The sequence below is a fragment of the Tachysurus vachellii genome, chromosome 21 (genome assembly GCF_030014155.1).
Source record: "Tachysurus vachellii isolate PV-2020 chromosome 21, HZAU_Pvac_v1, whole genome shotgun sequence".
NCBI classification, from domain to species: domain Eukaryota; kingdom Metazoa; phylum Chordata; class Actinopteri; order Siluriformes; family Bagridae; genus Tachysurus; species Tachysurus vachellii.
Window position 1 is genome coordinate 9,690,429 of NC_083480.1, and position 139,675 is coordinate 9,830,103.

General features: G+C 37.0%; 5 protein-coding genes across 12 annotated transcripts in view; all 5 read left to right on the plus strand.

Annotated features, from left to right (window-relative positions):
- The first annotated feature begins 6,583 nt into the window (after nucleotides 1–6,583).
- Nucleotides 6,584–14,148, plus strand: trappc3 (trafficking protein particle complex subunit 3). Its single transcript, XM_060857173.1, has 5 exons — nucleotides 6,584–6,780; nucleotides 9,906–10,003; nucleotides 11,569–11,668; nucleotides 12,364–12,546; nucleotides 13,311–14,148. Exons 1-5 carry the CDS (start codon nucleotides 6,739–6,741, stop codon nucleotides 13,428–13,430), a joined length of 543 nt encoding a protein of 180 aa, XP_060713156.1. The 5' UTR covers nucleotides 6,584–6,738; the 3' UTR covers nucleotides 13,431–14,148.
- A 44,587-nt stretch (nucleotides 14,149–58,735) lies between these two features.
- col8a2 (collagen, type VIII, alpha 2) lies at nucleotides 58,736–97,575 on the plus strand. 2 transcript variants are annotated; one of them, XM_060857214.1, is made up of 3 exons: nucleotides 58,736–59,250; nucleotides 89,996–90,163; nucleotides 92,775–97,575. In XM_060857214.1, the coding sequence occupies exons 2-3, from the start codon at nucleotides 90,022–90,024 to the stop codon at nucleotides 94,676–94,678; spliced, it is 2,046 nt and encodes a 681-aa protein (XP_060713197.1). In that variant the 5' UTR covers nucleotides 58,736–59,250; nucleotides 89,996–90,021; the 3' UTR covers nucleotides 94,679–97,575. The 2 variants fall into 2 exon arrangements, with proteins under 2 accessions (XP_060713197.1, XP_060713196.1); XM_060857213.1 differs by having other exon boundaries at nucleotides 58,738–59,250; nucleotides 89,996–90,175.
- A 1,057-nt stretch (nucleotides 97,576–98,632) lies between these two features.
- ptp4a2b (protein tyrosine phosphatase 4A2b) lies at nucleotides 98,633–119,040 on the plus strand. The gene is made up of 7 exons (XM_060897019.1): nucleotides 98,633–98,793; nucleotides 113,143–113,420; nucleotides 113,714–113,822; nucleotides 113,926–114,018; nucleotides 116,560–116,690; nucleotides 117,778–117,852; nucleotides 117,950–119,040. Exons 2-7 carry the CDS (start codon nucleotides 113,416–113,418, stop codon nucleotides 118,059–118,061), a joined length of 525 nt encoding a protein of 174 aa, XP_060753002.1. The 5' UTR covers nucleotides 98,633–98,793; nucleotides 113,143–113,415; the 3' UTR covers nucleotides 118,062–119,040.
- A 1,889-nt stretch (nucleotides 119,041–120,929) lies between these two features.
- anln (anillin, actin binding protein) lies at nucleotides 120,930–132,055 on the plus strand. 6 transcript variants are annotated; one of them, XM_060897447.1, is made up of 25 exons: nucleotides 120,930–121,066; nucleotides 123,382–123,532; nucleotides 123,924–124,325; nucleotides 124,589–124,923; nucleotides 125,018–125,372; nucleotides 125,522–125,721; nucleotides 125,803–125,907; nucleotides 126,014–126,110; nucleotides 126,286–126,378; nucleotides 126,479–126,699; nucleotides 126,969–127,120; nucleotides 127,210–127,351; nucleotides 127,443–127,578; nucleotides 127,654–127,842; nucleotides 128,069–128,195; nucleotides 128,281–128,329; nucleotides 128,424–128,477; nucleotides 128,574–128,606; nucleotides 129,147–129,168; nucleotides 129,257–129,369; nucleotides 129,579–129,632; nucleotides 129,896–129,982; nucleotides 130,090–130,197; nucleotides 130,286–130,458; nucleotides 130,624–132,055. In XM_060897447.1, exons 1-25 carry the CDS (start codon nucleotides 121,049–121,051, stop codon nucleotides 130,736–130,738), a joined length of 3,531 nt encoding a protein of 1,176 aa, XP_060753430.1. In that variant the 5' UTR covers nucleotides 120,930–121,048; the 3' UTR covers nucleotides 130,739–132,055. The 6 variants fall into 6 exon arrangements, with proteins under 6 accessions (XP_060753430.1, XP_060753432.1, XP_060753431.1 ...); XM_060897449.1 differs by having other exon boundaries at nucleotides 121,034–121,066; nucleotides 129,260–129,369; XM_060897448.1 differs by having other exon boundaries at nucleotides 121,034–121,066; nucleotides 126,972–127,120.
- Nucleotides 132,056–134,896: 2,841 nt separating this feature from the next.
- Nucleotides 134,897–139,675, plus strand: part of ak2 (adenylate kinase 2) — a 5,333-nt gene continuing 554 nt past the window's right edge. Inside the window, exons 1-6 of one of the 2 annotated variants that reach the window (XM_060897615.1) lie at nucleotides 134,897–135,075; nucleotides 136,286–136,411; nucleotides 136,533–136,643; nucleotides 136,732–136,826; nucleotides 137,856–137,928; nucleotides 139,035–139,675. The exon at nucleotides 139,035–139,675 is cut by the window's right edge and continues 384 nt beyond it. In XM_060897615.1, coding sequence (XP_060753598.1) covers nucleotides 134,977–135,075; nucleotides 136,286–136,411; nucleotides 136,533–136,643; nucleotides 136,732–136,826; nucleotides 137,856–137,928; nucleotides 139,035–139,256 — 726 coding nt within the window. In that variant the 5' untranslated portion in view covers nucleotides 134,897–134,976 and the 3' untranslated portion in view covers nucleotides 139,257–139,675. The remainder of the gene's footprint in view (nucleotides 135,076–136,285; nucleotides 136,412–136,532; nucleotides 136,644–136,731; nucleotides 136,827–137,855; nucleotides 137,929–139,034) is intronic. The other variant, XM_060897616.1, reaches the window with a different exon arrangement.

The following is a 139,675-nucleotide window of genomic DNA, read 5'->3' on the forward strand; positions in this document are numbered from 1 at the left end:
TGTGTGTCATGTATCAGGCTTAATGAGCTTTAACATTTTGCCAGTGTTTTGTGTTTGGGGCACATGCAGCCATATTGGTGTAATTAATATACAGCATTTTATAGATGAAAAACTTATTGGAGCCAGCTGCATTTCTTCCTTTGCTGTTTAGGAAAGTTGAAATTGTCAGGAAATGAGCAGCCCCAGTCTATGTATTAGCCAGACATGCCACCCTGCAGTGCCATATGCTACCAACACAAAAGCATATGTTGTAGGTCAAAAGATCTCTTTTTTGACAGATGACAGAATCTGAAAATTGATTCAACTATTTGTTCACAACATTATGCATGTACTATTGATTTGAAACCACATAGACAATAATGTATAAGAGGGATTACTAAATATTCTTGCTATGCATTTAAAAGTTAAAGTGTGCGAGTTCTAGTGAAAAGTCCTGAATATTTTAGCTCAGAATGTGTACTGTCTCATGGCATTCATACTTAGTACAGGAAAGCAAATAAGCTTTCTTATGTACTGGCACATAAGTGTGTTTTATGAACTGTGTATACTGTTCTGTAAGGAATATGCAATTTTCTCCCCAATTTGGGCCCATTTCAGTTCCCACCCATCAGCCAGATTTACCATAATTACTCTAGAGCTACCAACTGGAAAGACTGAAGGTTAACATGTGCTTCCTCCTAGACATGTTAAGCCAGCCAATTGCATTTGGCTGCACACTCAGAGGAAAGCACATTTTGCCCTCTTCTGCGTCCATACTGATTTAGCTAAATGTAAAACACATAGTGGACATCGAAAGCTGATACATTAGTGGCAGCGCTTTGTTAAAAATAAAGAAAAATGGAAAAAAAAAACGAATTGTTTCTTAACAATTTTAAACTCTGTTCTACTCTATTTCAGCTATGGAATTGTACCTGATAAATCTCTAAATTCAGAGATATTACTGCTTAAAGCTCAGCGTCTATACCACCACAGCACAGAAATATGAGCTATATGTTAGACAGGATTTTGATATTTTGCTGTTTTGCACAATACCTCATATAATTGCTGCTATAATACTAATGTGTTCATTTCAGTACTTCTGCACATGCAATAAAGAACATACAGTATTTATACTGGCCAGGGCTGTTTTTGTGTATTGTCCTTTGTGAATTGTCTTATGTGTATTGTCTTGTATTGATTGTTTGCACTTTTATTGTCTTTTGTCCTGCACTGTTTGCACCAGGTTGCACAGATGCACTTTATGTGGCTAGGACTACTTACTAAGTCCTTAGCTCTGTCTTTGTTCTATGTATCACCATGGCCCTGGAGAAACGTGGCCTCATTTCAATGTGTACTACAACAGCTATATATGATTGAAATGACAACATAAGCTTCCTGACTTCTTGATATATGAGTAATATGAGATAATATTTTGCTGCATCTTTCTAAACTCTGTATTAGGGTTTATGTAGATATTCATTCATTCATTCATTCATTCATTTTCTACCGCTTATCCGAACTACCTCAGGTCACGGGGAGCCTGTGCCTATCTCAGGCGTCATCGGGCATCAAGGCAGGATACACCCTGGACGGAGTGCCAACCCATCGCAGGGCACACACACACACACACACTCTCATTCACTCACACAATCACACACTACGGACAATTTAGTGTGAGGCACGGGGAGAACATGCAAACTCCACACACACAAGGCGGAGGCGGGAATCGAACCCCCAACCCTGGAGGTGTGAGGCGAACGTGCTAAACACTAACCCACCGTGCCCCCTGTTTATGTAGATATCATTCCTGTAAATCATTGAATCATTGACCACAGAAAAAAACATTAAAAACTATATAAGCAAATCTTTTTATATTTTTTTATGTTACAGTTTTATATATATATATATATATATATATATATATATATATATATATATATATATATATATATATATATATATATATATATATATATACAATGAATAGCAAATGACTTATTATATAGAATGACTGTTTATAGGTTTATAGCTGATAAAAGTGATGTGTGATAAAGTTACTAAATGGTCTCATTGGTGTTGCACAACATACAAATATATGTAATCTGATTCATCAATAAATCAAACATTTATAAGCATTGGCAAATTGCTTTGGTATAGGAAGAATAAAACACTTCAGGACATGCTGTTATTGGAAAACTTTGGGGCAGGCTGTTACTGTGTTGCACCCTACAGTGTGGTTTATTTTTTTCTCTGTGTGGTGCACTAAAGCATGTTTTTAAAATCATACAGCTGGAGTTGGACTGTAAATGTATTATTATTATTGGATACTGGGGTGTCCTTGTTCTGTGCAAACCACCGCTCCCCAAAATGTCTCTGCGTATGCTTACTTTAAATAATTACTATAAATTGAAGCTGTGGTGGCTTAAAGGCATTGAATGTCCATCTGATTGCTTCTGCCCTTTTTCACGAGGGAATTTTATGCCTTATTAGGGATGGAGCATGTGTGTGTTTGTGTGTGTGTGTGTGTGTGTGTGTGTGTGTGTGTGTGTGTGTGTGTGTGTGTGTGTGTGTGTGTGTGTGTGTGTGTTTGTGTACGTGTGTGTAATTTCTCTTGTGGCCTTCTGCTGAATGTCATCACTGAACATAAAACAACATTTTCACTATGTGATTATATCAATATGTTCAGTTAAAAGTTAAACCATTGCGCTTGAATATCCAAGCAAGGCTGTCATGAATGTTAAGATGCCTGGCGTATCATTGGTTTTGACATGTTATCATGCTTGGGACAACAGCAGACATGAATCAGGTACACCAAGGAGAAGAGAAGAATATGAGTTCAGACAGATGATCAGAAGCAATTCCGATAATCACTCTGGATATATTCCTCTGTCAAATGGCATAAATGCATGCTTATATGTTGTATATGTGAATTATAGAAAACAGAATTTTTTTTTTTTCTGTCCTCTGTAATTGCAGTCAATCTGCTTAAACACTACATCTAAAACCTTGCTAGTTAATTATGCCTGTCTCACAAGTTGTATAAGATGGCCCCAAGACTAAAGAGCTCTTGAGATGTCACGTGGCTGGATGAATCTCTATCTGAATGTGCTGATAAGCCACCTCAGCTCAGCACTGAGAGAATGAAATTGATTATCTATCACAGCTTTCAGACTCACTTTCTTCCTCATCTCAGTCACTGCCTATTACTAGATTTTTCTGTAAACTGTATGCTCTATTGTAGTTGAGGTCCAAGTTGAGTTAGTTTGTGCCATTTATTATTCAATACACTGGTTTAAACTTTCTGCCAATATTAATCTATAAGCAAATAATTATACATTCTTTTTTTTACTTTGGAGATGGGATTTGAAGCATCACATGTCATAAGACAAAAACATAAGACAAAAAAGCATATAACATACTCGAAACAGCATACAGAAGATACAGTGTAATAGAAGCATGTATTCATTTTTCAAAGCATTGGGGGATATTATTCTGTACATATATAAACATCACACAAAATTTGAGCAAATGAAGAAATTGAGAACCTGTTGAAATTTCTGCTGAAGTCTGCAAAGTGCAGGAGGGGTTTATTAATCTGTCAGATGAATGTTTAATGATAACAGATGGATACATTAGTCCTGTATCTGAACTGTGTGTTATTTGAGGATAATTCCTTGAAACACTTTCCAAGAAAATACTGTATCTGAATATGTGAAAATACTTTATGTCCTTGAACACCAGCAAGGTGTCACATGTGCAAATTCAGAACAATTCAGCATTCATTCCATTTCTTTTGACTATAGCGATACAAACTCGAACAAAATCCGATCACATCACACTGTGATAAGGCTGAACAAAATCTAACCTATGTTCTGAACCTAAACCTTGTTTCCACTTGCCTTGAATTTTTATAAAATGTAATTATGGCATTTTAGGAAATATAGTATTATTCAAATTATACAGCAACAGTTTGATTTAATCTCTATGAAATTCAGCAAGAATTTATAGGTCATCTTTCAGATCCTAGCTCTTGACACTTTGTAAGCTGGGCGTGAAAATATTTGGCCATCACTCAAACATGCTCCTCTACGGATTTTATGAACAATCCTCAGCCACGTATTTCATTACATCTAGCCTAATATTCTTCATTCTTTCTAGCTACCCAGCCCTGTGAAACATGTGCTGTTTCCTTTTTTCTTTTTTTTTTGCTTGTTAGTTTGTTTTAATTACTTGCTGACTTTCTTCAACAAACTCATGTATGACTGATCACCACTTATTATTCTAAAAAATATAATTCACAAGGATCTTTAAAATGTAATTCTGTCAGCAGATGGCTATATTCTGTTAATCATGTTAAATCATACATGTGCAATCTAAGAAGCTGTTCTCTGCAGCAATTTTATATTGCTGAGATGGAGGTAATTTTTATTAAGTAATAACTATTGCTCCTGTTGAAGTCTGGATTAATTCCAGCAATACCTGAAATTTATGACGATTCTTCTCCAACATACATATAAGTTTTAGATTTTCATCATTAAAAGTTGAGTATACTGTAAGTACAAGTTGTAATCTGATCACTTTCATAGTTTTTCCTATCTATTTTTTGTGGGCCTGGCTACTTAAACCATAGACCATTAGGATTCATAGGCTGTGTGAATAATACACCACTGAAGAAAGCAACAATATGAATAATATGACTTGAAAAATATAAATAGAAAAAAATAGATATTTATCTCATTCATATCATATTACAGTTGCTGAGCAAAAGAGGATTGAGGGCCTTGTTTAGGGGCCTGAGAGTGGCAGCTTAGTGGCCATGGGATCCAAAGTTACGACCTTCCGATCAGCAGTCCAACAACACTGAGCTGCCACGTCCCTCCTATTTGTATGAAATGAATGTAAAGAATTATAAGAATTATAAATTGTTTTTAATAAAGGAATGCATACTTTTTTACTTCTTTAATAAGTACAACACCAAATTTCTTGGCTTCATAACAAACTAGTAAGGGGTCTCTCTTGACAAATGTTTGTAAATAGAGAAAATGTCTATAAAGTGTATGTTTTCGTACAGATCTTTTCTGAATTAAATCCTAAACTCATCCTTGTTTACCAATTATTTGTCTAGAGTTTGCCCTGTTATTTGGGCATTAGGTTCCTGTTCATTTATTACTAGGCATTATTACACAGTGCTGTTGAATTCTCAAATATGATTTGTTAGATTAATTTCTTTTATAACAGCAACTCAGTTAATAGAGATAAACCTGTTTTTTCACTACAGTAAAAAGTCTTCATGCTGTGCTGCAAACCATGTCTAATAATATGGTTATTCCTGATTGTATCTGTCTGACAGCGAAGCAGCTTGCATCCTGAGATAAGCTGGTGATTATTAGAATGGAAAATGTTATTTTATATTAACTTGTTTCTTTCAAAAATATTGTCTGTAAGTAAGATATGGTTATAGATAGAAGAAGTTCAGGTGTTCTAATGTTTATCTATGCCCAGCCTGGACACCATGTAAAATACAGCACTGGGGAGAAACAACGATGATAATGAGCAGCTAGATTAGGATAGGAAATGCTGATTTGGCACAGCATAAGCACTGAAACTGAAATCTGTTTCAGTGGTATTGCAAAATGCTTTATTGTAAAACATATATACCAGACCCAGGTGTATCAGACTGGGGAATAAAACTTTATATTTAATCTGATCCAAGTGCTACAGAAATGTTAGCTGAAACACAATACTCTATAAATGTTAGCTAATACCCTATAGAGTTTAAATAGAGTTAAATCCAGGGGACTGAAATGTCCACTTGTGTTAATTAGATAGTCTAGTTTAAATTTCTACTAACAGCTTCCTTACATACTTGTTGGAATTCATAACATTAAATTTCACTGGACTCACTAACCTCAAAACAGCCACAAAGCGTCAATAAATCATTTCTATATTTTAGTGGGATTGATTGCAGTCCATTGGCTGCAGTCCCAGGTTTTTTTTATTTATTATTTATTTAAGGCTTTGACGTTGTGCATAGCCAGTTTTCATTTTAAGCTCAACGGACTTTAATATGATTCTAAATGAAGTTGTGTTTGAGTTTCGTGTCAAATAACTGTATTCTATTATTGTAGTTTGGGATGGGAACTCTGTCTCTTGTTAGTGAGTCAAGTCATTTGAACCATCTCACGACAAATAAACGACACATTCATTTTGAACAGAATAACGCGATTGTTGTGGACAAGATTTATTATTATTATTATTATTATTATTATTATTATTATTATTATTATTAATATTATTAAATTACACTACAAAGTTATGTCTTTGAAAACATCTACTAAAAATAACTACGTGTATGTGAGTCGACCCATGTATGTGAGTCGACTCATGTATGTGAGTCGACTCTAAACCCATAGCTTGTCAGTGCTTTGGCGAACACAGCCATCTTGTGGGGGTTTTGAAAATATATCGCTATTTAGTCAAAAACTCTCAAGATGTGTGTTGTTGGCTACATTTAAATGTTCGGTAAAATGTTGTAAAAACAGGCCAAAAAAGCGCTTTTAGCATATAAACATATCCTCTGTGCGGAAGAAAGAACACTACAAATCCCAAGAAGCAAAGCGAAACACGACCTCTGACATGCGGAAGTGAATCGGGAAGTAGGATTGAAAGCGATACAGGAATACGATCACTGTATTTCAGAAACAAATTAATAAAATATAACTTGTAACCTACCTGCACAAAGCTGTAATACGATACACCATGTCCAGGCAATCCAACAGAACTACAGACAACAAGAAGATGGTAAGTTTGTGCATTGAGTGTCTGCAGACAGGATTAGCTTCGTTAGCTAATGAAAGCTAAACATCTCCGAATGTGGTGATAATGTCTAATATTTACTCTGCTTTATTTTACTGATAGATCAACGTTTGAAACTGAACCGATCTGTCGCTATTAGTATATACAGGAAATGGTTAAACAAAATGTCTGCTAATTTGTTGTTATTCTTGTATTAAGGTAAAACTGTGGCTTATTTAATATTAGATAGATAGACAGATAGATAGATAGATAGATAGATAGATAGATAGGCAGAGGGACAGATAGATAGATAGATAGATAGATAGATAGACAGACAGAGGGACAGACAGATAGAAAGATAGCTAGATAGACAGACAGATAGATAGATAGATAGATAGATAGATAGATAGTCAGGCAGAGGGACAGATAGATAGATAGATAGATAGATAGATAGATAGATAGATAGATAGTCAGACAGGTAGATACACACAGACGGACAGACATAGATAGACAGACAGAGGGATAGATAGATAGACAAACAGACAGATAGATAGATAGATAGATAGATAGATAGATAGACAGACAGACAGATAGATAAATAGATAGATAGATAGATAGATAGATAGATAGACAGACAGACAGGCAGACAGACAGATGGGTAGACAGTCAGACAGACAGACAGACAGCTGCACTCAGATGACAAGATACTCGAGTTTATCATCTTTCTCCCTCCATGTCAGTGAAACTAGATTTTGGGATACATTTAACATGGATGTTGCAGAGACATGGAAGTGTGGGTGCTGCTGCTACACGTGTATCAGGTGCAGAAGTCGAGCTTCATTGAGCTACAGGTCACCAACCCAAACATATCCAGCCAATTACAGCATTGTAGTATCACTTCTGTGCTGAGAATGATCCACAAACCAGATAGCGTGTGGTCATTGGTGGTCGTCAGGTGATCCCTTTCCTCTGCTTTGTGATTGGTTACAAACAGTACTTTGGATCATTTATGTACTAGAGACTGTACCTAATAATCTGGCCATTGAGCGAGTACAGTCGTCCTTCAGTATAACTTGTTATAGACCACAAGATGGCGCCCAAAACTAAGAAGCAGGGAACATTGTGGTGATGGTGGCTCATGAATTAGAAGTTATTGTTTATATAATGTGACTAGCTGATAAACTAAACGAGTCGGGGGTGTATTGGGCTTTTATTTTTGTTGTTGGTTATATGACTTTTCATCCAAATTTTCAACATAAACAGAACAAAGATATGACTTATAATTTAATAATAATAATAAGAAGAAGAAGAAGAAGATGAATTTACAAATACATAATAGAAGTATGAAGTATATTTTAAAAAGACTTTTATTCGTTTATTCATTCGTCTTTGATAACCCCTTAATCCTGGGGTTAGGATTGCGGGTAATCTGGAGTCTGCTAGGAAAAAGGTGGGTGTATGCGCTGAAAGACAAACCAATCCATCACTCTCACACACACTCACTGACTCACTGCACACACACACACACACACACACACACACACACACAAGCTGTTTTTAAAGAAATCTTGATAACTGTGACTTGCCAAAACTGCTACTACGGCTCTGTATCAATACTTTTCCTCTGAAACAGACGCATATTATTTTGTGAAAGCCTGGTGTCAAATCACATTCAAAAGGATTCTAGAGGGAAAAAACTGATAATTGTGATTCTTTCTGTGTTATCACCACTGATAATCTGATTATCTGATTATCAAGTACTTATTTTGAGATTAATTTCCCTGTGTGAGCAGCATTAACATTCCTTAGCTGTAGTTCATTATACCACAGCAATTGGCAGACATTTGAAGTTTCTTTATTTATTAAAGCTCAACCCATTGTACTTTTTTCATCTATAGTTAGGTTTAACATTGTGGAACGTCCACGAGAGGATGTGGTTCCTGGTATCCTTTATGTTACAGCAGGAAGAGAGTCATTACTTTGCCAGTGTCTCTTTTTTTTATTTGTGTCTTGAAATTAATAAGAAAAAAACAATCAAAAAACACAAAGGCTTTCTCAATATGGAAACTGAATGACCGGTATAAAGCACTGACACCAAGAATCCTTCCATAAATATTAGAGAAAGCTGACATAACGTGTGCAATAAATAAAAACCTTTCTGTCAGGTCTCCATTTGTAGCTACTGTTACTGAAAAATTAATAAACCCTTTTCTACCGATTCACATTCAGGATTTTAACGGTGCATGGTATATATTGATTTAAAGCAAGGAATGGAGGTACTGTAGCTTAAGGTGAGGTTCATTATTAGTGATGGGAAGCTTGTGAGAATAAATATTAGGGCTGTTATTAAAAGCTAGTGTTGAACCCTTGAGGTAAGGTAAGAGGTAAGAAACAGTGCTATTTTGTTGGCTCTTGAAAGCAAGAAAATTTCACGGGGTTCACAACTGGCAGAATCCAGTCCAAATGGCAATTTCAACAGATCAAACAGATCGACCTTAACAACAGGGAATGTGTGTAAAAATGGCAGTATATTACTGACTCTGGGTTTTTTTAAACACACGCCATTGCGATTTCTCTAGCAGATCCCGTGTTGTAGCTCATTACAGGTATTCACATTCATTTATGTAAATTGTTTACAGGTAAAGCAGCTCATCAAGGAAACAGATGAGTCTTAAGAGACCGTTTACAGATTTAGCTTCTCTTCTCTGATTAGCTTAGTGACGCAGGGCCTATTTGAAAAAAAATGTTGATGACAAAAGCAGAATGTTTTAAAGAGGATCGGACATGGAGGTATGCGTTTATTCTCAAAACAGATGTCTGTTAGGAGTCTGTGGCGCTTGTCAAAAGTGTTAAGTTGAAGCGCTACTGTGAAACAACACATAACCGATTCAGATTGATGAGTCTTATTTATAGCAAGGAGCTAAACCATAGTTAATCATTCAGCGCTGACTGCCGTCACCATTCACTCATGTTAGCTGCTTATTCAGAGATTTTGTAAGCAAAACATTTAATGTAACTGGAAAATCTTTACCGAATACCACTGTTACATTACTGAATACTGAATAACTACATACTGAATAAATGTAGTACTCTTTGATTGCCTTTCTGTTTTTTTTCCCCCTGTTAAACAGAATTCCGAATTGTTTACTCTCACATACGGAGCCCTGGTCACACAGCTCTGTAAGGATTATGAGAATGATGAGGAAGTGAACAAGCAGCTTGATAAAATGTAAGTTTTGTATCTAGTGTCCTTTTCCTCTCTGTTTGTACTTTCACATCTGGTTTCACCTCCAGTAAAATTTACATCCAGTTAGACATTTCACTTCTCGTCATTGTTTGAGTTTGTTATTGTAAGTTTGTGAGAATGTAGTGATGTGAATGTTGATGTCATTTTTCCATAAGCAAATCAAACTAGAGTCAGTGGGTTTGTTTTAAGATATAATATTGTCTATGTTGTTAGAACATAGACAATATTCTCTCTCTCTCTCTCTCTCTCTCTCTCTCTCTCTCTCTGTGGTTCGGTGGGGTGATGTGGTGTGGTGTGTCAGTCTACTTTAGTAGGCGGTTAACAGGAAAAGTGTGAACTGTACATCTATAGTCCTTGGGAAACCACCACCTACCCCACTGCATGATGTAAAATGAATAGACCAACTGTGTGGCTAAGGTCCTGTCCATTCAAATATACGCCTTAATCCTGCAGTACACTGACAAATTCCACTACCTCTTTGAAAAGAATGTCTAGTAAGACGTTAAAAATGATTTATCGCTGTTGGTTGTTTCTGTAATTTTCTTTTTTGAGATCATGGATTCTGTGAGAAGGGTTTTGTTGTAAGGGGAAAAACATAAGTAATGAAATTGCTCATCTTGCCAGTCATCAGAGGTGGAGCTCGTGATGAATGTGTTAAGGAATCGTATTATTCACTGTTGAAAAAGTACTTACCTAATATTTTAAGTAACAGAAGCTACAAAATAATAAGAATATTTTCAAATAGAGTTTAAAATCCTAAAGTGTTTTTACAAACAAAATAAGTATATTTTGTATAATGTATATGATGAAACATTAAAGTGATGTAATACTCTGCCTTTAGCTTCACTACCTGACATCACTATACATTTGAGTCACAGAACAGTATGACTGGTAGCCTAGTGGTTAAGGTGTCGGATTACAGATCGGAAGGTAGTGAGTTTGAATCCCAGGTCCAACAAGTTGCCGCTGTTGGGCCACTGAGCAAGACCCTTAACCCCCCAATTGCTTAGTTGTATAAATTGAAATAAAAAATGTAACTGACTCTGGATAAGGGAGTCTGCTAAATGCTGTAAATGTAAAATAATCTGTTTCCTATGCTAATTAAACAGCAGTGTAATTTACATTTACTATTAAGCGTTTCTGAAACTCTGAATCCTGACCCATGTATCTGTTGTTGCCACATTGTCATGTTCATCACTTTATTTGTTTAGATTTATATTTTGTTTTTTTTTTTATCTAGTCCTCCAGCATCCATGATCCTAAGGGTAATGTTTTTATCTATATGATCAATGGCTGAAGCACCTTTGAGCTTGCAACAGTTAATTGACTTATATACACTTACAGTATATACAACTTCAGTTCCAGTCTTTCATACAGCTATCATAAATAAAGTATTAAAAATAAAATATTATGAGCTTTTCCTGTATTAAACTTGCTAAAAAAAAGTTGAAAATATTTTTTCCCCCTAACTGCATATAAAAGGTGTATGAGAAATGAGGTTTTAACAACAATAATAACAATAACCCCTTGTTTCTTTTTCCTTTAAGGGGATATAATATTGGAGTACGTCTCATCGAGGACTTCCTGGCTCGCTCCAGCGTCGGCAGGTGTCACGATTTCCGAGAAACAGCCGACGTCATCGCGAAGGTATCAGAATGTCATCGATTTAGAGCTCGACTGCATTGCTTTTCCAAAATACGTTGTTAGAGTGGAAAGAAATTTGGTACCCACTAACCATGGAAATGTGTATGAATGCAAGTGAGCGCAGTCTCCAGTGGTTTGCCATCTAAATGTTTATCCCTTCGGTTTATTGATTCGCATTTCCTGAATCATACATGAGGAGACAAATCCTTGCTAGTTCTACCATAAATTCCACCGCCAGTCGCAATATTGGACACGCTCACCATACCTCAGTTGTCTTATTTGTCTTTACATCTGATGATGACCAGATGTACCAAATGAAATATTTCACTACAAAAACGTGTTGGTTCTCACTGAAACAATGGCTGTGTATTTGCTCACTCCTCCCCATCCTGTTCTGCTTTTGCTTTCCACTGTGAGCCACGTTGTCGGATGTTAATCTGCTGTTTGCTCAGAACAATTCTGGGCTCCTGATCAGAATACTGAACCTTTGAATCCTTTTCACATTATATTGCTCCCTTGAGGAAGGTTCAAAAAGCCATTCAGAGTTCAAGATTCCAAACTCACAATTAAAACTTTGGTGACAGTGGGTTAGTTCTAAGTCGTTTAATCTTATTCAAATGAAAAGACCTGTGAAATAAATTCACTGTCATACCTGGGTTACATCATTGGTTAAGGATATTTCTGCTTCTTATGGACAGGTAGCCTTTAAAATGTATCTTGGCATCACGCCCAGTGTGACGAACTGGAGCCCTGCTGGAGACGAATTCTCCCTCATCCTGGAGAGCAATCCGCTGGTGGACTTTGTGGAGCTTCCGGACAACCATAACACACTAATTTACTCCAACCTTCTGTGCGGTGTGCTAAGAGGAGCTCTAGAGATGGTAAAGTGTTTCAATTTGTACCATTTCACAGGGCATTTATAATGAATTTCATTCGATTCTTAAAAATATAATAACATTAATAATCGCTGAAACACTGAGGAAAATGTGGATCCTATTTGAAAACACTGATTTTATTTTCTTTTTTTCTTATAAGCCATGGGCTAATAAAATCTGCATAATCTTTTTGTAAAGTTCTTCTATGATCCAATAACTGCTCTGTCAACTGCTTAAACTCTTCTGCACAGAAAAATTCTCTCAGTAATGAACACAGCCGATTTAACTCGCGCTTTCATGACATTAATTAATGAAGCAGCATGTTCCAGCTCAGCTTTGGTTCAATAACAGGTTACAGAACATTGATTACAAAGAAGGCATGTGTCGTTTATCCACTTATTAAAAATGCTAGCTAATATATCACTCTGTATTAAAATTACCTCACAGATTATTATGGATAAACTGCAGTATAAACTCTTCTCCTGTACTTTGGGAGTAATGTAAATAAACAGTAAAACATTTCAGGACATAGTGTTGAGGCAAAATTCATCAAAACAGTAGGAGGGTGAACAATACTAAGCTGAGTCTTTATCGTTCCGAAAATTTTATATTTTCAGAAACAGTTATGAAATATTTATACCTCTGCATCCCAAAAAAATGTTATTGGGTCATTTCACCATTTTAGTGAATAAGGGTGTTAGTTGGAGACTGAGGGGAAAAATGTTGCCCTTCAAGTCATTCTCCAGATTTTTTTGGGTCTGTTTTCACAGGTACAAATGGCAGTGGATGTTCGTTTTGTTCAAGACACTTTAAGAGGAGACAACGTGACGGAAATCCGCATGAAGTTCATCAAGAGGATTGAGGAAAATCTGCCTGCTGGTGATGAATGAAACTGCTGTGATATTCTGGCTGGAGAAGCAGAAAAGCACTGGCTTATTGGAGCTGAAAAACTTTGTTCATTCAGTTTGGTCAAAGCCAAACACCTACAGTTTAGCCAAAAAAGAGCTGATCCTTTGTCTGCCATTTAAAGTAGTAATCATTCACTTTTCCTCTTTTCTGTTCAAATTTTTTTTCGCGCTTAATGGACCATCACATTTCCAAGGAATATTTGGTCTGTGATATAACTAAAAAAAAAAAGAATCACTTTAACACTATTTTTTGATATGTTAGTTTTTACTTCAGTACTGCTTTTCAGTTTCGCCCCACATAATGGTTATCTCCTTTATTTCAGAAATAAACGTCCTTTGTTCCTTTATTGATATGCTGATTGGAAGAAGCACAAGGCACAAGGAAGGACGTACACTCTTGTTTTAAGTAGGCACAGATGTACAGTGCATTCCCTTTAACAAGTGATATCTTTATCTCCTCTATTGGCCCCATATTGGAAAAGGTTTCAGATTTTTGGAATTTGCATCTGATAGTTTGCTATTGAAATATATTTAAAGCAACAGAAATGAAACCAAATAAAGGGTCATATGTTTCTGCTACTTTCTTTTTTTCTTTTTCTTTTTAAATCTGCATTTTGTTATGTAAATTATGTGTTGTGTTTGAAGTAATTTATGTATAAATAACAAACAGGAGAATAAATAAATTACTAAGTCAATGTGAGTCTTGTCCTGGCCCTGTCCTTCTTCTTAGCGCATTACTTGTGCCTTTTATTAAGCCTGTGTAATGCTTGTGTATGAACTTATGTAGAATTGAATCATTTTGATGTATTACATAGCCAGGAACTCTTATACGTCTTATCAACTAGCCAAGAACAAGTTTTATCATTCATCTAAAAGCAACATGTAGAGAATGAGGCCCATGTGTGCTGAGAACAGAGCAGCAGTGTAGCACTTTCCACTTGCGTGTTTTGTGGAAAGTGCAGCGTTGTCTGTGTGTTGTGGGAGTGGTTCAATAGCCATGTGGAGAATGGAAGCTGTGTGTAGAGGAACTGTTGAGTCTGTTTCCTGTCTCTCTACTCACATGTAATGAAGTGTTGCGCACCTGTGCCTCCTCTTGAGCTTATCAAGCAAAGGTCTTTACACATTGGGGTCTGTTAGACCTGCACTGCAGCTGAAGTTCAACAACAATGAGCTAATTTGTGTTCATGTGTTTACTCAAGCAACATGGAAGCAATCAACAGCTGCAAGTTGAACAGTGTGAGGGCAGTTTAGGTGTGTTTTAATTGGGTAAGTTGGGAGGTGTTGAGACTGTTGTATGGTGTAGGGGAGAGCGGGTAGGTCATTCTGTGAAAGGAAGCTTATTTCTCTAGAAAGATTTTGCAGGTCTTGCTAATGGGTTTGTCACTCAGGAGTTAAGCAGCAGAGTCTCATTTTCCTGACTTTCTCACCTCACATTGTCAGTCAGGGAAGAAGCATCAAACCATCAATTGTGCTGTATTTCTTTTCCTCAAATGGCTATTTGGCCTTATTTTGCCTTTTTTTAATCTCAACACTAGGACAAAATTGTGAAAGTGCAATAAGCGGTATCTGCTAAAGTAAAGGTTCTAAAGTTTTCCCTGATATTTCCTGGAACCAGTTCTTCAGCTCATTATCCGTTCATCATGTATGAATTAGAGCGAAACTGATACTTTTGGTTTGATTCAATTTCACAACAAAGCAAAAACCACTTTATAAGGGCTAACCACTTTATTACACTGTACATAGAATGTTTGGTTCATTTCTTGCAGTTGGATGGATTTAGGGTCGAGTCACGCTCAAGTTTGGAACCAGACCCGGATTTTGTTATATAGAACCTCATGTGAGTCTTCTGCTCTCACCTGTGTAAGTAAAAGTCAATCAGGAAACAGCATGGATTAAAGAGACTGAATGCTGTATATGTAAAAGCACCCTTAGAACTTTCAATTCCTATGAGCCTACAAATGTGGAGTTAAAAACTCTGCATATTCGGATGCAGAAGCCACCTTAAATGGAACAGCACCCTTGCTGACTCATGCAATAATCCCATCAGCCAATCATGTGCTCAGTAGCTTCAGTTAATGCTCACATCAAAGCATTTAACTTTGACCATGGCATGGTTTTTGGTGCCAAATGGCCTAGTTCAAGTATTTCTGAAACTGCTGATATCCTGGAATATTTATGCACAAGAGTCTCTGGTGTTTATATAGTATGAATCGAAAAGCAGGAAAACATCTGGTGAGTGGCAATTTTGCATGTAGCAATGCCTTGCTGATGACCGATTTCAGATAAAGACCTGCTTTGCACTGATGAAAGATATTGTATGTTAAATAACCACATTTTACAGCAGTTGTTAACAGAAAAGCATTTCAAAGCTCTCAGCATATTACACATTAAGTGGATGGGATACAACAGCAGAAGAGCAAATCAGGTTTCATTCTGACCAGCAAAGAACTGGAATCTACAAATGTGGGCTTACTGTTTTTCTGTCTAAAAACTCTTTGTTTTCATTTCTGTGACTTTTTGTTCTGCTCTAACCAAAAAAACAACACTATGAACTAATGCTTCTTAATTAACCTGTAATTCATTCATTCATCTTCAGTAACCTCTAGTCAGGGTCATGGAGGTTCTGGAGGTCTCAGAAACACTGGGCATAAGGTGGAAATACAGTCAATAAGACACCATTACACACATTGACACACTCATTCGCACCTGGGCATGTTAAACACCTACTGGCATGTTTTTAGTAGGGGGAGGAAACTGAAGAACCTAAAGGAAACTCCCTCAGACACAGCGAGATCATATGAAACACCACACAGTCAGTAACTGGAGCTCAGGGCTGAACCAGTGCCCCTGGAACTGTTAGCTGGCAATGCTACAGGCTGTCCAACACAAATATATGGAGTTTGTGTGATAGTTGCTTGTCTATTGGTCTATCTTGGTTCAGTTTGCGTTGTAGACTCTTTATTGACATACATGTAGGAAAAATGTAGGAATCCCTGAGTTTCAATGGCTTTTTGGTCATTTTTGGTTCTTTCTCTTTGCCTCTTTTACAGATTAACACAGCACACATATTCAGCATGACGGTTTCATTCATGACACTAAATCTGACTTCTTTCTTTAAACTCTGAAATCTTAAATGTCATTCTTCTCTGTATTTTTATTGAGACGGTTCTTGCAAAACAAGTAGCAAATGTAGCAGACCTGAAACAATGCGCACCAAACCAGCTTAAGCTTCCAAAACACTACCATGTGAATTTGATAGAAAACAAATGGAGAATGGCATGCTGAAACAATAAAGTTGTGTGGATGGGCTGATGCTAGCCCACAGTTACTGAATCCCCCTCATCCTTTCTCTCTTTCTCACTCAGTTTCTCCTTCTGGAACCACACTTTCAAGCTGTGCCAGCATGAAAGTATTGGCAGTGTGAGAGATGAAGGGTGGAGGTGAAGAGGAAAAGAGCAAAGAAAGGCAGTGAATTTTTCAAAAAATACCTTATGGATATATGGAAGTGCTGATTTTGAAAGCCTTGTCCCAGAAAAAGGAGTGTTCCTGCAATTGACATTGTGTATTTGTTTTCAGGTTATTTCATCGTTTGGGTCAGTAGACTATTTTTCTATATGGCATTCATTTTATAATTATTTATATTTACTTTTATGGCATTTGTCAAATTCCTTTAATCAAATGTACAAAATGTACAGCAGCTATTAGAAACAGAAACATATCTAGACACTTGCCCCTTCTTAGCATAATTGTGAATAGACTTTTTGTAATTACTTTTCAAAAAGGAAATTTTAGCATGTCCCAATAAGACACTTTCTATATTAGTGTGCAAATCTCTTCTCATTTTTTCCCAAGTATGTTCTTGCCAATTCCCACAATATAGCACGACAGCTACCACCAGAAAGGATGAAGGCTGACATGCTTCCTCTGAGACACATGAAGTCAACCTATGTATTTTTTTTTTCAAACTGCTGCTTATGCTGTGTCACAAAGCAGCATTGTAGACTTGAACGATTGCGTCAGTAGCATTGAGTTGATATGTTTTGACTTTTCTTCATGCTTTATTGTTTTCCTTATTATTATCACAAAAACTGGATGGACATCTCTGAGTGAAAAACAAAATACTGAGTGTGCAGAATGTTCTGTTATCCCGTCTGCGTAAGCTTGGAGTTGCCGTTCAAGATAGGAAACACTAACCTATGGCAAAGAATAGACAGCTGGCAATGAACACATTATGTAAAAGCTGTTTACAGTATAAATTTTTTACTTTGTGGAATTATACATTATAGCAGCTTCAAACTAGCACTAGAAGTCATAGGTACGGCTGAGAAGCATTTATTTCCAAATGAAATTGAGGGAAGAGAGCAAGCCCAGGAGAGTGCAATAAGGGTCAGTAAATGTAGACATAAATGCCTGGGGGCTGGTGGCATTTGAAAGTTACTAAAGAGGACTTTTTAATGTCAGCCATTGTGTTCCAAAGTGATCAGGCCATTAATTTTTTCACAAGTGTAGAAGATTTCCATTTAATGGTGGAGTCTGACCACAAACAGCAATAATCATGTGATCAGTTTGTGCATATATTTTTGTGAGTCTTCCTTCTACCTTTTTTTTTTCAGCAGATTGCAATACTAAGCTGTGACTGACAATAAAATAAATCAAGAAAAAAACAAACACTAACAGCTTTACAGGAGGAGGGTATCAGCCTATCAGGTATTTGTGGGGACAATGCCACCTTTGCCCTTTAAACACACAACCCCAACCCCTACCACGCAAAAACACCCTGGTCACTAAACCATCCACAGTGACTTGATTTGTGTTAACAAATGGCTTTGGTGATTGTTGATTATTTATGTTAAAATTCTTGACTTATTAGAAGTAGTAAAAGTGCACAAAATGGTATGAACGAGTCGGATAATTTGTGCAGCCTAACAGTGATAATCATCAAGTGATGACACACTGTGAAATATTTCCTACAGATCACCTTAAGTCATTAAAAGGCGCACATGAATTACAATAATGAGTGTAACAAACAAGAACAAGATGGATTACACTCAAACATTGATTTTTCAAAATGCCTAGAGGTAAATAAGCTAAGCAAACATTGTCCAGGAAAAGTACAAGTGACATGAAAGGACAAACAGCAGAACAGTAAGTTTTTTTGTATCTCGAACAAAAGAGCTGGCTAATGGCAAGTGCAGCTTTTCTGTGTATCATCCTTTCTATTCGGAAGAGACAGCATGATTACACACTTGAAACACAAATGATGCCTCCTATCAGTATTTGGACGAGCATGTTTCTATGTGTATGTGCAGATATTCTATGTCTACCATGAGACCCTGTAACCAAAAACGCAACTGTGATGGCTTCATAATAATAATGTTGATTTACTGATGGATAGTAAAATTGTTTTTTTCCATACAATCAGTGACATTACCAGATTTCACTACATGATTATACTGCTGTACTGTATACAGTGAATATAAAAATGGCAATACAAATGATGTTTTTAAAATGAGGCATGTGACTGAGTTCAGTATCACATTCAGTCAAATTCAAATTTATGTTCAAAACCTGTTCACATACCTGTCATTGATTAAGTGTTAAACACACTGAAGGACATCATCAAAACGTGGAGAAAATGGGACAACACATTGATAAAGAGGTGATTTTCCAAAATTGACAAAAAGACCAGATGAAAACTTATCAGGGAGGCTGCCAAGGGACCTACATCAGCAATAATGGAGTTGCAGGATTATCTGGAAAGTACTACACTTTCAGTACAGCTGTAAGTTTTGAGTTTTCATACGATAATGACACAAAGCACACCTCTAATCAGTAAAGGAATGACTTAAGAAGTGTAATAACCTATTGACACCTCAGACCTATCAAAAACCTATGAAATGATTTGAGTGGAAATAAATGTCAAATCAAATCAAGATATGCTAAGTTGGTGGACTTTTATTATCAAAAAGACAATGTCCTGTCCTGTTTTAACGCAAAAGGTGATTTAACAAAATGTAAATTAAATAAATTAAAAGGTGTACACACTTGAATCCTGGTTATTGTATGTTTTTTTTTTTCTAAAAAATTTTTTTTCAAAACCTTTTTTTTTTTTTAGTTTTTTGCGTTTTCAGTTTTGTTGGTTACGATATTGCATTAAAGGTGAAACAATCCTTTTTTCATCACAAAAACCTTTCATTTAAACAGGGGTTTGCAGACTTTTTTTATCTGTAGCTGTATTCCCACACACCATGTCTGTCTCAGACTTCTCTTTAATCTCTTAGTAAACAAAAAATAATTTTTAATGCATGTTGCCTGATTTGGTTTCTTTGTAATCAGTTTTAAAAAGTTGATGCTTTCAGGGTCACATTTGACAATTCAGTAAATCCACAAGATGTTACAGAATATAAGAGCATCCTTTAATAATAAAGATTTTTCAGGATACTATTTGTTTAAGTAGGCTTGGCTCCAGTTTTAATTTTCTCCCACTCCATTCCGTTCTTTCTTTAATATTGTATATTTACAGTATATCATTTTTACCGATTCTTTTCCAGTTTGCTTTTGTGACCCTTCCCACTGATGTGTATTAAATCCATGTAACTCCTAGAACTTTCCAACATGTCAGTTTAAAATATGATGGGGTTTAAATGTCATCTTTAATTTTATATGGTTTATCCTAAATGTCACACTGTACATAAGACTCTGTTATCCTTAGACCGTGCTTATGAACCCAGATGGATGTAAGTATTTATAAGAATACCATGGGGAATATAGAAATATATAATTCCTACTGAAAAGTAGGAATGCAGGATGGCTGAGTTGCCCTAGACTAAAATCAAACCAGGCTCTTACTGTCAAGTTTGCACGCATAACTTAGGAGGGCTGTGTTCCATTTGCACGGGATCATGGGATCAGGAGGTTTGAAGTGCTCTTGCCATCAAAACCAATGCCAATGCTTCCTTTTACTTCATTGCGGTTTATGTACATATATTGAGTAGTACTATGGGGCATTTATCTCAATGTTTTTTCTTCAAAGAAGTATTGTCTCAGTGACGCATTTTCACATGAGCGGCCTTCGGAAAGTCAAACATACATTGCAAACACAAACGTCACCTAAACGCGGTTTGTCGATGGCGTCATTATAAGTGTGCTTATTTTTGACTACTACCCCACATAAAAGCTCACCATTATGTACTAAAATGAGAAGCCAACTGTATTTTTCATGACTATTAACCCAGGCTGTGCTACACCACTAAGCACTTCAAGCTTAACTAATGTTGTATATGACAAAGTCTCCATTCTTTCCTGGAAACATAAACAGGTTCCATGGCTATGGTGGTTCTTATAGCAGATATGCACTTTCTACTGCTTATTTGAAAAATCATAATCAAATTATGCTAAATATCATTTGTTGCCAAAAGAAAGAAATACCTTCTCCCTGTAGTTTATTTGTGATGCTCTGCGTGCTGGTCTGCTATGGGAGAGAATGTTCTGGAAAAGCGGATGGAGCTGTAGAGACATAGTGGTTTCTGTCATGAAGAGCTGGAATGCTGAAACAAGCCCAGATGAATAAGTTATCATGGAAACAGAGTAAGTTGTGTACACATTGTATCCTACCCAATGAAAAGAAGCACAGTTCTCAAAGAAGAGCTCTGGATGTAGGCACGCTTCCCCAAGTGCTTTTGGGAGTCTGAAATGCTGCTGTTTACACAGATGTTGGCATGTAAAGATTTTTTGGCATTTTTGTAATAGCCAAATAGACTTCCTAAGTTTGATTACTTTTTCTGTCTTTTCTAAGAGCTTATCCTTTAGAGAAAATGTATACTTAGGCCATTCACCGGTGTACATTGGTGCACAGAAAGATTTCATTCCAGTCAAGTATACTAGATTTTTATCCTTTATCGAGTTTATCTTAATGTCCACTTGAAAAGGAACACCTCATTCATGAACCTATTCATCTGATCATGTGGAATATTGCAGTGCATTAAATAATTCAGATACATGTTAAGAGCTTCAGTTGATCTTTAAGATTTGCTGCCTCTTTCCTGTACATAAACTCCTCATTGCTAAAGCTGATGTCAACATGGTTGTAAAAACTTTAAAAGCTTGACAGAATGGTCACTGGATGCAGTCATTTGGGTAAATTGTAAACAATAGTGGCAAGAAAACACAACCTAGCACAACAGCACCTGTGCTGATGGTTAGAGGGTCGAACAGGTGATGATACAGGTGATGATAGACATGCAAACAGCCTTCTCTGTGTTATCCACCAAGAAATGCTTGGCATGATGTCCAACTGTAAAAGCATATTATGGACTACTTTGGGGAGAGTCACAAACAAAATCCTGACGTTTCTTTTTGTGGAGTCAAGGTGTTTTGGAATAATGAAGATATACGAGTGAACTGCAGAGAGTCTAGGAGAGGGTCTGAAGTGATTTAAAACCAGATGCTCAAAGGATGTTATCCCAATGAGGTCAGTGCCACTGGCCTATAGTCATCAAGTAATAACGTCCTTCTTGGGGATAGAAAGTATTGATGGTGAAAATATTGCAGTAATCAGGAATGCTACAGGATTGCAGTGAAGATATCTAGGAAGACCAGAGCTGGTCTTTGGCAGTTTTTCAAGAGCCTGTAGAGACAACATAAAGCCCTGCTGCTATTGAGCCTGTGCAGTTGTGAAAAGACATATTTGTATAGGTGATGACAGGATAAAGAAGAGATATTCTGACCTTCAGAACAGAGTTGCCAAGTGGCAGTATAAAAATCCAGTATGCTGGCCTCATTAGCACCATGTGTTCAACAGATCTCCTGCTGGATCTCCACACTAGTTGTTATGTCTGGGTCATTACCGGAGCCGAAAACTTATTTCTAATTGAAAAAAGGCACATGCAGCATTAATACTCAAAGAGCTTCTTTCAGCACCTTTATGAGATGAAGTGGAGAAAACGTATGTATCACACAGGACTTCTCACACACATACACACATAATTAAATATTTGGCACAGAGTGGACATTAAACTAATTCAGATGCCAGACCTTTGCACACATTCACATAATATTAGTGATATAAGGTATAGACTATGAACCTAAGTGGAACTACTGAATGGAAGCACAAATTTGTATGTAAATATAAACAAACATATTTACTCAGTATATGCTATTTTTCAGTTGGTGGGAACCAAAGTTTTTTGAACCCAGCAGTCTAAATCTTGATGTAATCTGGTAAGTGTCTGCACAATGTATATGTACCACCTTAGTCCCTGACCTGAAAATTCTATATCTAGATATATTCTCTGCAGTATTTTGTTTCCATAGTTCCAAGTCTCAGTGGAACCCGCAACAACGTTTTCTCAAGGCTCGTCAGACTGAAGATCTTCTGGTTTGTCCTTGGTTTTGACAATGAAGACCATATTTTGATTATACGTGCTAAGTCAAAACAGAGGACATCACACAGTCCTAGTATTCATTTGGTGGAAGCTAAAATCTGAAGGTATCTTAGATTTACGGTGTGATGTAAGAACTCTGGACTAACAAGCCCACTGTCATCAGTTGATGGAAACGAATGTTTTGAAGTGTCTTTTTCCGTGGTATAATGTTTAACCCCATGCACAATCCAGTTATACCTACTGTATACTGGTTATCTTGGTAAAACCTGCAAAGCCTTTACTCAAAGTTATTTAATGTTGAAGCGAGTAAAAAAAAGAAATCCCACAACCTATTTTCTTCTAAATCATCTGTTTATTTTTTCTTCTTTTTTCTTTGCATTTTCCAAAATAGCCTTTTATTGATCCTGGGTTCTGGCAGTGAAGGCCACATTTTATCCCTGACTGAAAATGTGCTGAGACAGTACATAATATGCTAATGTCAAGTGGGTAGAAACTAAATTGTTCTGGTTCCAGGGTTAGCACTCTGGACTTTTTGAATCCAGCAAACTGAGTTCAAATCTCAGTGGAATCTGTAGCTGTATTTGAGTAGTTCTATAGCAATCCTTGTAAGCAATATTTTAAGGTGGTAAAAAAAAAAAAAAAATTTAGCTAAATTTTACAATAACAATATTATTATCAGTATTGTGTTGACTATAATTTAATTTACCCAGGTAGACATTACAAGTTGAAGTTGAAGGCATTGTACAAGTCTACATTTGAAGACTGCTTGCACATGAATTTGCCTTGATCGTACACACCTGCTGCTCACACAAACCACATGCTTGTTAAGTGTACATGTAGTTTTTTCCTTTCACACATTTTCATTCCATCATGCTCTTAGTGACCCTTCCTTGTTTTGGACTGTTTGGTGAAATAACATTGAAAGTGATGTTTAAGTATACATACTATATGTTCAAAGGTTTGTGGACACCTGACTATCATACCAATATACACTTTTGAATATTCTATCCTAGATTTTGCCCCATTTGTTATTATAACTACTACTATTCTGGAAAAGCTTTCCACTAGATTTTGGTTTGTGTGTGGCTGTCAGGATTTCCTCATTCAACCACAAGTGTAGTAATGAGTTCAGACACTGAGGTCAAGCAAGGAGGCCTGGGGATCACTCAGACTTCCAGTTAATCCCGCAGTTGTTCAGGGAAAGTGTACTGCTACAGCATACTAAGACTTCCTATTTAATTCTGTACTTCCAGGTTTGTGGCAACAGTTTTGGGAAGGAGCACATATGGGTGTGTTGGTCAAAGGTCCATAAACTTTTGGACATATCTTGTAATTTGTAACAAGAACAAACAGGGTGATTTTGAATGCTAAAACTAGTCAGAGTACACAGACAGGATTTATATAAAGGAAATCTGTGCTATTACAAAATAAATCTGAATAAATTTGCTATTAAATTATTGTGATTTTATTATATGTTATAACTATGAGAATTATTATTCAATTTATTATTTATAATTATGGATACTTTTCAATATATGATAAAAACCATAATGTTCTTCATTAAAAAAAGAGCAGTAAAATGGCGGCTCAGTGACTAAGGACCGCTAACTGTCAACTGTTGTATAAGGGATATTGTATAATTACAGGCCATGTGCTCTGACTATAGCTTGCTAACAAGAGAAGAAAAGTCATATATATATATATATATATATATATATATATATATATATATATATATATATATATAATGATGGAGGGAGACAGGCTGAAAACTGTACAGCAGCAATGAATGACTTTTGTGTGTTATTAGAATTTTGCGTGTATAAATGCCAGCATTTTTATCCGATACTTTGTGTAATGCTTAAATTAGTATGGAAGTTATTTTAAAGTGAAGAAATGTTTTCCAGACTATTTTTCTGTGCTCACACTATGATGTAGAAATACCATGAAATAAGAACATCTCAATTCTTCATGGTTTTTTAATGGTTCTTTTAGATCTTTATAGCTATGACCAGGTGGAGCATATTGTCTTTATTGTGCCTCTTTTTCCAGACACAGATTAAGGTTTGATTTGGTCTGAATAGCTGGCCTTTGGTCATTGTGTTCACTTCCAAAATTTAACACAGCAGGCTTTTGTGATATTTTGCATTTGTTTGATTTGTTTATGGCACTGGTGCCAGCCACAAATAGAGCCGTCTCACCAATCAAGGCCTACATTAAGTTACATAGAAAGAAACAGTTGGTGCTTTATTCAGTGCTATAGCAGTGTGATTATAAACAGCAATGTTGCTATTTCTAAATTAATTTAACTAATTCTGTGCCAACAATACATTCCATAGTCAAGAGTATCTCTCTTATATATCCTTTATGCATTGCTTATATGAATATCTGTGTTTATGTATGTATTCCTTTAATATTAATGCTGCTGTAAATTACAGTGGTGCAGATGATCTGTAGTTTTACCTAAAGATAAATCCAGTACATAAATCAGTACATAAAAATTGGTTTTAAAATTTTTAATCCCTGTCCCGAGGAATAGTGGTGTGGAATTCTACTTTTTACCTATACACATGTGGGTTTCCTTCAGTATTTATCGACATATCATAAACCTGGCAGTTGGTGAATTGTATATGCTAAAATGTAGATGTTAATGAGTATGTGCATGATACTCTACAATGTACTGGTGTCCCATTCAGGGTGAATTTTCTGGCCTTGTGTCAAGTGATAGGTTTTAGATTCACCATGACCCTGGCCAGGTTAATGTGCTTACTAAAGGAGAACAAGTGAGTGAATGAATGAATGAATGAATGAATGAATGAATGGGTAAGCAAATGAATGAATAACAAGGATAAATCAGGGCTTTGAATCTAATGATAATTTGCAACTGATATGTACAACCATTACACAGAAAATAAAACCTGCCTGAATTTTTTTTGTATTGCTGTCAATTACTAATTTGTCATGAACAGAGAAATACATTCAACAGATGCTGATCTTAAAACACTTTTACATTATTACACATTGCATGGCATTTCACATTTCATTAAGTTAATTTCACCCACTTTCAACAAGTTTCTGGTTTTCTTAATATCTATCACTCTCTTTAAGTATTAGTGTATTTAAGACACAAAATACACAAGTGTGTTGCTATACCATCAATTAAAATTTCTCTTGCTTATTTCTGGTCAATTGACTGAATGACTGATCCCGAAAGACCAAATACACACATTTAGTGACTAGGACATCTGGTTAATGGCGGTATACACTTTAAACATGGTCCCATAAACTGAATAACTTTCTTGCTGCCAGTTTTTCTTCACAAAATCCAACAGCTTTCTTTTCCCACCAGGTATTTTCCATTCTGTGCTATATTTATACCTGCCTACTGTGCTACTAACTAGCTGGCATTTTAGCAAATAGCAGATTCCCATCTACACTCTTCCATTTTTCATTCTTTATGTTATTTAAGTCATTTCAGTATGGTACAAATAAGCCACTAATTAAAATGATGTTGGCATTTGTACAGAACATGCATTTAAGCATAAGTATTTTGATACATTTTTTGATGACAGTTAATTGTGTGTTCATTCAGTTGATAACATACTGTATTTTTGAATGAAAACCTTGGCTCTTGTTGAATGTTTTTGAATATGACAGTCTCTATCTTCACAATCAAGAGGCTTTTTGTTTGAGTTCAAGGGGAGTGCATATCTCAGATGTCTCAACTTGAAATACCACAACTAAAGCTTTTAAGCACATCAGTAGGATCTTGACATGAAAATCAGCTTTGATGCCATGTGTTCAGAAATTCACAAAAAAAAAAAACACCCATGACCAAGTATTTCTGGGTCATATTCAGAGTTGAGCTGTGCGCGCATAGTGAGGAGTGATGAGTTTACGTACAATAGTATTTGTAATACAGATTTTAGGCTACATGGATGGTTGCAGATGGCTGTGTGGTGTACTTGTGCAGCATTGATTTTTCACTGCATGCAATCAATCAGTTAACAAGCATAAGAAAATAGCATAAAAAGACAGGGAAAAAGAATTTTCACCTTTCCAGATTTTGGGAAAGGCTGTAATATTGTGTAGAAACACTAAAATAATTCTATAGCCCAGCTTATTGTGGAATTTGAGGTGTGTCTCAGTTGTGCACAATCCTGAACTTCTTCTGGAGTCAGATGCAGTTATTTTTAATTAATTCCAGCAGCAATGTCTGATATTTTTCTGTTATGACAGTTTGTCACCATGAGATTTATGCTCTTGGTTTTAAATAAACTCAAAATATGTAACACCGTCCAAGGACGATATTAAATCCATATATTTAGAAGCTTCTAAAAACTATTGAAGAAATTTTTCAGACACTTCACTCAAAAAAATTGGCAACCTCAGAGGTGTGAAATACATGCAGGTGATTTTAATAATTTTAATCTGAAGAGGTTGGCCAGAATGTCAACTGCATGAGCCAAATCTGAATATCAAGAACGTTCACCACAAAAATATTGATCTATCTATATCTTCTGAAATAAAGACACCTTCTCTGAATGCAGTCCAATGTTTACAGAGAAACTTTGCTTTTTGGAAAAAGTCTTTAATCAGTTGTGAAAACAAAATTTCAAATATTTATGTATTGTCAGAAGAATGTTCTCATTAGTGGAAAAAAAAAGAAACCAGAGAATTACAATTCTATCAAATCAATACTTGTAGATGAGCAGAACACACAGGCAAGCCCTGGCATGACATGAGTACTCTTGGCAGTAAATGCCATAGTAACAGCTTTTTTTTTCTTTCTTCCCAAATTTTACTTGGTTGTATGCTTAATCTAAGGAAAAGACAGAGGCCACGAGGAGAGATAAGAAAAAAGTTGTTCCTCTTACAGTACATGTATTAGGAATAAATTAGCTGGAACTCATACACAAACCTTGACCTCCAGTCAATTGGGCACAAATCCCATAGTAGTCTGTAAACATACACAACACAAATACACTGGTTTTTTGTCGATAATTACAAATTTTCTGGCATTTGGAAAAGCAACAAATAATATATGTCTATTGTAGTAACAAAGACTAGTCGATATTATCTTTTAAGTATTCTTTGGCGTAAACTCAAACCTTTAATAAGTTTTGTTCTAATTTAGCATAAAAAGTGCAAGAATAATAAATTAATTAATCCTAACATACTAATATGTACATATACACCAAATGCATGTATAGTACAATAAATGCTTGTAGGATGAAATGTACAAAGGGCTTGCAGTTATTAATATAATATATTTTGCTGTAGTGCTGTAGCCAGCTACATGATCTACAAATAGGAGAGACTACTGTTTGGCAGATACTTAGGACTTGGTCTTGGTCCGTTTATATTTTGCATGTATGTACTGTTTTGCTGTTATGTGCATATTTCCTTGTGTTCTTAACTATTTTCATCTCTGTATGTTGAGCATCTATAAGTTGTCCAAAATGTAAGGAACCAATGAGAGTAAAACAACATAGACTTTGTATTTAGTATTTACAATATATTCTCTGCAACATGTTCACCTTCATACTCTATACATTTTCTCAGACACAGCATCATGTTTTTGCTCAACACTTGGATCGACAGTCTTTTGCTCAACATATTTCTTTTGGATCCTGACTTTTCAGACACTGTGTTTTGCAAAAAAAGGCCTTTTTTAGACACCCTGGAAATATTAGTAATTGGTTAATGTACTTGAAAACTTTATACAAAGGGACTATTGCAAGCAATTTTGTTATGTAGCATGCTCAGTGTTTTTCTTCTGCCTGAAGAGCGTTTCTTTCTCTTTAGTGTTTATTTTCATCCCAATAAACTATTTATATTCCCAGTTTGGAAATATGGAACAGACAGGAGAAGAACAAAGACGTTGTCAGTATGTTGGAGACTGCTCTTTTCTTTACCAGAGCACAGTTAAAGAGAACTACAACCTGAGGCAGGTGGAGTTTAAGCCAGCAATTACTCTGCTCAAGCAGGACATTACTTGCCTGCAGACTAAGCAGTGCAATTCTGCATTTCCTCCACACTTTAATTACTAACATATAAACAGTTCCCCGCCAAATGCTAATTAGCAGTTGGCAATGATGAGAAACTTTAAAGTAGTCAAATTTTAATTTTGTTCTAAATAATATATATATAGATTATGTTAGGACTATATTCATAGTTTGAATTAGGACACACCCCATGAAAGCCTGTGTCTTTTTTTAAATAGTTAAGCATATGGGCATTTTATCTTCATTATAACAATCATGGAACATAAAACCAAAACCAGGTTATTTTTAAATGATCTGTAAAATTTAATTTAAAAAATTTTTTTTTTATTTCTTTTGAGGAAAAAGTAAGCGCACCCCCACATTTATTCATACTTAAAATGGATAAAATTAGATACAGGTGTATCACATCAGGTGGAAATTATTAGAACATTGTTTCAGAGCATTCTGAAGAAGGTTTGCCTTATTTAAACCTCAGACATTTAGGTTGGTTTGCTTTTAATTGTTGAAGTTTGAGGTATCACCTTGGTGAGATCCAAAGAGCTCTCTGAGGCATTCAGAAAGATTGCTGATGCTTATGCATCTGGTAAGGGATATAAAAAGATCTCAGAAGAATTTGTAACCAGCCATTCCACTGAAAATCTTTTACAAGTGGAGGACTTTTTATAACAACTGCCAGCATGGCCAGGTCAGGACATCGAAGCAAATTCACCCTTTCTTGCTACAGTTGATGTCAAAGTGTGTCAATCTACTATCAGACAGAGACTGTACAACTTTAATTATCATGGGAGATGTGCAAAAATGAAACCTTTGCTCTCTAAGAAAAATGAATGCAAGACTGAATATTGCGAAAGAACACATAGACAAAGAACAAGACCTCTGGAATATAGTGCTTTAAACAGATGAATCTAAAAATTAATTATTTAGATACCATAAAAGAGGGCATTTTTGGTGCATTCAACCATCATAGTCACATTTACATTTATTCATTTATAAAAATGTTAGTGTGTATGTTTTTTTATTGTCCTAGACAGCAATGTTTATTCAGTAGTAGGAGCAAGGAAGCAGTAAAAGGAAATGTATATTGTGACACTCCTAGCTTCTCTGTGACTTCTTTCAACACTGAACCTCTCCCCCGGATATGCCACATCCTGTCATACCTTCTTATAAGCCACTAGATTTGTCAAGAGAAAGGAAATGATCAGGAAACATTTTGTGTAACCTTTTATTAGCTTGCCCAGAAAAAAAGGGATAGTAATTCCTACTTCTGGGCCTTGGTGTATTCACAAGCAGGATGCCATAACAGTGAGAACAGTGCCGTGAAGAGTTTAAATGTGTGGTTCAATGTTTTTCATAACTTAGTGTCCTTTTTAGCGAGACAGTGCATTCAGCCAACAAAGATACATTCACTGCAGATGTACACCCTGCAATTTGTGGCTATTTAAACATTAAATTGGCAATGAATTAAAAATTGATGGTTTGGGATAGCTTCTTTGAGGTTAAACAATCTCTATTATTCTGGAATTTGATTCTTTGATTTAATATGAATCATGTGATAAACATAAAGTGTGCATTGTGTTAATAACAGTTAATAATGTGGATTATGTTAACAATTTCAAATTCCTCAGAAATCGCAATTGTGAATTAAAGCTAGTTAAATATAATGGCTCATACTAGTTCATAATAACACGGCTGCAATAACAGCAAATTATTTTGAACATTGTTACCTCCTAATCTTTTAAAGGAACATGTTTCAAAATCAATCATGAGAGACAAGGTATTTGATTCTGATTAGCAAAACATCACTTATCTTTTTGAAGATGAGTAGTTAGAACAAACGTCAGTTCCTCCTTCTCAACAAATGACTCCTCATAATCCAGGCCTTTTTAACTACACAAGAATTCACATTTTATTTCCTAAGCCTTAGTCAGAGCCATGTGATGAGTATTGGCCCAGACATTTTTTATCAGGTTATGTGTTTAGTAATATAATATGAGCTAAAAAACATGGAATGAAGGACATGCATCCCTTGGTTAAATAAATTGAGACAAGTTCAAAATTCTTGGAATGTTTTATATATATATTTTTATATTTTTTATGTGTATATATGGTCTGGCACAGTCTCATGATATAACTTTCCTAGCCAGACTCTTATTAGCTTCAGACATTCCAAAAGGGGTTTTACAGTCAACAGGTACTGTATGTAATATTTGAAATACTTATTTATCGGAGGAAGATATTGGAACTGGGTGATAAACAGAATATAAAAGCTCAAATGAAAGTGTTTATTACCTCATTAGAACATTAAATGATTTTGAAGAGATCAACATAACTAAGCATCTATTTTTGGTTACTTCTAAATGGAATATATTTGGTATGGTACGTATAGGTTAGGGAGCCACAAGCTATGGAGTAAATGGCAAAACCACATTTTCTCTACTCTACTATAAAGGGCAGACTAGGGTATGCTTCAGAATAAGTGCTGTGTAAAGGTGGCAAGGGCATGTGGGGGCATTTCTCAAGCCATATGGCAATGCATGATGGTGATAAAAGGTTTTTTTTACAGATTCAGATAAAAATTTAGGTGATTGGGAGGCTCAGCTTAGTGAATGTAGAATTAAATGTATGAAGAAAATGCAAGCAGATGCAGATGATGTTGAGCCCATCTATAGTGTATTTATACATTAGACATAGACAGGGTCCAGTCCAAGTGCCTTACTATGGCACAGTCATAGGGTCTGTGTGCAGGTAGATTTGCCTTGTATTTATTAAAAATCTCTTTGTACTCAGAATTGGGAGAAATGACCTCTGATTGACCTTAATTTCTTTTTATTTATGTGGATGCTTTGGTTAAATAGAGTCCAGACATTCAATGGTCATAATAGTAAGAAGGCCAGGCTATGATTTTTTTCTTGGACCAGGATTGAATGGGGTTATATTCCAAGCTTATTACTCATACTACTGGTCTATGAGTCTGGAGCCAAAGCAACCCTAACACAGTGAGGATGTTAAGGGGATTCTGTGACAAGGGGAGATTTGGTGGAGAACACGCGGAGAACTGGTGTAGTGAAGTGGTTGATAGGAAATGACTCTCACCCACTGGTATTCCAGCCAGAGTTTAAACACAAATCAGGATTTTTAAATGACTATATAGGATCCATGGGTAATGGGCAGTTTTGAGGTCTATGAGGTTTCCGGCTGCCATGGGGTCAAATAGTGCTGTAAGGTGATGCATATAAATGGTGGGCTACAACTGGTACATGGAGTGGTTGTTGAAATTGCACCCAATGGGACTCATTTATCAGTCTTTTTGTAAAGTTGTGTGTAAATGTTTGCACAAGTCAAACTGGAGTAAGAATGTCCACGTCTTTTACAATAGTATTGGAACCGCTGATATTCTTTTTCTTTGCATACATATGTTGATGAATTCCAATCACCCATAAATTATCAGATAAATGCCATAAAAGCCCAAGTTCACAATGCTAAAAAGGCAAAAAAAACTGCAAAAGGGACTACCTCAGAGGTAGAACTGGAGGATCAAGTCTTTGTAAAAGCAAAAATCTGAATTACAGATATGGTGAAAACAGGCAAAAATTTATACTGCTCCCAGATGATAGTGGACACTAAACACATTACTCAAACACATTACTCAATTAAACTGCCATTTATTTTACTTTTAATTATGTGTATTTGTAAACTATGTTAATAGCATAATTCATTCATTCATTCATCTTCTACCGCTTATCCGAACTACCTCGGGTCACGGGGAGCCTGTGCCTATCTCAGGCGTCATCGGGCATCAAGGCAGGATACACCCTGGACGGAGTGCCAACCCATCGCAGGGCACACACACACACACTCTCATTCACTCACTCAATCACACACTAGGGACAATTTTCCAGAGATGCCAATCAACCTACCATGCATGTCTTTGGACCGGGGGAGGAAACCGGAGTACCCGGAGGAAAACCCCGAGGCACGGGGAGAACATGCAAACTCCACACACACAAGGTGGAGGCGGGAATCGAACCCCGACCCTGGAGGTGTGAGGCGAACATGCTAACCACTAAGCCACCGTGCCCCCCTAGCATAATTCATAATATATAAAATTAATTAGATAAAAGTGCAGTAACTCATAACAGTTTTATGAGTTGATATGTGAATACTCGCACTCTAAGGACCAAGAGTAATGTATGAATGTATTTCTGAAATTATGGGATTTTCATGCATGACAATTTTTTTGTGTTTGCTTGTATGAATGATCAGTTATAAAATATATCAGTTACATTTACAGCAGTTGGCAGACACCCATATCCAGAGCGACATTTATCTTATTTTATACAACTCAATTCAGCAATTCAGAGTTAAGGGCCTTGCTCAAGGGCCCACCAGTGGCAGCTTGCTGGTCCTGCCAATTGATCTCACAACCTTCTGTTATGGTAATATTCATCTTGACAATTAAATTATAATTACAAATTAAACATGTTTTAGATACAGTATATTTTGTACTGAATACTATGCAGATAATATGCAGAAATATACAGTACTCTGCAATAATATGCAGAATGGCTGAATAAGCTGCATAAATGAAAATCATTCAAACATTTGCAGAATAGTGATTGTTCAGTTAGATTAAATTTAGCAATAGTCTAAATACAGTATTGTCTTATGGTTTTAAACTTAAACACAACATTCTAATTGAAATCATGTGTCAAGTTTAGCTTAATGCAATTCCTTAAATAACATTCCTACTATTAAATGCTATGAAAAGTAGGAGTCGATTTGACTACAGATAGTTTTGAGGCACATTCTTTCTCCCTCTCACCTTCCCTTTCTCTTCTACATTCCTCACTGTAACTTGATGTGTGGCACTATTCTATTTGATTATCTTGGCTCAGTAAAGAGGGGTTTCTTCCTTGCACTCCCACGACACAAAATGGGTGTGGATGGAGAAAACGGGGAACCAAACTCCTGCCTTGTATCTGGCCACCTCAGCGTCTTGGGTTACTTCTTTTCATTCTGCCCTGGATTTTTTCTCCTCTCTTTTTTCTGCATAGAAACTCCAGCTTTCCCCCCCAAACACTCCATGTCTGAGTTTGTCCTTGAGCAAACCACATATTTAAGTAACTTACACTATTTCTTTTTATGTACTATGGTTTCCCTTATACAAACATGCTTTGTAAAATGTGATGGATGATCTTGTTGATAACAAGGGTGACAAGTCAAATACCTGATCCCAACAATGTAGACTTCACTCAGAAAACTTTTCAAGAAGTGTCAGATTCTTTGGGAAGTACTTTCAAAAACAGAAATCAACTCAAACTACTAATATTTCTTAAATGATTGTACTCTAACTACTGTAAAATAGACACAAATCCATTATGTACTGTACATGTGGGTGTTTCACATTTGGGACTAGAGAAATTTACTACCAGTTTAGGTCTTTTGGTTTTAATTGTACTGATTACATTTTTTTCTCCAGGACCAAACACTGATATTCCCATGTAAACAACTATATGTTCATAAAGTGTGAGTGATGATAGCACAAAATAAGGTGGAAGTCTTCCAAATACCATTAATCACTCAGGAACAACCACCACCTTGTTTCAGTAAGAACGGCTTATTTTCAAAATGGGTGAAAGGATAGATAGATAGATAGATAGATAGATAGATAGATAGATAGATAGATAGATAGATAGATAGATAGATAGATTCTCAGACATTTTAGTAATAAAATATAATCATTTATTTCTCAGGAATTTTCAATAATAAAATAAACACCATAAGGAATATAATTCAGTATCACGCTGTCAGCACACTATGTGAAGACTAACTACAGTGATTTTTCTGCTGATAGACTAGTGCTAGAACAACACCCACTATCCTGCCAATACCATGTCATGATAGCCAGTCCTGTGGGGTTCTTTTTCCATTGGTGGGTAGAGGGACGCTGACAGGAATTTCCTATCAGCTCCATCAGATCACGTGACCCTGTCGCATGCCATGTTAAGCTCTCTCACTTGTTTTGTGTTCCCTTCATTAGCACTAATATATAAGCTCTGATTTTAGTTGCCTGGCTTCTGTTGTTGTTTCTAGGCTGATAGTGTGTGTGTATTTTGTTGTGTGTTTCCAGCCACATTGTTCTGGTGAATTTGTTTATCTACTTTGCCTTTTGCTTTTTACAAAACTATCATCCTCACACTAACAGTAGCCATTAAACATTGTATACTTGTACATCATTTAAAATACAGTACATCTTAATGCATATGAGCACGTTAATATGTTGTAGAGTTATTGATCATAAACAGACTTTTTGCTTTCTTAAATCATTATGTTGGTTTTAACAGTTTAGAATTTCCACAGTTATTGTTAATCATATGCAGTAACATTGATACATGCAAAATATGTAGATAGACATGAAATTATTTTGAATGTTTGCTATAATTTCAGTATAAAAAAAATATCTTGTGTACAGAATTGAGGTTTTGTGGGAGTAAAATGATTAAAATTTTAGGCCCCATGTTTAAAGATTTGAAGTTACAGTGGTTTAAACACTGACAGACAAATACACACAAATCTCTATGATCTGTGATCCAGAACTGGGTTTAAGAATATGGTTCCATGTATGCATGAATATGACAGAATATAGCTGTGATAATCATTACTGGTCAGATGGGTCATTGGTGTATTTTCTACTCATTCCGCAATCATTAGAAATATTGGCAAAACAAAATTGGCCATAGATCATATAACTAAAAGTTGGCAGCGCTATAAAAACAGCTCCCCACACTGTAATTAAAATCAAGCTATGTAGTCATCGCCCTTCTTGTGACTTTTTTACCATACACTTGGGTTAGATTGATATTAAACATGTCTTATTTTTATTCCTTTAACTCATTCTAATTTGTTTAAGCTATGGGAGGAAAATGGCAATGGAAAATATTACATAGAAGTCCTCCAGTCTACTTCAATCTCAATTGACATAAATATAGAAAATGTTAATCCTTGTCCAATGTATAAAGACCTACTCTCACTAAGCACTTTATTAGGAACACCTGTAGACATACACTTTCACGCAATTATCTAATCAACCAATCATGTGGCAGCAGTGCAGTGCATACAATCATGCAGATATGGGTCAGCAGCTCCATAAACTGGTCACATCAACCATCTTTTGACCGTGGCATGATTATTGGTGCCAGGTGGGCTGCTCTGAATGCGTGCGTGTGTGTGTGTGTGTGTGTGTGTGTGTGTGTGTGGTGCCCTGTAATAGGCTGGTGTTTCAGCTAGGAAGTACTCCCTCCTCATCCAGAGCTCTGTATCCTCAGGATCCACCACAACCCTGAGCAGTTACCGAAAGTGACTATAGTTTCTGTAACACCTGGCTCTTGGAATAACTGTAGCATTTTGTTTCATTAAATTAGTGTCTGGGGGGGCATGGTGGCTTAGTGGTTAGCACGTTCGCCTCACACCTCCAGGGTCGGGGTTCGATTCCCGCCTCCACCTTGTGTGTGTGGAGTTTGCATGTTCTCCCCGTGCCTCGGGGGTTTCCTCCGGGTACTCCGGTTTCCTCCCCCGGGCCAAAGACATGCATGGTAGGTTGATTGGCATCTCTGGAAAATTTTCCCTAGTGTGTGATTGCGTGAGTGAATGAGAGTGTGTGTGCGTGCCCTGCGATGGGTTGGCACTCCGTCCAGGGTGTATCCTGCCTTGATGCCCGATGACGCCTGAGATAGGCACAGGCTCCCCGTGACCCGAGGTAGTTCGGATAAGTGGCAGAAGATGAATGAATGAATGAATGAAATTAGTGTCTGCTTCCCTCTCAAGTCTAATCCATTAATACTAAGCTTGGCATATCTGAATTTAGCAGCAATGATTTTCTGCAGCTGCACAAGTCTGATGGTTTTTATGGCAAAAAAAAACAAACAAAATCTAACTTTTCCCAATCAGGTTAAAGTCATGTATATTTTTTTCAAATGCAAATGGCTATGTGGCCCAGTTTAAACTCATGTCAGCTTTTAGTCACTAAGATCACACACTTCTCTGGGTCATGATTTTTGTAAAAAGAACAATATAGACCAAAACTGGCACAAGGGCTGGCTAAATAAGGACCAGTTTTCCCCCCTGTATGTGCATGAATGTGTGAGTGTATGTGTGCTAAATATAACTAAAAAATAATTAGCATTATAGTGTAAGTAAATAAAAAAGGTCATAACAGCTAGTAACAAATAACAGTGTAAAAAAACTATTTTCAAAGGAAGATATAAAAAAAAATCAAATCACTTAGATTGCAAAATCTTCCAGTACTAGAAATTTGGCTACATGACATATCAAGCCTGGCCACATGATTGTAGTTAATGAAATTAATTCCATAGTACATGCATACATAGTGTTTTAATCTTAATAATATATAATATCCATGCTGGGAAATCCTTATCATAATAGAACATAAATTGAAATGGATGGTGCTACTGCCTCATTGTTATTTTACATGGACATTAAAAATAAATATACTTAAACAGGCTGCTAAAATACAGTTGTTAAAGAGGTTAAAATAATACATTTCGCATAAATTTCTGAGCAAACATTGTCTCGACAATCGTTTAGCGATAGAAGCAGATGTTTTACAAGCATGCTGAAATCATCTACTCTTAATCTGTCAACATGAACTTCAGACCTTTGCTTTGAGTTCATTTACTACCCAAGTGCTTTATGCCATGTGCATCTGAAACTGTTTATTTATGGCCAACGAGGCAGTCATAAAGATAAGTAACATGGTAGAACAACACTATGCTGGATCTCAAGTTTATATCCTTAAATCATACAGCCAAGAGAATGGCTTTAAAAACAGTGGAAAGCTTTTTCTGACCATAACATTCCTACAAAATCTGTTAGAAAAGAAGGAAAGAAGGGAAAATGCTGCCTTCAAACATGAAAATCAGACTGTTCCAGAAAGCATTGTTCGTCAGTTCGCCTAATGACATTAGTTGAGTTTTGGTAAGATGTGTCAAGAATGCAAAAAATCAAGGATCTACAAAATTGCTGGTTTAGAGGTATTGAGCCTGAGCATGCCTGAAGTAACCAAAAGCAGAGAACCAGCATCAGATATTTTGTGTCCTTTTTTGATCATTTTACTGTGCTGATTGTTTACTATTCAAAATAGCTCCTAAATAACCTCTTATAAACATGTCAAAATGGATGGCTTACCATAAAAAAGCACACATTCAAGAACCTAATATTTTTTATTATCAGTTTGTGTGGTGCTGTGAACCGCACAGGTACCAATATCTACAGGTACTAGTACCGATATCTGGGAAGGTGTGCATTATTACATATGTTTCATTTGCCACTGTTTGAGATGTGTATATCAAGTGAAATGCTTTTAGTGTTTTAGCATAATCATGTAAACCTAATTTACTACATTAGTGAGAGAGAGAGAGAGAGAGAGAGAGAGAGAGAGAGAAAGAAAGAAAGAGCGAGAGAACGAAGTCTGTACTCAATTAACCACAAGCAAATTAGCATTCATTTAGGAATAATTTGATAGTGAGACTTTCTTTCCCCTGGAGCCTCCTGTTTAGGCCGTTTTCCTTATGCTATTCCAATTCAGAATGATTTCCCTAAATTGTCTCCAAGCTCTCTTGTGACAGGAAACAGGAAACAGAGGTCAGAAGTGCAGCATTACAGTCTGGCTTGGAGTGTTATGCTTAGCGACACTTGGCAGGACTTTCAGTGTGGCTGTTAATGCGTCTCTTCCTCTCGGTGTTTGTCTTCTCACAGAAAGGCGGAGTATTTTTAATGGAGAAACATCAGCCTGAGATGAGGAGTGATAAGTTGGCAGGATTGCACACATAAAGCACTCTCGGGTCAAAACATTTGCTCACCCTCCCTATACCATGAAATGTACACTAGTCACATGTGTTTGTGTGAGCAAAGATTCCACACTTTTTTTTTCAATAGAAAAAGTGGCATGGTTTTGTATTAAGGTTGATCACCTGATGCAGTATTAGTTAGAGTTGTTGCATTTGACCTAATGCATCAGAGATATACCGCTAAGCTAGGGTTACCAAAGGGTAGTTAAAATGATCTCTAGGAGATAAACTGATGTAAGAAGTGGTGACATAAATTTCAGAGATAAAAATCTCACTGCACAAGACACATGCCACTTTATTAGAAGCCTATCAAAAATATTAGGTAAAAGGAAGCTCGTCTTCTGTTTGCAAGCTAGCTAACATTCGCCTACGTACTTGAAGGGTATATATTTATTTCCAAATGCTTGACTAGAATGCAGGAAAAATTGTAGTCATGAAACACAAATATCACAATTTGTGTGTTTAAAGTAATTTGTGTGTTTACATAAGAAATTCTTTGGTTTATGCTCCTAACTAGTATAGTGTTTATTATCTTTCCATGCTTGGTTATTATTTAATAAATTCCTCAGTTTATTTTTTTCCTTCTCACATGATTTCTGGTTTGAGTTAAAAAGGCCAGCCTGCACTTTTATTTCTGACAGGTTAATGTTTTTGTTCCTAAAATGTTGGGAATGATTCTCGCAGTTTTCATCTTTCTAAACACCTTGCAGATATGTAAAGAGGGAAGAGTTTTAAAGAAGGGGAAAGAGAACTTTCAAAACTGCTAAAACCATACAGTTGATATCTAGTTAATACATAATTGCTTTGGGTATTTAGATTTCAATTCTGAGCCTCAATCTCATATACATACCTCATTCTAAAACTGGATGACTGGCTGAGAGCTTTTACAAACTGGCCATGAGCTGAATTCTGGATGCTGCATTTATTTATTTTATAAATAAGAATAAGAATTTATTTTATCAAACAATTATTTTATCAAATTAATTTAGGTGATACATTACATATAAACCAGACCACATAGCTGATAGCTGATAATAGTATCCATCCATGAAGCAAGCTTCCTTTTAACACTTACATTATAGCAGCTTTAAATTTTGCTGACACTGGAGAATCCTACCACAATAAATAAATAAATAAATAAATAAATGTCCATATTGTCCAATGTCCAAATTCTCCATATCAATAGCGAAAAATGCCTTTTTTTAATCTGTTCATACCAAGTAAGTTTCTGTATAAATTATTACTATAGAAATAAGAATGTGTTAGAATGGGCTCTTTAATATAAGCTTTACCTCTCCTCTGAATGCAGAGGTTTGTAAACGAATATTAACGTGTGTCTACCCGAAACTTATGTCCTGTCAAACACTGGCACTGTGGCACTCGCGAGTATACAACAAAATGTTCAGTGCTGAATTCGCACCTACTTAAAACCATCTGGACATTGGTGTTCATCTAACAAGTTAATCCATCACTATGGAATTTTTTGTACCTATGTTGAAGTCTACAACTTGGCAAATGTTTTGTGAGAAGAAGTTGCTGGAAAGCGTGGAAAGCAGAAGAAACTGTAACCTGGAACATAAGATATAATGCAGAAAATGGGCATGATATAGTGAAGAGTATAGATTTAAAGCGGAAATAAATTGTGCATTTTTGTTCTAATCAGGGAAATAACAACGTAATCTAGGGACATTTCATTTTTAATCATAAAGTTATAAAGCTACAATTACATAGGTGTGGGAAAATTCCATAACACAAGTAAATTTCCCAAGGTTTCCTAAAGAATATGAATCACAAATTATTCAGCAATGATATTCATTCATTCATTCATTTTCTACCGCTTATCCGAACTACCTCGGGTCACGGGGAGCCTGTGCCTATCTCAGGCGTCATCGGGCATCAAGGCAGTGGACACCCTGGACGGAGTGCCAACCCTTCGCAGGGCACACACACACATCAGCAATGATATTATTATAATATAATAGCTAATATAATAATAATAATAATAATAATAATAATAATAATAATAATAATAATAATAATAATAATAATAATAGATGTTTTCTTTCTTTAATATCACAATGCTGTAAACATGTGTTCTATAAGACTGAAGCTAATATAATAATAATAATAATAATAATAATAATAATAATAATAATAATAATAGATGTTTTCGTTCTATTGTAAATCATTATATGTTTGAATTCTCCTTTTTAAAATGTAATGTGTCTTACAAAATATGTAACATTCCGCTGTCATGTACTGTATGTTCCTGTCTTTTTATTATGTCTTCTCCCTTTATGAAGAGGTCGGGGTAGTGGGTGCAGGGGCCATGTCTAGACTCTTGTATAGGCGCAAAAGTCAAATAGTGTAAATCACTGTAAGTTACACTATGTTAAACAAATTGTAGTTCAAGTAAAAAAGTTGTCGTTCTTGGAGGCTAGGAACTGTGAACTGTCCAGTTGTTGTTTTTTTTTAAATTGATGTCCTTGAGAACCAGACTAAAACATTTCCTTCAGCAAACATTCTTTCCATAGCTCTCTCCTTCTGCTGTTGGCGATACGCATAATGCCCTCAACCACAGCATTACCTGGAGTGTTTGGGTGCATTGGTGTCATATTTTATCCAATCCACCAAACACTAGAAGTTCCACAGAGCTCTGATCTTACATCAGGTCTAGCTGATAGACTACTCGTCTATATGTTCAGTACAGCCACAGTCATGATGGACAAAGCTATATTCTTTTTTTATTCATCCATCAGTAAGTGCTTTGTCCTGCTCAGTGTTACTGTGGATCCTGAGACTATTCCAGGAAAACCGGTCACCTACCAGTATATACCAGCATTGAGATGGGAGTGACCTGAAAACCCCAGATGAAACTCACATGTTCATGGCCATGCAAAATCTCTTTTTCTCTGACAGATTTATCTTTCTCTACATAACTGGTTCAGGCTGTCTGAGTTTTTGTAAACACATTTACTGAATGCTTTGTTACAAACTTATAATTAAGATTTGATTGTAATGTGTATTTAATTACACTAAATACACACTACAGCATTCACTGGATAATTTGTCATACTCACAAACTCAAGTGCAATTTCACAAATTTTGTATGAGCTGAGATCAAAAAGGACTTCAGATTGCCACAAGAACATAATCAATCATAATTATCAATCAGAAGAGCACATTTTCCAATTACTTGTCTGCAAACTGCAGTTATTCATTCAAATTTTATGATTTTTTAAGAACCCTGAATGTGTTTGATGGTCATTTGGCAGCAGTAACATGGATGTCAGGGTTTTATCGCATCCTCTGACATTCATCCATTCATTCATTCATCTTCTACCGCTTATCCGAACTACCTCGGGTCACGGGGAGCCTGTGCCTATCTCAGGCATCATCGGGCATCAAGGCAGGATACACCCTGGACGGAGTGCCAACCCATCGCAGGGCACACACACACACTCATTCACTCACGCAATCACACACTAGGGACAATTTTTCCAGAGATGCCAATCAACCTACCATGCATGTCTTTGGACCGGGGGAGGAAACCGGAGCACCCGGAGGAAACCCCCGAGGCACGGGGAGAACATGCAAACTCCACACACAAGGTGGAGGCAGGAATCGAACCCCGACCCTGGAGGTGTGAGGCGAACGTGCTAACCACTAAGCCACCGTGCCCCCTCTGACATTCATGTAAAGGTATTATTCTTCCTCGTATGTTTCATCTTTAACAGATCATATATTTCATATCTTCATTTCAGCATTAAATAAACAGCAAGGAATTTTCACACCACAAAAATATTTGTGTCAAATTCCTATCATGTGTTTTGTTCAATATTTTTTGGATGTGCTTTCCAACTGATTTGCTTTATGGGTGCAAAAATATTGAGAAAATGTGTCTGTTATCACTTCTGAAGTAGTGTTCCTGTCATCTGGAAGCTCTTCCTGACCACCCAAAACCTTTCATTCACATTCATTCACCACATTCTTTCACCACATTCTTTCTTTGTCTTCCATCAATTGGTCTTCTTTTCTATCTTTACTCGCCTCTTCTTCCTCACCACCAGAGACAGCTTACACATCACCATCCCATGCTGTCTGACTACCAGTACCATAACCACTGATGGCATTCAACATCACCCCTTTAATTTCTAACTTCAACCGATTACCCTGTCGGATCACTCCTACATTATTCCTCTTCCTATCCACATTATGATAAAACAGTTTGTATCCTCCTCCAATACTCCATGCTTTGCTCCCCTTCCACCTGGTCTCCTGCACACACAGTATATCTAACTTCCTTCTCTCCATCATGTCTGGCAGCTGTCTACCTTTCCTTGTCATTGTACCAACGTTAAGGATCCCTATTCTCAGACGTACTGTATACATCTGCCTTTTCTCTTCTCTCTCGGTCTATGAACGCGTCTCCCTCCTCTCTTTCCTCGACCAACAGTAGTCCGATTTCTGCCGGCACCCTGCAGGTCGACAGTGTCGGTGTTGGTCGTTAACTGGGCCTCAATCCGGTATGGAATTCCCACTGACAATTCACATGTTTACATTTGGAACCTTCCTGATGCAACTCTTTATTTATCTGGGCTTGGGTCCAGCACAGACGTCACTGGCTTGCAACCAGTGTGGCTAGATTTTAAACTAGATACTAAAACCTTTAGCAGATGTCATTTTTAATTTACTAATTAATTCACTTTATTGACTAATTTAACTAGGCCATTCTGTAAGTTCTCTGTAAGCTTGCATGTCATTCATTCATTCATTTTCTACCGCTTATCCGAACTATCTCGGGTCATGGGGAGCCTGTGCCTATCTCAGGCGACATTGGGCATCAAGGCAGGATACACCCTGGACGAAGTGCCAACCCATCGCAGGGCACACACACACTCTCATTCACTCACACACTACGGACAATTTTCCAAAGATGCCAATCAACCTACCATGCATATCTTTGATATATCAGGAATCGAACCCCCAAACCTGGAGGTGTGAGGCGAACGTGCTAACCGCTAAGCCACCGTGCCCCCCTTGTATGTCATATGCATGAATAATGATATGTAGTTTCATAATGCATAAAATCAACCACATGACATGCCTTCTAGAGAGCCAGTGAAGACCAGTCATTTTAAACAAGCTTTTGTTTACTCCAGCATATTGAAAAAAAATGCTGTTTTATCCATGTTCACAAAAACACAGATAGCTCTGTGATATCATGTGTAGATCCCCACAAATAATACACTGCTAAACTAAAAGTGATTCATTTGTTTCCTTCTTAAGCAAGCCTCATGCCCCAAGTACAAATATTGTCTCCTGTGGCATTGTATGTTCACAATAAGGCATAGTTAACCATTTTATCTGAATAATTGATACACTAAGAAGTATAGAAACTATGCACAATTATTGCCTGGTCATCTTTTCCCTAATGTATCATTAATTCAATGAAAAGACATCCATTCTAAATTATTTTTTTATATTAGTTATGGTCCCCTATTTTGTCATCAAAAACATTTTCCTAAAACATGCAGCTCTAAAAGTATTCCCAGTAATTATAGCGTAATTATAACGTGTGTGTGTGTGTGTGTGTGTGTGTGTGTGTGTGTGTGTGTGTGTGTGTGTGTGTGTGTGTGTGTGTGTGTGATCTACTAAAAATTTATCATATGGTCTCAGTTAAATTCAGTCATTTTCAATTGTTTAACAGTCCAGGAGAATATTTCTGAATTCCCCCTACCACACTCCCCCTACTAAAAATAAATGCACTGGAAAGATCATTTAGTGCTTTCATTGGAAGTGCAATGTGAGCTACTGTTTCCTCATTTTTAGAAATCTCAGTTGTGTGACAGCTACAATCTTCACAGAATTCAAGAAGAGATCAGAGAGAAAGATTTATTAGGATGTATTTTATACTTCATCAGTGGAAGGAAGAAGAGATCCACTCTGATGAAGTGTTCAGGAAAAAGGAGCTTAGTAAAAGCCATGTTTCAGTGTATGAACTCTTAGAGAGTGAAGATCTGCTGAACAGGATGCTGTGTTGTATAAACTCTAAGAAACTGTAAACTTTGCCATTAAAGGTTCAGCATAATCCATGCTGTAAAGCATACAAAGCTTACGCTTATATTATTTTGAATTACAGGTCATTCATTATTGTTGAGGGTCTCAGCATACTAAAAGCATAGAGTTACAGAGTTAATTTAAGAAATAAATTAAAATAGAAAAATAGTTCAAAGAGGTGAATTTTGTGAATCTTTCCACTGAGATGAATGATTTCAGACTGTCCAGTTAAATGATTTGTTTAGATGCATTGAGCATTTTACCTAAATTTGCTGGCGGATTTAAAGCAAATAAGGAGCTTGTGCATTGTGGGGGAAAATAAAAAATAAAAAAATTGGCACTTTGTTTAACAAAAAAATCCATGTCTCAGATACTCCAATGTAGACTACTCATGCATGTGAGGAAACACTAGAAATCTTCAGCTATGAATAATGATTTCAAATGATATGCTAAATAAAGGGAGCATTTTTGCAGATCTGGTGAAAAATCTGCTGATTCAAACAGCAAGAGATTTGTGAAACTTGGTCAAGGTTCACGGACGTAAAGACCAGAGATCAGGTTTGGAATACATGCAATTAAAAATGTGATTCACACAACTCACTGACAAATAATATATATAAAAATGAGTCGATTTACTAATTCACTCTATGAGTCTTACCACACATCCTTTTCTCTTTGTTCCCTGCTGTCAATGTCATTACAAGACATTTTCCCATCTTGTTAATCATGAATTTAGTGATGCCTCAAATCAAATGCATTTAAATGATTCTCAGCAATCTTTAGGGTCTAAGTAAGAGAGACATGTTCTGCAAAGTACTCTTTGAGGGACTTTGATGCCTTAGGTATGTTATTCTTGGCTTGTGAATTTGGGGAACACACACAGAGTGAAACAGGAGGTGATACTCTATTTATGATAGCAAGCACTGGGGAGAGGAAATACTGATACAAAAGGGTAGGCAGTTCAAAGAGAAGAGGTCCATCTGTGTAAATATTACCTCGTTAGGAAGACAAATTAATTACCCATTCAGCAAGAATTTGGCATGTGCTACCTGAACAACTCAAACTTCCTGAAGAGTGAAAGCTGCATAGCCTCTCACTTCACTGTTCATAAACCTCTAAATTGTTGCCTCCTTACCACGATGACTAGTCACGTCCCTACAAAACAAAAAAAAAATTTGCTTGCAATTTCTTGTTTCTTCAACATATGTTCAAGCAAGAACTTTCACCTTTTTATCCCCTGCCTCTAAAGTTTGAGAAAGAAAGGTCCATTTTTATTCCGTTCAGGAATGTATGCAATGCTTCTCAAGAATCCTATCTCATTAACTTGGTTGTAGGATGAAAGGTCCATTCTCCATGTAGATCTTAAACGTGATTAGATGGCCTTAACATGATCACATGGACAGGGGCTAAAATAGATTGTGTGCCTGGATGCTTATGTTATTTGGACTTCATGTGCAGTTTCCAAAAAGAGCAGTGCCCTTGTCTATATTAAACACACTCAAATATAAAAAGCACAGATCTTTCTTTTTCTATTTGTAAGAAAGGGTTGTTTTTTTATATATATAATTGTAAATAATTCATTTGAATTCAGAGTCAGAAGCGCTTTGCTTACATAGTCGAGGAAGGACTTTTGTCAGAAATGGCATATTTTCTTAGAAACTTTGTGTACTTTGCTTCATTTTTACTACATCCAGTTATTAATATTATCCCAAATATTCTTCACAGTGTGCTGATTGTCCAATTCCCACCCACTAGCTAAATCTCACTTATCACACAACAACTGGCAGTTACTGTATAGAGTGAGTGAAAACAACCACATGCTTCCTCCAAGACAGGTGATGCCAACCTCTGCACCAAGCTGCTGCTCATGATCTATATCAAAGGTTAGTGTAAAACACTCAGAGGAAAGTTCTACCCTCTTCCACATACATGACCTCACAGACCCCAGTGATAGATTTGTGTTCATTGTGATTGACACTGAAGAGAATAACAGCATCCCTTCCTCTAAGATAGTGAAACTTTAAATCACTTGTTTTGGATGTTTCTAGTATCAAAGTTCTTAGGATATGGATTTTCCCTAACATTTATATGTACTTTGTTATAAACAAAAAGGTTTTTCATTAAATGCACTATACTGAATGTAACCATAATCAAATAAAATTAAACAAAGCTATTATACAAATGAGGCTCTAGATCTGGATAATGTTCTAATAAATCACATGCAAAATAATATGTGATGATTTTTCAGTATGTTACAGTTAATAAATTGTCTTTCTGCATTCTGTAGAGGAAAAGAGTGGAAATGGGTTTGGAACTACTACTATTATAGAAAACCAAAAAACCCAAAGACCTGGCAGACTAACTAATATAAAGGAGGAGAGTAAATGTTGCCTATGAAAGAAGAGTCTTCTCTCAAGCAACCACACCTGTTATTACTTACGTAAAATAAGATCATGGGAAACTGGTGGTTGGTTTGCTTGTTTCATGGATTAGTAATTGTTAGGGTCATTATTGTGCCCACCCTAATCAAGACCTACTATGAACTTAATTAGGTCTCTCGCAGAGAAAGCTGACTGATCATTTTTTGTGGTTAGATAGGACATGGTCAGTGCCACTGGATAGATTTCAAATTGAACCTGGCATGCTGGATTGGGGAGGATTCATAAAAATACTAAAAGATGGGCCAAACCGAGCTGGAAGCAAACTGTGAATTGACAAATCAATATAGTCATTGTTGCAGAAGGTGAAGTACCACTATGTAGTATGTAGATATTAAAAAATCTACATGAAAGTTAGCTTTCCAATAAAGATTTTTTTAATCTAAGTTTTTCCCCTTTTTTAAGGTGTTCTCCTAACAAAGAGTTGGCATTAGGGAGTCTTAGAAAACTCCCTTTGCTCTTACTATTATTAGTATTATTTACCCTTCATTGTACAGTAAAATTTATTATATGTCATAGGCTAATACTATCCAGCCTTCCATCAATCAGACTGTTCCTTTACGTCCAATGTCCAGTTATATTCTTTGACTTACAGTGTAACAGCATTACTGAAGAAAAAATCTCTCTCCTCTGTGCAAAGCTAGAAAAAATAAGACTCCAAAATGATTCCTTAATTAGGTTCACTTAAATAAATTTTGCCCCATGAAATCACCTAGGTCTACAGGTCAAATGACATGTGATAACTCAGGAAACGATATCTGAGATCAACCATCAAACTGATTTGTTTAGTCAGAAAAAAAAAACAGTCCAGAACTCCACAAGTTTGTTTTCTAATAAGACTATTTTTTCAGCATTTTGCCTCTTTTAACACATTTATTTAACATATGAGCAGATGTGGACTGTTGATGTGTGCACATCTAGAGAATGTAAAGGCCCATAATTGCCTGCCAAACAAAAAATACTTTTCTATCAGCTTGCACTTTAGGGCCATACACACAGAAAAGGTAAATCCCATTGTCTTTGTGAACACAAATCCAAAATTACTTGTTTTTTTTAATTTAAAAAAAACGGATGCCTTAAAAGACTCCCTTGCTCAGAAGTCAAAATCACAAGAAGAAAGGAAGATGTAAAATGGGTGAAAATGAGAGAGGATGTGATGAGACCTCCTATTTAAGATTTTGTATTAAATTTGTGCCAGATATTTTCTTCATAGAAGGAATTTTGTTCTAACTAGTTCCATGTGAACGGTTTGGAGGAGAATACCGGCCAGTGATTGGGCTATGGTTCAGACTGACTGAAAATGGAATATGTTGTGGACTGAGGAAAAGAAAAACACTAAGGCTTTCTTGTATTTTCAATGTTAAGATGCTTATGAGTTTAAATGTTAGAGAGACAGTAACACACTGTGAGGACCTCTAAAATTTCATGGGATACTTCAGTCCTACTTCTGTATGGAAAGATAATATCCAATTTCACAAGTATACACATAATTCAACTTGGAAAAGATTCAAGTTAATATACAGCACAGGGCCTTTCATTTGAGCATTATGGTTTGGAGTTACATATGGAATGTATTTTTATATATAGAAATACAATACAAAAGAGATTTGTAAAAATACAACCATATATAATTTTCATTGCTGTGTATTTGACCAAGAAGAACATTTTATATTTTCCCTAAACACCACTTCATAGATGAAACTTCAAGAACAACTACTAAAAAATTTAAAGATCTAAATCAAAATACATACATAATATATAAAAAATTATTACCACTACCACAACTGTAATTTACAAGACGTTTGGCTTTTAAAACGGGATGTGCCTTACGCATTGCTTACCAATGTTAGTGGTGAAGGGATTGTAACTGTGTTTACTTTTTGTTTCATTTCCCAAAATCTATACAACCTAGACCAACCTAATTTTTAATACGTAAACCACATATTTTTCTTCTACCAACTGATTAAATGCATGCCACTTTAGAGTTAGCCAAGTACGTACACTTTATTAGGATCACCTGTATGACTGCTCATTTTTATGCAGTGATCTAAACAGCCAATCATGTAGCATGAGAAATGCAAATAAAAAATAGATACAGGTTCAGTTTATGTTTACTTAAAACATTAGAATGGGAAAAAGTGTGATCTCCGTGACTTAAACCACTCTTTCTAAACTCTAGGGACTACCGTTATATTCATGCTGTGGTTAAAGTCACAGAGATTGCAAGAGATCACGTTTTCACATTTAACCATAAATGATGCTTCTATGAGTAAAAACTTAGAGGAAAATTGCCAAATTGGTTTGATCTGCCAGGAAAGATAATTTAACTCTTTAAATTTATCTTTAACACTTAAATTAACATTTACTTTTTCAACATTTAAAAGCTACAACCAGCATGAAGAGAAAATCATCTCAGCACGCCAAAACACTTCATTAATATTATTTTCTTGTAACTGCTTAATGATTATTACATGATCTTGTTCTCTAGATATATTATCCATGTGTCTTCATTAGCAATGATTAAATACTGCACTTAAATCTCTGAAACCGAAGCAGGTAATGATTCTCAGAACTTAAGATATGATATGTTTAAGGAAACCATGTCATACAATATTACCCCAGGTTTCCGAGCAATTTAATCTTGTCACTTAACCTAGAGACTAAAAAACTGAGAGCCAAGAATTCTCTCTTGGGTTCATTTGCACATTTGCCACCATCATGTGTGGTCCAATGATTTTTTCAGACATGTGTTTGTGCAGTGTTAGATAGCTTTATTTTTCTGGCATGTCTCTCTCTACTCTTAATGGCTCTCTGGCGGCAAGGTTTTCTTTGTGTGTGGTTTACAGCTTCAGACTTTCTTATAGTAGACAACTTGCTGTTTTCAATAATGTCTGCTTCTACATCAGTGGCAATCCAGGTCTCTTCAAATAATATGCAGGACATTGACATTTCTTTCACACATTCTCGTAAATTTATGTTATGATTACAAAGTTTAGACAGTCTGTTTTACGCAATGTATGCAAACGTATTTCTATCTCCAGGTCACTTTGTATTTCTGTCAGAAGAAGTAAGCCATTTTAAGACATTTGTTATATCAGAGAGTATTTCCCAAAGAGAATGTTTTAAGTCAGATTATGCCAATATCTGTTTTATGGTGCATTTTTTAATAACTGAATAATTCTTTGTAATAGAAGTTTAGTATGAACTGAACGGAGTCTGGGCAACTTTCTTAAAATGTAATTGTGGTTAGATGTTTCACTGGTAATGCAGAAATAATGGCATACTGAAATCGAACTGAATCATTTAAAAGTGAACAAACAGACGAACCATATTCCAGCTGTCGTAAATGGCATCAGCATCAAGGCATACAAAGGTGAATGGTATACTTTGCACAAGCACATATAATCATATCATGTAATTTAGCATGTTTTGTTGTTGATTTTGACTATTTTAAACTTGTATCATATTTAAATGATGGGGTATGAGTCGTATTGTATTGATAACCAAATTCGTTCATGCTGACCGTAGTGTTCATCATCATCATCAACATCATCACCATAACTGAGTTTTTTTGTAAGTAACAAAAAGGATGTGGTAGCCTAGTGGCTGGGGATTTTGGGGGTGTTGGACTACAGAGTGGAATGTTGTGAGTTAAAGTCTCAGGTTCATCATGCTGCCCCTGCTAGGTTCCTTTGCAAGGCTCTTAATATTCAGTTGAATAAAATGAGATACATCACTCTGGTAAGGGTGTCTGCCAGATGTTGTAAATGTAAGGGATAGTGCAGTATAGGTATGCAAAATAACCAGTTATGACTAAGTATATGGTTTACAAAACAGGGTTTCATTTTAAGCCTTGAGTTTCATGATGCCCAGAATACAGAATTCAGTGCATTATCTTTGTCAGAAACATAGTAACGTCAATCTTAAGAACACTAGAAGCAAGGCAGGGTTACAGCCAGAATGGAATTCCACTCCATCAAACAGCACTGTGCACAGACTTATTGACACTCTCATTAACATCGTGCCAATTTTACAGAGCCAGTCCACCTACCAGCATGTTTTAAAAGATGGGAGGGAACTTGTCCTCAAACCAGAGACCCTAGAGCTGTGAAACACCAACAGAATCAGAATCAGAATCAGATTTATTGGCCAAGTGTGTTGACACACACAAGGAATTTGGTTCCAGCAGTTTGTGACTCTCAAAAGTACAGACATACACAATACTATACAAACTATACAAGACAATGCAGACAATGGGATACAATATAGACAGAATTAATATAAAATATGAATATAGAATGAATAAAATATATAAAATATGAATATAGAATATGGCTGATCAGTTATGTACATAAAGCTACAACACTACCTACTGTGCCACCATGCTGCCATACAGTATGCTGATAAAATGCAACGAGTTATATATTGGGCTGTCACATCTCTTTTTACTTTGTACTGAAATTTCCTCTTTGCTCACTTACAAGCTTAGGTTTGCTTGTACCAACATTAGCATTACCCAGCAGCTACTGTAACACCTCATTTACATTTAGACGTTCTACTAACTCGTACCAGGTGTTAGCCACTGAGAGAGATCAGGGGCAAATGCCTTGTGCTGAATAACACTTCAATAGTGTTGCTGACTGAATGCTGAAGGCTTTATCATGCTATATCATGTATAAAATAAATGTATATCCTTCAAATATTAACACAAGCACCACTAGCTCACAGCTCTAGGATCCACAGTTACATTCAGAGCTCAGGTTACTATGCATGGAGCTTCTGTACATGTACATTTTCTTCCTTTGTCCTTGTGAGTTTTCTCAGGGCTCCCTGGTTTCCTCCTAACTCTTAAAAACATGGTTTCTCTGGACTACCTATATGTGTGAAAGAGTGTGTGAATGTGTGTGTGCGTAATGCCCTGCAGTGGACTCTTGGCCAGTTTTCCTGGGATAGGTTTCAAATCCACCCTGACAAGAACAAAGCTATTTAAACAAATAAAAGAACATTTTAATACAGTAACACTTTATTTGGACAGTCTAATTCATATCATTTGCATTCACAAAAACATAGAATGTCATCAACCCACCAGGCTACTATTATCAACCAATTTAGTAACACATTTTAAACAGCATAGAAACAGTTTTTGGGTGTTGGGGTTGGTGTTGATGTTTATGAGATGTACTCACTGTAGATGTCACACAATCAAACACTTTACACAACAGTTCTTGAGATTCACTGTGGCCTGTAAACATGGCCTCACTGGACTCATTTTTCCCAGACTGCACCCATAATTACTAATCCGCAATCACCAGCTTACTAATTACCCTCAACTGTTACCACCTTCTTTAAAAGTAACTCACACATTAATAAACATTGCATAGTACATGCTCAGTGTGCTCACTTTCATTACTGAACTTTTGTTCATTAATTGTTTCTATGGTTTATGAAAGCGTGACCTGTGACTGTTGTTTTGACAGATTAACAGAGTCCTAATTAACAGAGTATTGTCTGTTAATTAGGAAACTCTACCTCCATGTTGCAAAAATGGCTTTACCTGTAATTTCCTCCATCTTAAACCCTCTCTCATAAGAGTAGATTATGAACTTCATTAAAAACATCAAGCCAACTGCCAACTAAAGCACTAACAGTGATGTGAGCTTTATGCTTTGAATATGTATAACAGAAACAAGGAGAGGGGGCATTTGTGTTAAAAAGCAATCAAACAAATTCTCTTAGAGCTTTTAGCTGCTCCATTTCAGGGCAAGTAGCTGAGGTACAGGTGTTAGTCCTTAAAAAAGACAGTGGCTTGGCTGCAGAATATGTTCTTACATATTCCATTATGGCAGCCAAGAGAGGAATGGAGATCCTTTGAAGATGGCTTATAAAAAACTGCTGTGTAATAGTGTTCATTTAAGTATATGTATCTGCTTCAGTATAGTCAAGTTTTAGATTTGGGCAGAACAACTGGATTTAGGAGATGCATGAAAGACAATTTTAATCACATTAAATAATATCAGATACTACATTCAATAATATTGGGGGATGTTATACAGGCTGGTCAACACCCCTTATGGGTTTCAGCAGTATTTAAATTAAGTCCTTAGGGATAAGCCTAACTAATGGCATAAGGTATGAAGACCATTGTTTCATTCCTTGGCTATAAGAAATTCCTTCATCCCAGTGTTAACAGATGGATTAGGACAGAATAAATGCAGTCGTTAAACTGAACAAAGCCTAATACCCTAAAGGAACACCAGAGGGTTTGGGGCATCACAATCAGTCTATACAACGATTCAACATTATGGCAGTGTCTTCCAAATCTTTCCAAAAGGGTAAACAAAAGAAATGAGATAAGGACGCATTAAAAACTTTTCAAAACCTCATACAGTGCCCTCTTCTCAAACATCTCAATTGTTGATGTCTTTCATCATGTAATTAAATGAATCAGAGAATAGCATACAAATCATACTATCACAGCATCATGGAAATCTAGAATAACCCTTCGTACTTGTACACATTAGTCTCACAAACAAAGAACTATTATGTACTGAACCTGAAATGTTGCCCAGTAAACTAGCCAACAATGGAAAATGGAGACAGTGGCTAGAGGGCGCAGTGAATCTCTTTCTTATCCTTATGGACCAAAGCAATTTGGAATATGTCAGGAATTCCAAGTGACTAAACACAAGGCAAGTGCAATGGGCCTTCGTCTTTGCATGCTGTGATATAATGCTGACTTTTTACCCCAGATCCAGAAATGGAAAAACAGATGTACTGTCCCAGATGTTTGGTGGTCCTGAGGAGAAAATACAGAAGGTAAGAAAAATGTCCCTTGTAGCACCAGTGAGATGGCAGATGGGGGTTGGAACAGGCATTCTTCCTGGAACTGTGTCCTCACAATAAAAACACACACCCCTTAGTTCGGGTCACTGATTTGAACATCATAGCAGATTTCTCAGAACCAGTTGACTGTAATCATCCTGTCACACCATTTTCCTGTAATCAAACATCTGGCCAACATGTGCAGTCTCCCAAATATTAACAGTTACCATAATGACCTTGAAGTTACCATTTTATATAAAGAAAATGACATTATTTTGTCTATTTATAGATATCTTGTACTAGCTTCAGGTTTGAAATTTCTTATTTCAATAAATAAACAAATTGTATGCCAACATGTAAAATTTGGTTTGATATGATACATTTTTTCAGTGTTCTAATCAAGTTTACATGCAGTTCATTTAGTATTAGCATTTTAAACACTTAAACACACACTCTGTAAAGTCTCACCAATTGGATCTGTAAATCTCAAAAAAGAAAACTATGTTTCCTAGCATATGAGGATTCATTCACTGATTGTGACCTTGGACTGCTTTTTTAGCCTTTACTTGGAACTTTTGCTGGAATATTTCTCTGATGAACCTTTTCTCATGGATCTGCATCATCATATTGAGTCTTTTAGGTTGCATCAATGTAGTGAACTATATAGAATTATGTAATAGTATCATTACTGTGTAAACCTGTACTGTCATATCATTTCTAAGATCCTTGCAGAGGAATTCCATTAAATATTATTTGGCCATTGGATGAGGTCATGCAGGCCAGAAGCTGTAGATGTTCACAGAGCCTTCTCCCCATTTTCCATGCCAGGCTAGGCTGGATGCTCTACTGAATATGTACAGAGAATGTATAATAAATTTCAGCATCTGCCATGAGTACGAAATGCTAACAGCGTTATTCATTTTCAGTAATTGTTTTATACTAGTCAGAGTTACAGTTCACTCAGAGCATATCCCAGGAACACCGGTGGTAATATGGAAGAATTCACCACACAAGGGACACCAGTCCATGTACACACAATTGCATGCTCATTCACACCTACGAACAAATGATCATAGTCAGTCCACCTACCTGCATTGTTTTGTACAATGAAAAAAACCAACATGTGAACCTCCATACAGGCAGCATAAAAACCAGGGAACCTGGAGCTATGAGTAACCATTGTGCCTCAGTGTGTGCCCAAGACATTCCAGTGGAAGGTTAAAGAAGACAATGTTTGTCCTTAATCAGCTAGATAAATTATCATTATTAAATAGTAGAAGAGAAACCAGACCTATAGTGGAACGATGAGAGCATTTGATCACTTTGCCTATACTATTCACTACAATTCATTGCCTGTACTTCAGTGCTTCACTAAACTGAGGTCTAGTAAAAATAAAACATGTACTAAACAACTTCTGAAAAGCCTCTATTCTTTTGAAATGTAATGTTTTTTTTTACAGCTCATATCAATGATGTATTTAGTGGTTGTTGGTTGCCTCTAGTGGCACAGCAGTGGCAGCTCTTGTTTCTTTAGTTCTAGGCATGATCCTCATCAAGCCCTTATTGGCTGTATTCAGGTCCACCCGGAACACATTAAGAAGCACATAATGAGGCCTTTTTTCATTCACACACAAGCACAGACGCAAGTTCTGAGTCAACTAAGTGGACTTTGGGTGGGGTGCCACTTAATGCAGGTGTTAGGGCTTATTTTTGGCTCCTGACAGGCAGCTAAAGGAAAAACAGGCTCTGTGATGCAATGGCATAGCATTCAGATTTGTGATTGCTGTTTATTTTTGTACATGGAATGTTAATAAGGGGGAAGGTTAGATGTTATTACCAGATGGTTTTTCTAAGGGAGTGTTTCACCTTGTAAAGATGGGGTGGAGGGGGTAAGGTAGGCAGCAGTCTCAAGAGGTCTCTGAATAGGGTCTGGTGGCAGGCTGCCCCCGCTTCTGAACCCCATGCCACTTCCATGAAAGAAAAGAAACACCCTGGCTCATGGGTGTGAGTAACAAACCAGAAATTGGCACTCAAATAGCTGCACACAGGACTTCTATTGATGACATCATCAGATGATGCCTACTCAGCCTATCGTTTTTTTCATGAAATCTGTCTGTAAGGGTTTTATTCTAAGGTGTGTTTGAATTACTTTTTTTCTCTGTAAGGTTTTTCTTTAAATAGACCAATAAATAAAAAGGTGGAGTTTAATAAACCAAGCTTGAGTACGATTAACTCTTAGGCTCAGAATCCTGAACTCTATTCCTGCTTTGTTTAAAGGAAGTAAAACTTCCAAAAGAGATTATATATAAATCAGTAAAGCACATAAAAGCCAGTGTATAAAAACTGAAAATGATAATGGTCATAAAATAACTCAGTCTGCTTGATTATTAAAGAATCAATCATTAAAAAAACAGAAAATCACCAAAGATTTAAGGCTTTAAATTAGCCAGTAGTGGAGCACAAGGCATGGTCCACTTTATTTACTTTATTCCACTTTAACAAGACAATAGAACATTATATTATAAATAATGTAAAGTAATGGATGTTTTTAAAAAATATTTTGGAAAAATTACAAAAAAATTTTTTTTTTGGAAGATATGATCATAGTGTCTCTATTGAAGCTTAAGCTCCAATCACAAAAAAATGTACTAGGCCTGACATATTTTGTGAAATGTGATGTGATTAAAAAATGTTTTAGTCATATGCCTTACATGTGTCCCACAGAACACATGCTTCTCTTTTACCCAACTTGAATTATCTCTTCTGTTTTCTCTTATGCATAAGGTGTTATAAACTGAATAAACTGTACTGCTATCCCTTTAGATTGTCACTAAATACCTTCAAACGATGCACACACACACACACACATATATATATGTGTGTGTGTGTGTGTGTGTGTGTGGGACATTAATGTTTACTTCTTTTAGCACCTGAATGTGGTTTTTCTAACTGAGTGACAGAAAGTAATTGTTTATCAATTCACCAAATTACAGTATTTGGGCATCTTCAAGGTTTGTTCCCTATTTCTTTTTCTTGTTAATACCCCAATCTGCTGCATAAAAGCCACACAATGCTACACAATACTGCCACTATTTCATATAAGTTTCACCAAAGCTATCATTCACCTATATATATATATATGTCACAAATTCAAATTGTTACAGGATTAAGCCTACAGTATTCTGTATGTTAAATTATTTTCAACTCTCTCTTATGTTAAGCCTATATCAAGTCTGAATTCTTACTTCAAATTCATGGCTTTACTTTTTTATCCTCTACAGGCCTAACAGTGGAGAGTAAAAAAAACATTAATGGAGACATGTGCTTCTTCAATATCTTTTTTATTCTCACAATTTTATTGGTGGATTCAGGTTAAGTATTGTGTATTTTAATGTTGGATTTGCAGTTTTACAGAAATCTTTCTTTATCTTCAATTTCGTCGTTTTCTCTGGCAATTTCTCTGCTACTATCAGATTCAAAAATCTGCCAGATTTCAGCCCACAAAGACCAAGTACAAATTGGTCATTTATTTAACCTGAAATCCATCAATTTGTTCTTTCAAGGTCCACTACTATAATACAGTGCATGTAAGTAGGATGGATGGATTATCCACATGCCTGTTTATTGCCTGATCCGGTGTTTACGAGAAATACACACTCTGATAAGCATCTGATAACCCATCTGATTTCCAGCTATGGCTGCATGAATGGAAGGCATCCAGTGCAGGTCCCAACAGTGGCTCCTATTGAGCACAATAAACTACTTGTTGCTGAAGTCTGCTCTGGCATGATCCAAAGCCCTACCAGTCCTTTGCTATGGCTTCAAATAGCTCAGTCTTTTAATGTGAGCTCTGATTAGGGATTATGGCAGGATTTGATGATAAGGTTGTTATTGATAATTGTTTTTTAATACCTTCAGGTATGAAGTCGCTAAAGAATTGGCTTTGAATGAGTTCATTTATTTCGTTATCTAAGAAAAACGTGTAATTTGGCATGTGGTCAACTAGAACATGATAATCTTCTATAATTTATTAACTGTTATTAAAACACACTACTGTATATGCATTGATACACCTTGTTCAATTTCAAATACCATGTTTTTCCCAAATTATAAGGATAATAGCTAATAACAATAATCATTTGTATATGTTAAATGTAGGCCATGTATCATTATTTATTTTTTTCAGATGCTGATGGTTAAATCCTTTATTTGAGGGAATTTTTCATATATTAGAAAATCAGTGACGGAGAGAGAGAAAGAACAGAGAGAGAGAAAGCTCAACAGAGTTTCTATAGAAGTTTCAATAGACGTTGCTTTACAGACTGTTGTACATGTCCAATCACTCAAATAAGACTGCTTGAATCTGTTTATTGAAGGATCCTCGAGATGAAAATCACCATCCCATATTCTTTACTAAATATTTATTGGTGCAAAAATTAAATGGTTTGCATGTGTCTCTGTTGGAGGTGGGAAAACAGGATAGACAGTAACAGTGAGTGGGGAGAACAAGGTTGTCTGATGGTGGCCAAATTTCAAATCCATCCCTCTCCATTGAATACCCCATCCCATTCTCCAGTCTCCCCTCCTACCTCCCTTTTGCCTGGCCACAGACACATGCCTTTTGTATGAAAGGAACCAGAGAAACACCCTGTCTCTTTCAGTGGAAAAAAATACTAAGAGAGTTAGTGAGAGAGGGATCGAGACAAGAGCCAAGGAGAGTGGAGCTTCCAGGTGCTTTGCCCCTAGTTAAAAGCCCAGTACGAGTGCATAGTGAGAGTGGTCAGAGCCTAGCCAAGCCAAGCACCCTTCCTCATGCTTCCTCTCTCCTCCACTTTCCTCCTCTCGCTCTCTCTTTCACTCCTCCTTTGCACCAGTGAGTGAGAGAGCACAGTCATTCAGAAGGTGTGTCTGAAATCTACTTCTAGTCAACTGGGAGACAGCTTTGCAAGGACATTTTTCTTCCTCGCATGGACTTTAATTTTCTCCAGAGACAGAAATAGGAACAAAAAGAAGTCCAGATTTTTTTTCCTCTTCATTTTTGATAAATTAAATCAATATCTTACTTAATCTAAGTTCTGAGATAATCCACAAGCATTTTCATTTATTTCTTTCATCGTGTCTGCTGTATTTCTGAAGATCATGAGCAGAACATAACATACCTGCAGAATCTACCTGCCTGAGACCCTGAGATATCCCTGAGCTTCTTCCTCAAGCAGAAGAGCAAGGTAATTGCACACTGAATCTTTACTTTGCCTGCTTCCACAGACAGCTGCATGTCATCTTTGAAATTGTTTCTCATATCACATTGCTTTAAGCTAGTGAAGCTGAAGCCAAGGGCAGTAAAGAAAGAAAGGAGAAAACAGTGAGCTTTATTTTTTCAGTCATAAGACCAGTATAATTCTCATTGCATTGGTAACACTAGGCACAGAGTAATGTTCAGCTGATTAACAAAAACTCATTTTTTATGAATATTCTCTAAAATCTAAATGCAGTTATATTTTTTAATATTAATGTTATTTTAAATCTACTGACCAAATTTCTACAATGGTTTTTGGTAGACAAAGCTCCAAATTTGTGGCAAACTATTTATTTAAAGGTTAATATTGACCTAATTGTGGTATTTTGACAAGCTTAGAGCTTTGTGTGTGTGTGTGTGTGTGTGTGTGTGTGTGTGTGTGTGTGTGTGTGTGTGTGTGTGTGTGTGTGTGTGTGTGTGTGTGTGTGTGTGTGTGATTTCTTGTTTCCTAGTCTCTGTGTTGTAGGTTTCAGGTAGTAAGGTAAAGGAGTCACACAGCTGTTTTAGAAAGCAAGTTATGTAACTGCTCTACACTCACACTGACTGACACCTGGGGTTGTTTGGTCTATGTGGTGCTATGTATCCTGTCTACTGTATTATATCTAGCCTCTCTTATGAATACCTGTTGCCCTTCAGACCCTGAAAAAGTATGCTTGAACAGCCATCAGGTGCACAGTAGCTGGCATGGCATGTAAGCTTTATATTAGCACTTTAAATATCGTATTTCATACAAAAGTTGTTATTTTTACTTGAGAGTAATGAGGAAGTGGAGTTTTTAAAGAAACACATGGACACAATGTGTTTTCATAAAACATTCTGAGTATTCAATAATAGATATTGTTCAATTTTTTTGGAAAGAAAATCATACAAACAAAAAACACTGGCATTTCTGCAAGGGTTAAGTAATGGACACCGCACAGTCATGACAAAAAGAACCTCATATACATACTTGTACGCCTGACCTATTACACTTATATATCTGACCTAAGATGACATCTGAACTCTTAATAAGAAAAGAAGTTTGCAGCACCTGATACCAATGTTTTCTTGTTTCCTGTTTTTTTACTGTATTGATTCAGTGTTGATTCATATAGTTGGATCAACTACTGTACATACACAAAGCTTTAGTGGACTGTCTCATCATAAGGTCTTTATGTTATAGTGTAATGGCTGTACTTTTTACTTCTCATTATGTAGTGGCTTTAATAGAGTTTTTTTGCATTTTTTGCAACTTTACAAATAGATTCTTGGTTCTGTTAAGAAATCTGTCCAGATTATTCAAAACTTACAATAGATACAGTCAATAGTTTGAAATCCGCTTGATTAACCCTTTAACTGCTAAAGTACTGTGCATTCCCTTAAAAATAACTTCATTTGCTTCAGTACTGCTTTTGCCATTCATCTATATTCATTTACTTTTGGTAGACACCCTTATCCAGAGTGCCTTAGATATACAACTGAGGGTTGAGGGCCTTACATATTAGATAAACTTACTTTATTCAAGATATACCACTTGCTAAAAAGCCATTTTTTGCAGTGTTGAGAACATTTCTTCAGATGCAACTCCAGATTGGCTCCAGGGTGGACCACCAATGCCACAAATGTCTCAAAAATTTTAAATGAAAACGATTCTTCAGCCCTTTATGAATTGAGGAAAATGGGGGCTCTAGTATTTTTTTTCCTTCCAGTCCCTACAGTAAGAATGTAAACATCCTTAATTGCATTCACAAGAATCCCTGGGTACCAATGGCACATGGCACACATGGGATTTTAACTGTAGTAGATACCTTAATGTCAGCACCATATCTAATTGTCACCCACTGCAAACAATCAGAGTGTTTTTACAGCGATGTGGCTCAGTTCCCCTTCCTAACCCTCCTCACAATGTAGTTAGGAAATCAGAGAATAACAGAGAGAGATACTTTGGCTCTCTCTGACAGTCATAACAAGAATGTGCGGTAACTATGGATGCCCATCTCTGGGGTGGCCTGTTACTTTACTGTCTGCTTTTATGATACTAGTTAGCTCTGTCACGGAGGGGCTTTGGAAAAGTATGTCATTCTGTATTGCACTCCCAGCCATCTGACTCAGACTTTGATATATGGACCAGTCATAACCAGTGTTCACTGACTGATGGAGAAGTTTCTGCTCCTACACAAACCAACTCCCTGGTTAAATTTGGGCAATATAATCTCAATGAAGCTACTTTATAAGCTTTTAAGTCCAGAAACCATATCCATCTTGGGAAGGTGTTTAAAGAGATTATGTTTTTCTCTAGCTGTGCTTCTCTAGCGCTCTTTTTTCTACTAGGAGTGGATGCGAAAATTCTTTGGCATGGTCACCTGCTCTTTAGAGGCTGAATACATGAAAAGAAAAGAATAAGACTTGTATCCAGTCCGTTATGGATTTTTTTTATTCAGTATGGAGAACTGCAGTTTTACTTCCCTGTTGAGATTTTTCCATGCTGAATGAGTCAATCATGAGACCCATGGAGACCCAGTACCACTGGATGGATCTCTAGCAGGTTGAACTCTTGCAACCCCTACATTTTTTTTTTTTTTTGCCAAAAGATAAAAGTGGATAAAAGAGGATAGAGAGTTTTACTGGAAGAAGAAACTGCCTATCTCCTATCTCTTGACTATTGACAATGTGCAAATATATTCAATCCAGGTCCACCAGAAATCATGCTTAATGCACATTAGGATTTTTATTCATGTGGATTTTTAAAATCCAACATTTTATTCTTCTTTGTAATGATGTAGGATTATTTAGTGAAAGTATGCTTCTAAAGTAAAATGACCTCCACTCTCCTTGTACAGGCAATGTGCTGTCATATGGCTCAAGTTGACTTGTTCTAGAAGAGTTTTGTGTATATAATTTGACCAGCATGTATAATAACACAGAAAAGCTACTGTAGTATAACAAGAATAGTATAACCAGAAATATAAACACTTGATGTAATAAGGTTGGATTAAACATTATGCGCTTGAACCTTTTTATGCTTGTTTTGAAGCAAGCATAAAGTGTCTGAAATAGGGGGCATAATCTATTTAATTATTTATATGTATTTTGTTATTATTTTATTCATGAACTATTTTTTGGTTTCTCTGAGAAAAAATACTTTTCTGTATGGAGGTCACAAAAGATATTTTTAAGTAATACCACTAGAGGGCAGCCTTTATGATGTGCTATATCAGTAGGGAAAAGTGTTTTATAGGAATGTTACCAATTCTGTCCCACTCCACACATATAGAATCACAGTCTATGCCAAAGCTTTGCACATTTTAATGCATATACCTGCATTTGTACTACATAATAATTATGCCTATATATATATATATATATATATATATATATATATATATATATATATATATATATATATATATATATATACAGTTGTTATGAAACTATATATATACTATAAGATACTATATATTTTGTGAGATGTAACATATTGCTTCGTTTGCTTATTCATCTTGACACAGTTGCTGGTGTCTGGAAATATTCATATACATATTTAATACATGCATAACAGTTAATTCCATGACTGCATTAATCCTATAACATAAATGTGTGTTTTTCATGTTGTTAAGAACCACACCAGTTGAGAATCCTGTGTATTTTGGTTCTCATCATTCCCAAAGAAAGCAAAGAAAAATTTAAAGAGTTTCTGCATGTTGGCAGAAAGGGTAGGTTTCATACCTGCTAACAGGAAATGAAGGAGAATACCACTCATTCTCCAGGAAAAGCAAAGCAAACGCCTGCCCGTTTTTCAGGAACCCACACCCCCATCTTTCACCATTACCATTTGTTCCTCACTGCTTTTTTGCTCCCTGAAAGGGAAGACAAAATAGTTCAGGCACTCAGTGCTACAAAGCAAGACGTGCATTCCTTTCTCAGGCACTCTGCCTTTACTCACTTTCTGTATTCTGTGCTCTTGCTCCACAAGACTGTAATTCCACCCAGTCCCCACTTAAGGAACTGCAGACTGAAGCAAAACAGCAGATGAGAAATCACCCTCAAATCTATCGGAAACAGTACTTTGGCACAAGTTTGGTCTGCAATCAGCACAATACTTAGGCCACGCTAGCGATTAGATCGTGTGTACTTGTGTGTGTGTGCACATTTCATAAGTCACGGTGAGATGTCAACTAAGATTATTTCCAACAGGTTTCACATCTTCACATCGTCAGTGAATTCCCATGTTTTGTAGATAAACTGACATGGTCATGAAAAGAGACAACAAGGGAAAGTGGGGGAGTAATTGACAGTTAAGCTGATCTCTATTTATTTATTCTTATATTTTTCATAGGAATAAAATTTTCAGTAAATGTTCAGAGTGTTATTTTTATTTGTTTCATGACTATGTTAATAAATTTAACTATATGCTTTGTTAGGAACGTTGTCTGAGCTGCTCCAAGGCTGCTAAAATCTAACACTATTCTGAATAAATAAACATTACACTCTGAAAGATACTCACTTTAGATTGGCTGGCATAGGTTAGCTATATTGGCTTTCTTTTAATATAAAGTTCTCACTTCTCAAAATATGCTCACTAATCAAGCGGGTAAAGTTGTAAAAACACTGTGGCTATGGAGAAAATATGAACACTGAGTGTACAGTATGCTAGCTCTTGACCCTGGCTTACACCGTCTTAAATGTCAACATTTTCCTCAGATGTGTTGGTAAATGAATAGAAGCCACAGTATGATTGGATTTACACTAATGACTGCAAACGTAACTTCCAAAATGGATAGAGCATGCTGTTCATGTGGAATCATCTCATAAACATGGTGCACACACATCTAGAAAGTAGTAGAAGTATGTACTTAATGTCAGCACCATATCTAATTGTCACCCACTGCAAACAATCAGAGTGTTTTTACAGCGATGTGGCTCAGTTCCCCTTCCTAACCCTCCTCACATATGTGTACACAATGCACTTGCTTTCAATAGCAAGCAGTGAAATAAAAATAAGAAAAATATTTTATTGTTTTACATAGAAAGGTACAGGGCATGGAGGTATTTAACAACAGCCTGGAAAAAGACCTAGAACACACTATGTATACAAATGCATCCTTTATAAGTAATTGATGTACAGCTGCAGCTGAAAGAGTTAAAGGCTGATGAATGAAACCCTGCTGTTCAATGCTGAATCTGCAAAGTGATATGGCTCCATTGGGGCTTCATCTTAGTATCATCAATAGCTTCCGACTTTTGAGCGTGCGTTGGCTTTGCACTGCAATCTGAGTGTTGAGCACTTGAGCATGAAAAACTGCGCAATGGTGGTAGTAACAACACTGAGTTTCTGTACCTCATTTGCTGTCTGTGAGTTCTTGTCCATCATTTTGGTTGTGTTTTTTCTCAAATTTTGTGTTAACTCTCTTATGTCCTGCCAGGTCTTGTTCTCACATTCTCATCTCTCCTCCAAATTTCTAGCTTTCTCTTTTCTACCTTTTGAAAATGTACTAGACTGCAACATTTTTTTCCATTCCAGTGGCAGTAGAAAGAAATAGAGATGCTTATAAGGTGGCAGTTATTATTTTTCCTTTTGCTCACCATCAGCTCTATCAGCAGCTTCTTAGCTCACTGCTGGGCGTTTGTTAATAGCTCTAGCGATAGAATCAAAGTTTGTTTATCAGCACTTTTTCACGAATGTTTTTAGTACAATAAATAAGTAAAATAAATTACATTTTATTGAGCTTTTAAATTATCTTAAAATAATACCTAAACATTTTATATATAGATATTTTGTGGGGAGGGGGAATATATATATCGAATGTTCAATATATTTTATTTAATAATTTATTATTTTAAAATTAATTTGTATATATAGTATATGGCTTTGTATAATGTAAAAATATTTCTTATTAGATTTGTATATTTTATATACAAAAATATGTGGACATAAAATGTGAAAAGATTACATTGCTTTTTCCTTAACTATGAAGCACAAACATCTTTTGAACTCTACACAACCTTATTATTTTTGCAGTAAGCTAACATAATTATAGAGATAATTCTTTAGTATGATTCTTTCTATACATTATTTTTCCTGTTTTATATTTCTACCATTAAGGCAAGATGCGGAGGTGGTGGGTGTAAAAACATCCACACAAACTTTATCCACACAACAAACCACTGTACTAACTGTGTCCATAAGAGGACAGTAGACCAAATGTATGCCGTGTTAGATGTTAATAAGTTTGTTAGATGTTTGATGATAGATGTTTTGAAGTAGTGGATCTATTGACCCAGATTAAATTACTTAACTTGAAGAAAATATTAACCTAGTATTCAGTAAAATGTTCCAGGTAACCAATGGGTAGAATTTAAGCACTGGACTGATCAATTCAGTGACTTAGCTATAAGTGACGTTTAGTATTGCCCTGTACAATGACTTTCTTATGTCTTAATCAACTGCCTTGTGCATCTTTGCCTTGTGGTTTTTCCAGGATAAGGTCTTTATTTGTATGCGGGTTTTTCTTAAATGTTGTGCTATTATTCTTACAAAAACCAAGGAAAACCTTCAGGTCAGTGATTGAGCCTCCTTAATTACAGTTGAAGTCCAGCTGGAGGCACTTAGTCTATGTTTTGTTTAGCTCTATACCTGAACATCAGACCCCAACTGAAACAAAGGACTTGCTTTATGCTAGATTAAATAGTAGGCTGATGTGGTGTGTTTGGGGGATTGTTTTAATTATTTGCTTAAACGTTTGATTCAGTGCTCTTGCTCCCCTTTTCCAATGAACCGTATCTGGCAGCAAATCATGACATGGGATTCCCAGACTAGAGCAAAAAACAGAAGAGAGCCAGCTCTACACTTCAGGTCCTTCAAATAAAACTTAAATTATAACTTTTCTTTGTGCTCTGCAGCCAAAGTTTTTCCCTCCATACCAGCTATAGGAGCAGAACTAGTAATAGATATTTTATTAGAACTGGGATAAATAATAGGGCTTTGGTGGCTATTTAAACTCCATTTTAAAAACTGATTTCTGTTTTACATGTTTTCACCAAGTTCATTTAGGCTGCTTTATGGAATAGATGAATGTTAACAGTTGTTCTGTAGTTCATTCTCATCGTCATTGAAGTGGTATTTTAAATGTCATGTCTTTATTATTACTATTATTATCTTTATTCAGTTAATTCTTTGTATTAAAGTTTCTAATCTTTAAATGTATTAAGAATACCTCTTTTCTTAGTAACCTAATCTGGTTATTGGCTTTACTATTACCTGTGCTTAAACCATAAAAATACTCATCTATCGTACTTTCTTGTAGCTGTGTTACTGCTGGCATTATAATAAGCAGATTACAGTTGTTTACCTCCGAAGGAGTCAGGCAGTTCTGAGATTCCTTTTTCATATTTTATCTTCAAGTTTTCCACCAAAAATACAGACCATCTAATTATTTTGCGTCACAGAACAGACAAGTTTGTCAAGATGAGCAATGACGAGAACACCCATATGTTAGCTAGGTCATCCAACTCCCTAACACAACTGGCCACTAATGTTCTGAAAGAATGGAGCCCATGGTAGCAACAGACTGGACTCTTGCCCTGTTTGGAGAGATAAAAGAGAAAGACATAAAACAGATTGCTGGGAATAAAGAAAAATCCATCATTTTTCTGCATGTTTTAAACAAACCTCAGGAAAAACATTTGAAAGACAGATACATATAGATTGATATACCTAACCTTATTTCAACTTTTTGAATAAACTTCCAAGATACAGCAGTTACTAAGTAATCATCCCAAAGGATATTCTCTTGCCAATAAACACAGTATTTTAATTACTTTGTGCTTTTAAACCATTACCAAAGTGTTTCATGTGGTTTACAGCTGGTTACATGCACTGTCTCTGTCCGTTTTTCCTTCCTCAACGCAGCCAATCAAAGCTCTATTTTGTTGCTGCTGCTATAATGCAAACCAGAGATTTGCTGATTGGTGATTTGCCAATAACTCTTAAGCACAAAAAACTCTTTCCTACCATTTAGACACACGGAGTGGATAGGAATAAAGAAAAATTCTCATGTCTTACAAGCAGCAATATTCATCACCATGTGAGTGCTTGTGCAGTAATTTTCTAAGCAGCATGTGGAAGCTTTGATCTGTGAGAGGTTTGGCAGTGCTTTCAAATTGTTCACTTGCCATATTTGCTAGGAGGTAAATATTTTTACTTGATTATACAACTGAAGAATTTGCTTTCTGTAATTTGTAAGTCACGTCACAGAATGTCAAGAACACTTAAGGTGTCTTATTTTAAATTTGATGAAAAGTTCATGTCTCTTCATCCATAATTTTTTTGCTAAAATTGTTCGTTTTTGTTTTTTGTTTTTTTTTGCTTTCCACATTTCACTGTAGAGAATTCCTTGTATATAATTTCTCCTCCTATTAAGTGCCATAGCAAAATGTTCCACAGACCTGTTAAATTTTATTGGTCAGAATGTGTTTCCATAACAGCACAGATTTTAGTGCTGGCTGCAAAGTTTATATTAATGCACTCATTTGTTACAAATTCTGTAGTAGCAGTTTGCCTAGAGACTTAAAATTAAAAACCGCTGATGTAGTGAATTTTTGTGATTCATTTGGGGAAGGAGAGATAACAGTGATATATAAAGCTGTAATTTGTTTCCTGACAAAGAAAAGTCTTCAGGACAGATGACTTTGTAGTTTGTCTGCATTTTTTGATTTATTAACTTCAATAGTGATAAAGAGGCTGCTGAGGAACAACCTTTGGAGCGATATAATGGAAGTAAACTTGTGAAGTGAAGTGTTTTATAGATATTCTGAAACATTCTAAACAGCAATATAGCTACTATACCATATTATGAACAGGACATACACTATACGTACAAAATTATGTGGACATCCGATTATCACACCTATATCTTCCCCAAACTGATGCTGGAATGTTGTAAGTGCATCCTGGATCTCTTTTTATGTTCTAGCATTAAGATTTCACTTCATTAAAACTAAGGGTCCAAATATGTTCCAGCATAATAATGCAGGATAAATAAAGCCAGGCTGGAGTGAAAGAACTCAAGTAGCCTGCACAGATCCTTGACCTAAACCCCACTGAACACCTTTAGGATGAATTTGAACACCAGGCATCCTCACCCAACATCCGTTCCTGACCTCACTGATGACCTTTTGGCTAAATGGATAAATCCCCATAGCCATGTTCCAAATTCTAGTGGAAATTCCTTCAAGTAGAGTGGAAAAATCAATGTAACAGCAAAGGAAGATTAAATATGGAATGGAAAGTTCAAAAAGTACACATGGGTGTTATGGTCAGACATCTACAAATGTTTGACAATATAGTATTATTTTGTACTTATTGTATATAATACTGGAATACTATACTATATGGACTAATTGAATGTATTCTCACTAATGCTCTTGTGGCTAAATGGCCACAAATCTCCACTGCCATGATCCAAAATCTAATTCTTTCCAAAGGCGTGGAGGTCTTTCTAATTCTTTCCAAAGGAAAACAAAAGAGGGACTAACTCCATATTAATTCAATGGTTTAGAATGGTATGCTAAACAAGTACATATGGGCATGATGATCTGGTGTTCACATACTTTGGGACCATATAGTGTATTTTAACACATATTGTTAATACCTGTTTCTGTCTTAACCTTGATTGCAAAATCAAAACATTCACAGTAATATTTCTGCATGTAATTTTTCAGCTTTTTTATGAGTGTTACATGTAGAAAATAGAATGCTGATTAATTGGATGAGTTCATCTTAACAGCTATTTATTCAAAATTCTATATCTCTGTTTACGATATCTGGGAAAGTAAATAATCCTCAGTCTACTGTCAGGATTGGGCTCCTCTTTACTTGATTCAAGTGACCAAGCCTGATCTCCACATGTCATCATGGTAATATTGTTCAATTGATAAGATGTCAGCTATGGGGTATCGAGAGTTCAAAGTCACCTGTAATATGAACCCTTGAGAAGACAAAGACTGAATTGTACCTTTGAGCCTCAGATGAAATGAGGCTTATCCAAGCCACAGGTTCACCAGTCCCATCTCCTGGGTGGAGACCGGTATGTTAGAAGATATCCCCTCTGATCAAAGAATGTATGATTTCCTTCAATTCAAACATTATTATTCCTGTCAGATTTATTTTCCTGGCATGGGTGTTCCTCAATCAAATACTTTGTAAGAAGAGCACACTGAGAACATACAGTATCTGAATACAAAGTCTTAGTAGTCCCTTAAACGCTGCATCTCTGTGAGGATGGTCCGGTTAAAGGGGAAGCCCACCATGTAATCCACAATAACAAATACAATTCTCTGAATCTATTAGGCCTCCCTACATTTAAACATATTAAATTAACTTATACTGTGTGCACTGCTTGAGAATCAGCTTAGCTGGAATCCACAACCTGCAAACCTACACATTTTGTTGCTGAAGGCTAGTAGTGTAATGACTAATGGCAGCAAAATGTCATTTCTCACCAATGCCTAAGGTTGTTTCAGTGTTGCCTTAAAAGGGCAAGTGCAGAGTAAAGCACAGTTGTGCAGCATTTGTGTTGTGTCAATGCGATGTTATATTTTAGGTATTGTATTTTAACCTATACTGATGCTACTGATTAATAACACCCATGGATAATTTGTAATTAAATCATTGTTCAATAACACAATGTTAATAGCAGACACGAATGTATTGATGTTATTTACTACATTATTTAAAAAATCATGCATTTCAAAGATAACATTTGGCTTGATGTGATGATAACATCTGGATACTGATCTTGGTCTTCTGCATCACTGCTCGTCAGAAAGACTATTCTGTATTAATAAAAACAAAAAAGGAGAAAAGACAGAAGTGAAAGAAAGTGAAAAACAATTTAGAGACAGCTGTTTTGGTCTCCACAAGTAAAATCTTAGACAGCTTTGATGATGCTTTTACTGGAAATACAGTCTATTGCTTAATCAAATTACAGTACTATGTATATATTCAGGACAATATGATACTATATGGCTAAAGGTTTTTTGGATCCCTGACCATCACACCCATATGTGCTTTTTTAATTACAATTCCATATTTAGTATTTACCATTACACAATTTTCCACTCTTCTGGGAGGAATTTTCAGTAGATTTTGGAGCATCGCTACTGGGATTTGTCTATTCAGCCATAAAAGCATTAATGAGGTTAGAAACTGGTGTTGGGTGAGGAGGTCTGGTGTTGCAACTCATCTCAAAGGGGATCCAGTGGTGCTGAGTTGTTGAACTCTGGTTTGTTCCACAAGTTCAATGGCATGCATTGTGGGCTGATTGGCATCTCTAAATTGTCTGTAGTCTGTGAAAGGTTGTGTGAGTGTGTGTGCAACTGTGTCCTGGGATAGACTGGCATCCTGTCCATGGTGTACCCTGCCTTGTGCTCCCAGTCTCCTGGGATAGGCTCCAGGTTCTGCAGGACCCAGGATACATAGTGAGGAGAATGGATGTATATATGAAACAATTTTTTTTTTTGGTAAAATATTTTCTTTTTCCTTACAGTTTTATAGCATGGTTATAAATAGGTAATACAAAAGAATGTGCCTGATAGAGAAATAAGTCATATAGCACTCTGCTCCTCCCTCCTTGAACACTTCCTTCTTGTAGTTTCATAAACAAGATTCTTCAAAAGAAAAATCATTGAAGATCATTTTGCCCAACCTTACAAAGCAACAAAAAAACTTTTTTTTACCTTTCAGACATGCCATTATATTATGATTGATTCGAAATGATGAAATGTTACATTAAAGACCATTTAATGGGTAAATTAAATAAAAATACACAATACTTTCAGTGCTTCAGCTCTCTAAACATCAAATGCTTTTTCAAAATCTTGGGTCTAGAATGCCGTTCACCTAAAACACACTCATCCATGCATTTAAAGACGCAATGATTTGCAGGGAAACATAAGAATTTGAAAATGGGCTATTTGATTTGGTTCAAATAGATCCAGACACTGAACAGATCTCTGGAGAGATTTTTGCCACAGGATTTTCCTGCTTCAGCAGGGGGAATCTCAATCACAGAGGGCATTTGTGTGAAATAAAGTCACATCTCATTATCTGGGGAGTTGGATTGTGCCGTGTTCACCATCTGCACTGCCAGTCACCTCAGATACACTCCAGCCTTCATCCATTCCACCCATTTCCCTCTCTGCCCCCTTTCCCACTCTTTTGCACATGGCTGGAATGTTTCTGTAATTGTTTTCAGTTGGTTTGCCTGTGAGAGGAGAAAGGAAAGCAGTACTGCTCATTTGGAAACTGCATTTTCATATATGTGACTGAACACAGGAGTGAACACTAAGGGAGGAGAATATGTTTGACTGTCTGCTCATACTGGACAGTTCAAAAGCTTATACACTTATACAAGTATTGAACAATTACCTCAATTATTCAGTATCATGAGTAATTTAACATAATTATTACTGCATTATAGACATCATTATATGAATTATGAGGCTGCATGGAAATGTACAGACATGGTACCTATAGGCAAGCATACACACACATTTCCCCTTCTATTTCACTTATAGTGATGCGCACGAACATACACAACACTATCCCACATGACTGTTTATATTCCCATAGGATTTCAAACACTATTTAAGTTATTCCAGTCACATAAAGATCACAAGTAGCATATGTCTTAGCATAAAAGATAACGTATGAAACATTAAGAAAATTTATTTAAAAAAAAATTAATCAGACATTGTTTATTTTGTGTTAATTTTTGGCTCGTTTTTGCCAGGGTTTGAGGAGGTATCGTTGTAGGATTTACTGTGTAGGAAGCAAGGTGTGAAAGGTTCTCATTCTTGCCATTCCGCATGGGTGTGATTGTTTTTCTTCCTTTTTTTCTTATGAGAATATTAACATGAGTGTGCACCTCATGGGAAGTATATTTTTTCGGTGTATTCCTTTAGCAGAATTCTCATCTAGATCAAGCCCGTATTTCCAAATGAGGGCTCATCAATTTGATTTATGGCCTGAAATTCTTATCCAGGCCATATAACAGCACTGTGCAGCTGAACATTCCATGACTATTATTTTTGCATTACGTTCCCATTGTTTCGAAGACCACAACAGTATTATCCTCTCTCAGCACCTCATATCATACAAAGTAGACTGAAATGTGTTTTATATTCACTTTCTTATATTGTACCATATAAATTATAATTCTAATTTAAATCATTTAGAAAAAAATCATTTGTCAGGGGTAATCATAATAGTTAAGAGCTACTTGGAATCCTCTCTGAATCTTGCATATAGAAGATTAAAATTTTCCGCATTGACAAACCAAAGAAGTAGAATGTAGCTTCACGGTAAAGATTTCTATGGATACTCCAAAAATAAAACCATTGTAGCCATCAAATCAAAGAATACAGTAAATATTTATTGCACATCATTCTGTACAATAAATACTGGCTAACTGAGGAAGATAAATTTACATCTCCAACATTCTCAAATTTGCCATTTGAGAACAGTTGTGGGTTATTGACCTGTTTCACGAGTACTATGGATTTCTGGCCAATCCTTTTGTTATAAACAGGCAATAGATCAAGTTCCAGGGTGTTTGTGGATACAACCACCCTGGAAGAGCTCCAAAGATCATGTATCATGTACCAAAATGGCACTTGAGCTAATCTGCAACAAAAAAGGATTTAATATATCAATCAGTGCCACAAATATTCCTGACAGTCTACAAAGTTACCAAACATAAAGACATTGACAGTTTGTTGTCTTGTTTGTTGTCTTTGAATACATGTTCAGTATGCTGAGGCCCACAAAGCTTAGCCAAAGTGCCAAAAAATCTTGTCTAGTAAAAATGACAGTAGTCCAACATGGATACATTTGGATTAAGTTAATATATCCCTTCAAAAATAGAAATAAATAAATAAGTTCTTAAGTTCTGACCAAACTAATGCCTTTTCACAAAACACTTAACATGGTCACTAAAGATTATTTGTAACTATCATAATATCTGTAATAGCCATTTAGTCATACATTTGAAAATGGAAAAAAGTCCTGTGGTCCAGTGTAGTCTGCAGTCTAATAGTCTAATTTTCTTTATATGAAGCTCCTTTTATGACATAAAATATGTCTAAGAAAATGTTCTAAGTTGGCAGTTTGGTATTAGACTCATAAATTTGTCCGAAGTTAGAGTTATACTTTTGTTTAATACCATTTTGTTGCAGCTGTTAACCTAATGGCCAGCCCTGACAAGGTAACCTTGTGAGATAATGTCTCCAGTGAAAGAAAAAAACACAAACAAAAGCTAGAGAGTACAGGAATGTATTATCGTGTCAAGGATGGCCAGGACAGCCACATAGTTTGGCATGGAGCAAGTATTTCCATTAAATAGCAGGTTTAGGGAACAAGATAATTGCTATAGCAGAAATGAGCCCCCTATCATTCAACCTCCATAAGCTGCACAGAGAGCCATTCACTAGTGGATTGATCCAGCCATGCATTAGAAAAACTCACATTAGTCTCTAAAAAACATTTGCCAGACTTTGTATTGAGGGGGATTTATACTGATTCTGTACATGAAGGTGATTCTTGTTTGGGTCAGTAACGTGTTTGTCTAGCCTTTCCATGTGTTTTGGCCTGACTGTGCTGGACTATAATTCTCCTCCCCTCTAGCCATCTGGATCTGCAGTCTGCCTCATGCATTGTGTGTGTGTGTGGGTATGTGTGTGTATGTGTGTGTGTGTGTGTGTGTGTGATCATGTTATAATAATAGAGAAACACAGATTCCACGTGGTTCCAATCTCACAGGCCTCTGACTCATGATTTGACTGGGTCTTCAAATATGGAGGTCAAACTGGGTCTCGCCATCCTGATAATAAAAGCAGGGCACGGAAATCATTAAGATAGCATTAGAGCTGCTCGCTTATGTTTGTGCTGATACAAGTCCTCTAAGTCTCTTTTGAAGAAAATAATAGTGATCATAATCGCATTAATAGAGATTGAGCCACTCTTTTCTAGCCAGCTTGTTTTTTCACAGACCTGAAAAACAGCCATCTTTTATCCCTCCCATGAGACATGCACTTTGGCATGAGCACTTGTTTGGGTGGAAGCGTGTCTTTGACTATTTACTTATCAGCTGTTGCTCTGCGAAAGTATGTATTTAAATATTTGTTTGAATTTAGACTTTAGATTAACTGATTCTAATAATTTGCTTAAGAGAATTGGATTTAATATTTTATGTACTGGATATAAAAGTGTCTGAGACTGCAGCTACAAAGTTCATAATGTCTCTATTAACACATCTAATGTATCTATTAATACAAATCTATGAAAAACCCTAGTAGGGAGGAAATATATGTCAGATACTTAGGCATAAATCTAACATATTTCAGATGTTTTTCATTGTGCATTCATTGTGTATACAGTATATCGTGTTATACATAATGTGTAGATTTCTCTGGTAGTCCTCCTCACATTTAATGGAAGGGATTGCCTTTAATTATAAGCAGCAATTATAGTGGTGGGCTAATGATACAATTATTAGATGGTCCACTGCACAAAGGAAAGCTGCAAAGTGGAATCCCATTGGCCAGGCTAAAAAATTGGTTAGCTAACATAATGTAAAACGTAAAGTGATTTAATTTGCCATTTACGTGTTGTAATAACAGGATAATTATATTATGGCTTCACAATGTACTTTTATTTTGTGTGGTTTCCACATTATTTCCTCAAAGTGTTCCTGGTTCTGTGTGTTCCTGATTTTTAGAATATCAGCTAATCAGTAAAAAACAAACCCTTCCTGATCAAAGAGCCTTCATATTAAGTTACTGGATAAAGGTGACCTACTACTTTTTGAAAATTTCTTGTATTCGTATTTCCTAGGTGCAGTAGGTGCAGGGTTATAGTCTCATCTTGATAGATTTACTGACACTAACAAAGTGATAAATCTGTACTGTATGTGCCAATGCCCATGTCACATTCTCTTAATTGTCAAATGATTTTCAAACCTCATGAGTCCTGCAAAACACACCCACTCAGAGTAGAACACACACCAAATTTCACCACATATTAACAAATTATGCTGCTGTTATTGGTTGGTATTCCCAATGCCCAGATTGGCAAAGGAATAATAACATCTCTTCAAATTTAAGACTCAAATAAAGTCTCCCGAGACCTATAAATCTGTACACATTCAGCTGAACTGAGGCACACTGACTATAGCACATGCACTTGGTTTGCCATCCTGCAGAGTTATTGTGTAAGCCCAGCAGGAATGCACCAAGAGGAACTTCTATATCAAAGAGTGAACTTTAAAGAAATGGAAGGGGTTGAACAGACCAAGTTTTTCCATTAAATTGTGAGAGGCATTCAAATCTGAGATCAAACAAAAAGTCTCTGTCCACAATCCAGTTGACAGGCTTTGGTTTCCTGCACAGCGCCTGCACAGTGTCAGCTTCAGTGCACATTTTTCAGCATATAGTTTTCTTTTACTTCCTTTCAAACCAGCACACTGATGGTAAGCAACACACAGTGAATACTGCAAAGCTGTAACGGTATCTGGGTTCTACTCTACTGTTTTTCTGGGTTTCATTCTGTCTCATCTGATTATCGCTTTTATTCTTTTATCTGCCATCTAACCTACACACTTCTGAGTGAGTCCATTTTCACAGTAGCCAAGCAGAGGCCTTCACTCAAAAAAAAAACCAACCACCTGAAATGTACATGTTTACTGGGTATGCTCTGCTCCTCCTGCACTCTCCCCTGAATACTATCTAGTGTGCAGTCCACTGGATCCCTCAGTAGGGTGCCCTCTTTTCCCTTATGTACAGTACAGAGGTTGTATCAGGCCATCAGCACAATTAGAACACAGCACAATGTAGTGCTTTAAGCAGTTACACAAAGGGTCTTTTTATTCAGCACCATTTCTTTGCAGGTTGTTGACATTGATGAGTCACTTTATGGGAAAAAAGTGAGTGTCAGGAACACACACAGTCACACATTTTTTTCTCCCCATGACATAATACCACAGGATTGCCTAGTTAGACCATGGATCACTAACTCTACCTTCTCACCTCACTCTTCCCACTGCCAGTTTGCTTAACAACTCTTTTTAAAACAAATCTGGGAAACAGCAGCCCAAACAGTCCCAACATAAAGAACAGTGCCCTCTCTCTCTCTCTCTCTCTCTCTCTCTCTCTCTCTCTCTCTCTGTCTCTCTCTCCCTCCAGCCTACGAGCTCTCCTTCACTACTGCTTGTTTTTAATCATAACAGTATAAAGTTGCCCACCCTACAGAGGCTCACAATCTTTGAGCCAGATATTTTCACTCACAATAGTGTTTTTTTTTGGGGTCAGGTCTGGACTAATCGTTCATGTGCCGAGACTACATGACCTTAACACTATCATCTTATCTTCCTTGACTCAGATTCATCTTAATTTTCTGTTGATTACATCTTTGTAGCTTAAAATTATAGTCTGTGTGGTTTTGAGACTGGAAATCATTGAGTAATATGCGTATTTGCCTTTCTACCAGCCCACAGCTGAATGCCAAGAAATGCATGGCTCAAGGAAACCACTGTACTTTTCCATGTTGTTACTTGTAAAGGTCCTGGTTAAAACATTAATAATGAGTTTTGATCATTTAGTGATCCCTAGCTCTACTTGCTAGCCTTTCTGATAGTGAAACACTTTTTTCTAAGATCCTATACAGCTTCCCAGAAAGGAACAAACCAAATGCAGCTTTAAAGTTCAAGTTTTAACTTTTTAATATCCTTTTAACTACCTTTTAAATATTCACATTTATTTAATAGTATAACATACAAATGCACCTTCTATAGAGAACTGGTTACAAATACTGTACTTGGTACACAAAAGTTTAATTGTGCATTTCAGCTAATGATAATCAGGGCAGGTATTATTGTGTATAACCTAGCCATGACTAAATTCACTCAGGGTTTTACTGGGGTTTGGCATGCATACAGGAATGCGAGAGAACAGGCGGAAATGGGGTTCTGGTGGATGTAATTATCTGTGCATAGTCAATGTCGTTAAAGTCGATTTTTTTTATTTTGTATGTTTTTCAGCCCAGACAGTTTCAGTGAGTCCCAGACGTTTTAACAGTCCATTACCCATAATGTGCTTTAATTCTCATGTGTTTACGACTGGAACAGTTGTGAAAATGATTCTTAGTCTGACTCTTCGAAAGGTTTTTGAGACAATTAGGGCAAGATGTTTCCTCAAGCCTTGCATGGTATTTATGTTTATAACAACTGCCCTTATTGAATTATGACAGTTCCTGCATTACCACACAAGATTTGTATCAGTTTGTTTCAATATCTACAATGCCAAAGTTTAGTTCAGTGGTTAAAGCAATGGGCCATTAGTGATAATATAAGGTTATAAGGACAAATCCCTGCACTGCAAAGATGCTAGTGTTTGGGTCCTTGAACCATAACCTTATACATCTTGGTTCTATCCTGTCTCAATTCAAGTCAATTTGTATAAAAGCATCAGCCAAATGAAAAGGCCCGTGACTCCAATAAACGAGAGCAACATAACTCTGACTATGCTATAACTCTGAGGAAGGAACTATTGAGTTAATCCCTATTCAAAATTCGAGCATCCAGGCCTGGACTAGATTTGTACCCCCTCCACCAATACCTCAACTTTGTGGCTGAAGCACATCTGGAGATAAAAGAAAAATACAGTGAAATCTGTCTCCTTAACCTCAATTTCAGAAGCACTGAAATTTGCCTAAAAATCTGTTCTTGATATGTTTTTTGATTGTTAGTAATTTGGCTATGGCAGTTATTATTGTCCACGTGAGCTTTAGCATTGTTGAACAGAGATATCATCTCATTCTTTTTACTATTTTCCAGTGTGTGTCAGAGAGGCATGTACTGCATTATGCTTCTAATAGTGTGCAAGTTTGCCACATGTGCTGGGGAAATGATGTTATATGATTATTGAGTAATTTAATAGTGACTGCACATTTATAGCTTCACTTGATTTTCATTAGAGGCTGTCATTCTTTTGGTGGCATAAACCATTGGCACAGACCCTATGCACAGACCATTGGCTCTGAATGCACATATTTCACTATATTCCTGTAGGACTAGTTAAATTGGGAGCAGAAAAAAGCTGAAGGGTTTGAAGGCATTGTATAAACAAACAGGATAAAAATGCTTGGAGAGCCAAGAGTAGATTGGAGGCTTTAAATGAGACTCCAGTGAATCCAGGACCTTTCCCATACCCAGCAGAGTCTAGACAGAGCGGATTCAAATTAAGAAAATGATTTCAGTTGATCACCACACTGAATACTGTCATAAACATCTCTCAACACCTTCATTAGATCTCAGTAAATCTACTAAAGGTTTCATTCTTTTAGATTTTTTTATAGCGCAAACAACACAGCAATTTCAGTTGAATTTATTTTAATGTGATGTGAAATATGTTATAAATTCTTTTTTCAAAAACAAGAAAAAAGAAACACATTTTATCGAAATGGAAACTCCATGAGCTCCAACCCATCAAATTCCTAAACATCCAAATTTTATATTCCCTCCCTGTAATTCTCTCCTGCCTGTCATAATCACAATGTTCAGTAAATCACTTTAAATAGCCAAGATCTGTGCAGACACCATAACACTTTGTACTCTCACAGGAGGACTTTTGTCTGTCTGGTTCTCTCTAACACACACATTGCCTATCCAGCACATTATAGTACTGGAGCTTGAATTGCTATTCCCTTAAATCAAAAGTGCAAGTGCTGCCCCCTACCTTTCCCTTGAAGATATTCGTTCCTGTATCCTCCTGTTCCAAAGTAGGTGAAATTCCTCTCAGTATTGTTTTTCCAGGAAGGCTCACAATTTGATGACTGGCAAAACACTCTCCATAGAGTACATTTCTCTACCAAGTCAAAGCTATACTCAATTCCATGAGTGAGAAGTTGGAACAGAAAGGCCTAGTGTGGGACACTTGCCCCAAGGGACCATAGCTCTTCCAGTTATAACGTCCAGCTGGAGGCTTTTGTTCTGGTGACAAACCTGATTTAGTGAACATGAAATGGAAAAAACACATCTCCAGTCCAGCAGAGGAGAGACACCAAGGTGGTGGAATAACCTTCACCTAGATGTCCAAACAACTGAGTCACCAAGTCACGTCTTCAAATGATGGCTGAAAACCTACCTCTTCCTTAAACACTTGAACTAGCCCTTTTTCCCTTCTTTGTTAAATGTGTATGTTTAAAAAAAAATTAAAACCCGGTTGCTCTGGATAAAGGCATCTGCCAAATGCCATAAATGTAAATGTAAATGCTTGACTGCTTGTGACCGAGAAAATAATGACACATTCTAGGAGATTCTGAGTCTTCTAGAAGTCTTTGTATTACCTGACCCCTTTAAAGTGACAGCAGGATTTTTCCCAAAATGACATCTGTCCATATGGCTTCTATTGTATAAATATTGTCCTAACAATTGTTACTGCATGTTTGTTTAAACTAAAACTTGACAAATTAGGCTCTCTAAATTTTCCTGGCAAATAACAAAAGACTTTTCACCATATAATGGATTGACGTGAAACACTGATGCTGCTTTATTCGATGGCCAATGTGTGCTTTTAATGGAGACCACTGGAAGTTTGCTTAACACATTCCCACATAGTCAGAATACCCAAGACATACTCTCATACACTTTTTCAACCACACTTGTATACACAAAGACACACATGCACTCATGCACGCACATATCACACACACAGATTTAAAAAAATAAACTTCACAGTGTGGTGCTATAGTTTTTGGTACATTAATTTCTGTCAGATGGGGAAGCAGCTGGGCTTCTGTATTTCTAAAATCTTCACTTGAGTTGTAATGGGACCCTATAGAAACCTCTCTGTAAATAGAACAGAGACATCTTTAGCAGCCTGCATGTATTCTATTATAGGGAGGTTTGGGAGTAGAAAAAGTAAAGCCATGCCTTAATACTGTTACCATAGGCATGGTTAAGATAGCATTATGCATTATGTTGAATTCCGTTTACATAATTTCAGGAGACAGTGATGAGAAGACATTTTGGTCTGTTAAAGCCAGTGTGTTGATATCCTGGCTGATCAAGCTTGTAGGCTGAATCCTCCACTTAGGCTGTACAGCTTTCTCGCTGAGCCTGCAGTCTCCAGTCTGAATACTGTGATATTGTATTCTGTTCATGGGGATTTCACAAAGATTTCCTGGATCTTATTAAACTATAATCCTTCGTACTCACCTCCATTCCTATTGAGGAGCTTGGACAAATTTTGCTGACAGCCAGGACGTGAATATATTCCAGAGGATTACCTTGTGTCTTGGCCCATTCAAGAGAGGGAGAGAAAGGACTGTGTTTGTCATGGCACATATCTGAAATGGTTCAGGGTGGAGACTCCATGGTCAAGAGACCCATGCTAAGCATTTCTGTCTTCAGGCATATGTTGTAAAATACTTCCAAGTTATGCCAATATAAACCCTTTAACCTAACCATTTATTTAGGTGTCTAAAATTTCTGGAAAACACTGAAGGTCACAGCTAGTTTTTACAATTTCCAACTTAGGAAAGATCAAAGAAAGTAGGATTTCCTATTTCTGAGTCCAATTATATGGTAACAAATATTTTACATTTCACTAAACATGCAAAGATCTCGTTAGACCTTTTCATAAGTTTGCAAAATTTTGTTTTTAATTTTATAGATTTATTGGTTTTGTACAATCAGTGATTTCAAAAAGCGCACTTCTTTTAGTGCATGCATTTTTTGCTAAACGAGCAGTGTTTTGGCCCAAATAATAATCATTTGCTCAGACACTGCCTCATAACTATTAATTGGAATAGATGAGAAATATGTGTTGAAAAGATGTATCTATAACTGAGTCAGTGCTAAAATGCTTTTTCAGTTGATTAATATGATAATGTTTTGCAAACTAGCCACAGGGGTTGCAAGCCAGTGACTTCTGTACCAGTCCCAAACCCGATAAATAGAAAGGGTTGCGTCAGGAAAGGCATCTGGTGTAAAACATGTTAACTTAAACATGCGAATTGTCAGTTTTGATATATGGATGTGTTGAAAGAGTTAATTGATGCGAGAGTATAGAGTTAGGTGGAAACAGATGATTTGCGATGGCGACCCCTAACGGGAAAAGCCGAAAGTAGAAGAATATAATTATATTTTGCAACTTTAAAATGGCTACTGCAGTCAGATACTTGACAAATATAATGCTTAGAACAAGAAGTGCAATTGCTAGGTCTGACTAGCTGGCATTATAGAAAAGATGCTTTAGGACTTAGGACTATTTTCTAAAATAAATAATACAATCCTTTTAGACAGTTAAGTATAAAGTTAACTGACAAGGTTAATCAACCTACATTGGTGACTGGTCAAGGCTATGGTTTTGTCTGCTCTCATGCAGACAACAAGATAAAAAACATGCACAAAATGTATTACCCTCAAAACAGACTAATCTTTGATCACAGGATTTAAGTAACGAAAAAAGTAACGAAGAATTGACACCACGTCACCCATTTTGCAAACAATTGTTTATTCGCATTTGTCACAATCATGGCAGGTTGGAATACTGCATCCATTTATAAAATCTAACACCTCTCTGCTACATGGATCCCAAGGTAATCTTAGATTGCATATTTCTGGGTCCCCAAAGCTACATTATACAAAGTTATGTGCATTTAACTCCCTATTAAATTGTCTAGAGAGCTTGGCGTTGCATATAAGTCTATCTTCACTGACAAGTACCACCCACATGGTCAAGTAAGGATACCCATTTGTCATTCCACATTGAAGCCATGGCAAAAGAGAAAAAATGCATCCAGCTGATGATATTCTTTAAACAGCACATCTGTGTACCAAAGCCACACACTTCCTATTTTCACTCCTGCATCCATCCATCAGTCCTTATATACAGCTAACTTTTCATTTGTCTTTGTCGTTCCTTTAACATCCGAGGAAAATGTGCACGATGAGCAGCCAGCACGAGTCAGCGTTTAAAGGCCCAGACATGAGCAGAAAAGGGGCCACTGCTTCATCAGGCCTTGGCAGCCCACAATAGGAGCTTTCACACAGGCAATCTGCTGTGGTAAGGTCGGCATGGGTGGGCTATATTGGGATGCTTGGAGGAGACAGAACAGAATAAAAAGAGAGGGTTAGAGGTAATCTAGCTAGTGCTACTTCAAAAATTCATGGAGTAAAAGAAAAGGGAAGAAAATGATAGAGGCATAAGGGGAAAAACAGAGCTTGTTAATGGGGAGGCAGAAAAGGACAGGAGGATCATATTGTGTCTGAGTCTCAGGAAAGACCGACAGACAACACACTCCATAGACCATCTGAGCAAAGAACAGCCAGCACTGAGGTCATGCAAGAAAACCCAGCTGAGTCTGTTATACTTATACATTAAAGAAAAAAATAGTAATCTTGCATATAACAGCAACTGCTTAATATCTTGCCTTTAACTAGTTTATTAACATTTTCAGTCTTTATTCTTTATTTCAAGCATTTTTTATAGTTTAGAAACTGGACCAATGAATTTGAATAAAATGGGTTCTGAATTTTTAGGGGAAATATGGATGTGGTTAGAGGTCTATATGCATGGTTGGGGGGGGGGGGGGGGGGGGGGGGTGATCATTCAGCCACAACAGCATTAGTGAGATATCAATCACTGATGTTGGATGAGACGGTCTGTTCAGATAGCATTTCAATTCATCCCAAGGTTTTCAGCGGAGTTGGGTCTCTGTACAGGATACTTGAGTTCTTCTGCTCTAACATTGGCAAACCATGTCTTTGTAACTACTGGATAAAAAGACAAAGTTTATAACAAAGCACAAGAGGTTAAATTGTTAGGAATTTTCTGTCTTCATTCCCTTTGTTGCTTCTGGATTATTAAGAACTTCAGACATCAGTTTCTGATTGCTCTTTTACACACAATTTTTTCTACTTTTCCTGCAAAATAGGAAAGAATTGTTGTGGTTTCCTGTGAGCTAAGCTGTCTTGTCTTAAGTTAACACCTGGATTGTATTTTCATCTGCTTTAATGATGTTTCTCCACAAATACCAAAAACAAAGTTCATCTCAGTAGGAGATTACCAACTTCCCTTCCACAGTCATTTATCTGTCTCTGAAAATGTTTACTGGCTAAGTAAAAGGCTTTTATTGTCTTTTCTCATGACTGAAGGTGAAATGTGGAATAGTTTGATTGAAAAGTAATGTCTGGAGAGTGCTTGCTGTTTATCTCGATGCTTTACATGTGCATATGTGTATTTGGGTGTGAGAGGGAATGATCTAATCTCTTTATGGGGGCCAAATGTCTACAAAATGATGTGACAATTTTAATGTTGTGGGACATTGAGGGTGATCCAATGTAAGGATTTCTTTAAGATATTTTTAAACTGAAAGGACACTAGAGCAATAAAAGGTAATTTTGTGTGTGTGTGTGTGTGTGTGTGTGTGTGTGTGTGTGTGTGTGTGTGTGTGTGTGTGTATGTGTGTGTGTTAGAGAGAGAGAGAGAGAGAGAGAGAGAGAGAGAGAGAGAGAGAGAGAGAGAGAGAGAGAACCAGACGGTCTTACAGAGAGACAGAGAATGAAACACAGAGATTGACCAGATGTTATAGCCTGTCCAGACATAGCTGTCATAGCTGAAATGAACTCTGTCCACACAACCCACCACACAGACACCAAAACCAGTTCAACACCAGAGCAATGTGCACTCATATTAACATTCTCTTTGAGATGTTCCCTTTCACTGTCTATATGTGCATTTATTTATTCATTTATTTATATTTCATCTTCAGTAAACACTTGATCCCAGTCAGAGTCCCACAAGATCTAGAAACACTGGGCATTAGGCAGGGAAACACCCTGGATGGATGTCAGTTTATCACTGCACATGATGGGATTTTGAGGTTTAATACTTAGATTATACTTAGAGAAAAAACTCTTGATGTCAGCAGAGCACTTACCCCCCCAAATATATACAAATAGATATATACAAGCAGAGAATAACAAGAGCAGATTTTCAATACCTAAAGGCAACAAGAGGCCATATAGGCTACTTTAAGAACATGCTAACTAATAGCTGCTGGATTTCTCAAGTTTTAATACTTGGTCCTCTATACATAAGGATCAGTGGTTCCCAAACTGGGGTATGCGTACCCCCGGGGGTACGCCACGTGACGGAGGGGGTACGCGAACAAAATGCTGAAGTGTACTGTTAATGTAATTATACCGCACCTAATATTCAAGCAGACATGTATTTCTCAGACTAAATATAAAGACGTGTCCCCTCTAGTGTACTCACAGCAAAGTAGCCAGTTAGTGCCATAAAAGGTCAAATTCATGACATCCAATCAAATTACCCCATCTGCGGTAAACAAAAATCTGTGTCCACTCAAGTGTCATGCGTAAGTGCACGTCTGTACGTATCACGTGTAATTCACACACAGTTTCACGTCGCATCGCTGATATGGCAGAAGACGTTTTAAAACATTTTTTTTTTTTTAAGACGTTTTTTTATCCAGTGATTTCTGCGCTTTAGAAATCGACGAATCGACTGATGTAGCTGGTTTGGCTCAGCTGCTGGATTATGTCCGGTATATTTATGATGGTATTTTCCAGAGATGATGGTATTCTCCATTTCTGAGCGAGAGAGTCTCATTGAATTCTCTACGAGTGGCGCTTTGAAAATTGAGTTTACACAAAAATCACTACCAGATTTCTGGATAGCTTTGCATGCAGATTATCTTGCCTTTGCAGATCGCACTTTGAAAACATTACTGCCCTTCTCGTTCTCGACAACATACCTGTGCGAAAGTGGGTTTTCAGCGCTTAAAGACTCTGCATAGACAATGATTTATGACTAAAACTGTGTCCGATACAACCAAACATCCCAGAGTTAGGCAAGTCAATTCAAGCACATCCATCTCATTATACGGTGAGTCACTTAAAAAAAAATCATAAAAATATATATGATTTGTATAATAAAGTTTTGTTTGATCAAATTTTTGTGAAGGTACATGTGTTTAAAGTGGGGCGGGGGGGGCGGTCGGGGGGGGGGGGGTTGTTGGCTACGCAAAGTGATGTTAAATCCCTGGGGGGGTGTTAGGCTCTGTAAAAAGTTTGGGAACCACTTCTCAAGACCAATATGAAAATCCCATTTTGTGATTGTGAGTATGAAATTGTCATTCATTTGGGACACACATGCACACACACACACGCACACACTGTACCTTATGTATGCTGAGCTTGTTGTAACTGGAATTTACTTCCCAGCTTCCCATATATTCCCACATATTTATCTTTATGGATACCCAGGTGTCCTATATCTTGTTAGTTGACTTCTCCATTATACCTAAGCTACTGGAGCCCCCATAACTAAAGCCTCATGAAGTTATTCTGATGTAAACAGTGTGTTTGTGAATGCAGGTTTCTGTAAACCGTATTACTACATCTACATCTACATCTACATCAGACCCAATCATCATTCCTGAAGCCAAGAACAAAATACAAGCAGGATTAATTATGTGCTATGGTTCAACAAGCATTTAAAGAGAGAAAGGAGAAACAGATTCACATCTGAATTATCAAGAAAACATTTTCCACATCTTGTACACCTTTTACCAAACCTCCCTTGCTGTCAGTGTGTAAAAGTCCTGTTTTGATGAGGTGGAGCTGCAAAGGTAGGGTGATTAAATTAACATGCCTGTCACTTCAATTCACAAGAGCCTTAGCTGAAGATCATTGCATAATCTCCTGTGGGAGCTGGGGAAGGCTGGGAGCCCTTCGGATGAAGGGATGGGTGGAAAACTGAAGGCCAAACCTGTGCTAGGAGTGTAAACAGCTTACGTCATTCGTCAGCAAGCTCCTGCAGCATTAAACGGATAATTTATTTCTAATGATTCTGTGAAATGTCGGCCGAGCAGAGAGATGGCTGCAAAGTATAGGCCCCCTTTTGTGGTCTACTTGTCAAGCCACTTTTTTCTGAGAAACATTCTCTGAGAACCAATTTAGCCAGGCCTCCATTTCAATTGAAACACATGAGCTGGTTTAGGGCCACCTCTAATGTGGCATTCCATCAAAACGTGAGTGCATGCTGTGCTGAAAACAAGCTTTGCTGATATAATTGCTTGCTTATGTTTGCTCAAATCTGAATGGTGCTCTCTGGGTGAGTTATAAGTGGCAGTTCACAAACAGTAGTTTAAAAAATAAGCAACTGAATGATGATGGTGGACAAGGGACGGGTGTCACTAGTGCAAACGTTATGCTGTAAAGAGGATTCTCAGTATAAAAACCAAATGCCCATTTTCCTTCATTTTCCAACTTAAAAAGTGTCAGATACGTACCCTCAAAACCCATTATTTAAAAATACACACACATTTCGTAACCCCACTCTGTGTTACTTACAAATGTTTTACTATATGAATTTGGAGGACAAATGCATTGCTTCACTGGTTTGTAACGGAAGATTGAAGATCTTTAGTGTCTTTGGTGTGTACTGTGTCTCCACCTGAGAAGGGCAATAGTCCACAAGGCTTTTTGTGGGTTTTCGTGTAGTACACACTCCATAAACTTTGGTAAGGGCCCTAGAATGGTGCTGAAGGTGTTGAAAAGAAGGTCTTTTTCCCTGAGAGTATTTAATTATGGCATGTAGGGTTTTGATGTTTTGGTTGTCACTTGAGCTGCCATGTTGTTTTTAGAGATTACACTATTGGTCTTGGACCCAGTGCTTTGCAGTCATTATAAGAGAAAAAGGTAAATTATCAAGTTGATGTCTGTTTCAATGTCTCCCAAAGAACTTTCAGTAAAGGCTTCACTTTATTATTGCTTTATTGATTTACATTATTATGATGTGTTAGGAGAATATGTAGAGAACCAAGCTAATTCAATGTAAGTATGCCATACAGTGTGTATTAAGGGCTGGTAGCAAGCTTCCTTATTTTCCACCCTTTTCTAAAATAAATATTCCCTTCTGTTTTAAATTTTGGCAGCTTTTACCATAAATTCTTGGAGGAGACCTTTTTCTGAGAAATCTGTTTTAAATAAATTCACTGACATCTGCCAGATTGGTCCATTTTAGGCTTGGTTGGATACCTTTAATTGTCTTGAATGGCCCTGGCTTCTCAGAGGTTCTACGCTTTTATCTTCCTCATAGCTAGTTGTTTGGCAATCATCCATCAATGTGTGCATATGGATCTTTAAGATCTCAGTTTCAGTATATATTGTAAACAGAAAGTGTGTGTGTATACGTGCAGATACATGGGTTAACACTTGGCCAGACAGATTGCGTGAGACTATTTAACTGTGTCTGCAGCCCTTTACAAGAAAAATATTTGATAAACAGATTGTGCTGGCCTAGAGAACAAAAGTCATGTCTGATTCTGAACGCAAGAGTGTTAGAACGCCTGCTCCACATTGGGTACACATCTAAATTACTCCCCCCACAAAACCACAGCCACTAGGATTAGTACCACCCCCTAGGCAACCTCAGCCAAGCATTTAACCACCAAACACTGATTTGCCACCACGTCTCTCTGTTTCTGTGTCTCTTGTTCCCTCTCTCTCTGGCCTCTGTGCTTTCCTTCCCAGTCTGTTTTGTGATTGTGTTTTTCCTGGAGTGGGAAACAGCTACATTTGAGAGCTAAGAGGAAGCATATGTTTTTTCACAAGCGCTAACACAGATGCTAGCACAGACATGAATATTGCTCATGGTTTCTGAGCTTCACGTCTTTACATGGCAGTAAAACCCGATGGCAAGCCACAGAACTATGTGCTCACCATGGCAAAAAAAATTGCACACCGCTAAGAGGCCTCACCATGAAATTTCAGCCTAACCATTTCCTCTGGGAGAAAACAGACTCTTCATCTCTATTCCAGAAATAATAATAATAAAAAATGAAAATGATAAAAGAGGCAAAAACCAGTGAACCACAGTGAGTTTGGCAAAGCAAACAGGCACAGAATGCCCTGTTTGGAGTCGTGTTGAGTGGGAAAACATGGCATGGCTGAGTCTTCTTCTGCATGTCTTCAGAGCAAGCAGTTAGGTCTATAGCTTTGCTGGGAGTAAAGGGATAAGACAGACATGCATTAAATTCAGGACAAATTTTATATTTCTTTATTTCTTTTAGATACACACACGGCAGTGTGCACTACCACAAAAAGCTGTATTATTTAATCTGTTTTATATTAGTGAATTGTGCCCAGGCACTGCACATGAATTTATTAAACAAGTTGTTTTAAGCTCAGGCAGTGATTTAACTGACCTGTAGGCTTTGTTTGCATTTTTGCATTTTGAGTGAATGACTGTGCTCATAATTCACATTGTCAAACTGCAGAAAGATGAGGAAGTGCAGCAGATTAGTAAAGTGTGCAAACAAGGCTATCCAAGATTCAAATACAACCACACTTAAGTTCATGGTCAAGCTGAAACCCATAAACCATTGAAACCATGCACTGTATGTCCATAATTCAATCAGAAATGATTTTTTAACTGCTCCTATGAGCAGTGCCTTTGTTCTGTCCAGCAGGACCTCCTCATTCTGAAAGTACATTCTGCAGTACTGATGTGGAGAGCTGGGAGACATTTTGATTTCCGGAGTGCTTGTCACATTCAATAAAAGTACAGGTCTGTTTGACCAGAAGGGAAAACGTCTGGAAACCATTGGGACAAGTGGAAAAGATGAGTCCAAGGATAATAGTAATGCTTGACTGAGTGTCTAAAGAAACTATACATATGTGGAGGGTAGATCAGGGCATTAGTATTAGAGTATAGTGTATAAGAGTATAACAATATAAAAGTACAGTGAACCTAGCCTCAAATCCTTGATATTCCAAATTTAATTTAATTTCGCCACCTGTCTGCTCCCACCCAGTGGCCTGCCCCATACACCTGATGAAACGTAGGCTTATGAAAAGGTATGATGTACATGAGGATCAAATTATTTAAAAATTACTTTCACAAATTAAAGTAAACAGGTACAGCCTGAAACAGACTGTTACCAGAAATGACAAACAAGCTAAACAGTCAAGACCAATGAACCCAACCATTTTTTTTCATGCTAGCACAAAACTGAACTACCTACCCAGTTATCCATCCACAAGCATGCAGAATGATACCTTCATACTGTACAATGTTACTTAGTCAGAGCTCAGTTATAAGGTAGCTATCACCTTTGAAGACTCTGTAGCAAAAATGGTTTATGTTTGGCAATGTTACAGAGTGTCTCTCAAGCTACTAGCTCTACATCTGGTGGGCTTAGGACTTAACCAAACTTGCCAATTAAGCCCAAATATGGACTCTGAAAAAGATTTTGGAGTGGATTTTTTGTGTATTAAGTCTATTAAGCATACCACAACTAATCTGGAATGATTTAAGCTATTTGGCACATCTGGCTTTCAGTAATGATAAATGCATTTCACCAGACTTGTTTAAAGTTACTAAACTTTGACATATACCAATCTGTGATATTCCATCAACTTATGTGCCCCTGATCATAAACATAGTAAATAATAGTAAATAATTCAGAATTTCTGCTTTTGTTTTTACTCAAAAATGAGGTATAATTGTATACAATTGAGGTTTATCAAACCAAATATTACAAAAAGAAATGCAAGATATATGTTAATGTATATTAACTTATTTTTATTCTGTTTTCCTCTCCACAGTTTGGAGATTCTGAGCAAAGAAGACCATGACACTGGTATCCATATGTGTGCTGCTGCTGATGTTGGGGCGTAATGCTCTATGTGGTGGCTATGCCCCTATGCCCCAGATGAAGTACATGCAGCCTATGATGAAGGGTCCTGTCGGCCCTCCCTTCAGAGAGGGGAAGGGTCAGTATCTTGGTAAGCATTGCTATGTAATTGAACAAAGCACATTAATTGCATACATATAAATATATGCATCTAAAATATATAAGATTAATATGTTCTAGGATTATTGTCATATATAGGACTGAAGCCAAATTTGTAGGCATCCCATTTCCTTTGATGAATGCTTAAAAAGTGAGTAGCAAAGATAAATTATACTAGCCAATTACAAGACCTTTCAGTGATTCTCTGTAACATAAAATTAAGCCAATAAAACTCAAGTAATTTGACTTATAAACTGAAGATTTGAAAGTGTTTCCTATGGACCTATAAGAATGCCACATAGGCAATTTCTCGAATGGAAGTATCACACATGGACACACAACATAATCTCTGTGTTTTTAGTCAGAGAAATAGACTCTCTCTAGGCAGTAAGTGGTCAGGATGAAGAGCCAAAAGTGTGTCAGACAAAGGGAGTAGCAAAGATGAACAATGAGAGGACAGGAACAGGTTGTTGTTTAGTGTCTCCTCTCACCTCTATGATTTATGAGGAGCATTGTGAAAGTATCAGAGGGGGATAAGAAGAAAAGTAAAGGCTAGAGAGGGATTGAGAAGGTTCAAGTTAACTCCCTTTGGAGCAGTATTTCACAGGTGCGTATACTTCAGTCCTGGGAGGATAACAAAGGAGGGAAAGGAGGGGAAGGAAATAGTGTCAGAAAGCATGGTGAAAGACTGAGGGAGCCAGGATATGATGAGAAAGCCAGGACAGGCAATAAGATGAGAACACCTCTTTCTTTACTAAAAAGAAAAAAGAAAAAAAAGGTAGTATCTATTTCACAATTAGTTAGAGGGTGAGAGAATGGTGTAATGTTTACAGTCCTGAGCTCCTGACAGACATGGTGATTTTATATGATTTTTATATGTCTGGACAATTTAGCAAAATAGCCTCCCTGGTAGGTCAGAATACTTTCCATCTCCTTAGGTCCATTTTGTGTTTTGATAGTGCTCCCCCATGTCAAATAAATAAATAGAAGGAGGAGATACTTCAAGCATTCCAGATCTTGACAATATATATTATGAACCTATGAACTTTTATATATTATTAAGTTACTGTAATTTCCCTTATATTTTAAAGATGTTATAAAATAGGGGGTAGTGTTCGGATGTAAATGTGAATGGGGTAAAAAATAGCTTGTATAAATATATCATATATTGTGTTCTTCAGATGTTTGTTCCAATGGATCTGATATAGGCTTGATTGACCAAGCTTTGGAAACCTACAAAAAACAAGTCAGCAGCTTTACGCTCTTACCCATGTTATTTGTGTGTGGATTCTATTCCTTAATGCACAGGTTTTCCTAGAGGGTTCTTTAATCAGTTCTACCTAGAGCAGTCTCTGAAGGAGAAGCCTTCTATTTTAGCATTTTACCCTTGGGTGTTGCCACCAGAGGGTGTGAAACTGAAGAGTGTAACTGGATACACTTATGTTTTTGTTCTTGATTGTCTAAGACTTGGTATAAAACACTGTAACACTGTTCACTTAAAAAAAAATAGAATTCTTTATAAATCTTAAAAATATATATGTCTTATTTTGAATCAAATACCTGAGTGTAGGTGGCAGACACTTGGTGATTTGCCAATTCAGAAAAGCAAAACAATTTCAGAGCCTTGAACTTATCTATAAGGTCAGTGTGACTGTAGTAGGCTAATGCATGTACTACCATCTAGTGGAGGATACAAATAACACACAAGGAAAAAAAATATGCCTTTGCCTGTTCTTTCATTTACAGCATTTGCCCTTATCCAGCATTTGCCCTTATCTTTTATTCTCATTTTACACAACTGAGTAATTGAGGGTTCAGGTTTAGGTAAAGCACTTCAGTTTTATAACTCTGACACAATAAAAGCATACTTAGGTTAAGTTGGGGTGAGGTAGGTTCAATAGGGTCATTGGGTTATTACCATAGGCAAGGCACCGGTAATTCTGTGCATCAATGATTATTCGCATTAGTAACACTGTACAACTGTATTTCTCAGTTGACTTTAAGAGTTCTGTAGTTTACTTTTTTAAAATTTAATGAGTAGTTTAAAAATTGTATATACTGCTTTTTAGAAACATAGCCAAAAGCCCCACCACAACACTGGTACACATAGCTGACAAAAGCAAACTAGCCAGTTACATCAGCTAATTAAGTAAAAGACATCAAAGAGAACACAAATCAAATCAGATAATCACATGCACATCAGAAAACAAGAGAATTGGGAACATAATTTGGATAAGAAAAAATACATGCACTGCAAGCAGCCGAATATGCCTGTTTTGCTGTTTATTTATATTGCCACCATGATTGGTTAGCCACAAATGGCATGCATGTACATTTTATAGTGTTGAATTTGTTTGATAGAGTTTAATAAAATAAATTTGACAATATAATCACTGCAATTTAGCAAATATTGAAAGTATAAAAGTTTTGCAATGCCAAAATGTAAGATATCTATATTTATTGGGAATGACAAAAACTCACAGTGTTATTATTATTCTGTTCCGTTACTATTTCTGTACAAAATGGAATGGGTTTGTATTTCTTTGAGTTTAGCAATTTCTGCAAAAAAGTATTTGCATTTTCTTTCCTAGAGTATCCACCTGCAATGGAAGTAAAAGGGGAGCCAGGCCCACAAGGGAAACCAGGACCAAGGGGACCACCCGGGACCCCAGGATTGCCTGGGAAACCTGGAATAGGAAAACCAGGTCTAAATGGTCAGGTAGGACCCCAGGGGCCAGCAGGGTTGCCAGGAATTGGAAAACCAGGGCTACCTGGTCTGCCAGGAAAAATTGGGCCCAAAGGACCACCAGGCAAAGATGGTGACAAGGGACTTCAAGGTGAGCCTGGGCCACGTGGATTATCAGGGCAACCAGGATCACCTGGTCCTGCAGGTCTCTCATTAAATGGAAAACCTGGGCTTCCTGGCGTTCGGGGCCCACCAGGATCTAGGGGTGATCCAGGACCAAAGGGTGTTCGTGGTTTACCTGGTGAGCAAGGAGTCAAGGGGGAAAATGGCAATGGCAATCCAGGTTTACCAGGCCCCAGGGGACTTAATGGTATTCAGGGACCTCCTGGACCTCCAGGTAATCCAGGTTTGGGAAAGCCTGGGCTGAATGGGCCACCTGGTCCTTCTGGACTAAAAGGAGACCAGGGGCTTCCAGGGGACCAAGGTCTTCCGGGGAAACCAGGGTCTATAGGACCACAAGGGCCACCTGGAGCAAGTGGATTGGGAAAACCCGGGGTGGATGGTGTACCTGGTAGACCTGGTCAAATTGGACCAAAAGGTGAACCAGGTCCAAGGGGTGCTAATGGGTTTCCTGGGGCTCCGGGTTATGGCAAACCTGGTCTTGCAGGACAGAAAGGAGACAGAGGTCCTGGTGGATTACCAGGACCTCACGGTGATAAAGGGGAACCTGGAACAGGAGGCCTACCAGGGGCTACAGGGCCAACTGGGCAGCCAGGAACTTCAGGTTTACCAGGTCCAATGGGTCTTCCGGGAAAACATGGCTTGCCTGGTCTGAAGGGAGACAGTGGTCTGCAAGGGCCTCCTGGCTTTCCTGGAATCAAAGGAGATCAGGGTCCCAGTGGGTTGGCAGGAAAACCTGGCCTCCCGGGGGATAAAGGGTTTCCTGGACCAAGTGGAGCCATTGGAAAACCGGGTCCTAAAGGTGATGCTGGACACATTGGTTTGCCTGGAAATCCTGGACCGATTGGGCCTCAAGGTCCCAAAGGAGAAAATGGCCTTTCAGGGTCCCCAGGATCACGTGGTATAGCAGGAATTCCTGGGATACCAGGGCCCACAGGCCATATGGGACCGCAGGGTATTCCAGGATTGAAAGGAGAGCAAGGCCCACCAGGAGCCCCAGGAAATGGTAAGAATGGGGATGAGGGAAAACCAGGTCCACAGGGACCACCAGGAAAACCAGGACTTAGTGGACTAAATGGCCCCCGAGGCCTTCCAGGTCCACCTGGCCCACCCGGCCCACCTGGTCCTTCTAATGGAGATACCAAAGTGGCAGTGTCAGGGCCTGATGTTGGTGGAGAAACAGTACCAGGTCAAAATGGAAAACCACAATATAGAATCGAACTTTCTGCTACTGCAGCTCCTGCTTTCACTGCTATACTCACAACACCCTTTCCACCATCTGGTATGCCTATTAAATTTGACAGGACTCTTTACAATGGGCAGAATGCTTATAACCCAACCACTGGCATCTTCACCAGCCCAATGCCTGGAGTTTACTACTTTTCTTACCATGTTCATGTAAAGGGAACCAGCCTATGGGTGGCACTATACAGAAACAATGTGCCTGCTACATACACATATGATGAATACAAGAAGGGATATATGGACCAGGCATCAGGAAGTGCAGTGCTGGAGCTAAAAGAAAATGACCAGGTTTGGGTGCAAATGCCATCTGACCAAGCAAATGGGCTCTACTCCACTGAGTACATTCATTCATCCTTCTCAGGCTTCCTACTGTGTCCAACATAACAGGCCATCTTACACATCATTCAAATTCTAGTAGTCTGCAGTCACAGTAGAAATGCCTGTAACAACAAAAACAGAAAAGACTGGAAAACATAAAAAACAAGATAAAAGTAGGACATGGAAACTTTATGCTGTTTGTGTTTTAGTGCTTTAAAATGTCTGAATTTCTTATGGTTTTACGTTAAGTGTGTTTGATTTCTTCTGCATATAGTATGTTATTATAACTGTTGTATTAATATTGTTGTTGTTATTCATGTACTTGATCTTACTGTTTATTGGAATCAGACAATGCGTAAGTAACAGTTTTAGCCATGTGACTGCACACTATGCCAAAATGGTTAATTCAACTCCATCTTTTTGACACTGGGGGAGTGTGTTCCCCTGACTGCAGTCACATTTAATTTTAACTTTCTCTTTTATCCCCTTTTAAATAACAGTCAGTTTTATATTTCACAAATTATTTGTGAAAATAAGAAAATCGTAATTTCATCTGTACTTACCTGGTGATTCTAAGTGACTAAATAAAAAAAAAATTTTTTTTTTGTCTACAGTCATACATGATACCATTCATTGCTACTCTTTGTGATTTGATGGTAACTATTGTTCTTATTCTTGAAGTGTAAGCCTTTACTTGACAATTCAAAATGTTTACTTTGAATGCAAACTGAGCTTCTGATGTGTACCAATACTAATGACATCATGATTATTATCTCTCTCTATAATGCTAGCATATATTTTATGAGTACATTTCAGCAAATAACCAACAGTTAATTGTTTGCCCATTAACATATGATTGCTTGTATAACATATGTAAACGAGTCTTTCACTTCTTTCAATTCTTTATAATATCTATTCTGATATTCAAGATAGTCCATGTAAGAGAAATAACATGATATTGGCAATTATCCAATTTATCAATTTTGTACTTTTTAAACACTACTCATCTTCACTATTAGATAGCTATGTGTTTGATGTGTCAAGTAATCCACAAGTGATTCATTTTCAAATTATTTCTAACTTCCCAACTATACTAACATTTAAAACTTAAAACTACATATAAATCAGTTCATGTATTTTGTAGACAGATATTAAATGAACAGATTTAATTAATGCACTGGGTTCATGTATTAAAAATATTAAAATATTAAATAATTCTTGTGTGCTAGTATACAAGGAATCAGACATGGTGGCTACTGAGTGTTATTAAGTGAATTATCTTTTTGCAACAGATGCTGTTTAGCCACCTAGCCTGTCATTTCTATTCTTTGGAATATTAAATTTATTTCTAAGTCATGACGTGCCATTTTTCACATTTACCAAATTAAATGTAACGTGAATAAACTGTTGCCATACTATTGCATTGACTGGTTCAGTGTCAGTTATGAATGCAGGAAATGATCCAGACTACTGTGAAATGAAAAAAGACATTACAATGGGATTTTTAGTTAAGGCCATATCAGCATCTAAATTTTATAGTCTATATGTTTCAGCCGATATTTGCTCTGTTCTCATAAAATTGGGACAATTATTAGTTCATTAGTATGTCAGTATTATAAAATATTAAGATATATATAATAAACATTAAACAATAAACAGTAATTAAAACATCAAAACATTAAAATAAGAAATGAGTGTTCAATAATCAGTTTGAATGGCTTTTAAACAAACTGATTATACAGATGATGCAAGAGTCATACAATTATTACTTTTTTATATACTTGCATAAAAGCAAAAGATAATTAAATACTTACAGGATTGTAAGTTGCTTTAACTGTGGTGCAGTAATGGCTATTGATGTATATTATACTATCAAAAATACATTAAAGTTGTCAGTTAAAATTAACTATTTTCAATCTTGCTATGCTTTAGATTGACTCATAATAAAAAAGAAAAATGGCTAAACACAATAACTGCCTGTTATAAAATAAACAACATTTTCAGGAAGGCATAATTTATACACCATCTTACCTTTGCCAAAACAATTTTATACATGAGCCAACTCTTTTTTCACATGAATACAGTAGATACAGCAGAGTTTATATTGAAGCAAAGTTTGTCTATCATACTAAGGATGTCAAGATTGAATCAGAGCAGAGCAATAATAAGTAACAGAAATAAATATGCAAAATAAATAAATGAAAGAAAAACTGAAAAGAAGCAAAAAATAAAAATAAAAATCAATATTATTAAAATTATCATAATTTATTTGGGCTACTACATATACTGCTAAATATACCAGTGTGGTCTATCAGCATTTTCTCAGCAGCTTACTGTATTTACTTACAGCAGCTTACCTTTTAGATACTTAAAGCATAAGATGCATATTTCCATTTTTAAACATGTATGTAAAGTTTTGGTTTTCAATATTGTCAAACCTGCTTCTTGATGTCTGTTTAAATTACAGATTTTATTTCAATTCCGTTTCCTTCAGAGTCCTTTGAAAAACAACAACAACAATAATAATAATAATAATGTCTGTAAGGGTTTTTTGTTGTTTTAATAAATACAAATAGTTGGTCCCTTTTGCACATGAATTTCATGAAGGTGTATTTAAGCATATGGACAAATTGACAAGAAATAAAACATATGAATAATTAATTGTATGTATGTGTGTATTAATTATTTTATTATTATTATTAACCTATTTAACAACATAAATACGTTACCTTGTAGTTAGCGTACTATTGTTGCTTAAGAAATATTTGTAACTATTATTTCTTTCACTTTTTTAATGTACTATGTATCAGACTATAGGAGTTTGTGTTTTATCTGTTGCATTGATGCTGTGCAGTAGACATTATCTGTTGAATGCACTCCTTTGACTGAAGGTTTTGTCAATTTATACATTTGCAATACTTGATAGTATTGATACAACGTCAATAAAGATTTTCTTGAAAAAATGTTGATTGCACTTTTTGTATTTTTTAATCCCATTTCCCAACAACCAATCAGTGAACACCATTGTTGTGCCACCCACACAGTGTTGTTCTGTTCTTTGCTTTAAACTCCCTCTATGGCTATATTTGCATTTAACCTAAAGAATTATCCTACAGTATATGTAACTGATTATATTTTTTCTATGTGTAACTAATTTTATTTAAAAAAAAAAAAACAACATTTCTATTCTATTCCTTCTTCATGCAAAGTTCTGATATGTAAATACTCATGTCGATTAATGAATATGCAAATTAGTTCCATCAGTTAGTCATTTTCTGTGTGAACTTGAAAGGCATTATTTATTACTAGGTGTGAATATGAATCTAAGCTTATATAACAGTACTCATGCTACGTCATGTGTCGTGGCTCACTCTTTCCAGTCACTTGACTCTATGACTCTGACTCAAGAGTCAAGTCAAGAAGCTTCATTCGATATCTTGGCCGTCTTACAAGTACGATTCTTTTTTCTGACATTATATCTCAAGTCTGCTGTTCATTACGCAAAGAGCTGTTAAGGTGTCACGCAACCGGCTCTGAAGAACAACTTCTTTCTAGATAAATCTTGCGACCGAGTCACTCTCTCAGTCACGCCCCTGGAAATAACTGTCAAAGGGCCGTTTGACGTAGGCGTGACGTCACGACACCCCCGGTTGGCTCTACGGCTGTTTAAATCCGGATACGTTTGAATCGATTCTGAGTTTGATTCCACACGATTCTTTATGATTATGAAATAAACACTGTCATATTAATTAAACGTTTAGTCTATTAAGTTGACACGACGAATGACACGGTGTCTTGGCGTTTTACCACGTTTAATGGGCTAGATATGAGCATTTAATTACCATCTTATTTAGAAATACAATTTAGTAAGAAATGCTAAGATAAGTTAAGATACTTGAGCCAGCTTCATAATATATATATTTTTTTTTACATGTATATGTTTTCCCAAATTAAAGAACTAATTTCATTGTATAATATTTGATTCCGGGGTTTTGGAGAATCGACTCTTTTGCGAATCGATTCCAAGCCTTTGTAGCCTCGCCCCCGATACTACTGAGTCGAGAGAACTGACTTGTTTAGTGTGTGACGAGGAACCAAAATAAAAACTAGCGCTAAAAAACCCTGCTCCTGTACGTCTTCTCAGCGATTGTCACGGGATTTCAATGTTCATCCTGTTTGTTGTAAGTAGTTATAAATCCCTATCTTTTATATAAAAATACGCATTTTCCTGCAGCAGCGGCGTCTCAGGGTAGTTAGCTAACAATCGGTCGCAGCTAGCCGGCTACTCAAATTAGCTACCATAGCAGGCTAACGGGGAAATGTGGCAGCCATTTGCGAGCACGAAACATTTCAGAAGCACGTATAATCTGTCTGCTTAGTGTTTCTATGGAATATTTTACAGCATGATGAATTGTTTTTGGATTGTAATATCTAATAAATATGTCACAATTCTGTATATATCTGGTTTAGTGCTGACTGGTTAACTAGCTAGCTTAGCAAGCCACGCGTTCCATTTGACTGCCAGTTGCCTAGCAATAAAAACTAAAGCTACAGACGTCTGGAGTATCGTGTTTTTGAGTGTCATCTCAACGTTAAGCTCGGACATCGCGCTGTTTCCGGTTTTCTACGTTAACCAGATCAGAGTTAGACCTGTATGTTAAGCTGGTTAGCTGTTCACATTAGCGCGGTTGACGTTGTTACCGCTTCCGCCGGCTGGTAACAGAACGTAGCATTAACTATCCGAGTCTTCAGTCTTGTCTAGTTGTCTATTTTTAACAGAAGTGTTAACTCAAACAGACTCGTCATGATGTTTATATAGGTTAGAAAAATCTCTGGATTCGTTTGAAATAAGAGAGTTTAGATAAAGTCTGTTCGCATAAGTATAGATTTTTTATAGATATTTCTGTGTTTTAATTTGTCATTCAGCAATATTTGTTTTTCTCTCTCGGCTTGTAATGTGTGTGAGATCCGCTAGTTATTTCTGCTGTTTTCTCCCACGATGCACATAGATTTGTGACAAGTGTGAACAAGTGTACTGAAGCATGTCTGGACATGATCAAGGGCATTAAAAATAATAAAATCTGTTCATTTTTAATGAATTCGTTTATAAAAACGGTTTATTTAATACGACCTAAGATGATCGACGCGTTAGTAAACAAACAGTAAACCTACCCATTTATTTTTAATGGGTAGTGAACGTTTTTAACACTTCCTCATAACACATCATTCCGATAAACATGGTTTTAAGTAGACTGAGTGAGATTGAATAGTTTGCTGATTTAATTTTGTACTGACTTTAAAATGTTTAACAATAGACGCTTTTGTATGTTCCTGTTTTCTGGAGATTTATTGCATGATTTACTGTAATATCTATAGATGGCATATTAGTACAACACCTAAAGTAGTTTTATTACTCCCATTATTGATTTTTTTAATTGAAGTTATTACTTAACTTTATAGTAGCTATAAACAGTTAGTCCCTCTTCAGCAGCCACTCACTCTCTCACTCACTCACTCACTCACTCTCACTCACTCTCACTCACTCACTCATTCACTCTCTCATTCACTCTCTTTCACACTCTCACTCACGCTCTCTCACTCACTCTCTCATTCTCTCTCATTCACTCTCTCTCTCACTCACTCATTCTCTCTCATTCACTCTCTCACTCTCTCTTTTACTCACTCACACTTTTACTCACTCCCCTACTCTCTCATTCACTCTCACTCACTCTCTCTCTCTCATTCACTGTCTCTCTCACGCACTCTCTTTTACTCACTCACTCTCTTACTCACTCTCTTACTCATTCTCTCACACTCTCACTCACTCTGTCTGTGTGTCTGTGTCGAATTTGATAAGATGAAGAAATGCAGCTTGTGGTGATACAGAGAGGGCAACCTTGTTTGTCCTAAAGACTCTTCCATGATTGGAAAACCTGAGTACAATTAGAAACTGCTTAATAGTTAATCTTAGATTATTTTGAGGATCTGAAATATGGGTTCCTTTGTTAGTTTTTATATAAAAAACACTTTTTATGCACTTTTTATATAAACCTGTGGTTTGAATTACAGCTGGCACTACTATTAGAGTTGCTGTAAACACATGGAAAATGTCTTCTTTAAATCTCCCAATTTATTCATTGCACTTTCACTATGCGTCTGATTTTTAGAGCAAATTCAGAGGGCCAAGTATTTATATGACTGTTACAGCAACCTTTAACACTCTCTTTCATAACTGGTTAAACTTACACTAAGCATATTACTTGTTAGGAATGCAAGTCTTTATGCTTCATCATAGTGTCTTATTATCATATAATTAACATTTAACTTGGTGGCCATATCACTATTACTATCAGATCTTTGACATGGAAAGCTGTCTACTTGCTGTATATTCTGCAGTTTCCTCTTGAACTGTGTTTTAAAAATATTCTGCATCTTTTCATACCAAAAGTAAAGACATAGGCAAGAAACTTAAAATAAAGAAGCCTACAAATAATATAATCAACATAACATATGCTGAATTGTCTGAGTCTTTCTTTGAAACTGAACATGAACCACATAGATGCAGAGATTACTCTTGCCTTAAACAAGAATGCACCTGTTTCCAAAATAACCGTTTTGACATTTCTGGATATATTTACTTCAGGTGACAGGTTTTGTAAAATATTTTTCTTTGTGATTGTAAATCTCATATCTTTTTAGTTAACTGTTAAACAATACAATGTTCTCCAAGTTTATATCAAGGTTTTTAAACTCACTGTGGTTAACCTTTTCCTCTACATTCAATGGAATTTCTCATACATCTTCAGGACTTTGCACTTCCGTATACATAGTGATCCTTATAAAGGTACTATTTCCATGAGAAGATCCGTTTGACCTCTATCCAGCCTCTTAATCTTAATCTCCTTTTCCTAATCTCACTAATCATTCTAGTTATCTATATATATATTTTGTATTTTTATTTAAATTGTAAAGTTATTTTATGTCACATGGGGGACTTGCAGTAGATGGAACATGCTAAATGGTATGCTTTGATCCAGAAGCTGTAAAATATACATTTTGCCAGTGAGTAGACCGGGAGGAGAAAGACCAGAGACAAATGGAGCATGAAGACGTGTATATATATGTATGATGTGAATTTTATCACTTTTCAGAATGGTTAGATTGTACATGTGAGTAGACGTGGAATCACTTGGCTTAACACGGTTGTTTAGTGCGTTTACATGAGCCTCTTATTTTACAAATTTACTGTTACAGAAGTGGCAACAGCAAGGAAGTGACACGACTTGTGGCAGTATTTGCAAGTGTCTGCAGCTTTTACAAAATGTGGCCGTGAGTTGTTAGTTGGTATGGTGGTGTTTTTGTTTTCAGTTTTGCTCAAACACAATCTGTCATAGCACAAATTGCCAGGTGATGTTAATGCAACTATTCAAATACAAATGTGCAGTATTGGTGCAGCTTTTATTGATGTTTAAATTTGACAAAGGTCCAGGAACAGTAATTAAATTGATAGTCCTTTATATTTAAACAATGTACACATTTGTTTTCTTTTTTTAACACCAAACACATTTGTGTTAATTTGTTTGACGTGTTGTGGCCAAAGGGAGCTTCAAAGATTGTTGACACTGAGGTCAGTTTTGGAAAACTGTTCTGTTTTCGAGAACGCTTGCTATGCCGGTAGCCACTACATATAGAGGTTGACTCAGCGGTTCAGTTTGTATTTGGTTATTTTAGGAGTCACCATTTTTATCTTGTAGGAAGATTTTGAGTAGTTGATCTGTATTAATATAATATTGATCAATTTTAATTTTTTGATATTACATCTAATTTTAAACCTGACAAACCTAGTTGAATCTATTGTATCATTTTGTATATATGATGATACTACAATATAAAACCATACTTATTATATTTCACTGCATTCACAACAGAAAGCTACAAGCAAACACACTGTACTGGCTACATACTACATACCAGAGCTATCAGTGCCGTCATCTCTTCCATTTTCTTCCAAGTTTTAGTTTTCTTCATAATGTCTGTAAAGCCATTTAATGAAAGTCAAATTTTTGCTCGTCAGACAATCAATAGGAATTTCTTCCTATATTAGTCAATATTTCTTCTTCACGTGCTGGAGGATTGTCTATTTATTGTGTCATATCTAAACTTGAGAGTACTTTGTTGGTTGACAGCTTTCTGAATGGTTAATGTGGTTGTAGAGTAATGCAGATATTCTTTTAACAGCTTTATTTGATGTCCTCCATGCTTAATCCACTGAAAACTGGCCATAACTGGAATATCACAGACACTGCATTGGTGTCACTGGTGAATGTCTCTAATGACCTTCACACTATGTGGTGTTTCCTTCAGTCTGGAAGTAGTCAGTTATGAACTCCGGATATTTGGCATCTGACTGTGGGTTATGCGTCTGTCAGAAAACAGCGACATTATAATACCTGCAGCTGAATTCTAACAGATTTTGCAGCAAAAGGAACCCCCGGCATCTAGTACATCTGAGCTCATTTGAGCTACCGTTTCTTCTGGTAGCTTTAAATCCCTGTTTGAACTGTCAGGGCAGACAAAGGCAACGATTCCCTGTTCACTGTCTCTTGGCAGTGGCACCTGTCTTGTTGCTGGTGTTGTCATGTACAGCTGGTAGCACTTTGCACTCTAGGGCCCTGACCCTGTGTTCTCTATTAAAATATTCCCCAGTGTTGTGTGCACACAACTTGATGCACTGCCATTGCTTCTTGTCAGTGATGTGATCTGCATTGCTGATAATCAAATAAGATGCCTTTACCGTATCGATCTTTATCTTGTAAATTACAGATAAAGCTGCTTTTTTTTAATGTTCTGCCAAATTATAATTCAAGTTTGTGCTTAGATCACCCATCATCAGTTTAACAGAAATATTGCAAATGAAGGAACGTTTCTTTGGCTGAAACAATTATTTCATGGTTTTGATGGAATGATTCCCAAACCAACAGCAGAGAAGACTTGGTCCTTAAATTAACAAATGATTATTAATTATGAGTCTGACCTGTTTACCATAATTACATTATCATTGTTAGCTAGATGAAACTTGGGAATGTTGGGTCCAAGATTGCTGTTTTGTGTGTCTGAATTAGACCAGCATAAACCGTCTTTCAAATGTTTTCAAAGAATTTGCATAGATTCTGGCATTTTTGGCTTTTGATGATGGTATGTGTTATCAGACTGCTCAGTAATTGGCCCTTTACTTGGCAAGTAATCTGTTGTCTGGTAAGAACATGTCTAGTTACATGAAGGATTGCTGAAATGTTATTTTATTTGTTAAACATTTTTTTGCTGTTTATATCATGCTCTGTTAAGTAAATGTAAAATATGTTCGTAATAAGTGATCAGTAATGGAATAGTGAGGAGGATTATGGGGCCAAGTCCTTTTTTATGGTTAGAAAGCACTTGAGGAACGCAGGCAGACGAGAGCCACTGGAATGCGTGTGGCCTCAGGTGTATTTATAGCTGCTGGGCCTATATTCATCAGTTTTACTTTCAGCCCTGATTAAATACTGCATATCTTAATTATGCGTTAAGAATCTGCCACATACTAAACATGGACACTGGCCATTATTTTTATTTTGTCTTGCACCATCTGTGTGCAAGTTCTCAAGAAATGCTCTACTAAGAATTGACACATTGTTCTTTGAGTTTTGTTGAATATGCAATGTTGAGTGTTTCTGTTCTTGTCAATTCAAGTTCCTCTTCCTGTAGTCAAGTTTCATTAATCTCCTGTGTTGCTGTAGCACAAACAAAAACCTGACCACAAACACACTCAGCTGAAACTGGTGTCAGCACATGGTTAAGTATTTAACAGCTGGTACCGGTGGTTGCTTATATGAAGTTTTCCTTTATCTCACTCGTCATGTAGAATAGTTTTTAAATGTTACCAGTTAAATTAAACGGATGTTAAAGAGAAATGTTTTACCTAGCTCCCTTTTTTTAAGTAAAAAAAAACCCTGCAAATTCCTGCCTGAGTGTTGGCAACGCTTAACCTTTAATCTTAAAAGCTCCAGCGCTCTCAGTTTTGAGTAGAAACCCCTTCAGGCAAAAAGAATGCAGAGTGAGAGGTATGGATTTACATCTTTCCAACTTGTTGTTTTATGCATGTTCATTTTAGATCCATCAGTGTGTATGTGCAAAAGTGCACTTTGGAAGAAGTGGTGTGTCCTGTCTGTGTTTGGTCACCGGCTGTGGATATCTTTCATCAGAATGATTGTGGAATTTAACCTCTCGAATGTTGGGATAATTGTGTGGGTTGGTGTTGCAGCAACTGCGTGGTTTTAGTGAATTGATGGTATATGGTGGTGGAGGAAAGCAGCTCAAATTGGTCTAGGACCTTGGACGTTGGCCATGGTAACATCTCAACTGAACCAGTGCCAAGTTGTCAGCACACCAAGTGAAAAATGGGGAATGCTTACAGACGTGTTAATGTCAGCCTAAAGATGCCTGCAGCTTCATATTTATGTTGCTGTAATTAGCAATCTAAAACGTGTGTAATTCTAGCATGCCTTGCATAGATATGATAAACTTTGTGGAATAAGTAGGGTTGCAAAGGGGCGGAAGGTTTCCGGTAAATTTCCGGAAACTTTCCACGGGAACTTAATCTGGGGAATTTTGGGAATATTCAAAATTGGAAACTTTATGGGAATTTATGGGAATTATTTGGAAATATAGGGAAATGTATGGTCATAAGCAGACATGCATGCAAGGTAATGCAAATCTTGACTGATTGTAAGATTGAATTGTCAGTAGAGCTTTAACTGATTCTTTCATTGAGTAACACAAAAGCATAATAAACATTATTATGCTTGTAATACACATCATAAACTTAATTGTAATAAACATATTTCCCTATGATTGCTGTAAAATGAAAGCATCCCCCACACTTGCCCTTCTAAAAAAAAAAAGTCCCAATCAAAATGTAAAATGAAGCATTTTTCTCAAGCTTATTAGGTCTCTGCTTCTGTGGTAGTCAAGGCCTGGAAAATGGAGGTGACCCCCCTTAAGTGATATATGGAGGATTTTTTTTATTTCAGTGAGTGTGTGGGGGAGAGGGTCATCAAATTATCTGTGAATGTGGTAACACTCCTAATTTACTGCTTATTAAGAGTTAGTAAGGTAGTTATTAAGCTTAGGTATTGGGTACCATTAAGAATGTAGAATAAGGTAATGCAGAATAAGGCATTAATATGTGCTTAATAAGTACTAATAAATAGGCAATATTCTATTAATATTCATGCTAATAAGCAACTAGTTAAATGACCCTAAAATAAAGTGTTACTATTAATAAAGTGCATGTTATGGAAGAATGCAAGTACATGCAGTGGGTGTGGCCTCGATGGCCCTCCAGTAAGCTGTGTGCAAGTGACCGAGGAATTCAGGGTACAAGTCAACTTAAATTGCCTTAAATCTTGTTGTTTTAAACAAAATTATGCTGCAAGATTTCTTTAACTACATTTAAGTTCCTTGTTATAGGCAACTCTGCATTTTTTTAAATTCCCAGTTTATTTCAATCTATTCCCGTTAATTCCCATATATTCCCGTTAATTCCCATGGAAAGTTTCCAGCCTTGAAAATTCCCGGAATTTTGCAACCCTAGGAATAAGTATGTATCTGTTAATAAAGTCTCAGTAGGGCTGTTGTGTGTGTGTGTGTGTGTGTGTGTGTGTGTGGTGTACACTGTTTTAGACTTGGTCCAATACCATGGTCTTCCGGGTCTGATACCTGCACCAGTGTGGACTGCATCATGAGAGTGCACTTACACTTTAAACACTTACATCAGGGACATTTCCAGTTATTTGATGTCTTGTATACTTTTGTCACATCGTTATCAATGGGTTGTTTTGCCCTGTTGCTGCACTTTGTGAATCAGCGATTAATGACAGTACTATCTCAAGGGGAACACTGTCACCTTGGCCTGAGCACACGGTTGGTGTGTACTGGGTCAGAACATTTGTCCTTTGCAGTTGGGGAAGGGTGGGGTTTATATGTCTGAGTATGTGGGTGGATGTTTTACCTTTAGGTCTGATTGGTATACTGTACACACATCAGTGCATGGTAGATGTCCTTTGCTACTTGTCCTCTAAAATGATTAAACCCTTTGAATTAGGATTGTTATGGAACTGAAGTTTTCTTTGATGATTTGACTAAGTTGTCCTATACTATTCTATAACTAAGCAATACTTTGGCAATGAATGAATGAGAATTTTAAAGCACCCAGAATTCAATTTGTAAGCCCTAAATTGCAATTTATCCCATTTAGGACATAAAAGCTTATAATGTAATACAACAAACAATTAAGCAATTACATAAATGCCTCAAGTTCAACAGCAATTATTGTAACCACAACATTGGAAATAGTCAAATGTACGTATGTGAGGAGTGGTGGGTGTTTTTCACACCACATGTATTGTTCTTCAAAATGGGTTTCTATATCGAGTATCTAAACTATACCCCTGCTTATAATACTCCTTTAATGTTAGGCTACAAAATGACATGAATATGCTTGAGCATACAAGGAATTTGTACGTGTCATACGCTTCCAGTACACAGAGACAACAAGATGACAATACAAAAAAATACACGTGAAAAAATTGAAAAACGAATAAATTGTATGTACAGTTGTGTTATAGATGGTAGAATGTATCAGACTAGAATGAGATGCAGGGATGTACTAGAATGGAAATGGTAACAATTTATGGTAAAAGTTCAAAAAGTGGATGACTTGGATGCGAGGGATACAGAGTGACTTCCTGAGCCTTTTTCCTCACTCTGGATATATACAGTTCTTGAAAGGTGGGCAGGGGAACAGCAATAATCCTTTTGACAGTCCGAACCGTTCTCGGTAGTCTTCTGATGTCTGATTTTGTTTCTGAGCCAAACCAGACAGTTATTGATTGTGCACAGAACAGACTTGATGATAGCTGAGCAGAATTGTTTCAGGAGCTCCAGTGGCAGGTTAAACTTCAACTGGCTAAGGAAGTCCATCCTTTTGTTGCGCCATTTTAAGAGTGGTGTAAATGTGAGTGTCCCACTTTAGATGGTGGAGCCCAGGAACGTGAATGCCCTCACAACAGCCACAGTGCTGTCCATGATGGTAAGTAGTGGGAGTGCAGGGGGTTTCTTCTGAAGTCCACTATCATCTCCACTGTTTTGAGTTAATTGAGCTCCGAGTTATTGTGACTGCACCAGACAGCTCTTTAACCTCCTGTCTGTAGGAAGGCTCGTTTCTGTCTTTTGATGAGGCCGATGACTGTAGTGTTGTCCGCAAACCTCAGGAGCTTGACAGAGGGGTCATTAGAGGTGCAGTCGTTGGTGTACAGGAAGAGGAGAAGTGGGGAGAGAACACAACCTTGGGGGCACCAGTGTTGGTGGAGTGGCTGTTTTGACACAAATAAATTTGACATGACCAAGGAGTAAATTCAGTAGCTGGGCTTCATGTCAGCTGTACTGCATCAATAAATGCTATGCCTCATACTTATTCCTGTACAAACTCAGTAAGATGTTTTCATATTAGCTTGCAGAAGTTCAGCAGGACATAGCCATGTAATCTGATAAGTATCTATCTAGCTTATGATGCATGTCTGAAAGATTTCAGTCAATTTGAGACCCTGTTGTTGGTTTGCAGTGGATTTCTAATACTTTTTGCATGTTTGGTTTTTGCATGTTTAACTTATATAACTTATATTTATGTAATGTAAGAAAAAATAAGTCTTAGATCCTGTTTTTCCTAAAGCTGAATGCACAAAACGTTATGTCATTAGCATATGCAATATGATTCGCTTACAGGCAGAATTCAGTGTTAGCTCATCTTAGCCTTTTTAAATGAGAGTTTACTGACTCTCAAACAATTTGTTGTTTATACATTACATGGCTTCAAAAATCTAGAAGGATTTCGTAAAATGGAGACACTATTTGTCCAAAGGGGTACAGATGTTTGCAATGAAAAAAAAAATCTCAATTTCAACACAAAAAGGCAAAGCTGCATATACATTCAGTATCTTGCTTGTCCCATTTTGGCCATGTATATACAGCAAAGAAGGTTCAAGATTCACTCTTTGACCCTGGCAAACTAAACAGAAAGTTGCCTGCCATCGTACATATACATTCTGATTTTAAATATCTTTAAATGGGGATAAAACAGGGATTACAATCCTGCTGCTAAATCCACCTCTAGTCCTAGCAGAAGTGTATAGGTATGCAAGTTGACATGTTCCTTATCTCTCTCTCTCATGCTGCTGTTCTTGCTGTCCCCCAGCCCAAGGCCACTAATCTCTCCCAACCTATCTGTAGGCAGTCTGAGATAAAGCTTCACACTACAGCTGCAGCCCTGTCTTGGGAAGGAGCTAGTCTATACAGCTGACTCAGATATTACCAAAGTTTTAATACACCGCCTCATGCAGTGTTTGGGTCTGGACAAAATCCAGTTGGTGGTAGTTCTTTTTTTTTACCATGTCACCCTTGTAACTTTCCGCTGATTACCATTGCCTTGCTGGTGAGAGGTATCAGACTTGTGTAATATCAGGTCATTTGTGTTCCTCAAATAAATAATGAAGAAGAGAGGTAAATGACAGACTCCCGTTTATCGGTTTCCAGTTTTCCATGTATTCAAATGGAACAAACTCGTACTAGTATAAACTCCATAGTTTACTTTGTTTATGCGTATATTTTTCAGTGCCTTACAGAATTAAAACACTAGATATTGAAAATGCAATATTGCTGCAGACATTAAGAATTGTAGCACACTTTTTACGAATGTCTTCTGATTATTTTGATTCAGCTTCTGTAACAGCATCTTGGACACAAGAATGCAGGTTTTATATAAATGGGTTCATTCTAATATTTTATTTCTATAATAACAGTAGTGGTTTGTATGGTGGACATGCCACATAACCTGATTTTAAAAAGTGTCATCTTTTGATATTGTGAGATATTTGTTTATAATTTTTGGAAGTCTTTTTCCAGTGTCAGTTTTGAAATGTAAGTTTTCTGACCAGAGACTTGGAGGAGGAGGGCTTTGTGGGTCCTTTTTGTTTTGGGAATTGGTTTTGTTCATTTCAAACGTAACACTCCAAACTGATAAAATGTGTAAGATTGTCTTTTAATTAAAAAGCTTAGGAAAATTGCTGTGATATATAAGTGGAATGAGACGCTTCAGGAAGTTATAGTGTTAAGTGTAATTCAACTTGGTGTTGGGCCTCATTCCTTACTTATTTTATTGCCTGCTCATTTTAGGGTGTTGTTTAATAGTGAAGCTAAATTCTCATTATCTTTGTGCCTCTAACCTTCAACTAATCAGCTCCTCACAGGCAGCTCTGTAGTCCAGTGAGCGCTTACATGCTGTGACTTCTCACCCTGGCTTTTTGGGTATCCGAGCAGCTCGTGGTTGTGTTTCACTGAGAGACACCGTACAGTACAGCTCAAGTGCCTTGGAAGGATTTGTAGCTTAAATTGAAGGGATCTGAGGAGGATTAGCACTCTGGAGTAGGGCATGTTAGCCCTTCCAAAGCCCCATAATCCCCCATGTTTTCTACAAGCAAGGGAGAAGTGGAACAAAACATTAATGAAGAAGGCTTTTCAGGCCACTTTTGATAATCCCTGTATGCTTATATTATACCTTTTTATAATACCATCAATTATGTATGTATGTATATAAAGAAGATTTATTCGTTCTCATTCTGATTAATTCTTTTCTTGCTGTTGGAGTACATTTACTACTACACAGGAAGCATGGATCTCACAGCTAGTCTAAACTTTAACTTTCAGGCTAACATTGCAGGGATGTGTTATGAATAAGGAGAATACCCTAGTTCCAAATGTGCAAAGTCATCCTTCCTAGAGTTCTTCCTTTTCAAGCGCCTATCAAATTTAGGATTTAGTGTTCACTTTATTCGTAGATATTCGTCCTCATTATCGTGCATTATCACAGTGTACTCAGTGAGACGGCTGTTTTCTCTGTCCCAGCTGCACAGAGCAGTCTGTGAAGAAAAGAGAATAAGGAACAGATATTGAGGACAGTGAGAATAGTGAGTCACATAAAAAGAAGAGTGGCACTGTTACTGTGTGTACTCTGTGAACTCTTTGCTAGTTAACGAGAAGCTGCATTTCACAGAACACTGAGCCATTTCTGAGAAGTTCACATTTTCACTTTGTTAGTTGTCTGTTCATGCCGCATACAGCTGGTGTGGGGGTGTGTGTGTGGCTGGTGAGGTGTATTACGTGAAGGTTTCTAACACAGCGTGCACCTTAAAGGGGTTTGCCTTGGTGCTGGGAGGGAGTGGGGGGTCGGAAGTAATAAAAGGGAAAGTGCCTTCTGTTAACCGCACTGTTAACACCTGCATCAAATTTTTACTTAACATCCATTCATTCAGTTTTGGTTCATAAAAGAAAGCTGAACGTACTTTAATATACTGGTAATTATATACTTTTAATAAAATGAAAACCATATGCTATGGTCTTATCAGAGAGCAGAATCATGTTTAGAATACAAGCTTGATTTGTGTTTGTTGTTTTATACAAAGCACAGAAGTGCATTTTATTTGCACCGTGACTTTGGAAATAATTTTCGGATTACAGAAAACTAACTTTAACTTCTATTTGATGAGAGGGTTCAGAAGAGACATGTTAGACTGGTTCATGCAGACAGGAAGTGTCCAGTAATCTTTTCTTCTCTTTACAACCGTGGTGAGCAGAAAAGTATCTCACAATGCTCAGTCTGAGGCACGGATACTCTCAGTATGTTTAACACTAAACACTTAATGAGACTTTCCATTTATAGCATGGGTGTTTCTAACATGTTAGGATGCATCATTGTTAGCATTACACTTGATATCATGTTGCATCTCATGATGAGTTTAACCCAACAACAGTCTATGAAACATTCATTTTGTTATGAAGACTTGCCATTACTCCTTATGCACACATCACTTGCTTCTCCACCTCTGCAGTGTAGAAGAAGTGTAATTATAGGAAGGCTTGCAAATGTGGCAGCTTGATTTGCAAGTGTTCCCAGCAGATCAGAGGAACTATTTCAAGGTTCAGGCTAAACAGCTGCAGTCCTATTTACTGGATGTGAGCTCAAGTATGGTATGTAAAAGTGTTCCTGATGACCATATTAATTTGCCTAAGTACAGTGCAGTGTGTACTGTAAAAGTATGTCTTGTGCTGTGTCTCAGTTGCCCTGTGGGAATACATTAGTCTCAGTTACCCTCTTTGAACCAGTGTGTTAGTGGGGCCCTTTGTTGCAAGTTTGAGAATGCTTCTCTTGATTTTCTTAGCCCAGGTCTTGTTTGCTCTGTCTCCTTTGACCCAATCACACAACCTTGTACCTTAGTCTCTATTTAAAATGATCTGTTTAACTGTGGGCCAATAATTCAGTAGCCTGTTTTGGAAGTAGTTTTTGAGTTCACACGTTCTCCAGTGAATTATAAGGTCACAGTCTAACCCGGGTTCTCTGAAGTTCTTTCACAGATGTTTATTGTCAAGAGAATTGTGTACTAAAGGCCAAGAATGACTGGACAACTTTTCCACAGTGCATGTTTTATGCTAGGTGTATGTAGTTCACAAATTTTTCTTCTTTTCCACAGTAAAAAAAAGTGTTTTAATTGTGAAACAGCAGCTTTCTTCCTATTTTCCCAACCTAGTCCTTTTTGTTTTATTCCTTTTATTCCCCTTTTTCACCCTGTTTCTATTGGGTGATCTGATGGTTGAATATAATGGCTTGTAATACTTTGTAAGGTGCAAGTTTTGTCCATGCAATTGCTATACCAGTTCTGAATACTTTGTTTATGGAAATAAAACAGTATAATTCCTGCTAGTGGGCACAAAACGGGATGCATCGGAGCAAAAGTAAATTTGCAAAAGTAAAGAACATGATTTATATTGTGATGGTTGCAAACACAATATATCTCTTTCTTTCACCCTCTTTGAGCTCTGGTCTACCAAGTCCTGTCATTCGGTTATTCAGTAATCAAATTAGTAATTATGGGAAAAGTTACTAACTCAGCTCCACTGAAATGTGAGATTGATAGCTTACTCATTTGTAGAGATGCTCAACATCAGGTACTGATGTCTCTATCCTGAATGTACCATGCAAGTAACTATGTTTTTATATGTAGAATATACTGTATTTCAGAAAGTGTTGCTTACTGTAATGCACATTTTCATATTAATGAAAACATTGAGTGAAGTTTTTGGACCTTTATACACTGATTTTTTATTATTTATTTATTTATTTCAATTAAGAGGTGTGAAGCTGATGTGGGTATGTGGCATGTATCCTTCACATCCTAAGCAGTTTACATTTGATTGTTCAGGCAAGGAGCTTATTTAGGTTTGGTTTTGTCTGAAATTCAATGTAGAATATAACATTTATCACTATAAGATTCTGAAATGAAACAGGCCAGTGAAAGCTGCTCTTTACAAACATATTGATTTAATTGCATTTTAACTCCACTAGATTGAGGGCTTGACTTTTCTCTTGTTCTTCTTCTCAACAGTGTTTCCGTGCAGATCCGGCCCGCACATTTATGGCGTTTGTGAGTGGAGACTTCTGCCATGCTCAGCACCTCAGCATTGTGAACAAGTGAATCATCAGCCCCCCACGGGACTACGCTACCCAGAAACCCCCCTGACAGCTAGCACTGAGCCCTGCCTGTCTCTCCTGAATCCTCCTGGGATTACGCGTAGTCCTCAGCCTGAGCGCAAACAAGTTCTCTCTTCTACCCCAGCCACTTTCTGTCTCTACAGTCAATCCAAAACACCTCTCCTGAATGGGGTAATCTACAGTTGTCTCATTAGATGACTGAAGGATAGTCTCTTTTGTTTTGTTTTTATTTTATTTTTTACCTTTTCATTCATCCTGTTTTATACATCATTTGTGCACTGTGGACGAGACCATCCTCCATTTTTTTGTATTTATTTTTTTATTTTTGTAGTCCAGTGCCCTCCATCTCACCCAAACTCATTTTTGTTTCTTTTTTAATTTATTTTTAATATAAGTCCTTGCTGAATCTGAGCCAAAGTGTTTTTAAGGAACAGGAAACAAACATTTTTATTACTGTTTTAAAGCCGTCTTGCCAACATGAACCGCCCTGCCGCTGTTGAAATTACCTACGAGTGCATGAGATTCCTCATCACGCACAACCCTACCAACTCAACCCTCAACAAGTTCACAGAGGTAAGGGTGTGTATGTTGACCCTCCTCTAAGTGTGTGTGTGTGTGTGTGTGTGTGTGTAAAGCACAAGGAAGTAACCTGTGCTCCTTTGACTCTGCCCCCAAGGAACTGAAGAAATTTGAGGTAAACACAGTTGTGCGCGTGTGCGAGGCCACTTATGACAAGGCGCCTGTGGAGAGGGAGGGCATCCAGGTCCTGGTAAGTACTGTTGTTCAGGTCTATTACCACAAGTCTCTTGCACACTCAAATTATTTTGGAGCATACACACAGAGAAACTTTCACTCCATATACTGACTAACTTTGGCTTGCTGTCTTAAATAAACCCCCTCAAGCAGGGAAAATCCTGAGGAGCTCCCCCTGTGTCTAAGCCTCAGTAAAACAGTACTGTAGTGTTCTGTCATAACTCAGTGGTATCAGCCAGTGTACATTGTCTGCACAAACCACTTTAAGCTTTTCCTCTTCCAGTACACGTCTGTACAAGAACAGCAATAAAGTAAGCTGTTTTGTAACATACAGTTGCTATACAGTGGCCCCGTAAAGAAACCTAAAACAAACTAAATACCCAACAGTAACATAAGTTGTCAGTAATGACTTTTATGTTTGAAGCTTCTTTTGTTCCTTTATCATTCCATTTGTATCATATCACTTTTCCCCACTCCTTTTTTTTTTTTTATACTGTGAGAAAAATTAAAAAAAAATCATCAATAACTCATTTAATTCAGTCATATCAAATCAGGAACCATAATAAATCCATAATCATAAATAAATGAATCCAACCTTGTACAGATTAGCCTTCTTTGTATTTCATAGTTTTAGAATTTTAAACAAAAATGAGCACCAGTCCACACATTAAGAAAACACAAAAGAGCGGCACCTTCTTTAACCAACCCATGAGACTACAGTCCTACCCACTTGGTTTCTACAGGGTCACGAATAGAGAGTTTTGACTCGAGGCAAAGTGAAAGTTACCCGCTACCAGAAACAGATTCATATCTTTCACATACCGCGTCCTTCAGTTCAGACTGCATTAAACTGCATCCAGTTCAGTTTTTCTAACCAGCTGCAGTCATACAGGTTTTTGGTGAGAATTTAGATGAAGAATCTGAAGTAGTGAAATCGATGTTTAGCTATGCAGAATATGAAATTTGTGCTGGTTTCATACATATCATAAAATAATGGTGGTCAGCTTCTGTTCTTAAAAGTGCAAGTCATGCTTGGATGTGATGCCTCCGTATACTGTAGCTAGATAGCAATGAGTAAGGAACAGAAAGATGAATGCGAAGTCGGGCAAAGACAGTTTAGCCTACGGAGTTATTCCCTTTTTTCCCTTGGCTTGGGGTGGGGCCTTTACTCTGGGATATACTAAGAACCATGATGATTTGAGGCTGATGAGGTTGTACAATTATCCTGTCATGAATGTTTTATACTGTTCCAGCACAGATTTTTAACATCTGTTCACTTGGACTGTTTTATTCTTTATTTTGTCAACTGCCAGATTGTAAATTTGTGTCTGCTATCATGGTGTCACATATAATCTGTACTTTTCTGCCTCTTTTGAAAGGATGTCATGAATAAACATTTAGACAGCTGTGGAAGTTACAAAAGTCCAAATCTCTCTGTCTTGGCTATATGGTTGACGGAGGTTAAATTAAGAGAGAAGCCAGCAACTTTTTTTAAAGGTGGAAATTTCCAACCCTTTCTTGTAATCCCATACATTTTTACCCCAGCTCATTTTTTTTTTAAATATTATTTGGTCATGACCCAACTAAACTAATTTAGGAATTAAAATGAAACAAATGTGCTGGAAATGAATAAAGGTAATGAGGTGTAGAAGGAAAGAAAAGAGCACTGGGTATTGGAACAGTTATTAAACTCTTTTTTTTTAGCAGGGAGTGCAAATATTCTGCACTCCATGGATATCAGGCTTGTCGTCTACGTATTTGTACAGAATGATAAAAACAAGCGTAAGGGTTTTACCATATTAAAATACCAGAGTGTGTTTTGCAGCTTGTGGGCAGGAATGGGAGAGAGTGTGAGAGTATACAGGGATGAGTGAAGTAAAGAGAGAGGACTTGTTTTAGCTGGCAGTGAGCAGAAACTACAGTTCAGTGGGAACATAGTAGGGAGGCCACCCGTTCGAAACTCTTTCCTTTTCTTTTTTCTCTCACTCATGAGAAATAACTGATTTCACTACAAGGCCATGTTTCGACAATGAATTTGTCAGAAAACTCAACCTCTCCCTCCAGATGATATTAGCCTTGTGCGTCAATTTAGTGAACTCGATACATCCTGCCTCAGAGCGCTTACCCAGCCTCCTTTTTTGTTTCCATTTCCCACTCACTGCCCCGTGACTCGTTGTCTTTCACTCTCCCTTTTTTTCCCCTGCCTGTATTGATCTCGTCTTCCCAGCCTGATTATCTTTTAATCACTGGACTACCTCCTCCTCTTTTGGCCCAAACTCTCTCTCTCCTGCATTCTCCTATTTGTTACGTTTCTTTGTTGCTCAGCCTGGGGGGACTTTGGCAGATCTTTGTCTCTTTTCTAGCTCAGATATGTTTCCTGGGCCCTTCTCTGAAACTTCAGAATTGCTTTAGAAGGAAATACTTCACAGAACAGACTAACCATTGAGCACATGCAGACCTCAGTTCTATTTAATTCTCTTCTGTTTCCAGAATGGGTATGCACTATTGAATTAGACACGAGGTGTTCATATTTGCTTGCTTGTTTCCCCCCATACAGGACTGGCCCTTTGATGATGGAGCTCCACCCCCCACCCAGATTGTTGATGATTGGCTAAATTTGTTGAAGACCAAGTTCCGTGATGAACCGGGATGCTGCATTGCCGTGCACTGTGTTGCGGGATTGGGCCGGTAAATAAAACCTTTACAGAAACAGGAAAACTCTTTTTCCATGTTCCTAATGGCTTACGCTGGTGGCTCATTGTAAAACTAATTTCCCTCATGATATTTTTCATCTAATCCTGTTTACATATTAATGACAAACATGTTTACATCAATTCTAATTTCACTATACATATCTCACAAAGATGAGTTGTTAAGAATGGTGGAAATATTTGGGTTTGTAAGAAAAGTTTAACCTGTGGGTGAGCATGTATATAAGGTCACATAGTATTTAGTCAATTTGGATCTAACCTCAGTGCATCTTGGTGCAGATGAAAACACAGGACCAATATGACCCATACGATTCCAGTTTAACTCTAATGTGGGTTAGAGAAAGCAGGTTGGTGCTGTATCACCCACTACAATAAGTGGTGCTGAAGATAATTTTTCTGTAAATCTGAACTGATAAACTGAGTCACAGATTGACCCAAAAAACAGTTGGATGTGAAAAATGTTTAGTAATTACTGGTCATTTTCAGAATTATCTATTAAGGTATTGTTTGAGGCTCCGTGGTCTCTATGCATTTTTCTGACCAGTTAATGAAGGGGTTTTGAACCCTATGCTTTTTCAGCCCTACAAACCTCAAGCCAAAGTTAATGAATCAAAAGTGTCAGGTGTGAAAGCTTTCAATGTTTCTGTCAGAACAGGAAAACCCCACCCAGAGGTTAACCCCAATGATGGATTCAAAATGATATAGTTGGGAGATTATTGAATGGCTGATGGAGTGAAGCCAACAGACACAACATTGACAACATTATTTTCATAATTGAGAGCCTAAAACACTCTGTATTGCAGAAGATTTCAAGTGCCCCCTTGTTTCCTGTGATCTGTGTTGTAGCTGTTTGTGTTCACAAATTTAAGTGTGTTGATCTATTTAACCTTTATCTAGTTTTTTGTGATATTGTTTGCAGAGGTTTGTGGAAATCGCAGCCCACATTATAAAGTTATTATCATTAAGGGATCTAAGTCAACTCAGACCTAATGTGCTCTACTTGTGGATTGTGCCAAATAAAATAAATGATAAAAATGATCTTATTGTTTTTCCTTTTCCTGTAGAGCACCTGTACTTGTGGCCTTGGCCCTGATTGAGAGTGGGATGAAGTATGAGGATGCAGTGCAGTTTATCCGGCAGTAAGTTACACTTGTGCGCAAACAGAAACTTTTTATTGGTACTACTCATTTCTTGGCTTCACCACTCACCCATCGCCTGTTTTTGTTCTGTTTTCAGAAAGAGACGTGGAGCCTTCAACTCCAAACAGCTTCTTTACCTCGAAAAATACAGACCCAAGATGCGCCTGCGGTTCAAAGATGCCAATGGTCACAACTGCTGCATCCAGTAATGTGCCAGTTGTATACAACTAATGGGGAAAAAATTACCTAGTGCAAGCTGTGGGTAATTAATATGATGGTTAATATTCTGAGTCATGACTAATCGAAATACCGAGATGTAACAAATTAAATCTGATCTGTGGATTCACAAGCTGAATGAATGAGAGAGGTCAAAGCACACAGATATGGCTGCCTCCTGGTTACCAGTGTACCAGTCATGGATATAACACACAGCAGTTCCTCATGACATCCCAATGTCCAATCATGGGATAACTTTTTATTCTCCATTATTCTGAAATGAATTATTTTACCATTATGAAAAGATGTGTGCTTGTGTAATGCTTTTGGTTGTTGATTAAATTGAACATTGGTGTTATAATTGGACAAAAGGATATACACACTTTTCAAAATCAGACAATAACTTGTTTTATTAAAACAATATTTTTAGTTGCTGAAATGGACCAAAAGAGCTCTTTTCTCCGTTTTCTGAAGTCACTTTTAATTTAGGGTCAGGATGGGTTTTAATGTCAACTGTATTTATTCACTAGAAATATCGAGTCTTGTCAGGCGTATGGTTGGGGCCAGGACACTTTTCCCCCTCTTACAGAGCCATGTTCTTTCATTTTAGTTTTCTGAATCTCTGGGGAGTGCAATATTCAGTCCAATTTAGAAAAGCAATCATTCTTTAGGACTATTCTACATGCGTGCACACACACATACACAAACACACAGGAGAATAGCTTGATTTAGGTACTTTTTAATTGCCATGTATGCTTACTCTAGTAGTGGGTCAGTTAAAGGCTTTGCTGTAGGCCTGACTGTCCATACACTGTTGCTGTGACCCTATTGTTCAGCCCATAGGCACACTCAAGGAAATGACAGATGGGAAACTTTTTTTTTTATTATTATTTTATTTTATAAATCTTTGCCCACATTTTGAAAAGAGCCCCATCTTGTTTTTAAAACGAATAAACAATTGATATGAACTCAGCTTTGTCTTATGTGTTTTTGTACTCTTTGTGAATATTTCTGTCTAACATTGCAAATGCAAATGTTAAGCATTCCTGGATCATATTTCAGGTTTGAATTATATAATGTATAGTATCTGTAGGCAAGAGAGAGAAAGGTGAATACTTGCAACACCTCAGTTTAATGGGAGAGTCTGTATTGACATATTTGCCTATGGTGCTTTGTTTCTCTGCTTAAGTGCTGCTAGGGAGCAAAAGAACATTTTCTACATTATTTATCTGTTCTGTCTGTAGCACCATCTACTGGAACAACCATATTTCCCCCCTCCATCATCTGTTGCTTCGAGCAGTGACCACCCACCCTAATTCATTTTCAAAAAGAACTATTAACTTACCACTAAAACAACCTTCTGAGAAGGGTAGGGTTTGTTATTCAGTTTATAGGTCTCTTTTCCTAAATGAATATCAACAAAGGTTGGTTGGTTGGTTTGTGCAGTAAAAAAAAATCTACTTAATGTATAAAAGGAACAAACTAACCAAAAAAAAAACATTGATATAATAAATGGAAATGGTGATTAAAATACTGTGTAATATTTGTGTATTAATGACAGGATTTGACTAAAGGACCATGAGCACCTTTGTCTTTTTGGTACTGTTCACAATTGGCATATTTTGAACAGAAGAAAAACTGCATATAAAGAAAAGCACATGATATCCCTAAAAAATGATGGTGGTGATCTTTTATCTTTTATTATTTTGCTTTGTAATCTATAGTTCCAGGGATAGATGAAATGAGTTCTGCTTGTTGTCAGATAATAACAGCAAACACAGTGCAGGGAGACAGACTTGTCTCAGCTGAAGAATGCACTCCACATGCACCAACCTGGTGATATAAAGGTGTTTGAAATCTACTTAAGGCAAGATCAAGCGAGGTGAGGTACAATCTCATTGGTATAACTGTAATCTCTGCATGGAAAAGGCTTTGAGATCCCTTATGAAAGTGCCTCCTACCTTGCCTTTTTTTTTTATTAATAAGATAGGAGGCTTCACCAGATAATCATAGATGCGCCAGTATTGCAGAACCTGACTGTCAAATAATATGTGATGGGTTTAAACTCATGTTATTCATTTTATATATAGATATAGTGTTTCTCAATTTAATGAAGTGTAACTATGATTGTACCTTTACTATATAATCACTGAGCATTTTTAAGGAAGGGATAGTAAAGCACCAACATCATCACATGAAAACTGGTGAATAAAATTATAAATAATGAGCAAAATTACACATTTCCATTTGTCAATGAATGGCGCATAGCTTGTGTTAAGGTCGATTCATCCTCTTCTGAATGTATCATAAATATTGGCACCGTCACAGGTGACAGGGCACTCCATTACATAAACATTACACACCACGATTCGTATTTTCCACTTAATCGATTGGGGTTGAAGGGAAAACTACCCTAAAGTACAACATTGGTATCTAAATAAATAAATGCTATAACAATTACCTTGTAAAAGTCTGGAAAAATCACTTATGATTCGCGACAACACTTTTCAAACATCAACACCCAGGAGATGTGGCAATATGGCTGCCATATCGATATGGGGCGCGACTCAAATGCATCCTTTATTTCCCTAATCCCTTTATCAGGAACTCTTCCATGTAGCGCTGATTTTATACAACGAAATCATTTAAAATCATTTAATATTTCACATTATTTGGAAATTCGATCGACAATTTGACAGGTTTGCATCAAACGCGAGACGCATTCCGACGCTGAAAGGAGTAGTGGAAGTGGACAGGGCCTGAAATGAAATCGAGCCGAGCAGGCGGGTCGATGACGTACGTGTACGTGACCGTTAGTGAGTGCGCAGCGAGAGCAGCGCTGAAATTCAAATTTTGAACAGCAGCAGTTGCAGCAACAGCAGCGTGTGTGCGCGTGCAGATTAAGGTTTAGGAAGATTTCTCCTCAGAAAGGTTTTAACAGTGTTGTTTAGTTTGAGTTTAGAATTTAAGTTACTCTGGAATGGATCCGTTTACCGAAGTAAGTACTTTCTGTTAATATTGTGTGTTTTACATTCGGAAAAAAATTAAACACTAACGTTTACAATTCAGACCAACTGTAAAAAACCAAAACTAATGCTAATTGCTAATGCTATTAGCTAAAGTACTAACGAATGTCTCTAACTGTACACTAAATTAAATGTGTTGTTTTATCACACGATAAAAAAATGACGAATAGAGTCCTAGTGAATGCAATATAGCTAATATTCACCTAGACAAAGGTCCAGTATATTTGTTTAGTTAGTGCTGGGTTGGTTTAAGGCGTTGGTTGTTTGCCTCAGAGACATTCAGAGATTGTTCTGAAGTCTATACAGTTTTTATTTATATCTCTACACGGCTTTGGAATCTAAAAATATTTTTGGGTGGGAAAAAATCTGGGGGGAATAAAAAGAACACTCAAAACTAGCTAACAGTGAGGAAAGTATGATTTTTGGTCATGTCTTTTCTCCCCACCAATGAAATGAGTTATTAGTGTCACGTGACAGCATTTTTTTGGACTGACAGGCACTAACTGGATTTTCCACTCGTTAATGGGAGGCTGCACGAGTTTGGGGATGTGTCTCGTTATACTGAGTTCTTTGTCATGTCTTTGGTTTGTTTTATACATGCATATGTTTTATTTATTTATATATATATGTATGCTTGCTAAGAGACCTTTCATGCCAGTCAAAGGAAAAATATGGCATTTGTTTCTTAAAATAATCTCCAGGACTCCCATCAATACAGATTACTTATTGTAATGGTATCCTGGTAGCCTATTGGTTAAAGTGTTGGGCTACCAATCGGAAGGTTGACACTGTTGGGCCCCTGAGCAAGGCCCTTAACACTCAATTGCTCAGGGGTGTAAAAATTGAGATAATGTAAGTTGCTCTGGATAAAGGCATCTGCCAAATGCTGGAAATGTAAAATACTTTACTATTAAATCTCCATGGTCATTGGACCTCCACTGAGATGAGGCCGTGAGAATCCTGAGGCATCTAGAGATCTACCAGCTCCAATTAGGCTCTGCGATACTAAAGAGGAGATGCCAACTCCATGTTTTCTTTTATATCAATACAACATTTGTCAGACTGTATATTTATAATCACACCCTCCAGTGTCACCCAGATGAGGATGAGGTTCCCCTTTGTGTCTGGTTCCTCTCAAGGTTTCTTCCATCTAAGGGAGTTTTTCCTTGCCAAGGTTGCCTGAGTCACCTCAGACTTGCTCACTGAGGATAAATACATACACATTTAAATATATCTAATAACGCTTTACAAATAAATTTGAGTTGAATTATTTACAGTAATAATTGTATTGGAGCCATTGAATATTCATTCTGAAACTACTACTTTTTTTATTAAATTATTATTATTTATTTTTTATTTTATTTATTTTTTTCCCCCCCAAGACTACATTTATATTAAATTGTCATTTCATTCAAATGTTCATTAATCATCAGTCTTGTTGTTGAGGTAATAAGGATTAAGTATAATCAAACACATTTACATGATACCTATAAGACCTCTATAACACTGATTAGGGTGGGTGCTTTTTCACACCGCAACAAAATAAATATAATTTCGCACCCATGGCTGTGTCACATCACCTGTTAGGGGTCCCAGGATTACACGCTGTGTTACAGATTTAAAGAATATCCTTACAGATGAGTCTTTTAAAATGTGCTTCATAATGCTGTAAGGACAGCACTTCATTACGTGATTGTTTATAGAGAATAACGGATTACTTCATACTGGTGATCTGTATTCCTGAATTTAATAGCAAGTAAAATAAAGTATGCATTGGAGAATATAAAACTTTCTGTTTGTATCACTTGTGAAGTTCGAGGCACAAAGCAGGTGTGAGACAGGAACTGAAACTCATTTTAAATTAATTTTAAACTCATTTGATACAGGACAGTGCTACAGTTGTTAGCATTCTAAAATATGAGATTGTGATCAACTAGGCTGACAGATTAGTTGAAATTTGTTCACTTTATCAGCTGAGATATTTGATTGAGAGGGGGGGGTTAGAATTTGCTATTAAAATGTATATTAACATACCAATTCCTTTCTTTATTAAGGCAATTTTTTAAGGGTCTGTATGCAGATCACATTTTTGCAGTTAAAAAAATGTATTGCAATAAAATATTTTTCTATTGTATTATTTATTGTTATAAATTATCATTTATTGTTAAACGATTTTTTTTAACTATAATTTATATATATTTGTCATTTTGTGCATGTTTTTAGAATCTTCTGTAAACATGTCTCTTGCAGAGATTCCCTATTCACTTTGTTTTTACTGTTTACTCAGAAACTGTTAGAGCGCACCCGAGCTCGCAGGGAGAATCTTCAGAAGAAGATGGCGGAGAGGCCCACGGCAGCCAATCGACAAATGACCAAGAGATCCAGAGAGCCGCTTACAGAGACGAACAGTGTCATCAGTCAGCCACCAGCTGAAAAAGGTGCAAATGAGTTTTAAAGTTTGCACAATAAAGCTGCACAATAATTGCATAATTCATTTTAAATGAACAGAAACATCCGTTGTCGTAGGTCAAAATACATGAATGGAGAGCCTTTAATGCCATAGACTCTTTACAACTCTGTCTATCCATTCCATGGGATAAGCACACCATTATTTCATTCTTAATGGAAAAGGCTATGATTAAAATAGAATTCATTATTGCAGCCTTAATCCTGGTTATGGCGTTTTATTTGAAGGGCCATTCTCGTAGCTTTCATTTTGGCTGATGTTAAAAGGTTTGTTGTATAATTCAGAGAATGCCCATGCTGTTGGTGGTGCTATTTTTTCAGATTTTTAAAGTTGTCTAAATAAAATATGTTTTTGTTTTGCAGAACTGCCCTCCTCCAAACCCTCTCCTTCTAAGCGCCGCTGCTCAGAGGAGAATGCTCTTTGTAAGGGGGAAGAGAACAAGGAACCTCTTACTTTTCAGGTCACCGCTTCAGAGCCCACAACAGACAAGAATCCCCCTATAGCACCAAGCAGTATTCACTCAGCTACAGTGGAAAGACTAGCTGTGAAATCTAGCACAGACTCAGGCAAAGGGCTTGCACATACTCTTTCAGACACTGAGAAAAGTGAGGCTTGTCCTTCACAGACCATAACAGGATGCACAGATGAGATGAAGCACTCTATGACAGAGGAAAGCAGAGAAGTTCTCAAAGGCATTGCTGCCAGTAACATGAAATCTCGTCTGCAGAGACTGGCAGAACAGAGGCACTACTGGGATTCGGAGGGTAGGTCTGAGTCAGTTAGGTCTTGGATGACTGTCTACCGTGTTTAGTTATTAAATTAACCTGTTAAGTTTGGTTGTGGTTACTTATCACCTTAAAATATGATTATTTTTGTATACATCCTTGTGTCTTATAAATTAATTAAAAGGTCAGTGCAACTTTATTCTTAATGAAATGGGTTCACTGTGTTAACACTCTGATCATAGTAAATAACATTATTTCTTCATGTTTACAAAATGTTCATACATATTGAAATGTATTTACAGGTAACATTGAACCAGCTCTCAACAGTGCAGCTCTGTCCCCTGTTAAATCTCAGAGGATGGAGATTGCTACTAATCCAGCTCCAGCCATCACATCTGAGAAGCCATTAGGCAAGAAGGGCAGACTGGCAGACCTCGCTGCGACAATCAGTTCCTGGGAAGATGACCGTGGGCATCCGCCCACTTACAGAGACAATGCACAAGGACAGACTGGCACCGCCTGTGTTCCTCCTACAGCACATGTAGGAATGAGCACTAGTGTCAAGCCTATTTCTGTTGCACAGCAAGCTAAGACTGTCCAGCCAGTTGCCAGCAAGCCTGTCCACAGCACTCAGCAGGTGGGGGACACAAATCATATTATCATTAAGAAGTGTTTTTGTTTCTTTGTTTTTTGCCCAGCTGTTAATCACACTTCATGTTTGTTTGTTCTAGCTGCCAGTTTATTCCCCAGTCAAGTCATCCAGAGTGATCCCTCCAAGTCCACAGAAGACTGAGGTGCCTGAGGCAAAATTGGCTAAAGGACACCTCTCCCCAGCATCCAGCCCTGCCAAGAGCATCTCTAGTCCTCACTCCACACCACTGGTATCTGGAAGAGTCCTGTCCTCTTCCCAAAGCCCTCTGAAGGCCCCATGCAAAGAACTAGGACCAGGAAGAGTGGTTAATGCAAGTCCTGCAAAAACAAATGTTCCCACCAGCTCTTCCTCCAGTGTAGTGCTCTCTCAGGCTGGTGGGAGGCTAACTAAGGATACAACACCCCTACAGAAAAGTGGCCCAGTTGGGCCTGCAGGTGAGTAACTCATAAAATGTTTTAATTTTAATTGATTTTAAACCATCAAGTTCTATTGTTTCTCTACTAAACTGCAATTTTGTATGATTTCACATAGTTTGTATTATATTTTATCTTTTTTGGGGTCCAAATTATTGCATTCTTTCTAGGGGGTGTCAAGTCTTTTTTGGAGCGCTTTGGGGAAAGGTGTCAGGAACGTAATCAGGGTTCTCCTCTTAACGGTGTTGGTGTGGCTCGTACACCTATTGCTACACCACCATCCACTCACAAATCGAGATTGTTTCAGGAGAGGCTTGCCGTAACACAGGGAGCTTCCAGTACTTCCCTTCTCACTCAGAAGCAGAAAATGGTGAGTCTTAATTTTTTACTTTCATATTGTGTGAATTGGCTGTTACATTTTTATCTGAAAATAATTTACTGTTGTTCTTAGGAACGTGAGGTAGAATTGGCACAGGTTCGGAGTCGATTTCAGAACAGCAATGTGTCAAAAAGCAGAGAGGATCTCACAAAGGACACAAATAACTCAAAATCAAAGGTTGCCAATGTTTTTATATTGAACTTATGTCTAAGTAAGCTTAAATAAATGTCATTTATTACTCCATTGCAAAGGAAATGATACACAGGTATGATTGCATTCTCAGGAGGAAAAAGACACAACTAAAATGTCTGATCCAGTACTTAACGCTGAGCCGTCGGCAACAGTCCTGGATACTCTCGGGAAAAATCTCTGTGAAAATGGTAAACTGGCCAAATAATATACTGTAATGCAGCCCAGCAATATTGGTTGACCAGTATGGTTGTTTCCATTCACATTTTGATTTTTTTCATTAGTACAAAAGTATCCTTAAGCACAATGACTTGATGACTGACTTCAGCTAGAGTTCTCTTCTAACTGGTTACTTTGCTTTATCAGTAACATCAAATATAAAGCCTGGCCTGTCAAGCCCATTAAAGAAGGTGGAGGTTTCACTAGAAAAAGAAGAAATGGATAAGCAAAAGGAAAAAGGCAAGAAGATAACAAGCCACATGGACTGCTTTTAATGTTTGCTTAAATCAGAATTATGTGTTTGTGAACATCCTTTAACTGTTCCTCTTGACTTTTATAGAAACAGAGGAGGAGATGCGTCAGATTGAGATGAATGTAGATAGCTCCATTAACTCTGACGTCATTAACCACCTTTTTGAAGATGTTTTGGAAGAGAATGATGAGCATGATGCTGAAGAGGATGAGGAGGAAGATGCTCTAAACATTTCCTCCATGTCTCTCCTCACCCCACTGACAGAGACTGTGGCTGCTGTTGTCAAGAGCCCTGAGAGGAAAGTCATGGTGAGTCTAGCATAAGTGTTGAACTTTGGAACAGATCTTTAATCAGATTATATTTCCCTCTAAAAAACTAAAATCAGCAAGAAGAAATAAGCCTGATTAGTTTAGTTAGGTATGTGTAAATGAGCTCCGTAAATTGCCACTCTTTCTGAGCCAGATTGGTTCTAGTGTCTGTCACCCCAATTCACAAGCCTGGTGGACCACAAACTATAATCACTACCAAAATATTATAAATGTTTTTTTCATACCACAAAAGTTGTTTTTGTGGTTAGCAGACATCAACCCCAGCCAGCTCATTTATTGAGAAAAATGGGACACCTGAGCATGTTTCCAGACCCACAAAATTCCAGAGGACACGAATGCTTCGTGCTGGCTCTTCTGACAGCATTGAAGCTCTGGAAGAAGAGCACAAACTACCCTACAGGTAATCCTACAGTGTAATGATTACACACGAAGCTAAATATCATTACTAAAACTCGTATTGGTATTTAAGGAGTTCTTCCTGTGTTTTAGCGTTGATGCATACAGATCAATCAGAATGAAGGAGACTGAGAGACCTCAGGTGAAACAGGTGATCGTGAGGAAAGAAGATGTGTCTCAAAGATTGGAAGAACCCTGTAATGCCAGTCACATTAGCATTAAACAAAAGATGCAGGTGTGTCAAAGGAACTATTATTTAGTTTGGAAAAATATGTACTTGTGTAATCGGTTAGTTCTAAGGGGAACGGTCTCATTTGTTCTTTCAGGGTTTGACTAATGAGATGAACATGCAGCAGACAGTGATCCATCAAGCCAGTCAGGCATTGAACTGCTGCACAGACGAGGAGCATGGAAAGGGCTCTCAGGTGGAGGCTGAAGCTGAGCGGCTGCTGCTTATAGCCAGTGAGTGATGAGTGACAGACCGATATCTAGATCAATGCCTTTTGTATTAGAATTAATGGACTGTTCTTTTTCCAGCTGAGAGGAGGGTGGCTCTGAAAGCTGAACTGGATCGGCTAAAGGCCGAGGGACCAGCAGTTCAGAAGAAAAGCTCTTCCAAAGCCCAAGAAGACATGGGCGTGCCTGCCTCCAAGGGCTCCATCACACTGCAAGAGCTACGATTACCCCTTAAGGCTGACTTTGTCTGTTCTACCGCTAATAGGCCTGGTATATCCTCTGTTTTATTTTTAAGTGTTCTGTAAAGGTTATTTGGCAAGAGATTTGATTGTGAGCATATTGTAAATATTCAGTACTTTTATAACTCTGGCTCTGTTATTAAAATAGCTGATTACATTCATATCTATTTTGTACTGCTACATTTGAAAATAGTGAGATTTTTATCAAAAGCTATATTTCACACTAATCAAAATATTTTTTTGCTTTTTAAATAAAGAATCTGGAAGCCATTACTTCTTCGTGATGATCCGTGCTGGAGCTGAAAATACAGTTGCTACTCCTCTGGCCAGCACCAACAGTGCACTGAGTGGGGACGCCTTGACCTTTTCCACCAAGTTCACTCTGTGAGTCTAAATTGCTGTTACCAGTGTGGACATTACTGCCATTTGTTATTACGTTCATTTTCATGTACTTCTTTTTAAATTTCAGACCTGATGTGTCCAGTGACTTTGAGATTGATATTGAGGTTTACTATCTTGTAAGTATTTTTCTCTCTCTCTCTGTATTAAACATGCATATTTTTTGTGTTAAACACATTACATTACTCAGTGCTAAATGTTCTGTTTTCTCAGGTTCTGAAACGTGAGCCGTTTGTTGATAAAAGAAAGAAGCAAGCTAAGTCCAAGGTATAAGTCTTTGTTATGCAGTTTTGTTTGTTACTATTCAGACATTTTGTAGTATAACAGGGCACACATTTTAAAGAATTTGTCTTCTTCTGTTAGGCAATCACTCCCAAGAGATTCCTTGCAATCACTGTAAGTAAGCTCTTGGTTTGTTAACTGTTTATGCAGTGACAGGAAATGCGTGATATTCTGGGGACATAGTCTCACAGACATTTTCTCACCACTAAGCGGCACTAAAGAACAGTGAGTTCTATTAAAAGGAACTGAATGTTCCTAAGAAGGAGATCATCCTTAAACATTTATACAAATGTGCTGAGACAAATTGCACTTACTAAGGAGTTCTGAAGCTACAAATTCAGGTTGCATTGACAGTGTTGAGTTTCAAATATGAAAAGTAAATGTGATTGATTCACTTGCAGTCTGCTACCACTTCAGCCAGACAGACAATATTTTAAATCTTAATGTTTATTTAATGTCAAACAAACCTATTGGACTGTAAGGGTTTAAAAAAAATTTAGTTGATGGTGCTGGAATCATTTATTTATTTATTTTAAATGTGTAAATAATCAGAACATTTACCTTGCTATTCATATTCACTACATGCTTTGGGTGTTTAGTTATGTGATGATTATGACTTTTTTTGTTTGTTTGTTTTCTTCTGTTATATAACAGAAAAGCAATCTCCAAACACCTGGTGAGTATTAAATAAAAGCTAGCTTTAATTGCCATAGTTTTACTGTTGATCTGTTATAATTTGGATAACACCATGTTTGTGTTTGTAGTAGTGGCCAGCCCTGGGGGCCCGAATGCAGTGCGCTCCAGTAACTTTGCTCTTGTTGGATCACACAAGTTAACCTTGGCTGCTATTGGAAAAAACAAATTTCCCCTGGAAAAGGTACACTTTGTGGAATGCTTTTGTATAATATAGAGATGGTTTTGGCATGCGAAAACTTGAGCTCTTTTTTTCTTCATGGGATTTTTCAGGACACAAAATGGTTCTTTGTAAGCACTTAATTTGCATGTTTTTAAGGTCTTCCTAATACAAGCATGGAGCTTCCTTGTAGAGATCAGCTTGTTTATTTGCGCTAATTTTTCTCTTTATAGATCAAATTTGAAGTGTGTGAGAGCAGGCTTCTCAGTGACATGTTTCAGAATAAGGTGTTCATGTTCGTTCCATGTTCAGCAAACACACGGGTTGGCTTTGTTGGCTGCTTTGTCTTAATCATATTTTGCTTTGCACCTGTTTTACACTGTGTTTCTAACCCAAGTCACTTGTGTGTGCTTTCAATTCTTTACCCTCTCAGTGAATATTTTGTACAGACTATTCTCTCTTTTTCATAAATACTGTATATCTTTTTTTCTAATGCCACATGCTTAACTGAGAAACAAATTTTCTCCTCTTTTCACCCTGAATTATCTAGGTGCCCTTTCTCTGTCCCTTGGAAGGCCATATCTACCTCAGAATTCAGTGTGAGGTTGACTCTCATGTGCAGGAAAGGGGCTTTTTGGTCAGTTCTGTATCCCTTGCATAAATATCACCAAAGAGCAGTTCATCATAATACAAACAATTGCTTTTACACAGAATTTGCATTGACATATCTGTCTAAATTTATAGACCATGTTTGAGGATGTCAGTGGTTTTGGAGCCTGGCATAGGAGATGGTGTGTCCTCTCTGGGTATTGCATCTCCTACTGGACTTATCCTGATGATGAAAAACGCAAGGTAGGCATGATTAAATTGTGATTCCATCAATGCTATATGTTTGATAAATCAGAAAGATAACTTATTAAATATGTGAACTGTTTTGTAGAATCCTATTGGTCGTATCAACTTGGCAAGCTGTGTAAGTCAGAAAGTGGAGCCTGCTAACCGTGAGTTCTGTGCCCGGCCCAACACCTTTGAACTGATTACAGTGAGACCACAACGGGATGATGACAAAGAAACTCTGGTCAGCCAGTGCAAGAACACCATGTGTGTCACAAAGTAAGACTCTCCCCAGTACATGAACAGTGATCTATAACCAGTAATATTTCAACTATCACTACTATGTGAAGAAGCGCTAATGGTATGCAAACCTAGTAGTATACGTAAAGGAATATCAGTTCTGGAATGTATCAGTAATCTATGTATTCCTCTTTTAACATACAGGAATTGGCTTAGTGCTGACACTAAAGATGAGAGAAATCTGTGGATGCGGAAGCTCAATCAAATCCTAGTAGATCTGCGCATGTGGCAGCCAGACTCATGTTACAGACCAGTGTGAACCTCACCGAGACAAAGATCATAGGTCCTAATTCTACACACAATATCAAACCTTTTGCTGAGAAGTGCAATACAATATCAGTTACAAAACGTTTACAGTGGCGTATATAGTTAAGCAATTGTACATTTGACCGACGTCATGGACATGGAAGATTAAATTTGAATAAAGAAATGCTCAATATTTAACAGAATAATACACTGCACATTATTTGTAATAACTAGTGACTGTTTATAATATCAAAAAGAATACCATGTGTTATACCGGAAAATTTAGGTTAATTGGCTCTAGACTACATATAACGTAAAATTTCTGCTTTACACTTTATATTTAAACCCGACTTTGCCTAACTATCAGTGTATGTACTGTACTAAAACATGGAATTTGTACCAGCTTCAGTTATAGGGAAATACTGTGTACACAGTTTAAACCACACACAAGCTTTTGCATTATCTTATTTTAAGCAGTCTTCCATATAAATCATAAAACACAGTAGTGTATTTATGTAAAATTAACACGAATATTTGATGTATGCAACATTTTGAAAACTATAGCTCTTGATTTTATGAATACAGTTTCAGGCTTCGTGCCTACATCTTCGATAGATTTTCAGTTTTGTGGTATTTTATTACCTTAGTATACTTGTAAATATTGAGAGCACATCATTTTTATTATTCAGGATTTTGCTTGATTTGCTTTTATTCAGGGAGATTTTATTATAGTTGTATATGTTTTCTTTGTGGGTTGAACAATGTCAAAGTACTTTATAAACATTTCATGTATGGACAGTCGAATTTGGCTGGTTAACAAGGATGATAGACGGTGGAACTTTTTTTTTCCCCCGCCTTCCACATTTTTTGAGCTTTTATTTGTGTTCTTAGTTAACTTTACGATGCTTTATGATATAGAGTGCCAAGACTGTATTCTGTGCTGTTGAAACTACTACTAAAGTATACACTTTAATGTCAGTAGCTGCTTTAACTGTTTTATCATGGAGTAGATCATTTCAGCTAAAAGATCTAAAACATACCAGTTTCACTTAAGTATAGAGTTTGTTATTGACACAAAGCAGACGATGGCTTTTTTTTTTTTCTTTTTTTTTTTACTTTATACTAGCACGTTTCTCTGTTTGGCTTAAATGCACATAAATGGCTGGTTAAGAGCCTTAATACAATGTTGTGATTTGCTGTGACACGTGGAAAGGTTTATTATAGCAGTTGTGTGTGCTTCTTGGTTTCCTGCCCTGTTTTAACACTCCATATGTAGTGTAAAGTAATATGCAGTGCTGACATGCCAATAAAAGCCAGCAGCTTTAACCAGTCTTGTGTATGGGTATCACTTTATTTATACAGAATGTATTTTCATTATTTTAATAAAAAAAGCACAGTGGAGAGAGAGAGAAAGCTATAACTACCTGTTCTACAATTTTCTAGAAAAGTATAAATTAGGGTTTGTTTAAATATATTGAACAGTCTGAAAAAATTGAGTTATGGAACTGTATGCCAAAACAACTGCCGCCTAATGGACAAATAGTTGTAAGAAACCAAATGTCTTCACAACTTGGATGGGAGAACTTCTTCACAAGACAATGACAGCCTGGTCAGTCCACAAAGCTGAGCTTTATCAAAGGTTGTACACTCAGCAAACATGTGGATGAAGGATCTTGGCACAAAGCACTATAGAAACCCAAGTTTGCTTATAACTCTGGAAAACATCAACTCTACAGTGAAGAATGGTGGTAGCAGCTTTGTTCTTAGTTACCTTTGAGCCATTGGTAGAGGCCTGCTCTGATGAATGCAAATATTCCTAATCACTGACAGTGTCACTAAAACTAAGGTTGAAAACACTAAGCATTCAGACAAATGTTTGTTTCAGGGAACACTTTCTTGTTGGAAACTATGTTTTTGACCTTGTAAAAAAAACAAAAAGCCTTTAAAAGTTTAAAAAGCCATTATATCTGGAAACTTAATGTTTCTGCAGCTGTTCCTCAGTAAATTTATGTAGAATCTACAAGTGTTTCCCTGTCAGAAAGGCTTCTAAGTCCATAGGAAGGTACATAAATCTTACTCTAAGTGAACACAATGAAGATTAAATATTATTATGAAATGTTCTTTATTTGTCCATAGAACAATTTGAAATCATCCAAATTTCCACTTTCCACAGTTGTGTTTTTATCCTGACCTATTCATGCTAACATAAGTGTGTGGAATTTATATATATATATAATTTATTCTTTTTTTCCAGTCCTTTTCCCAAAGTAATTTTCTATTCAACTTTGTTCTGTTTCCCAAAATATACACAACTTTTTTAATTTCATCTATGATGAAACTGATACTAAGCACAGTTGAAACCAGATATTTACATACACTTCAGAAAATTTACTGTCATACATTAAATCAGAGTAAACTTTTTCTGTTTTAAATCAATAAATATTAACATATTTTTTGCATTTGTTAAATGTCAGAATCGAGCGAGGGAGAATTTTTATGTATTTTTATTATCACTTTCATCAAAGTCAGAAGTATACATACACTAAGTTTATCGTGCCTTTAAACAAATAAAAACTCCAGATGATTCCATTCTGAGCTTAAGAAGCTTCTGATAGGTTAATTGATTCCATTTGAGTTAATTGGTGGCGCACCTGTGGATGCATATAAAGGCACACCTCAAACACAAAGCCTCTTTCTTTGACATCATGGGAAAATCAAGAGAAACCCACCAAGACATCAGAAAAAGAATTGTTGACCATTGTTGTGGCTCATCTTTCGGTGCAATTTCCAGATGCCTGAAGGTCCCACATTCAACTGTTCAGACAATAATACGCAAGTATAAAAAACATGGGAATGTATAACCATCATTTCCATATAACCATCGGTTTCATATAACCGACGGATTCTGAGTCCCAGAGAGGAACGTATTTTGGTGCGAAATGTGCGAATCAACCCCAGGACAACAGCAAAAGATCTTGTGAATATGCTGGCTGAAACTGGTAAGACAGTGTCATTATCCACAGTAAAATGAATACTGTACCGCCATGAGCTGAAAGGTTATTCTGGGAGGAGAAAGCCATTACTTCAAAACCACCATAAAAAAGCCAGACTACAGTTTGCAACTGCACATGGGGGGGAAAAAAATCTTAATTTCTGGAGACATGTCCTGTGGTCTGACGAAACAAAAATTTAACTGTTATACTGCCATAATGATGAGGGCGAAGCTTTGAAGCCTCAGAACACCATCCCAACTGTGAAGTATGGGGGTGGTAGTATAATGTTGTGGGGCTGCTTTGCCCCAGAAGGGACTGGTGCACTTTACAAAATGGATGGCATCATGAGAAAAGAAAATTGTGGCTATATTAAAGCAACATCTGAAGACATCAGCCAGGAAGTTAAAGCTTGGGCGCAAATGGGTCTTCCAAATGGACAATGACCCCAAGCATACCTCCAAATTAGTTACAAAATGGCTTAAGGACAACAAAGTCAAGGTATTGGAGTGGCCATCACAAAGCCCTGATCTCAATACCATAGAAAATTTGTGGGCGGCACTGAAAAGGCGAGTGCGAGCAAGAAGGCCTACAAACCTGACCCAGTTACACCAGTTCTGTCAAGAGGAATGGGCCAAAATTCCAGCAAACTATTGTAGAAAGCTTGTGGGAGGATACCTGAAACTTTTGGCCCAAGTGAAACAGTTTCGGGGCAATTCCACCAAATACTAAGAAAGTGTATGTATACTTCTGACTTTGATGAAAGTGATAATAAAAATACATAAAAATTCTCTCTCGCTCGATTCTGACATTTAACAAATGCAAAATATGTTAATATTTATTGATTTAAAACAGAAAAAGTTTGCTCTGATTTAATGTATGACAGTAAAGAAATATGTTTTTGTGTTTTTTTTGTTTTTTTTTTCTGAAGTGTATGTAAATATCTGCTTTCAACTGTATTAATGTGTGGACCTTGTAGAATAGATGGATGGATGGATAGATAGATAGATAGATAGATAGATAGATAGACTTTAAACAGCTATACTGGAAAATGAATGTACTGCACTTTAAAAAAAACGCAACATTTACGTCACTTTGATTGGACGCGAGCAATTTTGACAGACGTCTACTTAGCCAATCAGTGTTACTCTAATGGGCGGGATTTTTCCATACAGACAGTGAAGGAGGCGCTCGGGCTTTCTTTCTCAGGCTGAGGAACTGGAGGTTCGAAGGACTTACAGCCCGCTCTAAAAAGTCCACCATGGCGCCCAGCTCGCAGGCAGACGATGTTGTTTCTGGTGTTCGTAAAGGGATTCGTGCTATCCTGCTGGGGCCTCCCGGCGCTGGGAAAGGGACTCAGGTCAGACTCTTATCAGTTAACTTAGCTAAGCTAACATGTGCCTGAATCGTATGTTCGGCTCAGTCACATGACACCGTGTCGGTTCCTGTTGCATAGTATCGGTACACGTATCGGGTCTAAGGTTCTATCACTGCATCGAGGTTAAAGTTACAACATGTAGCTTCCGGGTTGGAATCCAGCTCCAGGATTATTTCCCATGGCGTTCATTGTGGGTTAAAGGTTACTCTGTGACTGAAGCAACAGAGAGAAGCTGTTTATTTTATTAGGGATCTGGTATTCAAGGGGAACTTCATCATGAAACATGTAAAACATTTATTTATACTGAAATCTGTTTTCAGTGGTTCTTCTTCAGTTTGTTGATATGTTACCCATCCTGAGGCATCCAGAAATTGTTCCAGCTCTGATTTGTCTTCTGTGCCATGAAGATGTTGGACCTCCACTGAGATGAGGGTGACTCTGTGAGGATCCTGAGGCATTTAGAGATGTTCCAGCTCCAGTTAGACTCTGCGATACTAAACAGGAGACGCCGACTCCGACAATCTCCTCATTTAATACACAATTATCAGACTGTATATTTATAATCGCACCCTCCAGTGTCACCCATATGTGGATGATGTTCCCCTTTGAGTCTGGTTCCTCTCAAGGTTTCTTCCTTTACCATTCAAGGGAGTTTTTAAGATAAGATAAGATATACCTTTATTCGTCCCACAATGGGGACATTTCTCTGTTACAGCAGCAAAGAGAAAGAAATGCAAATAAAAAAAAATAAACAAGTATATACATAACACAATGTATAAATACAAAGTTACGCTAACAGACATTGCACACAGGTAATATTACACGTTTTTAAAAATTTCTGTTATTGCACATGTTTAAAATACTTTGTCATTGTTATTATTGGTTATTTTCCTCACCACAGTCACCTGAGTCACCTCAGACTTGCTCATTGGGGATAAATACAAAAACATTTAAATATATCTAATATTAGTCTTGAATTTGATATTATTCTTATGTATTATTCAAAAGGCCCAAACCTTTTTGTTCTATGTTTATGTTCTGTGAAGCGCTATACAAATAAAATTGAATTGAATGTTGGTGGTTCGGTGTTGTATTTTCCAATTTTCAAGGAAGTGAATGAGCTGACTGTAAACTATTAAGATGTCAATGTGAACACTTTAACTAAGCAAGATACCTGTTTATTGCATTACAGGCTCCCAAGCTGGCAGAGAAGTTCTGTGTGTGTCATTTGGCCACTGGGGACATGCTGAGAGCGATGGTGGCCTCCGGCAATGAATTAGGCAAAAGATTAAAAGAGACAATGGATGCCGGCAAACTGGTAATTTCAGCAAATGTCCACCTTTTGCTCTGGTGATTTTGGCTTTTTCTAGAAGATATCATCATTTAGTTTAGCATTTAAAAAAAAAAAAACTTCTTTGCTGTCTGTTTTGTGGTGTTAGGTAGGTGATGATATGGTGGTTGCGCTCATCGAGAAGAACCTAGACACGCCTGCCTGCAAAGAAGGGTTCCTGTTGGATGGGTTTCCACGCACAGTCAAACAAGCAGAAATGGTAAACTTAAGTGTTGCTAGAAAGTGAGCATTTTCATCATATTAACAAATCACATTGTTGAATGAAATTATCCTGTTTTCCCCTGTAGTTGGATGATCTGCTTGAGAAACGCTCAGAGAAGCTGGACTCTGTAATCGAGTTCTCTGTCGATGACAGTCTCCTGGTGCGCAGGATCTGTGGCAGGTACGAGGAGGGAAAAACACATACTTTATACCAAATGTCTGTAGTGTGCTGCTGAAGTTGTAGTTATATGAACGCAGCCTGCAATAATTTGTCAAAACGGTCATAATCTATAGGTGGAATTGAAATTTGTCACACATTTTCAATCGGTTTGAGTGTCTGGGATTTAGGTTAGTCTGTGAGAATGTCTGTGATTTTAGGTTAGTCCGTGAGAATGTCTGTGATTTTAGGTTAGTCCGTGAGAATGTCTGTGATTTTAGGTTAGTCCGTGAGAATGTCTGTGAGAACGCCTTTGATTTGGTTTAGTCTGTGAGGGTGTCTGATTTACGTTAGTCTTTGAGAATGTCTGTGATTTAGGTTAGCCCGTGCAAGCGCCTGTGCGAGCGTCTGTGAGAATGTCTTTGATTTGGTTTAGTCTGTGAGAATATCAGTGATTTTGGGTAGCACTGAGTGAGGATGTAAATTTGGTTGGTGCATGTTAAAATAAAAAATATTATACTTGAAATTTCACTGAATTTTGATCTATTGTTTTACTATTTAGAAATCCATCCATCTCCAAATGTATTAACAAACAGTCAATTAATGGTATGCAACACCTCAGTCCAACTCCAAAGTGGAAATGTGAACTTGAACTTTGACCTATTTATTTATTATTGATTTTATTTTTGTTCTAAAACACAAAACTAACTTGTGTATTTTGTCTGTGACAAATTATCGCACTATTTAAGCCATATATAAAACGAACAACTCCTAAATAAGGCTGTTACTGGTGTTGACTGTTGATTTCCTACAGCAGAGAGCACAGGGCTACATGTAAATTCCTATTTTTATGTCTGATATGAATACCGTGTTGTGCAGGCTTACTATGTATTAAACCACTCATTTCAACTCCTTGTTCATTGCTCAAGTCGGTTTAGACGTGTTAGGACAGTGACTATACTGCGCAGTAGTATAGTCCTCTCAGGAGATCTACATGGCAGCATTTTAAAAGGCATGTTTGAATTTTTGTTCTCACTGCTGTTGCATTTTCAGACTTGTTCATCAGCCCAGTGGTCGCTCGTATCATGAGGAGTTTAATCCACCCAAGGAACCCATGAAGGATGATGTAAGTTTATACAGTTTGTAAGCAGAAGTTATAACTTGCTTTATACAAGTGAATACTGCCAAAACCTCCATTTACAAATCTGAAAAGGGAGATTTCGTAAAGCTAGCAAAGTTTGTCATTGTGTAATTGCGGTTCTTGTAGCTTATGCAAGCTTATGAGGACAACTACACTGTGTGTACATGTGTGAGTTAGTGAAGATTAAACTCCATAGAGATTTAACATTTTAAATCTCAAACATTTCTGTATGCTCAGACCTTTTATTTAAAATATTATTGATCATCTGTGAAGAAGTCAGGATTTTGTTTGTAGTTACATAGCAGGCCATTTGTACAGAAGTGATGGCCAGAAACAGGTGCATGCAATTTTTGTTCTTGTCCCTTTTTATTGAGCTGTTTCAGATAAAGGTGGCCCAAATTCGTCTGTCCTTGACCCCATCCTTGTTTAGTGACACAGTTTATACAGGCATAGTTAACGTGATAAAAATGAAGGACTTTGTCTTGTCAGTATTAAACTGGTATTCAGTGTGTCTTTTTGTGCTCCTAGTTTAGGATGAGGAATGCAACAGGTGTACTTCTTTTTTTGCTTTATTTATGTCTTATGAGTTGTATGCTTTCAGGGTGTCCTGTTTCACTAATGCAGGAAAGGTTTTTAAACCTAGAGTACTTTTACGCTAATGTCAAAACTCAAATGCCTCAGATTTCTCTGGAAATTCAAAGCTAATATCTAAAATAAAGACCATGGTGAATGAATGCATTTTGCCACAGCTTGGTGGAATTCTCGAATATGATTGGTCATAGTTTCATTTTATATAATGGCATGACTAAAACACTCATTACTATAATAAAAAATTTCATAGTTGTCAGAACAATATGTCCTGTTGTGTTTTAATCCTAACATACGTCGTTCCAGTATCCTATCCAATAGTGTAACATTGTGTTGTGTGTCCTGACAGAGACCAAACTCATGCAGAGAAGTTTCGAAGCCAGATAGAATCTAGTTGCTAATTCAGTAACACTTGTCATAGACTAAATGAAATCGTTAACTGTGCCTAATGATCATGACCCTTGTACTGATGTGAATATACATCTTTCTGTTTTTGCCTTTAGGTGACTGGGGAGCCTCTGATTCGTCGTAGTGATGATAATGAGAAGACACTACACTCGAGGCTGGAGGCCTATCATAAACAGACAGTCCCTCTGGTGCAGTACTATAGTGCACGTGGCATACACCATGCCATCGATGCTGCTCAGTCCCCCGACATCGTCTTTGCCTCCATCCTTGCTGCCTTTTCAGCTGCCACCTGTAAAGACCTTGTGTTATTCATTTAAACGTTTTCTCCATCCCTCTTTTTCCTTAGTGTCTCTATCTCTTTCATGAAAAGGTTTGAAGGAAAATGCTGCACTTGTGTGAGAGTTTGCCAGCTTAATGTTGTTTGGAAGCATGTTGTTGTTACCACTGTGCCCATGGAAACATGACCGCGCTAACAAAGTTCTTTTCTTACATTACACACCGAGGCACTTGTATTTTTAAATTGTGCATTATTAAGTGCCTAATGGTGGCGTATGTTCATGTGTATATATTGTCGTTAAAATAAGCTCCAGTTTTAGAGGCTTTGTATATTTGTGCCCAAACAACCAGCAGCAGGTCTAGACGAAACGCAAGAGTAAAAATAAAAAGAAAAGATAGCGAGAATGTCTTATTTTTTTTCTCTCACAGAAATCTCACTCACCAAGTCAGCATGACCGAT

Bases quoted from the DNA above. Each gene is read 5' to 3' on its own strand.
- trappc3 (XM_060857173.1), top strand. From the start codon at position 6,739: ATGTCCAGGCAATCCAACAGAACTACAGACAACAAGAAGATG. The intron at 10,004-11,568 runs GTAAGTTTTGTA...TTTTCCTTTAAG, and splicing joins AACAAGCAGCTTGATAAAAT to GGGATATAATATTGGAGTAC. The intron at 11,669-12,363 runs GTATCAGAATGT...TCTTATGGACAG, and splicing joins CAGCCGACGTCATCGCGAAG to GTAGCCTTTAAAATGTATCT.
- col8a2 (XM_060857213.1), top strand. From the start codon at position 90,022: ATGACACTGGTATCCATATGTGTGCTGCTGCTGATGTTGGGGCGTAAT. The intron at 90,176-92,774 runs GTAAGCATTGCT...TTTCTTTCCTAG, and splicing joins GGGGAAGGGTCAGTATCTTG to AGTATCCACCTGCAATGGAA.
- ptp4a2b (XM_060897019.1), top strand. The intron at 114,019-116,559 runs GTAAGTACTGTT...CCCCCCATACAG, and splicing joins GGGAGGGCATCCAGGTCCTG to GACTGGCCCTTTGATGATGG. The intron at 117,853-117,949 runs GTAAGTTACACT...TTCTGTTTTCAG, and splicing joins GCAGTGCAGTTTATCCGGCA to AAAGAGACGTGGAGCCTTCA.
- anln (XM_060897447.1), top strand. The intron at 124,924-125,017 runs GTGGGGGACACA...TGTTTGTTCTAG, and splicing joins CTGTCCACAGCACTCAGCAG to CTGCCAGTTTATTCCCCAGT. The intron at 125,722-125,802 runs GTGAGTCTTAAT...TGTTGTTCTTAG, and splicing joins TCACTCAGAAGCAGAAAATG to GAACGTGAGGTAGAATTGGC.